The sequence below is a fragment of the Xyrauchen texanus genome, chromosome 15 (genome assembly GCF_025860055.1).
Source record: "Xyrauchen texanus isolate HMW12.3.18 chromosome 15, RBS_HiC_50CHRs, whole genome shotgun sequence".
NCBI classification, from domain to species: Eukaryota; Metazoa; Chordata; class Actinopteri; order Cypriniformes; family Catostomidae; genus Xyrauchen; species Xyrauchen texanus.
In genome coordinates this window covers 17,707,012-17,816,569 of record NC_068290.1, presented here as the reverse complement: position 1 = coordinate 17,816,569, position 109,558 = coordinate 17,707,012, and the positions used below count along the sequence as shown (strand labels likewise).

The 109,558-nt window shown below is 39.1% G+C and overlaps 2 protein-coding genes across 4 annotated transcripts; one reads left to right on the top strand and one right to left on the bottom strand.

The window, feature by feature from the left end:
- Window positions 1-1,773: 1,773 nt before the first annotated feature.
- On the top strand, window positions 1,774-78,721 carry LOC127655914 (platelet endothelial aggregation receptor 1-like). 3 transcript variants are annotated; one of them, XM_052143979.1, is made up of 24 exons: window positions 1,774-2,038; window positions 45,040-45,172; window positions 45,366-45,467; window positions 50,084-50,184; window positions 50,318-50,410; window positions 54,346-54,470; window positions 55,929-56,050; window positions 56,462-56,570; window positions 56,676-56,812; window positions 60,661-60,873; window positions 61,948-62,122; window positions 62,351-62,471; window positions 64,091-64,254; window positions 64,649-64,751; window positions 68,111-68,257; window positions 71,344-71,475; window positions 71,904-72,032; window positions 72,587-72,712; window positions 72,865-73,089; window positions 73,463-73,572; window positions 75,811-75,937; window positions 76,031-76,093; window positions 76,183-76,383; window positions 77,871-78,721. In XM_052143979.1, exons 2-24 carry the CDS (start codon window positions 45,063-45,065, stop codon window positions 78,011-78,013), a joined length of 3,078 nt encoding a protein of 1,025 aa, XP_051999939.1. In that variant the 5' UTR covers window positions 1,774-2,038; window positions 45,040-45,062; the 3' UTR covers window positions 78,014-78,721. The 3 variants fall into 3 exon arrangements, with proteins under 3 accessions (XP_051999939.1, XP_051999937.1, XP_051999938.1); XM_052143977.1 differs by having other exon boundaries at window positions 45,062-45,172; window positions 77,871-78,720; XM_052143978.1 differs by having other exon boundaries at window positions 45,062-45,172; window positions 72,880-73,089; window positions 77,871-78,719.
- Window positions 78,722-79,021: 300 nt separating this feature from the next.
- On the bottom strand, window positions 79,022-109,174 carry LOC127655921 (lamin-A-like). The gene is made up of 13 exons (XM_052143991.1): window positions 108,632-109,174; window positions 107,037-107,403; window positions 90,106-90,262; window positions 89,473-89,598; window positions 87,048-87,218; window positions 86,689-86,814; window positions 85,947-86,167; window positions 84,354-84,642; window positions 83,084-83,191; window positions 82,860-82,979; window positions 82,659-82,718; window positions 81,848-82,063; window positions 79,022-81,337 (listed from the first exon to the last, which is right to left on the bottom strand). Exons 2-13 carry the CDS (start codon window positions 107,381-107,383, stop codon window positions 81,302-81,304), a joined length of 1,977 nt encoding a protein of 658 aa, XP_051999951.1. The 5' UTR covers window positions 107,384-107,403; window positions 108,632-109,174; the 3' UTR covers window positions 79,022-81,301.
- Window positions 109,175-109,558: the final 384 nt, after the last annotated feature.

The window sequence follows — 109,558 nt, the reverse complement described above, 5'->3', positions numbered from 1 at the left end:
CAACAGCCATTGTATCTCTTCAGTAACCACCTTAAATAATGTCACTCAAATAACATTAATTTGTAACAATTGATTCTGTTATTTACTCTAACAAAACTATATACAACCCCAAACTGGTCCCATGTGTTCTTTGAAGAAGACCTCAGATTAATGTAAAATTGTCTTTAAATAGTAATAAAATCATAATAATTGTGATAAGCCATGTTGATGGAAATTTTTTACATTTTATTAAGGGAATAGGGGAGAAATTCTGAAACAATATATTACAGTATTAATAACATGATAACTTTTTTATTATAACTCATTTTACAAGTTACTGTATACAAACATGAATTAACATAACTGTGATATTGCTGATTTAATAGGCATTAACACAGTAAAATAACTTTTATTTGAAATCATACTTGAAATAAAATTAAATGTCCTGTGAAATATCCAGATACGGAGATACTCATAAAACAACACTTATTTGTTGTATTAAAGAGTAAGCTCTTGTATTAATAATATTCTTCAACAGGATGCATGATAGAAAATGGAGCTGACTCTGAAAACAAAAAGAAGGTAGATAGATTACTATGTCTAGTGTTTTAGTGAGAACCACCAGTAGCTGAATATCACAAACATAAAAGTGCAAGTGTTGGATTTTGAAGGGAAAAGGACAATCTGAGTCTGAGGCACAGGAGGCAACATACATCAGAGCTGATGACTCAGAAAGTGTGAAGAGAACTTTTTTTTAAGAGAAAAAAGAGATTTTTTTAAAAAACAAAAATTTATTACTGTACTCATATAATAAGGCATACAGTAATGATGTAATCTTTAATGAGTCAGTCTGTCCAATAACAGCTTACTACATCCTTTGGAATGTGAAAATATAATTGTGTTGAATTTTTATGATTTTTATTCTAAAAATGTTTTGATTACTGTTCTCATGTGATAAGGCACACTGTAATAATTTCATCGGTAGTAAGTCGGTCTGTCCAATTGCAGCTTTCTAGAACCTTTAGAATGTGAAAATGTATTACTGTACTCATATAATAAGGCATACTGTAATGATGTAATCTTTAATGAGTCAGTCTGTCCAATAACAGCTTACTACATCCTTTGGAATGTGAAAATATAATTGTGTTGAATTTTAATGATTTTTATTCTAAAATATTTATTGATTACTGTTCTCATGTGATAATTTCATCGGTAATAAGTCGGTCTGTCCAATTGCAGCTTTCTAGAACCTTTAGAATGTGAAAATGTATTACTGTACTTATATAATAAGGCATACTGTAATGATGTAATCTTTAATGAGTCAGTCTGTCCAATAACAGCTTACTACATCCTTTGGAATGTGAAAATGTAATTGTGTTGAATTTTTATGATTTTTATTCAAAAAAATTATTGATTACTGTTCTCATGTGATAAGGCACACTGTAATAATTTCATCGGTATTAAGTCGGTCTGTCCAACAGCAGTGTTCCCACGATAGAACATGCAAGTCGATTTCAATGAACGCTCAGACGCCCGTGACGTTTTATCGCAGTGTGTGGACTTTTTAGACGGTCCCTTAAACCCTGTAGGCGAATTTCCAACAAATATCGAAATTGCAACCAACTTTACCTTGCTGTGGCCTACACAAATTTCTCATCTGTTAAGTGTTATATAATGTTTATTAATAGCTTATTTACAAAGTTATGTTTCCAAACTTTTAACAGACTCTTCAAATATACAAAGGCATAAACAGTGGGAGGGAAAGAAAACAGTAGGCATGAGCGCGCGCACACTCCTCTCACACCCGCGACTCGATTGTCTTGCCGTTCTGTCACTGTCGCGCGCTCTTCAGCGCATACGATTGTTTATACAGCCAGTGATTACGTGCACAGCAGTTTAACGACCACTTTGGGAGTAAGACTCAGCATCAAAATTTATTTACAGATTAACTTTTAAAACACAGAGAAGGACGTCCGTCTGAAAGAGGATCTCTTTTGTCATCGGCACGCATCACCCCAGACCTTCAATCAATGAATTCCAATGCTACTTCTCCAGTAAGGTGAGATAGTTTTATATGTTGTGCAACTGATGATATAATAGAATTTCATTATACACCAAAATCAATGTTTTATTTCGCAAAGCGAATGATTGTTCTTGAATGCATACAATTTTCGTGGACAAGTTAGCGATTTCTTTTCATCTTTGTCCTGAAGCTTTTTTCTACTAAAGTTTCCATCGTCTGCACTGACCTACTTCTTGAAGTCTGGTTTTGGTGTGATTGCATATTAAGGCAAGACGAGACAGAATGACATTTACTGTGTGTTCTTTCTATTTATTTTCAAACAAATCATAGAATTCACACTTAAAAAAAGGATGAACCTGAACAATTCACACTCACTAACTATTGTTAGAGACTCTATAACTTTTAATAATGTGCAGTTAGGCTGTTCAAATAAATGTTCCCCCATTGTCCACTGATTTTTCTGTCACAACAAATCACACAGACAGATTTTTGTTTTGCAATTGAGCCAGGTGTAGAAAGAGTGATGCTGTTTTACCCATAATACATTTCAGTCCTCAGAAATTCCCTTCATTTTTCATAATTCATTTAATAAAAGAAAAATGCACATTGAGTTAACATTGAAATTAAGATTACAGCAAGTTATCCCCAAGTTGCCATTTAATGTAGAGAACTTATAACGCCTATTTGTGTATGTACATAGTATCCTGTATGAGTGAGTGAATGTGTGCTGTGGATTTAGAGAGTGAATTGAGCTTGATGGCTCTTTAAATCCAAACATCTTAGTTATGGCTGTGTTATGTTAAGGACAATGGTGGTATAACACACTGCCCTTAACACATTTTTGCCTTTCGGTGGCTTGAGTCATATAAAAATCTCTGCCAAAGTTTCTGTCCTGTGGTTGATCTAATTGATTTTGAACAGCAACTTGTGCTCTGAGTTATGTTCATCAATTAGACCAAATGCCAGCATTAAACATGGCAAAACTATAATTGGCCAAAAACACATTAGACCCCAGAGTTACTGACCTTGATCACACCAGACCCAATCTATAATGATCTTGACCTTGGCTCTAGACGATTCCAGACAATTTAAATGAATTCACTGCTGCGTGATGGTGTTCCACCATCACCATTTGATCCAAACCTCAATGCCCCAATCTGTTCTTTGGAACTGTTCTATCTTATTAATAGAAGTTCAGGAAGAATCACAATAGTTCCTGCCAATGATTCTACATCTAGAGAGCAGAGACCCTAATTGATTTCCACAGGAGAAATGGTTCACCTTAACAGTAGCATGCTGTCCTCATAAAAAACAGCTGTTGTGGATATGCTTTCTCTGTTGGGTCATGAGCACTGGTTTGGCACTGGCTCTTTACAATAAATTATTTGGATTACACCAGGGGGTCTCAGTTCAGGAGTTCACTGCCGCTTACGTTATTATGAGATCATATGTGTTAGCAAAGTAATTATAAATTAGCAACTAATTAACTGGAATAGTTTTCTGCAAATGTGTTCGATATGTATGCATGTAAAAAGAGATGAGATCAAAGTTTGATAACAATAGATTTTCAGTTTTGTCATAAAAAAACTCGATTCACAACTCGCTTTTGGCTCTCCTACATGGACATTACACCCGGAAAATTAAGCTCACAAAAACACATATGCCCCAACTACTCTTACCGCTTTGGCCACCGCGGGGCAGTATTTCAAATTTCGGTAAGCACAGACCAATTGTACCTAAAGAAAATTCAACCTGGTGTTTCTGATTTTACTTTGAGATCAATGTTGTTATGTTGGCTAGTTTGGATGATCAAACATACAGAGCAATGTTTTGATACCACAACTGTATAATTGGGGGGGGGAAATCAACCTTTCTACATATTAGTATTTTAACATAAAAAAAATTACACAATTCACCATTAATCATATACTTCAACCTTGTAGATGTCAAAAATTTACACTGCATAAATTTTTTAGAGTTCAGGGCAAAATAAAGACAGTGTAAAGAAAGATGAGATGGTGGTGTTGTGTTGTTATAACTGGTGTGGAAACAGGACAAGACAGACGAGAGGTGCGGATCCAAACGCGGTTTTATTAAGGTTCACACAGAAGATACAAAAGGTAAACACAAAGGAAAATCCACGATGGGAAAACGGGAAACTAAACAGCACGAAACAGATTAAACACGATGAAACAAAACTCAAACATAACTAAGAACTCGGGTAGGGAACACGGACCAGGCTGACAACATTAAAGAAATGAACATCCACGAACAGCAGGGTAACCTCGGACGGTACCGACAGGGAACAGGGTAACCACGAGGGAACACGAATAACACGAGTAGAAACAGGCACCGACATGAAACGTCATAAACATACAAACAACGATCGACAGGGACTGAACAAAGAACTGGGGTTTAAATACACAGACAAAGTGGAGACTGAACAAGACACAGGTGAAAACACTGATGAGTGTAGGCAGTGACAGAGGCCGGGAATTGTGGGAAATGTAGTTTGGACAAAGACAGTGAAACGCTGGGCTGAACAACAAGGAAAACACGACATGGAGCGTGAATGGTGACGGGTGAAACGGAAAACACGGAACAGACAAGGAAACGTGACATAAACGTGATAGTGTGACAGAGAACACAGGGCAGACGAACAGGAACGTAACAGAACCCCCCCTAAAAGGACCGGATTCCAGACGGTCCTAAAGCAAAAAAAGGAAAACCCACACAGAAGAACAAAAACAAAAGATCCAAGGAGTGAGGGGGTAGACCCGGGGGAACACAGACAGAGAAAAGGGAGTACAAGGGGCACAGAGACAGACCAAGAAGGCACAAGGGACACGGTGACAGACCACGGGGGCACAACAGGAAATGAGACAGGCCACGGGGGCACAGGGGGCAATTAGGCAGTCCATGGGGGCACAAGGGGCAATTAGGCAGTCTACTGGTGCACAAGGGGCAATCAGGCAGTCCATGGGGGCACAAAGGGACAGGTTAAGATGGCCCGGGGGCTGGCCATAAGGCAAGGGCCGGTTCAGGGGACCCGGGAGGTGGCCACAGGACAGGGACAGTTCGAGGAGGCCTGGGAGGTGGCCACAAGACAGGGACAGGTCTAGGGGGCCTGGGAGGTGGCCATCGGACGGGGGCAGGTCCAGGGGGCCTGGGAGGCGGCCTCAGGACAGGGACTGGTCTAGGAGGTCTGGGAGATTGCCGCAGAACAGGGGCCAGTTCAGGGGACCTGGGGTGTGGCTCCAGGACAGGGACAGGCTTAGGTGACCTAGGAGGTGGCCATAGGGCTAGGACTGGTTCAAGGGGCCTGGGGGGAAGAGTGGCCACTAGGGGAGCTGGCGGAACCAAGGAGGACTTCTGAGACGGAGCAGTCGAAGACTTGGGTGGTGGCGCCGAAGGAGGCGCAGGCAAGGCCGCAGGAGACCCTGGGGGCGGAGCTGCAAGGGGCTCTGGAGACGAAGCTGAGGGAGGCTCAGGAGGCTCAGGAGGCGGAGCTGAGGGAGGCTCTGGGGACTCAGGAGGCGGAGCTGAAGGAGGCTCAGGAGGCAGAGCCGAGGTAGGCGGCGCCGTAGGAGGCTTTAGGAGTGGAGACCTGGAAGGCTCTGGAGTCTCTGGGGGCAGAGCCATAGGAGGCTCGGGAGGCAGAGCCATAGGAGGCTTAAGAAGCTCTGGAGGCGGAGCCGAGGGAGGTGGCGCCGTAGGAGGTTTCAGAGGCGGGGCCCTAGAAGGCTCTGGAGGCGGAGCTGAGGGAGGCTCAGGAGGTGGAGCCGAGGAAGGTGGCGCCGTAGGAGGCTTTAGAGGCGGAGGCCTGGAAGACTCTGGAGGTGGAGCCGAGGAAGGCCTAGGAGGCGGAGCCGTAGGAGGCTCAAGGGGCGGAGCCCTGGAAGGCTTGAGGGGCGGAGTCCTGGCAGGCTCGAGAGACTTGAGAGGTGGAGCCCTGGAAGGCTCGGGAGGAGGAGCCCTGGAAGGCTCGAGAGACTTGAGAGGCGGAGCCCTAGGAGGCTCGAGAGACTTGAGAGGCGGAGCCCTGGAAGGCTCGGGAGACTTGAGAGGCGGAGCCCAGGAAGGCTCGGGAGACTTGAGAGGCGGAGCCCTGGAAGGCTTGAGAGGCGGAGCCCTGGAAGGCTCGAGAGGCTTGAGCCCTGGAAGACTCGAGAGACTTGAGAGGTGGAGCCCTGGAAGGCTCGGAGGGTGGAGCTCTGGAAAGCTCAGGATGCTCGGAGGGTGGAGCTCTGGAAAGCTCGGGAAACTCAGAAGGCGGAGCTCTGGAAAGCTCGGGAAACTCGGAAGGCGGAGCTCTGGAAAGCTCGGGAAACTCGGAAGGCGGAGCTCTGGAAAGCTCGGGAAACTCGGAAGGCGGAGCTCTGGAAAGCTCGGGAGGAGGAGCCCTGGAAGACTCGAGAGACTTGAGAGGCAGAGCCCTGGTAGGCTCGAGAGGCGGAGCCCTGGAAGGCTCGGGAGGCAGAGCCCTGGAAGGCTCGGGAGGCGCTGGCTCTAGGACGGGCATGACCACTGGCGCTGGCTCTTGGACGGTCGAGGCTACAGGCGCTGGCTCAGGGACGGTCGAGGCTACAGGCGCTGGCTCAGGGACGGTCGAGGCTACAGGCGCTGGCTCAGGGATGGTCGAGGCTACAGGCGCTGGCTCAGGGTCGGTCGAGGCTACAGGCGCTGGCTCAGGGACATCTGAGGCTACAGGCACTGGCACACTGACGTTTGAAGCTATTGGCACTGGCTCACTGACGTCTGAGGCTACAGGCTCTGGCTGGGTTACCGTGGTATGTGCCGGCTTGGGTTCGCTGGGCGCTGAGGGCAGAGCCAAGGGGGGTTTAGGACATGGGGCTGCGGCAGGCGGAGGCTGGAGTGCAGAGACCTCTCCCTTTCTCCTCTTCCTCCGGGCTGATGCGACTGGCGAAGCTGGGATGCTGTTCCTGGTCAGCGTGGCTTCAGGCTCGCTGGCCGTGGCTGGCAAGGGCTCAGGCTCGCTGACCGTGGTTGACGAGGGCTCAGGCTCGCTGACGGTAGAGGCCGTAGGCACTGGTTCGCTCACTGTGACATGCGTGGCCGCTGGCTCGTTCACTGTGACATGCGTGGCCGCTGGCTCGCTCACTGTGACAAGCGTGGCCGCTGGCTCGCTCACTGTGACATGCGTGGCCGCTGGCTCGCTCACTGTGACATGCGTGGCCGCTGGCTTGCTCACTGTGACATGCGTGGCCGCTGGCTCGCTCACTGTGACAGGCGTGGGCTCTGGCTCGCAGACCGGGGCAGGCATGGGCTCTGGCTCGCAGACCGGGGCAGGCGTGGGCCAGGAGGCGGAAGCCCGTCTTCTCTCCCTCCTCCGAGCTGACGAAGTGGGCTGCGCTGGCTCGTGGAAGGCGACTGGCATGAGGGTCGGTTCGCTGACAGGTGGGGCTGGTGTTACAGGGGCCGCCGGAGGTGGTTGAAGAGACTCCACTGTGGATGGCGAGGTAGGGTCCTTCTCAGCAACGCCCACGGTTAACGGCGAGCCGCAGACCCGCAAAGTCATCTCCACGAAGCTGCAAAGAGTCCACTCGTGCGTAGCCGGTGGCAACCGCTCCCTCAACGAGGCGTTCAGGTTGCCCCTGAAGTAGACCACCAGGGCAGAGTCCGGGAAGTCGGAGACGCTAGCCAGCTTGAGGAAGTCGCCTATGTGGTTCAACGCCGGTCGGTCCCCTTGCTTTAGACAAAGCAGCCGATAGTTGGCCTGTTGGACTGCTGGATCCATTCTTGGGTCGATCGTTCTGTTATAACTGGTGTGGAAACAGGACAAGACAGACGAGAGGTGCGGATCCAAACGCGGTTTTATTAAGGTTGACACAGAAGAAACAAAAGGTAAACACAAAGGAAAATCCACAATGGGAAAACGGGAAACTAAACAGCACGAAACAGATTAAACACGATGAAACAAAACTCAAACATAACTAAGAACTCAGGTAGGGAACACGGACCAGGCTGACAACATTAAAGAAATGAACATCCGCGAACAGCAGGGTAACCTCGGACGGTACCGACAGGGAACAGGGTAACCACAAGGGAACACGAATAACACGAGTAGAAACAGGCACCGACATGAAACGTCATAAACATACAAACAACGATCGACAGGGAATGAACAAAGAACTGGGGTTTAAATACACAGACAAAGTGGAGACTGAACAAGACACAGGTGAAAACACTGATGAGTGTAGGCAGTGACGGAGGCCGGGAATTGTGGGAAATGTAGTTTGGACAAAGACAGTGAAACGCGGGGCGAACAACAAGGAAAACACGACATGGAGCGTGAATGGTGACGGGTGAAACGGAAAACACGGAACAGACAAGGAAACGTGACATAAACGTGATAGTGTGACAGAGAACACAGGGCAGACGAACAGGAACGTAACATGTGTTAGCTTATGAGGATAGTTTGTAATGTTTCCACCACATGCTTACATAGCCTCTCTAATACATGCTTTTGCAGGCAAAGGCCTGTAGAGGTCTTTGGATCTATGGAGTTAAAAGTTAACTGCCTAAAGCTGTTCTTCTCTTTTTATACTCTGTCTAAAACAACTGGAACGTTTAGGTTTGTTCTTTTGGCGGACTGGGTTGTCGTTGTTTTTCGAATTAAGCAAATATAAGTGCTGTCATTTGATATTTTTTTTTAGCAATTAATCACATAATATTTAGTAGATAATCGCGATTAATTGCAGATTTTGAAAGTCCTGAAATTTGACTGTAAACATACTTCTTTTCTTGTCAAAAGGTGTTTATTTCCTTCTAAGCAAAAAAATACAATTAAAAAATATGTAACAATATAATGCTTTAATAGAATTTTCAAAACCAAGCCTTCCACTGTATAAAGATAGAAATACACAAAAATATCACCTATTGAACTAAGTCAAGTAAATTTTATTTGTATAGCGCCTTTCACAACACACATCATTTCAAAGCAGCTTTACAGAAAATCAAGCATTAACAGAAGATAAAACTGTAATGTCTATAATGTCGATGAGTCATCATTGTGTAATTAGATAAAATACGATTTTGAATTGTATTAATAATTGTATTTATAACCCCAGTGAGCAAGCCGAAGGCGACTGTGGCAAGGAACACAAAACTCCATAAGATGTTGGTTAATGGGAGAAAAATAACCTTGGGAGAAACCAGACTCACTGTGGGGGTCAGTTCCCCTCTGGCTAACATCATGAATATAATGCCAATATTACTTATGTATAGCGCAAGTCATGGTTTAAAATGATTAAACTAAGTAAGTGTTAAGGGACAGTGTTTAAACATAGATTTGTTATGAACTGTAACATTAATGACTAATGTCTTTGTAGTCCATCCTATATTAAATGCAGAAGTTCACATAGATGCAATTGTTCTTGTTAATTGACTGATGAAGGGTTTTGTTGGCAATTGAGAGTCTATGTATTCCATTTCAAGAGTGTAGTCCATCAATAGACCGAGGTGATGCAGGCAGAGATCAGTGAGGTTCATCGCAGTTCAATCTCGCCTGTAATTTAGGTGAGGTTCAGTGTGGTCCGTCCAAGGTCCAGACAATGGCATATGAAGTATCCTATGTCTTATGGTTGGAGTTGGCATCAGTTCATCCTCTGAAGTCCATAATAATATACTGAAGTGACGTATGGCTGGCAGCGGCTGCATGTAGTCATCATCACTCAGAGACACGTAGCAGTGGAGTCCAACATGAAGCAGGAATGGAGCTGAATCCAGCTGGTTCTGGTGACCTCAGGATAGGAGTCTCGAGTAACAGTAAATGTTTCCCAAAGTCTAAGTGGGAGTTTGACTAATTGAAAGAACTTGTCCCCACATACAGTAGGTTACATGTTCATTTCAATGGGCATTAAATATCTTAAACTTTGTTCTTCTACAATATTTATCAGCCGGCAGACTGTGGCTATCCACTTTGTTCATGATTCGTATCAGGGTGTCTGGGCATCATAACCACTCCACATGAAAAGCTCTTGCAGACAAAAACGTTTCATTCTATGTTTTGGTGATAGTTAAGACTTGGTGTGCTTCTGTGGTAATTAAAATACGCCTTGAAAAATACTGTCACAAGTTCCATCTAGGGTTGTTTTGTACAACAACTATCATTAAGAGATCCTTTCACCATCAATTTAACATTGACACGAATCACTGCTCTGTGTGTGTGTGTTGTGGTGTGTGCGTCAGTATAATGACTCTGGGCGGACGCTCGAAAAGGTTCCGTCCTTTCAACAAATGTTTTATGCTGGGCTATGCTGTTTAATCGTGATTAAGAAAAATTAACGACTTAAAATGTTTTAATTAATAGCATATGTTAATGTGCTCATTTTGACTAATATATATTACAGTCGTGCGGTATATTGGTAGGTTCTAACGAAATATCGCAATACCAGTAAATTAAAAACTGTACAATATCATGCTTTTGCTAATTTTGGTACCATACCACAGTGTGATACAGTGTGAAATTTTATGGGATTTGACATTTTTGTGATGAAATCAATGACAATTTGACAATTAATCAATTAAAAATCTTGATATGGCCAAGTGTAATCATTAAACAGCATAAGGATGTCATTGAATTAAATAATATGAAGTCTACATGCACTGCATGCTTCAGAATGAATGAGAGGTGCTACTTTACACACATACACATACACAAACAGGTCGAACATCATGCACATAATGTGGAGTGTTTGAGCGGCTTTGAAAACTCCTCCAGTGCTGCTCTGAGATCTCAGTATTTGTTTAAAGTCAGCTGAAAAGAGAGTTTTCTGTTTTAGCAAAAATAATTAAAAAACCTTTGTGAGTTGAATCTTGGCATCTCCTCGTGCTGGATCCCAGGACTTTGGATGAAGAGCTGCCACCATGGAATCCTCATCGCTGGGCGAAGTCAACCGAGCCCTTGCAGACATGCAACAGACACAACATCAGGCCTTCCTATGCTTCCAGGAGCTTCTCCGAGTTCAAATAGAGGATCGGCGGGCATTACGGAGCCTGGTGCCCCAGAAGTCCTCAGCCGCGACCATGGAGGCAGCGATAACACTGTCCCTGTTGGCCAAGTTGGGGCCACAGGACAATCTGGAGGCATACGTGGGACTCTTCGAACAGACCATGACGCCACCAGATGGCCGAAAGCTGAGTGCGCAATTCGGCAGCTTCTGCTGCTGTCCAGGGAAGTTGAACTCGTGGCTCAGCAACTCCCTGCGGACATCCGAGTGGAGTGTGATGCCCTGGAAAAGTGATCTTACTATTGGTTGGCCGCGTTCAAGAACAACAACGGTTGTAGTTTCGCTCCATCACGCTCTGAGAGGTTGGCGTCCCATTTGTTTATGCCCAGCTGCTCCGAGATTCCTGCCAGAAGTGGGTACAGGTCGGGGAAGTACAGGTCGGCGATGCTAAGGTGGTGACCGATCTGATGGTGTTGGAGCAATTCATCACTTGTCTGCCAAGGGGAACCGCAGAGTGGGTCCAATGCCATCACCCGGCAGAAGATCACATGGCGGCCTATCCAGTGGTCGGCGGGCCCTCGTCATTATATCTCTCTTCTCTCTCCCCCCCTCCCCTTCCTCCTGTCCTGCTCCCACTCCCTGGAAATGGGGAGTTCTCCAACCCAAACCACTTCCCCGGCTTCAGGGTTTGCCCATTCCTTCCGTTTTCCCTGTCCCTCTCCGCTCTCACTCCCAGGTTGATGGACCTGCTGCCGCAGGCATGAAGTTTGGGCCAGTTTGCTGGAGCTACAGGGATACTGGAAATTTCCAGTACCGATGCCCGGTGATGGAGGTGAGGACATTTGGTTAGTGTCCCCGACGTGCCACAGGCCGCCCCGACAAGCTGTATTTATTATGTATGTGAGAGACAGAAAAAAAGAGAGACATTTGTCTGTGTGTGTGTGTGTGTGTGGGTGGGTTTTGGTGGTTTACAAGGACATTTTTGTAGGTTACAAACTGGTTTATGAGGACATTTCTAGTGTCCCCATAATTGAAATCGCTTAAAAACATACTAAACTATGTTTTTTTAAATGTAAAAATGCTGAAAGTTTTTGTGAGGGTTATGTTTAGGGGTAGGATTAGGGGATATATTCTATAGTTCGTACAGTATAAAAACCATTATGTATATGGAGAGTCCTCATAAGGATAGCCGCACCAACGTGTGTGTGTGTGTCAAGGTCACAATATAGGTCCATTTACCAAAGGGAAATGGACCTAGATTTTCTCTCAAGATGTTTCCTTTTGTTTGTTTCTGGTAAATTGCCTTGTATTCTGTTGTAAAAGAGGAGCAGACAGTGGAGACCTGAGGACTCGGAAATTGTTATTTCTGTTACAGACATTGAATTATAAACAAAATGTTAATTAAATTACTGATCCACAAATCTTATGTGCAGAAATTGTTTTGAGCACATCGGATGCTTGCAGTTGTTTAGATGAATATTGATTCTGTGAAAAGTGTTAATTTACTTTCAGTTCAGATTTTTTTTCTTCTAATTCCTTCTTGTTGACAAATCACTGGCAGATCAGGAAATTGTCCCTCTGTTTCCTACGCTCTCAGTCTTCTTTTTTGCTCAGGACTTCCTGAGTCCTGCAACTGGCAAACTCTGTTTACCTGCTCTCTTTCTCTGTCTCTCCTTTTCTCTCCCTTCCTGTCATTTCTGCCTTGTTGTGAAGGTTATTGGGCCTCCTACATGAACCATCAAGTTCTTAGCCTACTTATGCATTTAAGCTGGTGCCCAATATTAGCCTTTAACAGATATATATCGGTATCAGCTAAGGTATCTATGTTTTCCGATATGCGCAGATATGAAAGCTTTTTCAGAACATATAATGCAGAAAACCAGGGACGCAACTACACATTTCCGAGCCGTTCATTGAAAAGTGGGAAAAAAATAAAAAATAAAATATATATATATATATATATATATATATATATATATATATATATATATATATATATATATATATATATAATTTATTTTTTATTTTTTATTTTTTTCCCACTTTTCAATGAACGGCTCGGAAATGAGGAATGATACTGTATGGAGGTTCTATACTTGTGACTGAGGAATGATACTGTATGGAGGTTCAGGGGTATCTCCAGAGAGAAACTTTTGAAAATGTAAAAATCTGAATGGACCATTTTTCTATTTTCATTAAAGTGAGAAAGACTAGGCTACAAACTAGTAATTGTTTTGTCATTCATCCTTGTCAGAGATGATGAAATCTGATTCATTTCACAAAATTAGAACAGAAATCGTTTGGTTACATATTTAACCTCCGTTCCCCGAGGGAGGGAACGACACGTTGTGTCGGAGAAGCAACACTAGGGGTCTCTCTTGAGCGCCGATATCCACCTCTGATCTATGAAAAAGGCCAATGAGAGTTGGCTGCCGGTATTTGCATGTCCCGCCCCCGGACATACGGGTATTTAAGCGGCGCAAATACGGGAGTTCATTCAGGATTTTTCTGAGGAGCCGGAAATGGTCCGGCCACAACAGTGGCTCGGTTCAGCGACATGGCGGAGGAAACACACAACATGTCGTTCTCTCCCTCGGGGAACGGAGGTTACATACGTAACCAAACGTTCCCCTTCTGTCGCTCTCTCCACGTTGTGTCGGAGAAGCGACACTAGGGGACCCATTCCAATCTTGCCATGTGCTGAACCGTGTATGTGAACCGCCGATACAGAGGCGGGCAGGGATTTCATCCAGTGCCACGCATCGTCTGTACCTGGCTGCACGTACCCTTCCCCAGTACCCCATAAGAACATCGGAATCCTTCTAGTTACCCTGGAAGGGGAACAAGGCGATGTTTGCCAACATGGGAACGGGCCAGCCTGGCTGGGCCTCTTTTCTCTCTATGTTTCTCGCATAGAGCAGTCACGGCCGGGGCCCTTACACGCATATAGGGAAGGGGGTCTTACCCAGACCCTGCGGAGACCACACCTGCCCTTTTTCTTGGGGAGGAAAAGTGGTAGACGCTTCACACGGCTGTCTTAGGGCTCGTGTGGAAAGTATGGTGCGGTGGTAGATACAGCCTCGAAAGGGCGGAGTTGCTACAGCACAGCGACCGGGGCAGCTGTAACTGCCTAAGGGAGACACGGGGGTCCGCTCGTAAGGGGACAGAACCGTGGAATTACACACAGGGGGAGTCCGAGCAGGACGCCTTACCTGTGGAGCACCTATACCAGTACAGGGTAGTCATCAGGGTACCCGCAGTGGCTTGGGTCGGCGAGTTCCTCCGCTGAACCGCGGACCCGGAGGGCTGGGGAGGAATCGACCAGGGTCCCGACTCGGAGTGGTGCGCCCTGGGAAGAAGGCGCACTACTTTACCTTGACGTCAGGAAAAGGGCGCTGGGCGCAAGCGATCCACCCGGCCGGTCGGTCTACGTGTTACCGAGTTCTACGGGCTCGGACCTGACTAAACACGAGACGCAACCGACTCGACGTGGAGGTTGTAAAACCTTGCGAAGGTGTTGGGTGTTGCCCAAACCACAGCTCTACAGATGCGCCTCTCAGGAACCTTAGGATCAATTCGTGCTTACCCAAAGACTTGCCATCTACAGGATCGTGGTGGGTGGCAATGGCGGCAACATACACCTTGAGGGTGGACGGGACAGCCTCCTGTCCAGCCTCTCCTGTAGGAACAGGAGCACTGACTTGATCGCGCATCTCTGCGGGTCTTCAGTTCGGGAAGAACACCAATCTGTGAACAAGCGCCACTTTAGGGCGTAAAGGTGCCTGGTAGAGGGGGCTCTGGCTTGGTTGATTGTATTCACAACGGTCGCCGGTAAGCCGGCTAGCTCTTCCACATCCCGTCCAGGGACCAGACATGGAGGTTCCAGAGGTCTGGGCGCGGGTGCCAGAGCGTGCCCCGTCCCTGAGAGAGGAGGTCCTTTCTCAGGGGAATTCGCCAGGGAGGAGCTGTCGCGAGAAGTCTGAGTTCCGAGAACCAAGTCCGAGTGGGCCAGTAGGGGCCACTAACGTGACTTGCTCCTCGTCCTCCCTGACCTTGCACAGCACCGGTGCAAGAAGGCTCACTGGGGAAATGCGTACTTGCGCAGCCCCGAGGGCCAGCTGTGTGCCAGCGCGTCTGTCCCGAAGGGAGCCTCTGTTAGGGCGTACCAGAGCGGCCAGTGGGAGGTTTCCTGGGAGGCAAACAGGTCTACCTGGGCCTTGCTAAACTGTTCCCAAACAGCTGGACCGACCGGGGGTGAAGCCTCCACTCCCCGCCGGGCAGGCGTTGTCGTGATAGCGCGTCCGCTACGACGTTGAGCTTGCCGGGGATGTGAGTGGCACGCAGGCGACTTGAGTCATGTTGCGGAGCGTACGGCCGCCTTGGCGATTTATGTACGCCACCACCGTGGTGCTGTCCGATCTCACGAGGACATGTTTGTCCCGAACTAATGGGAGGAACTTCCTGAGAGCAAGAAGGACGGTCAGCAACTCCAGGCAATTGATGTGCCAACGCAGCGGGCCCCTTTCCAACGGCCCGCTGCTGCGTGCCCGCTGCACACGGCACCCCACCCGGACCGGAGGCGTCGGTTGTGACCAGAACGCGTCGGACACCTGCTGCAGGGGCACTCCTGCCCGTAAAAAGCAGAGGTCTGTCCAGGGTCGGAGTGTTTTGAGGCAGGCGGGGTGATCCTTACCCGATGCGTGCCGTGGTGCCATGCTTGTCTCGGGACTCGAGTCTGGAGCCAGTGCTGGAGTGGTCTCATATGCATCAACCCCAGCGGCGCGACCGCCGTGGAGGACGCCATATTCCCCAGGAGCCTCTGGAAAAGTTTTAGAGGGACCACTGTGCCTGGCTTGAAGGAAGCAAGGCAGTCCAGCACCGACTGAGCACGCTCGCTCGTGAGACGTGCTGTCATTGAGACTGAGTCTAACTCCAACCCGAGAAAAGAGATGCTCTGAACCGGAGTGAGCTTGCTCTTCTCCCAGTTGACCTGAAGCCCCAAGCGGCTAAATATCGAAAATTGCTCAAAAGCTTATCGTCGATATCATGGAGTTTTTTTATCGCGATAAATATTGATATAATTTTATCGCCCAGCCCTAGGTGTCTTCACGGTAAATTACTAACTAGTTTATGAAATACATATTGGAAAGTTAATAAACTATGTCCCCATTATTTTCCCTTTTCAATATAACTAATTGTGGAGCGGAGGGGGACGGGGCCGGGTCGGAATATTGCGCGCCTGGAATCCCCCAATCGGCCTGATGAGGCGCGCGAGGGATAAAGGCGGCCGGTGACGATGGTTCGAGAGAGAGAGAATTACGGGCATGTCCGTCATGTGTGTGTTTGTTTATGCTTTTGGTTTAAGTTTTCATTAAAATTATAATTTATGTTGACAAGCCGGTTCTCGCCTCCTCCTTGCCCATCCTTTAACTGTGTTACATTGGTGCCGAAACCCGGGAAGGAGGAGGGATGCCCGTCGCAGAGTCCCTGACATTGCCGTCCACCCTGGGGAGCACCGCTGCCATCTGCCGGGTGACGGAGTAGCCCGACTGCCCGGATGCGGGGAACGGCCGTCGTCCGCGGGGCAAGTGGGGACTGGATACCCCGACCGTCTGGAGCGAGGGAGCCGCTGATGAGGTGCGCGAGGGATAAAGGCGGCCGGTGACGATGGTTCGAGAGAGAGAGAATTACGGACATGTCCGTCATGTGTGTGTTTGTTTATGCTTTTGGTTTAAGTTTTCATTAAAATTATAATTTATGTTGACAAGCCGGTTCTCGCCTCCTCCTTGCCCATCATTTAACTGTGTTACATTGGTGCCGAAACACGGGAAGGAGGAGGGATGCCCGTCGCAGAGTCCTCAACATTGCCGTCCACCCTGGGGAGCACCGCTGCCATCTGCCGGGTGACGGAGTAGCCCGACTGCCCGGATGCGGGGAACGGCCATCGTCCGCGGGGCAAGTGGGGACTGGATACCCCGACCGTCTGGAGCGAGGGAGCCGCTGCCGGGGGCGGAGGAGTGCCCTGCCGTCCCCAGAGACGCGGAGGGGTCGAGGGAGACCGCCGTCCGTGAGGGGAGGAGGGAAGAAACGCCCCGACTGCCCGGAGCGGTAGGGCCGCTGCCAGGTGGCGGAGAAGTGTCCCCATTTGCTGCCAGAAAAGTGGAGGGGCATTCTACCCACTGGGGGTCGAAGGTTTGACTCCGGTTCGCCCGGGTTTGCAGCGGCTGTCGTCCGCCTGAGTGTGGAGGAGTGTTCGAGGACCACGCAACGGTACATCCGAGAACCTGTGAGTGAGCTTTTTCTCTCTCTCCTCTCTCTCTCTCTGTCGCACCGTGTTGGCCTTTTCCCTCGCCTGTTTTTTGTTGTTGTTGTCTTCCCCTTCTGTCTCCTCCCATAGCGAGGAAGGCTGATATCTGACTGATACTAAACAGTACTGATGTTTATTTAGCTATTTATTGTGTTTTTTATTATTCTTTATTTAAATGGTCAGCATTTGACTGATACTAAACAGTACTGATGTTTATTTAGCTATTAATTGTTTTTTATTCTTTATTTTCTCAGTGTTCATTTCTAGAATTGTTGACCATGTATAATAATAATGTCAAATATTCTTTGATAAAAATATTTGTTTAAGAAAGCAGCATTCTGATTACCTTTGCATAGTCATATCGGTGCACAATCCACATAGAAAAGGTCTGTTTTTATTCCAGCTCAAAAATGAACCATATCGGTAATAGGTGAATTTCCCCCCTCTAAAATCGATATTGTATCAAATCGGTCTCAAAAAATCCTATATCGGTTGGGCTCTAATTTAAATCCAATCCAATTAGAGTTTGATTCGAGATGTAGCCATTCAGATTTAGCTATTTTACTTATTGATTATGGTTATACTTCTCATGTTTCTTATTCTAATTGACATTCAAACAGACAAGTTACAGGATAAGTTCACCCAAAAAAGATAATTATTTCGTCAGTATTGCTCACTCCCATTTTGTTCCAAATGCATATGACTTTCTTTCTTTTGTGGATGTTTGGCAGAATATTTACCTCAGTCACCATTCAATCTCATTGCATGGAAACATTATGCAGTAAAAGAGAATGGTGACCGATGCTAAAATTTCTGCTTATCATCCCCATATGTATTCCAAGGAAGAAAGTCATACAGGTTGGGTACAACATATGGTTGAGTAAATTATGACAGAAATTAAATTTTAGGGTGAAATATCCCTTGCTGAATTACTGGGTTTTGCATTTGTAAGGCAGAATTTGGTCAATATGGCAATATAGCAACATTTGAGAAACCTCTGGAGTGGGGTTAAAATATTTTCTTCATTGTGATAAGAGTGAGAGGAGGGGGGAAATCCAAAATCCTTTCCAGAAGTCACCTTCAGGGCAGACAGAGTGCAATGGATTTTTCCCTTTCATTAAAAACATTTTACTTTCAAAGCTCAGATTCAGAAATATCTGGATATTTTTTGACTGCAAAAAGGTGATTAAATAATGCCTTTAATAAGGAGCAGCTTTCCTCATTCTGCAGAAGAGCTCTGCAACAATGGCCAGTTGAGTAAATCAGAGAGCTTTAGGAGGAATGTGCTGGCAGATAGTGGACTTCCTTTAGGGAGATGAGTGATGGCAACACTGTAATAACTGACTTTAAGGTTTAGTTAACTAGCTTTTTGAGATAACACAACTACAATTTCATTTCAACTTAACTTGTTAAGTTTTGCTTCTATTAAGTTGTACTTAAGTTGGTTTAACAATCGTATTTGCTATTTTAACTCAATGAAGTTAAGTTTTTGTGATTTACGGACTTTATTTGTTAGATAATAGTTGTGTGGTGATGTTAATAGCTTATTTTTATGTAATGGTGTTTGTTAAGTGTCACCACTACTGACCTTTGTATTGAAAACTCTGTGGCTCCCAAACTTTTCATAAAGGTCTTTAATAAGAACTTAACCATCAAAACTCTAGGTGCTGCAATGCATCTTGAGTAGCCTTGAGTGTCACAATATTAAAGTCATTTGAACAAAACCTGTTAAATATAACTAAGATAACTAATTATAAATAGTTTTGTCAGTGAATTATTTAGTTGTTTCGAAAAAACGTATTAGGTTGAAAGAAATTTATATTTTTTGTTAATGTAATTTGACTGAGTCAAAGCAAAAAGACAACTAGCTTCAGTTAAGTTGAGTGAACAATTTATTTTTACTGTGATGTGGGTGATGCACTGATATTCTGTGGTACCAGACCCCAAACTGATTTCACTCAAAACTTGGTATCCGATGTCCTGACATTATCATTGTACATTTTGTAAAAGCTAAGAGAGAAATAGCAAATCTTTAAAGGCATAGATTACCCAAAAATGAAAATTCTGTCCATATTTACTTTCACTTATGTTTTTTCAAAACACATATGACTTTCTTTATTCCATTGAACACAAAAGAAGTTGTTAGGCAGAATGACAGTCTACGTCACCATTCACTTTTATTGACTGGAAAATAGATGCTAGTGACAGTGAATGTTGACTGAGATTGTCAGATATTTATGCCTGACATCTAATTTTGTGTTACATGGAATAAAAAAAGTAATATGGGTTTGAAATAACAGGAGGGTAAGTAAATGATGACAACATTTCCATTTTTGCGTGAACTATCCTTTTAAAACGAAAGTCATTTCTGCGCCACTACTGCCACTGCAAAAATATTACTTAATTTTAAACAGGTTTCCTGAACGCGCCCACAATCTGCCAAAGTCCCACCCCAAACTCACATCATTGTTTAAGCTAATGTTGCTTTGTCAGACTGTTTGGGACACACAAACAAACAGAGTAATGTTTAGAAAGTGCCAAAGAGAGTGCTTACACCTTAAACTGGGTTAGGGGTGAGTATTTTAACATAAAAATAAATAAATAATACACTTCACCTTTAAGCTGACAAACAGAAAAATATTTTAGAATTGCTTTGAAGATGTTTAAGTCAATTTTGTTTGCTGAGGACTTTGAGTTCATCATCAGACACCTGGATTCTGTCCTAATGCTCGTCTTTGCACTTAGTGAACTCAGCGTTGTATGTCACACTGTCTCAGTCGAAGGGATACAGCCCTGGGCCAAACCTCTGGAAATATAATAAATCCTTTTCTTTTTTTTTTATATTCACAAAAATATATTTTTAAAATATGGACACATCATCACATGTGCTTTCAGCACAGCATTATGTTTATTATCAGTACAATCTGCTGTAGTTTGTCCATCTGTCTGCACAGGCAGTGCAGCCACCTCATTTTGATCCAGATGTTTTCTGCTCTGTCTAATAAATAAACGGGCCTCTTAAGGTAAATTCCTACGTGGTACAGCTTTACTATACCCAGGACATGCAGCACTGTCCAGACCCTTCAAATAAAACAACACAGAGGGGGAAAAAAGGCACACATATGAAAATTTCCTTAACAGCCCTGAATGAGCTTGAGTTCATATTAGTGTCTGCAAATAAATTTGCCAGCCAACAGCGTGGTGATTCAGACCAGATGCTGGAGGGGTTAGGAGTTTGTTATCTCAGAATTCAGTACTGCGTTAGTTTATTAACCACAAAGAACAATGACATGGTGTTAATCAAAAGTAAGTGGACAGTAGTGATTTTGTTGTGATGACTCTCTCAATGAGACTAAATGGTGGTGAGGACACTAGAGCAGTTAACATGGCTAACTGTAATTAAACAAGTCTCTGATTAGGAAAACTGATGAGATGTACTGTGTGTGCACTATCTTGGTTTGATTTGCTTGAAAGACTAAATAATAACAAGTTAGTTCAGTCTTAGAGATGCTTGATATAGTTGCAAATATTAGTTCCCTATCTGTCACTCACTCGACATTGTGTCAATGAGTTGACACTAGGGTCGCTCCTGCGGAGCCCAGACATCTCTGATCTTGAGAAAAGGCCAATGGAAATTGGCGTGTGGAATTTGCATGCCGCTCCCCCGGACATACGGGTATAATTGAAGTGACGCTGCAAACACACATCAGATATCTTCTTCGGAGCTGAATTCCTCTGCCGCCTCCATTCATCACTACATGCTATTGGATCTACGGCGCTTTCCAGTGGTTCTCCCCCTCGCACACTACACTGTGCTGAGCACACTACACTGTGCTGAGCATACACCCCTGGGCAGATTCAGCAGCAGAAAAAGTTTAATAACTTAATTTATATATATATATTTATATATACCTCCCTATATGTACACGACGTGGAGCTGACGGCCATGCTTGCCCGGGCAGGCTCGACGATTGGTTCGTGGGGCCAGAGCGCCACTCATGGCCATGCTCCGCCCCTGTTCCTTTCTTCCCGGAGGTGCATGATGAGCTCACGTGCTCGTGGCAGGCACCTTTCGCTGCCCACACGCAATCAGTGAGCTCCTCCGCTCTCACTACCCTCGATGGTGGGGTGGCAAGGGAATACTCAACGATTCCCCAGGTGGATCAAGCAGTCGTGGTGCACTTATGCCCGCAAAGCGTCTCCACCTGGCGGAACCGTCCAAGGCTCCCGTCCAGGGCCTGTAGGCTGATGGCTAAGGCCTACAGCGCTGCTGGACACGCCGCCTCCGCCTTGCATGCCATGGCACTCCTGCAGGTGCACCAAGCCAAGGCACTCAGAGAACTACACGAGGGTAGTCCTGACCCGGTTCTAATGCAGGAGCTGCGCTCTGCGACCGTCTTCACACTCCGGGCAACGAAGGTCACGGCGCGGGCTCTCGGGCAGGTGATGTCCACCCTGGTTGTCCAGGAACGCCACCTCTGGCTCAACCTGGTCGAGTCGCGAGAAGCTGACAAGGTGCGTTTCCTTGACATCCCCATCTCCCAGGTTGGGCTGTTTGGCTACACCGTTGGAGACTTCTCCGGCAGTTCTCAATGGTGAGGAAGCAGACGTAGGCCATACAGCACATCCTGCCCAGGCAGAGCCACAGACCCTGCACTCCGTCTGCTCTTTGCCCAGGGTGTCTCCTTGCGGTGCCAACACCGACACCAACCCCGCCATAGCCCGCCCCTCGGGGCGGAGCTTCTTCACGGACAGCCGCCAAGCACCCCAAGAAGGCTTCAAAGCGCCCCTGAGACAGGCAGCCCCGGGACTCCGGAAACTGCACTACGGGAGCTGGTAAGCAGACCACCCCCCCCCATGCTGGAGGGTCTGGTGGAGAATCCTTATTTCTTTAAAAATTTTATTACACCGCATGCCCAACAGGCTGTGGTACCCAGATTAAAAAAAAAAAGAACAGTTTCCTCAGCCCCTGTGCTCTATTTCCAGTCTTCCCGGCCGTCGTTATCACGGCCACCGGTGCTCTTTGGCAGGTACGGGACTGCCCAGCCGTGGCAGAAGCCCGCCCCCGAGCCGACGGTCTCCACGGGCCACGAGGACGAAAATATTCCTCCCCCGTCCCAGGCTGTTCCGGGAGCAGTCACAAGGAGCCAGGTAAGTGTTTCAATGTAGTCCCCTTGGGCACTCTTGCACAGAGCTTGGGGGCATTGGCTCGCGCTCCCCAACCTGTCGCGTTGGTTGATCAAGACCGTCCGACTCGGCTATGCGATTCAGTTCGCCAGGCGCCCACCCAGGTTCAACGGCTTCCGCTCCACCGTGGTGAGAGGCGAGAACGCCGCTGCCTTGCGTGCAGAGATCGCCTCCCTTCTACGGAAGGGCGCGATAGAGCCTGTCCCTCCAGCCGAGGTGAAGAAGGGGTTTTACAGCCCCTAATTCATCGTACCCAAAAAAGGCCGTGGGTTGCGGCCAATCCTCAACCTGCGAGTTCTGATCCAGGCTCTGCACAGACTCCCGTTCAAGATGCTCACGCAGAAATGCATTCTAGCAAGCGTCCGGCATCTGGATTGATTTGCGGCGGTAGAACTGAAGGACGCATACTTCCATGTCTCGATCCTTCCTCGACACAGACCCTTTCTCTGGTTTGCCTTCGAGGGTCAGGCATATCAGTATATACCCCCCCGGTGAATTCCCCTGAGGAAGGACCTTCTTTCTCATGTCTGGCCCTTGGACGGGACGTTGAAGACTTAGGTGGCCTACCACCCGCGGTGGTAGACACAATCACTCAACGAGGCGCCTTTACGGCCTGAAGTGTCATCTGTTTGCTCAGTGGTATTCTTCCCGAGGTGAAGACCCCCAGAGATGTGCTGTTGGATCAGTGCTTTCCTTTCTGCAGGAAAAGTTGGAGGGACAGCTGTCCCCCTCCACCTTGAAAGTGTATGTAGCTGCCATATCGGCACATCACGATGCAGTGGACGGTAAGTATTTGGGGAAGCACGATTTGATCATAAGGTTCCTGAGAGGTGCGAGGAGGTTAAACCCCCCCAGGCCACGCCTCGTTCCCTCGTGTGACCTCTCTGTGGTCCTTCGGGGAGCTCCCTTCGAGCCCCTTGAGTCAGCAGAGCTTAAGGCGCTCTCTCAGAAGACTGCCCTCCAGACGGCGCTCACCTCCATCAAGAGGGTAGGGGACCTGCAGGCGTTCTCTGTCAGCAAACTGTGCCTAGAGTTCGGTCCGGCTTACTCTCACGTCATCCTGAGACCCCGACCGGACTACGTGCCCAAGGTTCCCACGACCCCTTTCAGTGATCAGGTGGTGAACCTGCAAGTGCTGTCCCAGGAGGAGGCAGACCCAGCCTTGGCGTTGCTGTGTCCGGTGTGCACTCTTCGCATCTAATTGGATCGCACGCAGAGTTTTAGAAGCTCTGAGCAGCTCTTTGTTTGCTTAGGTGGACAGCAGAATAGAAGCGCTGTCTCCAAACAGAGGATCGCCCACTGGGTCGTCGATGCTATCACTATGGCATACCACGGCCAGCACGTGCCGTCCCCTGCTAGCCTACAAGGCCATTCTACCAGGGGTGTTGTGGCTTCTTGGGTGTTGTCCCACGGCAGACATATGTAGAGCCGTGGGCTGGGCAACACCTAACACCTTTGCAAGGTTCTATAACATCAGGGTTGAGCCAGTTTCGTCCCATGTGTTATCAGGTGACACAAACAGGTAAGTTCGGGTCAGCTGGCCAGGTGTATCGCTTGTGCATAGCGCCTTTCCCCTCCCTTGAGGCGAAGACGTGTGCTCTTCCCCAGTTGCGTTTGAAAGAATTGTGAACCCTGGACATTCTTCGTCCCTAGCCTAGCGGCCGTCGAATCTTCAGAGAGGCTCGCTGCCGCCCCAGTACAGGTGTCACCAGGCCACCGTACTGAGGTAAGTGCTCCACATGTGCTGGTTGTCCACAAAAAGACAAAATATCTGGCTTAATTGTCTCTAAAATATAAGATTCTTGAAATTAACTGATGATATACAGTACGAAAGCACTTTTGCTTACTTAATTATAATGTTTTGGTGTCTGATTTCACTTAAAAGCATTTAAAATTCAAGATTAGAGCCAAATTTTCAATATGGCACATCCCTAATCAAATCTGATATTTCAGTTATTCTGATTCAGATATTATTTCAGAATTCCACAGTTATTACGTTGCTGGTACTGACATAAATTTGTCCCACACTGGGAGGTTGCTCAGCTGACGTTACAGCTGTGATTTTGGGTCTCCAGCCTGGAGGGATGTTCCTTTGGGTCCTATTGGGACCACGGCACTACATTTCTCTTTCTTTTTCTCCTTCTTTCTCTCTCACATGTGTTCTGACTGCACGCCCAGACTCCGAAGGGCCTCACACACACACACACACACATGCACGCATGCGCAAGCTCTATGTTCATGGAAATCTGTAATCAATTTAGTCAGGACTGAAGTGGTAATCACACTAGAGATCCTCCATTTTAAGAGAGTTGTGTGTGTATAAGTGTATGGGTATATATATATATATATATATATATATATATATATATATATATATATATATATATATATGAGCATGTGCAAGATGTTTATGCCATTATAAGCTCATGACGATAATGCACATATGTGAACACAGACAAGTACATTTGTTCAGCATTTCCCCTCTATGGATGACATAATGTGTGCTTTGTTTTACTTTGACAGAGGAAACGCAGCTCATATTTTTCCTGTAATCTCAGCTACTGCTACTGGCCAATCATTCATAAAAGTGTGATTGACATGCTGGCAGCCTCTCAAATACACAAAAACACAGATAGCTTCTTCCATTTTAAAGCTAACTTTTTGTCGTCATTTACTTACATTCATGTCTTTTCAATCTTTCCATGAAACACAAAAGGTGACGTTAAGCAGAATGTCCATGCAGCTGATTTCCATATAATGAAAAGTGAAAGTCATTATTCGTGGATAATCTTCCTTTCTGCCGAAACGGACTACGAAAATGATACTGCAACATAAATGTTGCCAAATGCCACTGGTTCTCACGGATTTATGACCAATATTTGATTTGAAAGCTGCTCTTGAGCTCCAAAAGATAGAAATGTTCTCTGAACAATGACTCAAATTTGTTTGTGTAGCTTCAGAGGACTTGGAACATAGTGCAAAACTCATATGGATTACTTTTATGATGATTTTTATTTTTTGAGCTTGGCATTTTAAATGACCACACTATTCACTTTCACTGTAAGGAAAAAATATATATATTAAAGGTTTTTATATTTTGGTGAACTATTCCTTAAAAATGAACTCTTCTCCCCATCATGTGAGCAATAATTTAACTGGGTCACAATCTCAAGAGTAATCAGCAACAACTTAAGATCCAAGATTTTTAGATTATCCCGTTTTCCTTTCATCCTTGTAATTGAACAATAGAAGCCTTTCCTCTGAAGAATGTTTGTTTATGTTGTATATATTAGAAAAACTAATGTAAAAAGAATGGTCATGGTGTCATGTTTGGCGGTGCCATTGAAATTAAGAGGGTCCTTCCCTGCAATGACACTCAAATCCAGTTTAAAAAAAATTGGTTTTAAGAGAACATCAATCTTAGATCATCTTCTGCAATCTCGTTTATAGGACTTTCTCATGCCCTGATTGTTTAAATTGAGAATTGCTCAGATAGTGCAACTCTAAAACTAACAGCTCCTTGGAGTTTATCCAAGAACTCTTCTGATTAACAAATATATAAAGAGTTGTTTTATTCTATAAACTAAATATTGACATTATTTGAAATGAGAGATTATTGGAAAAGGATAATTCTGAATCTTTAATGTTTTTTGAATGATCTCTAAATGATAAATGAGTCAGAGTTGCAACGAATTATATGTTTTTAATAGGGTTTAGAATTCGTTAAGTTGCAAAATAATCAGAAGCTCATGACATAAACACTGTACAATGTATGCTTAAAATTACAACATTTAGAAGAATACTCATAGTATTTATAATTTATGTAAAAAAACTTTAAAAAAAAAAACTAGTGTCTTGTGTATTTCATGCTCACCATATAAGTGCAGATATGGAAGCAGATCACATTCACATTACATTTACAGAAGCCCCAAAAAGTATTTGGACACTTTAAGCTCTGAGTCTCTGAATTTTCAAATGAATTGCATTTGATAACAAAATATAAAACCATGTGGCATTTATGTTAAAGAAATAAGCAAACTTTTCAAGCTGAAATGTTTTTATTTTAGGTTTTAAAAGATGACAACAACACACTGTATAAGACAAAAATGTATTTGGACTCGATCTGGTTGTCAAACTTAGTGGAACATGTTAAAAGTAAGGGAGAAAAGATCTAGCATAATTTGTTTGCAGATACCACTTGGTTTGATATTTTGATATCTAATACAATTTGCAATTCACATTTTTAAGCCTGACTTAATTTACTAAATAGATTTTGGAACATGAAGTACATTTGTGTACTTTTTACAGTACTGATAGAAATGTTACCAAAGCAAGAAAGAACATATATCACCAGGCCTGCAACTAAAGGTATTAGTCAAACATAATTTGACATAACAAAATAACCATTTTACCAGTACAATACAATGCATGTCAAGTAATAATGAGTTCAAAGCAAAGTAGGTCAGGGTCAATGATTCTAAAGCATTAACAGGTCAAATGACTCATTTAGAGCAGATATGCCTCAGGTAGTGGAGGTAGAGGAAAAGCGAGTTTGAGGAATTAGTAAGCTAAGACACTTTTCCGGTTAGATAAGGATGCGAAGAGTCATGCTGCTTTGTTAATTAACATTCCAGTGGAATTATTGTAAAATTCCTGTTTGGGAAAAAACATTAACACACAGAGTAAAAACTCTGAATGCCATGCTTATGAGTAAAAGAGATGGATGTTTGATTCATGCACCTTTTCATTGAAAGTGCTTTTTGTTTTTTATTATAATCATGCAATATAGATTCAGTGAACACTGTTTTCCAGAATAAGCAATCTATTGTATAATGGAGCCATGACTTTCAAAATATAGAATGAACAAATCTGAGAAAGAGTGAACAAGCAGACCAATGTTCTCTTTGAAAGCGTAGCTTGGCTGAATTGAATACATATCTGCCTAACAAAATTTGCCTTGTGATTTTTATTTTTATTTGTCAACAAACTGGTTCTTTAAAAAAGTTGTAGTTAAAAAATATGGTATAAGTATATATGGTATAAATATGGTATGTACAGGTATGACCATTCCGACATTAAACACGTTACAGTAAGTTGTATTTTTTGCTTTGGTTTTTGCCTCTCCATGTTCTGGGACATAAATTATGACCTATGTAATTATGGTGGTGCTTGGTCATGTCTTTTCAAGAGCTCAAACCTCAGCAGTGCCCATCTCTTTAATTTCTTCACCTCAGAGGGTTTAGTTTAACATGGCAGCACACACCATTGTGTGTTTAAACATGAGTATGTATGCTTAAATGTGAATGTAATTTGAATGTGCTCCATACATGTGGATAAAATATAACCGTGTGTGTAAAAACCCAGTATTGGTAAAGACATGTGTTTTGTTTGTTTGACCTCCACGTGTCTCAGGACCAGTGAAGCCACAGTCATGTAGTCTGTGGTTATTTGGTCTACAGTGCCTACACTATACAAAAATCCTGTTGTTTAAAAAAAAAAAAAAAAAAAACTGGCAGATGTGGTTGCCAGAATACTTATGTAAAAAATACTGTTCAAATGTAAACAACTTTACATAACAGACAGTAAATTTTACAGTTTAAAATGGTTGTAATTTACATGACCACGCTGGCACTGTAAAAACAATTATGTTAAATTTACAGTAAAAAAAATCATAAACTTGATATTAGACTTCTGAAACTGTAAAAATCTACTTTTTACTTTATAATGTATTGTTATTCACTGCAGTAATTACAGAAGAGCACTTGATGTCATAAAGTTCATCAATAGTGGCTCTTCCAGCAGCAATGACCAATAAACATGTAGAGACGGTGCTCAGTGTCACTCACACAAACACTAAACACCATCAGGGTAACACGTGAAATTTAAATAATGCAGTAAATATTAACTAAACTACATCAAATATAAAGCAGAACACCCCAATATATTTAACTGATATTAAAAATAAGAAGAAATATAACTATTCTCATAAAATATAATGAAAAATGATGGGTCATGCAGGGAATTGTGGGAATATTGTTTTTACTGTAATTTTATCAATATTTTACTGTATTTTACTTTTTACATCTAAACAATTACATTTTTACAATTATTTTTGTAAAAACTACTGTATTGTCTTTTAAAATATATATAAAAAATTTTACTGTATATTTTACAGTTCAATTCAATTCAATTTTATTTGTATAGCGCCTTTCACAACACACATCGTTTCAAAGCAGCTTTACAGAATATCAGCATTAACAGATGATAAAACTATAATGTCTATAAAGTCGATTAATCATCATTGTGTAATTTCGATAAAATACGATTTTTAATAGTGTTTAAAAATAATTAAATGATAATTGTATTAATAACCCCAGTGAGCAAGCTGTAGGCGACTGTGGCAAGGAACACAAAACTCCATAAGATGTTGATTAATGGAGAAAAATAACCTTGGGAGAAACCAGACTCACTGTGGGGGCCAGTTCCCTCTGGCTAACATTTTGAATGTAATGTAAATATTAATTATGTATAGGTAAAATCATGGTTTCAAATTATTAAACTAAGTGTTAAGGGTCAGTGATTAAACATCGATTGTGTTTGAACTGTAAGATTAATGACCAAAGTCTTTGAAGTCCATCTTGATTAATTGCAGAAGTTCACATAGATGCAATTGTCCTTGTTAATTGGCTGATGAAGGCTTTTGTTGGCAATAGTTAGTCTATGCATTCCATTTCAAGATCGTAGTCCATCTATAGACCGAGGTGATGCAGGTTGGAGTTGGCATCATTACATCCTCTGAAGTCCGTCATAATAGATTGAAGTGATGTTTGGCTGGCACCGGCTGCATTTAGTCATCATCATTCTGCGACATGTAGCAGTGGAGTCCAACATGAAGCAGGAATGGTGCTGGATCCAGCCGGTTCTGGAGACCTCAGGATAGGAATCCCGAGGTTGAGACAGGGAAACAAATAAAAAGATGTAAGCGTAGATGCCATTTAATTTATTGCACAGTAAGAGATCATGCTCAAATTTTCTGGTTTCTGGTTCCTGCAGACCCAACTAAAGCAGCCTAATTGTGGGTTGGAGGATAAATTAGGTGTATGCCTGGCTAAATAGATGAGTCTTTAGTCTAGACTTAAACTGAGAGAGTGTGTCTGCATCTCGAACAGTGTTTGGGAGACTATTCCATAGTTTGGGAGCCAAATATGAAAAGGATCATATTACATACAGTTAATAATTATTAATCAATACATTTTTATTTCTGTAGCATTATTACAGTCTTTTACCCTTAATATTACAGAAATTTTAAACAGTGTAGAAGGAACCAACTGTCAAATTGTGAGGTCCCCCATAAGGCCCGAGGAGTTCTTGTCTCCATGCCTTTAAATGGCAGAACATTTTTAACACCACTTAAAACACTCTGAGACTGAAATATAACAGCAGACAAGGCCAAAAAGGCTTCACCTATCCATTTTGGTCTCACTGACTGCGCTGCTTTAAAAGGCATTTTATCTCAAAACACCCTGATGAGAAATGGTTTCTGTTCATTGGGGACTGTTATTCTGGTTTCATGAATTACTCTTAAAAACATTCATGACTAGAACAGAACTATTGCCATGGGATCAGTCTTATCATATTATCTGGCTGTGCAGTATCTACAATTTCAATTTTATGTAATTAACATGTAAGAGCAGCAAAGAAACATAGAAATAGGAAGAATTGTATTAATGGGTATAATTGTTTAGTTTCTGAGCACAACTTAAAGAGCCCATATTATGCTAATTTACAGGTTAATAATTTTATTTTGGGGATCTCCAAGAATAGGTTTACATGCTTTAATGTTCAAAAAATATAATATTTTTCTCATACTGTACATTTATTTTCCCCGCTGAATATACTCTGGCTGTCTCTTTAAAGCCCCCCTTTCCAAAAAGCCCAGTCTGCTCTGATTGGTCAGCTGGCCTAGTCTGTTGTGATTCGTCAACAGCGTAGAGCGTGTGTCGGAAATGTAACGCCCCTTACCATAACCTAGTTTCAGCTCCCGATTCTTCCTGAGCAGCTGTAAACACTATTGTAACTATGGTAACAGTGGCATTGTTTTTGGCCATACCAGCTCTAGCCCAGGTCCAATAATTAATGAAATAATGAAGGTTTGGAAGAACAAGCTGATCGATCTGAACCACCTTTGCAAGCATGACTTGAGCAGGACGTTTCACAGGGTAAGTTTTTATTTTGTAGCTTTCTTACAAGTACACTGTTGATTATTGTGAACCTAACAAAGCTTCAAGTAAAAGACACGTAGTGAATCTAAGTTAGTCATCTTTTGCTGTAATGGGTGTAGATGAACTTTTTCACCTGAGATTTGAACTTACTGAGGCTTACACCCGGTTAGTGTGCTAGTTAGCCGTGGACTACCTTGAATAGCGGCTGTAATGTTTTATTTAAAAGCCGGCCCACACGAGCCTGGGTAGCTCAGTGGTAAAGATGATGGCTACCACCCCTGAAGTTCGCTAGTCTGAATAACAGGGCTGCTGATAACTCCAGCTGGGTCTCCTAAGCAACCAAATTGGCCCGGTTGCTTAGGAGGGTAGAGTCCCATGGGGTAACCTCCTCGTGATTGCTATAATGTGGTTCGCTCTCGGTGGGGCGCATAGTGAGTTGTGTGTGAATGCTGTGGTGGATGGAGTGAAGCCGGGTTGACAGTCTCAGACGCGGAGGCAGCTGAGATTCGTCCTCCACCAACCAGACTGAGGCGAGTCACTACACCACCACAAGGACTTAGAGCACATTGGGAATTGGGCATTCCAAAAGGGGCGAAAATCCCCCCAAAAAAAGATAAGTTGGCCCACAGCAGAATAGTAAACCCTTACCAAAACAATAACATTACATAGCAAGTTAGCTGAGCATTACTGTGGATTGCAGATGTAAATTGACCATTTGTAAAAATAAATCCATCTACACACATGATCACTATTCATGATAGTCAGAAAGACAAACAACCTGCATAATTCTACACCATTGTAGGTAAAAGTGGTCTAGATGATTAGCTAGCAGGTTAGAAGAGGCCTACAGCTGTGCACTGGGTGTACACCGTAGCTACAACACAAAACTCTGCATTTGAACACTTGGTAGCAGATAAATCCACAAATAATCAAGCATACTTACAGGTTGTGATCCTGAAGCTCCCGATTGACCCAACAAATTGGGAACTGCACCATCTTTCAGGGGTAACCGACTTGAAACCGACTGGACAACACAAACCCCACTCATCCTGGCCTCGGCTATAACTACGTTTGTCTGAGGGCGGGTCAAAGTAGCCCTTAGACGGGCATTATGCAAATGTTTTACATAGTGACGTAGATACTCTACAGAAAAAATGGCTGGACTACAAACAGCCTGTTTCTTATAGTTCTTGAGCTGTGTTTTTTGTGGGAGAGAATAACTCCCTTTTGCATGGACTTTGTGCTTTGTATATTTACAGACCATTTACATGCACAAAGAGCTATGTTACACATTAAAGGAAAGGTAAAATCCCCAAAATCATGATAGGGCCTTTAATATAGATTTTAATTCATATAGAATTCAGTTAAATTGTGGTCACAGGTGTGCTTATATACTGTATACTATTTTACAAAGGTTTCAGTTGTGGCTCATCCAATCAGAATATAGATTCAGAACTTTTTGTTGTGTAATAATAGTTTTGTGTGTGTGTGTGTGTGTGTGTGTGTGTGTGTGTGTGTGTGTGTGTGTGTGTGTGTGTGTGTGTGTATAAACAACAAACAATATAAAGCTCTTTTCCTTTCATGCCAGACTTATTCATAATTTACAGTACCACATTTTTCATTATATTTCCATCAAAAATAATGATGTGATATAGTCTTACCGTCATATAAAAATTACTCATACCATGATATAAGAGTTTGGTCATATCACCCACCCCTGTGTGAGGTCTTGCAAATTTGGAAGGTATGACATAACCCAGTTGGGTAGAAACCTCAGGACTAGAATCAATTGCAGATCATCAACACAAACACACAAGTTCATATTTACCTGAGAGATACTTAAAGAGGAATCAAATGTGTGGCTGCTGATGGTTTTCTAGATCGTTTCACACTTTGATATGTGTGGAGTGGTGACTGGTGAGCTTGCTCGCTGTGACACGTGCAAGTGTGGAAGAGTGCTGTCTGAACCCTGAGAGACGAGAGTGTTAAGAGAGAGCAATAAAGGAGGAAGGGCCTACATATCCTGTTTTTCTCATTTTGAAGGACTGTTCCAAGGTGCAGAGTAGCATGACATAAGCTATGCTCAATAAGTGTTCCATAGCCCTACCCAACAAGTTAAGACACCGTCAGTTTTCTAAGACACTACATTTGTAGAGATTAGCTGCATGGTTGAGAATTTTAATAAGAGATTAAGCAGTTTTGTTATTTTATCACCAAGATAATACTGATGATGTTTAAATAAATAAATATAGAAATATACATTGTTAGTGCTTGTTAGTTAACTAAAGTTAAAAAATAAAAATTTTGATTTAAAAAATGTATTACTATAAGTTGAAATAAAAATTAACCAAGATGAATAAGCAATGTAAAAGTATTGTTCATTGTAATTTCATGTTAACTGATGTTAACAAATGGAACCTTATTGTAAATTGTTAGCTTTAAGTTTTCAATTTCAAAAGAAATTTTTATGTGATTTCATGGAGTGGTGATGGTGTAGTGGGCTAAAGGACATAACTGTTAATCAGAAGGTCACTGGTTTGATCCCCACAGCCACCACCATAGTGTCCTTGAGCAAGGCACTTAACTCCAGGTTGCTCTGGGGGGACTGTCCCTGTAATATGTGCACTGTAAGTCGCTTTGGATAAAAGCGTCTGCCAAATGCATAAATGTAAAAAAATGTAAATGTACATTTTATAATGACTGTATCTGTAACAGTATAAAGGATGTGCAAGGAGGAGGCGGGAACCAGCTTAACATTCAAATATTTATATTAAATATCAGTAATATTTCATGTAAAATTAAACAAAAAGACACAAATGCACACATGGCAGCTGCGTGTGGCTCTCTCTCTCCCAAACTGCCGCATCCAGCTGAATTTATCCCTCTCCTTGGCAGACTAGCCCGATTGGGGGCTGTGCGTGCATACCCACCCTCCTCCTCTTCACAGTATAATTTCAGATTTTGAAATAATTTCCAAAATAATATATCCATCTGTGCTGTGAATGGCCACTCTCCACCAAGTTCTCTTTTGTCTTTTAGTTAAAAGTAAAAACAAATGCGATGCTGTTTGGAAATAGGAATAAATTGTGTAACATTTAGGCCATAATCTAAAAGCAGAAAAAAATCAATGGTATTTAGAGAAAGAGAGTATCTTGTGAAGGAATTAGAATCAGCAAAATGTCAGACTTCATCTTTCCAGTTATTCTTATAAATCAAAAGTGCAATTTATTTTTTTTCATCTGACTCATCATATTGCAGCCCTCCAGGATTTAAAAGCTCACATTCAAAACACAGTCTTTCTTGCAGTCCCTCATTATCCATTGTCACTTGGGATACATCAGAACAGCCTCTAGCTGCCAGATTATGTTTTTTTTCTTTAGTATAATTATGGCTTGTAAGTGGATATTCTGGTGGTTTAGATCTGCCCCCAATATGACGCCTTCTCACAATTCCGCCAAACTGCAATGTTCTTGTTTGGCTGTAATGGTTTTTTATGGGATAGGTAATGTAAGTAAACAAAAGTGCACCAAGCTGCATAAAAAACAGCCAAAAGGCTCAGAACGTGAATCATCTGGTGTGTGTGAATTGTGTTTCTTGGGGATATACACAAACAGTAATTTTGCTGTATGAACTTGTGATTCAAAACACTCAATGGGTTTGCCAAACCAAAGCTTTTACCATAGAAATACACATTGCCACAGCCTTTGAGAGTAAACTAGAGTATTAAACATGGAAAAATGGGTGGAGTACAATATTGCAATGACTCACTAACCCCTGGTTTATTGATGAGGGGTTCAACCCCCACCCCCCAACACACACACACATTAAACACAGACATAGACACTATATGGCACTACTCTAAACCAGACCACAGCCAGCTAAACACTCTGTGGTGTGGAGGTTGAGTATGTGTTTTGAAATTCATTCCCAGATGTTTTACATTATGGGGCTTTTATCCTAGTTTACCGTAAATGGTTTTTACTGGTTTAACTGGAGTTAGTGTGTCTGAGCCAGGGCTGGGGTTTTGGTCAAATGACAGTCAGCTCTGTATTATTCCTTTGCCTCATCTCTACTCCCACCTCTTTTTTTCAGTCAGTCTGTCTCTTTTTGGCAAGGTAAATAACGGTGTGGTAAATAACACACATCTGTATTGCCAGTAGCAGGTCAGCTGCAGACAAGTTTTATGATAAATTACAGTAAACTTTCAACTGATTAGCTGAGATGCTTTATGTTGTTTTTGCTGAGGATGAAGGACAGATGAATGTGGATAAACTGAGATTATTGAAATAATGATGTTTAGACCTGAGTGGTTATATTGGTCTGCTTCTGACTGTTGAGATAAATGTTAATTGTAGCTCAGACAAACAAACATGAAAAGTAAAGTGTGTAATTTCTGCACCATGGCACCAAACAAAATTGCAAAAATAAGGAAAGTTTTCAGATTGGTTTTAGAACAATCTCCCTGTCTTCTAATGGTCAGCAAATGTATAAACATATCTTTATTACAAGGATTAACCCCTTGAGATGAAGCATCTCGTTTTCGAGGGGGTCCTCCAATACATCAAAGCAAAAAAAGAACCAAAACAGCAGAGCAAATATCACGGTCAAAAACCGCACAACAAAACACAACAACACACACACACCAGCTCACAATGCTCAACCCCACCCTACCCAACACGATCCCTATAGATAACATGATAGAGAAACAACCACATGTCTAGCATTGCACAAGGTCAAGGACTAAGAGTAATACAAAAAGAAAAAAATAAATAAATTGAGGATAAAAATAACAATAATAATAAATAAATGAATAAAAATGAAGACATAAAAATTAGAATTAATAAACACATGACCAATGAAGCCCATGGTCAAACAAACAAAACTAGAAACAAAGACAAATATTCTGAAGATATTCCCGAGAGCCCTTCGAAACGCTGTAAGTGAAGTTAAAGAACGGATAAAAGAGGAAGATTGTTCCAATCATATGGAGCCTTAAAACAAAATGCATATTTCCCTACTTGTTTTTTAACTCTAGGAACAACAAAAAAAATCTGATCATTGTATCGCAGGCTGTATAGCTGAATTATAAAGCACCAAGTGTTGCTTGAGATAAACTGGATAATTCAAGTAAAAACTTTTAAAAATAAACTGTAACCAGTGAGACTGTCTCCTGGCCGAAGGGGCCAACCAGGACAACTGTCTGTATAACACACAGTGGTGTGTCCTGAAGGGACAACGGAGAACAAAACGGCAAAGACTGTTGTAGACCACATCAATGGAATGCAAACAAGAAGCAGGAGAGTTCTGATAATAATGTCGGCATAGTCCAAAATAGGCAGAAGCAGCTGTAAGACTATTCTTTTCCTGACCGGAAAATTAAAACATTTAACAGATTGATAAAGTATTTTAAGACGAGAGTAAAGTTTGTTTGTCAATGCTTGTACATGAGTTTTGAAAGATAAATCAGTTTCCAACCAAACACCAAGATATTTAAAGGTCTCAGTTGACTCTAAAGGAGAGGAATCAAGAAAACAAAGATTAAGGTTGTTTTCACCTATATCCAAGGTTTTTCTATGGAATAATAAAGAGTAGGACTTGTAAGAGACTTTGATTTATTAAGGAGAAGTTTATTTGCCAATAGCCACTGCTGTATAGAATTAAAGTCATACTGTAAAGCGAGGTTTATCCCGGAGATAGTGGGTTTACTACAGTAAATGACTGTATCATCGGCATAAAGATGAATATTACAGTCTGTACAACATAAGGGCATGTCATTAACAAAAATAGAAAATAATAATGGTCCCAAAGAAGAACCTTGAGGGATGCCTTTTACTATACCTGTATAATCTGACTGACAACCCCTGTAGGACACACCCTGATGACGATGATGAAAATAGCTATTAAACCAGAGTAAAGATGATCTCGCAAGACCAATAGCATGCAATTTATCTAATAGAATATAGTGATCAACTAAATCAAAGGCTTTGGAGAGATCTAAGAAAATGGCACCGGTACACAGATTGTCATCAAAACTAGAAAATATATCATTAGAGAGTTTTAAGAGAGCAGTGGTAGAGGAAAAGTGTTTTCTGAAACCTGATTGGCATTGAGTAAGTAAATTATTATCAGATAAATAACCAGATAATTGATTAAAAATTATTTTCTCAAAAACTTTAACCACACTATTAATTATTGATATTGGCCTATAATTGTTCAGAATTTGTGAGTCTCCACCTTTGTGCAAAGGAATAACTTTAGTACATTTCCAAGCAAGAGGCACTTCATATGTATCAAATGACATATTAAAAAGCACAGCCAATGGTGGTGCTAGTACATGCGAGGCAAGTTTAATAAACTTACCCTCAAGACCATCAGGGCCAGGACTACTGCTATTGGAAAGCTTATTAATAGCCTGTTGAACTTCCGTTGATCTAACCAGTCTAAATTTGAAAGAACTACCGCAGGGTTGGCTGTTAAGACACGGGTCTGCTGAAAAAGACAGGAGGTTGGACAAGCGGTATTTGAGAAAAAAGCAAACTAAAGGCATTAGAAATCACGGCTGGATCATTAGTTATTTCATTATTAATTATCATATTATTTGAAGTATTATTGGACTTACCAACTAGAGTGTTAACTCGCATCCAGAATTGCTTTGGGTTACTTAGTTCATTTGACAGGCTATCTCGATAATAATAGGCTTTAGCGTTTCTTGTTTGAGTTGTACATAAATTTCGTAATCGTTTGTATTTCTCCCAGTCTTCAGGCAGTTGTGTATGTTTATGTTTAACCCAGGCCCAAATAGATAGTCCCACTCCATGCTCTTGCCATTGGTCAAGCCAATGTTGTTATGTTGGTCAGGGATGCGTTTCTGAAAAGCATTGTTATCCAACTATGGTTGCAAGTTCAATCATGACCAACAACGATTTGGTGTTTCCTGAAATCGTAGTTCCAACGAACATTCGCAAACTGCAGCGCAAAGTTGTATGTCTGGAACAACAGCTATCCACCTGTGATTTGAAGCATAGTCCCTTCCTAGTTTGCTGTGTGGACATCATTTGACTTTGCTGTGGCTTCTATATCTTTTATTCATATACTGTATATCTTTCATTCTATCAAGACTTTGACCCCGTTTACATGCACTTAAAAAACTGTCTATTCCGGGGCTGCAGAAAGCAGTGTTCTGAAACGTCCCGTAGACGCAAATGCAGCCTTTTAAGGGATAAAACCCTGTTAAGAGAAAGTGCTTTAACAAGAATGGCTTCTGTTGGAGAACACAGCTTATTTGTCCATGTTAACGTACAAGTTAATTTATTATATTTTTTTGAAGATTGCGCATATGCGTATGAGCTCAAGTGCATCAGGGGTACCCTGAATTATGATGTAAATGGAAACCCCACTATTGCAGTGCAATCATCTGTCGCTTTCTTGTCTTCACAAAGTACGTGTAAATGAGCTATTATAATGTGATATGCTCAGAAGATATTAATCCACCCCCATCTAACTTCATTAATGACAGCTCTATATTGTTGAACCAGTGTGGGGCGAACAATGGATGTGTGACATAGTTACACTGCAAGGTTTTGGAAAACAGTTGTCACTAGCTGGCAAATTTTTCCAATGATGCATCATACTATGGTGGTTAAGCGGTGAGTTACATAGTTGTATCGGAAACGCACCCCAGGTCAGGCCATTCAAACAAACAGAGCAATATTTTGGTAGCAAAATAGAGCCACTTTTGAGGAAATTAACCCATGAAAGGCTTACATATAGTCATCTCTACATATTAAGCTGGGACAGGAGAAATTATTTTAACTTTGAAATTATTACACACTTCACTAAGTGATAAGTTAGTATTTGTGCAACCTCAAATGAACTGCAACAATAAATTGTGTTGTGCGTTTTAAAAGACCCTTTGAGTAGTAGATGTATGACCTCATTAAGAGATAAGCATGTTTGCTGGCCTTCTTCCAAATGCACCTGCTACTGTTGTGTTGCCAGTTGCCACCAGCTTTCTCTGCTGATCTGTTCTTGAAACAGTAGGGCTGAAAACACTGGCTCTCCAAATAGATATATTCTGTTATTTTTCCAAATGGCCATGAATCTGTGTGCACTCTTGCATCTTCCAAGCCATGATCTCAGCTTTGGATGCTCTCTGGAGGGACATGTTTATGTGTTATTATTACAAATCATACACAAATCCCAATCTCTGTTTAAGTGGACTTCTAGAACTGTAGATTTAGAATGACATGTTGAATGTTTAAGGGCTTATTTTTCTCAATCTCCATCCTGCCTTCACAATACTTCATTGCAGGTTTAGCAGTTTCAGTGTGTGTTCAGTTCTTAGCTTGAACGAGAATGTATGTTAGTTGGAACGTGCAGGATATCTTCTTTTTGCACATTTGTCAATGGTCTTTGGAATATCATGGGAACTGCGATGATTATTATGAGAGAGACTATTTATGCATTTAGGTCCATAGGGTACAAATCCGTTATGCAACCTCTTTCTCCCACTGTCTTTTTTGTTTCTACCTCTTTCTGGCTGTCTTTTTTTTTTTGATGGCTCATTTTTCTTTTCTTCTTATTTTCCTCTCCCCCACATCCCTCCATTCCAAAGAGTGACTAATATTTTCTCCTTAAATTAGCACGTGGCCCCAAACAGTTGTGGAGAGGGACAGGAATGGGAAATTTGATCAATGCCATGTGCCCTGTGTGTATGAGACCCCCATACACAGACATTAAAGCTCTGCTCTGTGACTCCTTAGGTGTTTTTTATCTAACATTAATTCACTCCTCAACAGAGTTAAGAGAAACTGTGCGCCGGTCTTTGCACTGGAATCAGCTAAATTATTGATATGTCTATGGCTTGTTGAACTTAAAAGTAAATAGTTCACCCAAAAATGAAAAGCCTGTCATCATTTACTCACCCTCAAGTTCTTCCAAACAGTATCAGCCCCACTCACCATTCACTTTAATTGTATCTCTTTTCCATAGAATGAAAGTAAATAGACCGAGGCTGTCAATCCCTAATATTTTTTTAGTTTTTTATCCCTTTGTGTTTCAAAGAAGAAATAAAATATTAAAATAGTAAGTGATGACAGGATTTTCATTTTTGGTATCCTTTTAAAGGTGCACTCAGTCATTTTTTAAATATGTCGTCTTTCACTGGATTTGTATACTGACACTTAGCGGCTTGGATGCAGCATTATTCAAATGCAACAGTTTTCAGTTATCGATGCCATTGTAGAAATTTGCAATTCACATTCAACCAGCATTAACTTAATCCATGAGTGAAAGTGTCTAATAACAGGGCAGTTACTGAGAATAAGCGAGTAGTAATTGACTAGTCATGTGATTCTAACAGAACAGCTTTTCTAAGATTACTGACTGGTTTCTTCATTTGAATGTGAGTGGTACATATATTTACATATGTTTCAAAATTACAATCCATTTATTTAGAAGTAAAACTTTTTAAATGAGGAAAAATACTAAGTGCACCTTTAAGAATACCCTTTTGCCTTGTTGATTAATTGCAATCTAGATTATCTATCTCAAGTATTGGAAACATTCACAGAGTGATGGATCATGAATTGGACCTGATTGCAGTCCAGCATGTTCTGTGAGATAATTCATCTGTATTGGTTGGGAATGGTCTAAATCAGACCTGCTGTGACTTCCCAACATTAATATGGCTGTAGATTTAATCTTCATGAATGAAGTTTTGGAGCCGTGGTCTTGCGGTTAGCACATATGATCCTAATGTATTGGAGTTGTGGTACTCATGCAGATAATGCAGATTTTAATCTGGCCTGCATTGTGTCCTGATATTTCTCTGTCCCTCTAATAAAGAGGCAAAAGGCCAAATATACAAAAAAAAAATCACAATGGCTTACTTTATAGAACATTTCTAGCAGCGTTGTGTGCATTTTCACTTTGTTTTGTGTCTTAATCCCAAACACGAGGACAGTGCTTACTAACCCAGCCAAAGAAATTACTAAATCTGTTTTCATTCACTTTCCATTCAAGTGAAGCCCTCATTTGAACCTTGAAGCGGTATTGAGGGGCCTTCCAAATGCCTGAACATCTATGGTTTGGGTGATCAGAGTGCACTCGCTCAGGCTATTTCCTCAGCTACAGAGTGTTTGACATTTGTGAGAGCCAATGAACTAGTGAGTGCATCCCCTAAAAATATAGTGCCGTAAAAGACTGATTTCTAATGTGGCACCAATCCTTGTTGTCAGGTGCAAACAACATGTTGATGAAAGAAATATTTCTCTCTCTTTTCCTTCTTTTTTGTGCCATTTAATGCATCCTACCCATAACATGTCCACATGAAACCAGTATAGTGCAGGGCACAACCATCTGTTCAGCTCATTAATCAGCTCATAGTTTTATTCTGCACATTCTGAAGACTACTGCAACAGAGTACTCAGTTCTTACTGCAGTTCTATTAAATTAACCCAATTCATGCAAGGTTTTTAGTCTTCCAGGCTGTTCTAATCTAAAATGTCTGGTGAACTGATCAAAGCCACTTGGATGAGTGGCAAAACATCTTCAACAAATGTATAAAACAAAGTCCATATTCTTTTAAATAAAATAGTAATCTGATATTTGTCTCAGTGCACTGTAAAAAGTGGTAAACTGTAATTGTTACCCTTGTGTATCCTAATGTATTCAGGTTGATTTGTTAAGTTAAATAATATTTTGCCTTGAATACAACCAGTTAAATTAGATGTTACCACACGAAGCACATGTTTATGTTAACATTGTTTTCAGTGTACAATTGAAAAAGTAACAAAACTAATTGGAATAGTGCAATTGTTACTTTAAGTTACTATTTCTACTTGATCTAATGCTTAAAATGACTAATGTTGGTATAACCTAATGTTTTCTGATTGATTCAATAATATTAAATAATATTTTTCACTTAAATAAAATAATTTAGAAGATACCACATGAAGCACAATTTAAGGTTACCTGAGAAAACTATGTGTAAATAATTTGATCTGTGTGGCAACATCTAAATTAACTGATTTATTTGATTTAAGTCAAAAATATTAGTTAACATCACTGAATCAACCCAAATAAATTATGGGTACACCAACAAAAATTATTTTAAGGATTTGATCTGTTAGAAATATATTTATAGAGTAACAATTTAGGCTCTATTTACAGTGTATGAAATTTGGAAACATTCATAAAACATCCTGAATTTTATGTTATATCTTCATTCTAGATGGGGAAAACACTTGCAAAGAAGAATATTTTTTTATATTACTTGTGTTAATGTGGGGTGTTTTTTTGAGGTAGCACAACCAGAATCCTTAAACAAGCCAAATACCCCACTAAATGAAAGGACGCAACTTACAAAAAATTCAGCTGCTGCAGCATAATACTGTTGTTTACTTTGACTTAAATGCAATTACCTCAGACTCACATTAAAATGAGATTTAAACCATTTGTTTGTCACAGACGCTGTGTCGCAGTATACTGCTCATTAAACATGCTCCCAGTTTCTCAGCTCGCAGGAATCCTGATGTGGTCTCAAGTACTTTTTCTAGTGAAACATTTAAAGAAAAATAAATATTTACTCCAGCCCAGTGAGGGAACCTGTAAAACCCTATAGCTTAATGAAAACCTGACATCTACTCATAGAATGTTCTGGTTTCTTTCTTTCTGTTAGCATTGATTTTGCAGTCTAGGTGTTGGGTATGATGATGAAGTGACCCTTCATGTGACTTATTTCAGACATTTTATTCTTACTTTGTAAAGGTTTTTTTTTCTTTATCCTTTCTTAGATTACATTTAACCCTTAAACAGGCAACATGCACCAGAAGATACATACTCTTTAGTTTCTTTTAGGAGGTATGAGAAAGAGTTTTTCACCCAATCTTGTTATCATTTATAATAGTTGGGTCTGTTTTGAGTATGGAGAATCGACAAACATGACTTGGTTCAAATTTTCTGTGATCATTAAATTAGCCAGCCACATGGTGACTTTGTGATATTTTTTTATGTATTAATCTTACTTTTCTTCAGTAGAAAAACCCCAAAACAATAAAACTGCTCATATTAATTGTGAACATTATACCTTAAGATGCGGAAGAAGAAATATTTGTTGTTCATGCTGTTATTTACCACATTTTGTGTTCGTATCCCCTGAATACAACCTTAAAGCTAAACTTTTCTTAGTTTTGTTGCATGCACACACACACACACACACACACACACACACACACGCTCTCTCAAACTGGTCTACTCCATAGACTTCCATGCATTTAATGGATTTTATACAGATTTAATGATAATTTATATCCCCTAACCCTGCCCCTAAACCTAACCCTGACAGAAACCTTTTTGCATTTTTACATTTTCAAAAAAACATTGTTTAGTATATTTAATAAGACATTTGCCTTGTGGGGATGGCTGGCTGGGCCCCACAAGGTAGGTTATCTCAGGTTTTACTATCCAAATGTCCCCACAATGTATAAACATAGTACACACACCTTAATAGGGCCTTAATTTGTACCTTAATAGGGTAACGTATCCTGTGAGTTACAACTCATAAAATCCAAAATATATAATATATAAAAAAATTATTTTGGATATGTTTTACTTAAATCCAAATTATATGAAAAAGTGACATGAAAGTATTTTTTGCAAGTCATTTTTCATAATAAACTATATCGCTTGGCAGAGGATTTTTAACATTCAGTTTATTATTTATTATAAATTTAACTGTTTATTTAACATTGGTGTATTTTCTCATAGTGCTTTTGCCACCATTTTATAAAAAGTAATAAGTCATTACTTACACATTACAACGATTTAACCAGTATTGTACTGGTAGTGCACATTCCTTTTGGCTTATTGCTTTATTACTTTTATGCATTTGGCAGATACTTCTATACAAAAGGACTTACAGTTCATTTAAGGTATACATTTGATCAGTTTGTGTGCTCCCTGGAAATGACCCCACACTGCAAAAAAATAGATTTTTTAATGGTAAAAGACTGTAAAAGTGCTACAGTAAAAAATCCTTAATTGGTAAACGTGTAGTAACCTTAAAATATACGGTACAAAATTTCAATATATTCAAAAAGACAATACATGTTTTTTTAAATACAGAATTTTGTAAAAATATATTTTTTTAGAATTAAGATTCCTAATTTTCCCATATAATTAATGGTAAAAAAATTATATAATGTTTAACAAGAAAGTACATGTACTTTTTATGGTAAATTATTGTTAAAATTATAGTAAAAAACAAAAATCTGGCATTCCCAGAATTCCCTGCGTGACCCATTATATTTTATGAGAATAGTTATATTTCTTCTTATTTTTAATATCGGTTACATACTTTGTGGTGTTCAGGGTTATATTTGATGTAGTTTAGTTAATGTTTACAGCATTATTTGAATTTCACGTGTTACCCTGATGGTGTTTAGTGTTTGTGTGAGTGACACTGAGCACCGTCTCTACATGTTTATTGGTCATTGCTCCTGGAAGAGCCACTATCAATGAACTTCATGTCATCATGTGTCCTTCTGTAATTACTGCAGTGATTATCAATACATTATAAAGTAAAAAGTAGATTTTTTTCAGAAGGTTAATATCAAGTTTATTATTTAATAATATAAATTATGGTAATGCACCGTAAAATATACAGGTATCAAAATTACATCCCGTAAAGCTTGAAACGTGGTTACTGTGTTTTTTTTACAGTGAATTTCTGGCAACCACAGCTGCCAGTTTTTTACCGTAAATTAAACAGGATTTCTTTTTACAGTGCATGACCTTGGCCTTGCTAGCGCCATGTTCTAACAGTTAGAATTGGCATTTATGATTTACGATTCTATATAATTTTAAGGGGTTTCCCCCCACTTTTAAGGTTAATAGACTACAAAAATTTTCACATATATATTTGGAGGATTATATTTCTCTTTATGCTTTGCTCTGTACAGCAGAACTTCTTATAAATGACAAAATACTTAATATTTTGTTTCAAATGCTTTTTGCTAACCTTGGTAGTCACAATAGTGTCATAACAGTGCTGTGGCACTCCAGGGTTTTCTGTTTTCCCACTGTGTGAAGAGACTCCTTATAGAGCCAGTATGTGAGGGCAAGTATCCTGAGATTGTTCCAAAGATCATGTGTGAGAGAAAGTGTGTGCTCATAAAGCTGGTGTGAGCCTCAGAAATCCTCACTATGGGAGACCCTGCCTACAGAGTGCCTAAAGCATCCTCATATAAATAAAACCAGATGGCTTATAATGGAAGGAGAATTTAGCATAAGCCTCACAGTGTCATTTTAACAGTTATGAGGGGCAGAGTTTGAAAGTTTTATTGGCAGTTGACTGTTTTTCTCACAACAGCATGATGAAGATGGTGAAGAGCTGTGTGGTCCTGTTTGTCTTCAGCTGTGTGTGTGAACTGTCATTGTCTTTGGACCCTCGAGATCCTAATGTCTGCAGCTTATGGGAAAGGTAAGAATCATCTGCTCCAATATAAAAACTCCCATATAGTGCCAAGTGCAGCTGATCTACTCCACTGCACGCTAACTACTATTATTGGTTTGATACATCAATGCCTTTAACCCACATTTTTTATTTGTTATTTTCAGTAGTAGTTCAGCAGGCAGTAGTTTTATAAACTGAGAGAATATTTTTTCCTTTCCAGTTTCACCACTTCGGTGAAGGAATCATATGCTCGCCCATACGACCAAGTGTATGAAGAAACCTGCTCTGAACCTAGGAGTGCTAACAAATGTACCCGCCACAGGTGACACACACACACACACACACACACACACACACACACACACACACACACACATATTGGTGCGGCTATCCTTATGTTGATTCTCCATAGACATAATGATTTTTATACTGTATGAACTATAGATCCTAACCCTACCACTAAACCTCACAAAAAAACTTTCTGCATTTATACATGAAAATTCTTTTTTTTAATGTTTTTTAAGCAATTGGAATTACGGGGACACTAGAAATGTCCTCATAAACCATGTTTATAGCATAATACCCTTGTAATTACCATTTTGTAACCTAAAACCTTTGTAAACCATCCAAACCCGCCCACACACTCACACACATACACACACACTTAAGCATTGTCCACAAAGTTACACTGTGTTGACGGAGACTAAACTCTGCTTGAGTTATAGAATTTTCATCAAAGTGATCTGCAGAGGTTTTTGGTCTTCAACATAGGCCATTGGTGAGATTGTTTGGTTTGGCAGTTGAGGCTTGTAACTGCTTTGAATCCAAGCAATTGTGATGCTGGCGTGCACACACAATCTCTTCATTATAATGCTGGAATGGAAACTTACTCTCCCTGCTGGTCTTGTGCCAATTCCCAAAGGGCACAAGACTGAACTAAGGCGAATGGGAAGGGCACATATTGTTTCAAACAGTCCTAATATTATACTTTTATGTATTAAAGGTGACAAAAGTTGATCCAAGTCAACTACTGAATAAGAAGTTTTACTGAGTGGCTCTATATTTAACCAAAACTGATTTTCAGTAATACAATAATGACAATTGCTATTGTTGTCTTTTAGCTTATGTCAATTTGTAAACTATTCTGGAAGGCTAATTCACCAAGGGTTCCCTCAGAAATGTTGCTACATAAGGACAACAATATTGTCTGATTTGTCAAGCAGCTTAGCAATGTAGCAACTTACATTTAAATGCTCCGATACCTGAAGTTCTTATTTGTTCTTCACCGAGAGCTCGAAATAATGTTGAAAAAAGCTGTTCTGAACCACAGCAAAGAACTCAAAACACCTATTTGGCCAAATTTGGTTCATAATGACTTCACACTAGTTTATTCTTTGATTTCGCTAGAGGTCAATTGTTTTTCAAATGTACAACAGCTTCAAAATTCATGTTTGAGGTATGTGTGATTTATGTGGTAGAATAAAACGTGAAAGAATCTTCAAGTAATGTTAACCACAGACCTCATTTTACTCACAAATCAAAAACTGCTATCCTAAACACCCATTGAAAATGTCCAGTTTTAAATTGACAAACAGAATTTGCATGTCCCTATAAAAGGCAGGGATTGTGCATCTGTTCAGTCAGGTTCTGCACCTTCATCAGGGAATGGGGGTTACACTAGTAACCTAGACGTTCCCCTTCTGTCACTCACTCAAAGTTGTGTCGATTGTAGTGACACAAGGGGTCCCTATTCAATAGCGCCACCTACACTGAACCGTGTTACGTGATCTATTGACGCTGGTGCAGCAAGCTATAGCATGCCAAGAAGCATTAGCATCAGACTGTACGTAACCCTCCCCGACGCCCCAATAAGACGTCATATTGTTTTGATTAGGTTCCCGGCATCCGACCAAGGATTCTCTTGGCGGGTGGGAACAAGCGACGTGGCAAGCATGGAAGTAGGCCGTGCCAGCTGCTGCCGTTTCTCTCTCTATGTTTCTCCTCATAGAGTGTTAGATGTGGCTGGGGCCATTTAACACTATAACATGCATCGGGGAAGGCATTCTTTTCCAACTCCTATTCTTTCAGGTGGAAAAGACCCCACGGAGACCACATTCTGCCCAGACTGGGGGAGGTTAAATGCAGTGAATACGTCACATAGGCTTTCAGGCCTCATGTGGAAGATCCTACCTTGAAAGGGAGGAGTTGCTACAGACACAGCTAGCGGGGGGCAGAGGGGGCTGCCCGAGGGAGGCGTGGGTCTGCCGGCAGGGGGACCGTACCGCGGAAAATTCACACAGGAGGATTAATCTGTGATGGCCAAACCCTGTGGAGCACCTATTCCAGTACAGAGTAGTTAGTACCCATAGTGGGTCTGGTCGGGAATTCCTCCACTGAATTTGCAGGCCAGAGCGATAGGGAGGAAAGTCATCCAGGGAGTGCGAGTTAGTGGACTCACCTGGGAGAAAAAGCGCACATGTTTGCCTCAGTGGAGGGGAAAGGCTCTAGCGCAAGCGGTACACCCAGTCAGTCGTCAGCTCAACCCGGAGATTGTAGAATCTCACATTATTATAGGTAGATTCAGTGTCGCCCAGCCTGCTGCTCTACAGATGTCTGCTAGAGAGGTGCCGTTGGCCAGTGCCCACGAGGATGCCACAATTCTTGTAGAATATGCTCGAACCCACAAAGGGGTCTGATAGGCCAATGCAATGGCGTGGGCAAGCCTCTGTTTAGAGACAGCGTTCACTTCCAAATAGGTACATAAAGCATGTACCGGACACATAAATGATAAGGCTGGGTCTGCCTCCTCCCGGGGCAGTGCTTGCAGGTTTACTACCTGGTCCCTGAAAGGGGTCCTAGAAACCTTGGGCACATAGCCCGGTTGAGGTCTAAGGATGACATGAGCATCTGCCGAACTCCAGTAAAGTGTCGTTGACAGAGAACGTAGAGGGAGAGGGCACTTAGCTCAACTGATTCTAGACGCTCAAAGGGGGTTCTCTGGAGGCCCGCAAGGACCATGGAGAGATCCCATGAAGGGAACAGGCATGGCCTGGGAGGGTTCAACCTCCGGGCACCTCTTAGAAACCTGATAATAAGGTTGCGCTTTCCTAAGGACCTATAGCAGCAACATATACCTTTATGTTGGAGGGGGACAGCCAACTTCCCCTGTAGGAAGGAGAGCACTGACCTGACTGCGCACCACTGCGGGTCTTTGGATCGGGAAGAACACCAATTTGCAAACAACTGCCACTTTAAGGTGTAAAACTGCCTGGTGGAGGGAGCTCTGGCTTGGTTGATGGTGTCTATGACAGCTGGTGGTAGACCACTCAGATCTTGTGGATCAGATCGATTTATGTATGCTACCGTCGCAGTGCTGTCTGAACGGACCAAGACATGCTTGCCTCGGATCAGCAGGAGAAACCTCAGCAGGGCAAGTAGTACAGCTAGCAACTCTAGGCAGTTGATGTGCCAACACAGCCACGGGCCCAACCAGGACAGTCTCATATGCATCAACACTAGGTTAGTGACTGAGGAGGATGTCCTAATGGGGCGTCTTCTGGACTCGTCAGAACCAGCCAGCCGGGGTTGTGAACGCTGTACAGACGTGGATGGGGAGGTGAAGTTTCTTTGTCCAGAGTGCCACTTCGCCTGTAAGGTTCTGTTTGCCTGGGCGCCATGAGAACGGTGTTTGCGAGCACCGACTAGGTGACCCAGGGAATGAGGAAATCGCTCTTTTATTGACAAAGTGGGTACCGCAGCCTGAAGGGGATGCGGCAAATGAAAAAAGGGTGGCCATCGCCTGCCCGAGTGCCCGCGCTGTGACCTTCGTGGCCTGGAGGGCGAGGCCGGTAGCTGAGCGCAGTTTCTGCAGCACATCAGGATCTGCAAAACCCGCATGCAAATCTTTTAGTGCCTTGGCCTGGTGAACTTGCTGGAGGGCTATGGCATGCAGGGCAGAGGCAGCCTGTCGGAGGCCCTGTAGGCTTTTGCTGTCAGCGACAACTTCATCCTACAGGCCTTGGAAGTGAGCGCAGGATTATCCCACCAAGTGGTTGTGCTTTACGTGCACCGGTGCACCGCAACTACTTTAGCTACCTGGGGGACCGCCGTATACCCGTGGACCGTCCTGACCTGAGGAACCAATCATCTAGCCGTGAGGATTGAGGGGAAGACTGAGGATTCGAGTACAGCCCCACGCTCACGGCTGCCAGGGCAAGCATATTGGACATCTGAGCATCAGCCTCAAACTGGGCAATCAAGCCAGAAAGTGGCAGCCCAGCTGAGTCCTCCGCGTCAGACACCGCGATGCTCTCCAATGCAGCGGCGATGTCATCATCCTGCTCCATGTCACCGACAGAGACATCAGACTGGCCGCGAGGCGAGCCGGTCTCACGTCGAGCCTGGATGGAATCAATCGAGCATGCTGGGGTGCGGGTGGTTCATGGGGATTTACCTGGCGAAACAACACCCACTGAACTCCCCAAATCGCCTCCATCACCAGCCGGGTCGTCCTCAATCCCGTGGGAAGAAGGAGCAACGGGGGGCATTAGGGGGGCAAAGAGAGGAGGGAGAAAGCCACTGGCAATGCGCCATAGATCCAACAGGAAAGCTCTCTTAGAGGTGAGTGGAACAGAGTGAGGTTTCAGCTCGCTGAACACACACAACCGCTCGGCTCCGAAGAAAGAATCTGACTGAACAGATGGACGATCCCTGCCTTTTATACCCGTATGTCCGGGGGCGGGACATGCTAATTATGTTCGCCAATTTGGCATTGCCCTTTTTCATATTCAGAGGTATCCGAGTCTCCTGAAAGAAGCCCCTTTTGTCACTACAATCAACACAACGTTGAGTGAGTGACAGAAGGGGAACTGAACAGCTCTGTTTGTTTTTGTTTACACTGGAGGGTGTTAAACTCTCAAAATATCTTTCTCATTGCAGGATCACTTATAAAACAGTGTATAGGCAGGTAGTGAAAATGGACTACCGTAGGAGGTATCAGTGCTGCCGTGGGTTTTACGAGAGCAGAAATAAATGTGTCTGTAAGTATTACTGAAGTTTGGACCTCTACCTCAATGACTTTGTATTGTTTGTTTCTGTATTTTTCATCTCTTTGTGTGTTTATTTTCCCTTATTTTTGTTTGTGTGTGTGTGTGTGTGTGTGTGTGTGTGTAGCACGATGCACTAAAGAGTGTGTCCATGGACGCTGTTTAGCACCTGATCATTGCCAGTGTGAGCGGGGTTGGCGTGGAGATGACTGCTCCAGCTGTGAGTAATGTGTCGCATAAACACATACTTTCTATCCTTCTCACTTCAACACACACACATACAAAAACAACTAAATGCACATACAATATCAGCTTCTCTATTACACATGGCCATGCATGCGCACACAGACTTGTGTTCATACAGAGAGGCTTTTCACTAGTGAGTGTTCTGGCTTCATTGTGTTTTGTCATCTGTTAGTGTTTTTCCACATATTTGTATTGGGCCCCATTTTTTCCCCCTCTCCTCTCTGCCTCTACTTTTTACTTAACTTCTCTTCTCCCATTTTGTTTGCATGTATGGTTTCAAGCACCAATTCTTTATGAGGGGGCTCCCTTAAAACATGTGACAGTTCTAGCTCACTTGGTGCCCTGGTATGCCATTGTCAAAAAAGAAAAGAAAGATAAAATATATATTTTAGTGCTGTCAGTCGATTAAAATATTTAATCACGATTTATGGCATGATTTTACATGGTTAATATACTCTACTTATTTTTCTGCAAAAAGTATTTAGTTCCTATGTAACAACAATGGTGTATTAACAATTTCCAAACAAAGAATTACACAGTATAAAGATAGAAATGCACTAAAGTATCACTAATTCAAGTAACATTAAATGTTTCCCAAAGTCTAAGTGTGAGGTTGACTAACTGAAATATCTAATCAACGTAGTTTGTGTTTTCATTGCAATGGGCATTACTGTAAATCTCTTAAACCCTCATCATCAGTGCTTGCAGATAATGTCTTGTTTTTATTTTTAACACTGGCACAGTTCGTGTAATGATAAAGCAAATTATGCAAATTAACTGAATTGACCAAATCTAGACACTTTTTTTTTTACTTTATTTTTTTTTACCAACAATAATGATGCAACTTAATTAAGATTCCAAAGATAACAATAATTTGATTTGTATGTTGTATTAAAAATCCACTGGCTCAAAAGCCATCAAAAATCAATGAATACATCATCACAATAAAGACTTGAGTTTGTAAGACTAAGGTTTCTAGTGTCTGCTGTCTTCTACTGATGTGAATGAGTGTTTGAGAGCCCAGTGGTTTCAGAGAAGTAAAATATCTTCTGACTGGTTTTAACACAAATTAAATGGAACCCATAGACTCTCTTTTTAGGCAGAGGAGCTTTCTCTTTAATTTGGTTATACTCTGTTTAGTTGGTCATTGAAACAACATTATTAGCTCGTATTGGCAGAATGAGGCTTGACGCTTCCTGAATGCCTGTGTTGGGAGGTTTGTCGGAAATTAGTGAGTTTGAAGTTTTTTAATAAACATTATCAAACTGTTGTACAACTTCTTGTCTGCTAGAATTTTAATTCAAAAGGAGATGTTCTAAGAGTGAGCATGTTCCCTGATTTTTTCCAATCATCAAAGAATGTCAGATAAACTGATTAAAGACACTTGGATGAATAGCAGTTTATTTTGATTGAAAAACTGTGATTGTGTAGTGGGATGTCTTGGCGTTTGACTAGTAGATACCAAACTGTTCTGCATTTTCAAATTTGAAAGATATGCTAAACTATATAAGCAGGGGCTTCTGGGAAAGTGCCCTTCAAGACCAGACCTTTAACCCAACGACAGCTTTTCTTTTGGGGGCTGAGAGGAATTTTCCCACATTTTGAAAACAAATTCCATATCCAATAGGAACATGCTGTTTGATAAAAATAGCTTTTTATCCCTGTTTTTATATTCTTATGATATAAATATTTTACTCACATGGACAAAAAAATGACAATGTCAACTAAGTGTGCCATTTTAAACAGAATCATTTTACTTTTTGTTTTTTATAATCTTTCACCACAGCTTGTCGTTTTACAAGAGGCTTTTATCCTGAGGGACTTTAGGGCAGAGGGTCTTGGGAAAAGGGAAGTTCAGAAATGAACCATCTTCTAACATCTTCCAGACTTTTAATTCAATCAAGTCATGATCAAGGACACAGCCATGTCTAAATTGAAGTTATGCTTCCTCTTCTCTCATTTTAAAGTGGTCTGTATTAGCTTTCAGAACTGGTTGTGGGTCAGTTCAGGGTTTCAATGGAAACAGCTGGTGAAGTCCAGTTTTTAAAGCCTGAGATGCAAACGTGGGGTGTTGGAATCATTTACGTCTACAGTTGTCAGAATCCTCTGTGATTGGCCAGACCCCAGGGCTCTAAATATCTGTGTTGAAGTGGAAAGGCAGATGATAACATTACCTTACTCTAGCTCTTCATAATGCACTTGGACACATAGAACATTTTATTAAATGTAAATTAATATATTTATTACAATCATTAATTAGGCCCTATATGTGTATACAGTATATTCCTGCTGAAAAGATGAGCATTGCTGGTCACCAGCAAATTATTTGTTTTGGATGCTGGTCCACAGCATGGGATTCTGGTGTTCTAGTGTCATTATATACACAAACACTGGGGTTTTAACATTTATTGTTTTCCGGTAACAATTTTGCTTGAGTTTTGAGATTGTTTGGCTGATTTGCTGGCCAGAAAGGGTTATATCAAAACAAACTAGTAAACTAGAAAATTTCTGATGCACTGGAATGTGGATTGCCAAGTGTTTTTAAGAAACATAGTGGTTTTGTCAGACCACACTTTGTTAAGAATGGGCTATAAACATACAGACTTGGGTCTTCAGTGTAAGAGGTCAAAGTGAGCTCAGATTCAAACTGATTAATGAGCTCCAGCAAAGCTTTCTTGGTAATGAGCTCTTCATCCTGATATGCTCAACATAAGTGTGTGTATAAATGTGTCTGTGTCTGTGATGGATTCCTTTCCTTAACCCGTAAAGGGTATGTGTCATCAGTTGAGGTTGTGTCATGACCGAAATATAATCTCTGTGTGAGTGCTGACCTGAGCTCCCTCTGAGGTCCAGCCAAACTCCATCTGTAAAATTTCCCATTGGAAACTCATTCCTTTTGTTGATCTCCATGCAAACCCTCCAGTCAATCACGCTATCAATTCGTTATGCCACGAATCCCAGTGTTGTTAAACGGTTAGTATGCTTACTTTACTTACTCTAATGTAGTTCCAAACCTGAATGATGTTATTTTTGCCATGAAACACAAAACTAGAAATTTAACACTGCTCTTTTCCAAACAAAAGTTTGTTGTGATCACGTCTGACAAGCTCCAAAAATAACCAAAAATCACAATAAACTTAGTCAATACAACTTGTGCTGTATACTATTCTTGTGAGGAATAGACAGAAATTTCAGTCATTATTCACTGATAATCTACCCATCCAGTGAGCTATTAACTCGTGAACAGGATTCTCTGGATTCTCAAGAAAATAATTGTGATTCTCAAATAGTGTAAAGGACTAAACTTCCACACAAAAATTAAAATGTACTTTTACTACTGTATATGTTGTTCCAAACCTATATGACTTTCTTGCCTCCATGGAATATGAATGGAGATTTTAGGCTGTATTTTAGTCCCAGTCACCATTCACTTTAAATGCATTTTTTTTCTTCTCAATACAATAAAAGTGAACGGATGCCTAATATTTCTTATTGTGTTCCACGGAAGAAAGAAATTCACTCCAGTTTGGATCGATGTGTCACAATGTTTTTGTGAACTGTCCCTTTAAGAAGATATACCCTGTGTTCCAAACAACATAAGCGTCTTTGGATGGGCACTTCAAACAATCATGATAGACATGCTGTATGGAAGTTTCAAACAGAACTTCTAATAAAATTATCTTATAAAGTGAGTTCTGAATAATTGTTATTTTTGAGCCCCTTTCAGCCCTTCAAAGCTCTCACAGTGGATAGTAAAGTCTTTGAAGGGAATAGGGCATAGGTATGATCACTTCTGAATGGAACACACAAATCATCACTTAGTGTGTGAGTGAATAAATATGAAAAAATGAACTACATGCATTTTTGATGATATCTCAGATTTGAAGGTTAATTTGTGTTTGTGTTTAGCATGTGATGCCCAGCATTGGGGTGCAGAATGCAAGCTGCTCTGTGAGTGCCAGAACGGGGGAGAGTGTGACGTTCTCAAAGGCTCCTGCCTCTGCCCAGCTGGATTCACTGGTTTACAATGCCAGGTACTTCCATGCATACACCCACATTTATGATCTTGGTAACACTTTACAATTACGTTTTGTCTAAAGTAAATGCATTAGGTATCATGAACTAACAATGAACAATATATTTTTACAGCATTAATTAATATTGGTAAATGTTAGCTTATAAAAATACAATTGTTAATTGTTAGTTCATGTTAGTTCATGATGATGATAGATCTAATGATAACATATACAACTGTTGATTTAAAAATGTTATTATTACAGTATATGTTGAAATTAACATTAACCAAGAACAAAGAAACTAATGTTAACAAATGGACCATATTGCAAAGTGTTACCATGATCTTTATGTTTTACATTGTTATTTATAACACTTTGGGCATCAAAAAAATAAATCAAATAAATGTGTGGCTATTCAAACAAACACATATTCACTTGTCTGACTTGTTAATAATGCATTTAAAAAGGCTTTCAAAAGGTTCACACATTTCTATATATTTGTAGATTATTTGAGAGAAGACATTTACAAAAAACAAAACAAGCATTGTCATTTATTATGCAATATATTAAATGATTATTAGGGTTGGGATCAATGCCTTTTTCACACATCAATAATCAAAAGATTTTCCTGATGATTATTGATATATATTGTGATTTTTTTTTCCCAGATAAAAATAGGGCTACTCGTTGCACAATTAGTTTTCAAACATATTTAGCATACTTTGGTAAAGTGTTACCGGAAGAGTAAATTAAAATCATTTCGCACACTGGATGCGTCTGATGGACGACATGGTGCATTCTATAATTTGAAACAATTATTTTCTACAAAGGTACGCACACACAGCCAACACACATCTTCAAAATTCTGCAGTGCCACGGAGCATAACTCACATAGTTTTCCATTGAATTTGACCCAATCATTATCAAAGGACAAAGATGATTTACTTTAGCCATCGCTGGATGATATATTGTGTATATGTACATTATCTTTCATATAGCTTAGAAAATGTATTTTCAGTTACAAGTATGTTGATTTGTGGTTTGACAGCTTGAATGAAATACCTATTCAAGGCTACATACAGAGAAATTGCATAATAAACATTGCCAGTTCTAATCGTTCAGTTTGCACAGTTTGATCACTTTAATATATTAACCTGCAATCTCATCAACGTCACTTTATTCATTCTTGAAGTACAAAAACCTTTGTAAATTTGGACTTTGCTATCCGCTGCGCCACATCAGCTCATCCTCTGTGTGTGATACTGGTGCATTTCTTACCCGTGACCTGGATTCATTAAATGTTATATCACCCTGATGTGGTCTTCCAACGCTATTACACCACACTATTAAACAGAAGGGCAATTGAGTGAATTGGAAAGCAAGCAAATTAGGCTTCAAATTTAAACATCTGACCATTTTTTATATATCGATGCCTCAAAAATGTACTGATAAAATAACGTGCTTTATTGTTGTTAGGATGCATGTCCCACAAATACATTCGGTCAGGACTGTCTACAACAGTGCCAGTGTGGAACTGGAGGATTCTGCAATAAATCCACTGGAGAGTGTATGTGCAGAGATGGATTTACTGGAACTTTGTGAGTATGGGAAAAGAGCAGAAGTAGAGAACTATATTAGTTATTGTATTTTAGTAGTATATTGCATGGTGTGGTTTGTTTCTGCTATTTTCTCTGTATATTTGCTAAATATTTTCAATCTAAGTAGCGATGGATTTCAAATGCTAAATTAACTTTTTTCCACATAGACCTATGTACAGTATTTTATACATTATCATGTTATCCTCATTTACTGTAAATACAATTCTGCTCACTTTATATATGTTCTGTGTCAGGTAATGTGTTTGTCTTCTGTGTTTTCTTTGTGTTTAAACACTGATTATTTTGTATCCTCCTAGTATTTGAAAATATGATGCTATACATGATATGTGTGCTATACATTTAGCACAAAGACATGTACAGTATATTATGTTATGTGTCTTTATTGCTCAGGTGTGAAGAGCCGTGTAGAAGGCCAAACCGGTGTGCTCCACGCTGCCCATGTCAGAATGGTGGTATCTGCAAGGGTAGAGGGGTGTGTGTGTGTCCACCTGGCTGGATGGTAAGGAGACTTTGTAAAAAATACAATTGTTGTTTGAATATTTTATGGTGATAGTATTCATATGATGATGAGTTAATAATTTTTTTCTCTCTTCCTTTCTGTTAGGGTGCAGTGTGTACTGAGCGATGCCCACCAGGTCGGTTTGATGTCAACTGTGCGAAGGAGTGTTTGTGCCATAACGGCGGTCACTGTGATCCAGAGACTGGCCAATGTCAGTGTGCCGCAGGATACACAGGAGAAAGGTCTGTATATGCTCTCTCATATTAAACTAGACAGTTTGTTAATACAGAATAGGTGATGAGGCAATCAAAACTAAATACATTAAGGCAAAGTGGCTAAAGCTCTTTGCTGAAAACTGGAAAGTTGCTGATTCGAGCCAATAATGATGAGCCACAACCCATCACAATTCTGTCCTTGACCAAGACACTTAACTAGGTCACTCAAGGGTGAATGCCTCTTGTAATCAATGTACTGCAAATTGCTTTGGATAAAAGCATCTGTTAAATGACCACTTAATGATTATAACAGTGTTTCTCAAGGTGAGGATCGCAGGACTGTTCTAATAGGGTCTCGGACATCAGGGATAAAATAATGCTTAATGCAAATAATAAAATGCTAACCATACTAACCATATAATCATTGCATAGTTAGGATAACAAAATAAATAGGGAAATCAAAGTTTAAAAGGGGGTAAAATACACTTCCTACTTGTTTGTGATGACAAATACCAATAAATCCAATCAAACTTTTCATATTTCTTCTGAATATTTAGTGTTTGTTCCATTTGTTAAGCTAGTAAATAACACTTCTGCTGTTGTTTAAGCATTAACATGATCATTCATTTTCCTATGTCATGTTGTTAATTTTGCATATTGTTGCAATGCAGTTCATGGCAATACAAAAAAAAATGTTGGACTTTGAAGGACATTTTTGTTTACCTTCAGATTATAATTTGGTATTGTGTTGGGTTGCCAGACTCGCCACATGATGTCCAGTGAAAATTCTAGGTCCTGAAGCAAAAACATTTGAGAACCACTGGATTATAGGATGGAGGTCATTCAAATTAACTAAAATATAAAGCAAGGAAGTCTTAGTTAGTCTCAGGTTTTATATTATGTGACAAGGGCCCTGACAGTTTCAAGCAATAGGTGGTCCACAGACTCTAGTCAAACAAGTTCCATGGTCATATGGATGGTATCCCTCTTAAGGCCCCAATATACTTCCAGAGAAGTATTTTATTCTTCGTTCAGGGGTAAAAAGAAGTTTAAAACAGTGGTATACTGTTTGCGAACATTCAGAAGTACATTTAAATATCATGATCCTCAGTAACTGATGAACTAATGTGACATTAAAATGTGTTACCAATGACTTTATGCCTCATTCTATGTGTAGAATTCACACTAGATCAGTAAAAGATGCTTTATAACCACTCGATAATCATTTTAAGGTGCATTCAGTAACTTTTGTCTTTTTGTCATCTTGGACTTACACTGACACATATAGCGGCTTGGATGCAGCATCATTTAAAATCAATAATTTTTAGTTTCAGATGCCATTGTAGAAATGTAATATTCACAGTCAGCCATGATTACTTTAAACAGGACGTTTACTGAGATTAAGTGAGTAGTATTTGGCTGATCATGTGATTCTAACATGGCAGCCCCCGTATGCCCTCTCCATGTAGATTATATAAGGTTACAGATATGACTGGAGTGTTAATTTTAATGTGAGTGGTCATGATTTCCCACATATATTGCAAAATTACAATTCATGCCTTTAGGAGTTACACTTTTTTAATGAGGAAAAAATTAGTGAGTACACCTATTGGCACCCTTGGTAAATATGAGCAAAGAATGCTTAGGAAAATATGTCTTTATTGTTTATCCTTTAGATTTTTGTTTCAAAATAATCTAACCTTTAATTGAAGTAAACTAATTGAAAGGGGGTATCTTTCACAATTATTGGCAACCCTAGAAATTCTTATAAGTAAAATATTTGCATATTCCCATTCATATTTAAAACAAAATTGTACACCTGGGTGACTAGGAACATGAAATTGCTCAGCCCCATGACTTCCTTTTCACATAAATATGAGGTAACACGCTTTGGATAAAAGTGTCTGCCAAATGCATAAATGTAACATGCAGGCCAAATTCCCTTAGTCATCCATCACAATGGGTAACACCAAAGAATAAAGTTATGATTTGAGATCGTCAATCCGCGCATCTTATCACATGTGCTTGTTAAGCGCATTACCGCGGAGACATAACACGCGTGGAGGCTTCACGCTATTCTCAGTGGCATCCATGTTCTACTCACCACGTGCCCCACCGAGAGCGAACCACATTCTAGCAACCACGAGGAGTTTACCCCATGTTTTTTAAACATAAATATTCCCTTCAGTTCATACTGGCTCGCTCTTATTTCAAATGTCTGAATACACAAAGGAAGTCAATTATTTTGTGCTTTGTTCAATATGTGTGCAGTTCTAAGATCAACTAGATCACAATATTTTAAACCATGTAATTGAATAAATAGTTTGTTGATTGGCTCATAATAATACGATCGATTTTCAATTCTTATAGCTCTCTTCAGTAGCCTGAAAATTGGAATAGTGTTAGTTTTGTATGTGTTTTCCCATACCTCCACACCATAAGTAATGTATGGAACTATGAGAGAGCAATACATTATATATAGTGACTTCTGATTCAAGATATCTTTAGTCTTATATAATATTGCAATGGTTTAAGACATTTTAGTTTTTGCATTATTTATATGTGGTTTCAAACATAATTTACAATCAATTATCATGCCCAGACATTTTTTTTCATACACTCTTTCTATTTCAACATCATTGATCATAGTTTTAACTTGATTACAGATTTGCCAATAACCAAATATAACCTTTGTTTTACTTAGATTCAATGATAACTTGTTAATATCAAACCATTTCTTTAAGACTTCCAATTCCCTTTCTTCTGTATTGAGAAGCTGTTCCCAACTTTTCCCGGAGCAATATAAATTAGCAAATAGAAACAATGTTCAGAATTTTGACACTTTACATATATCATTTATATATAGAGTAAACAGTCTGGGGCCTAGAACTGAACCTTGTGGAACCCCACAAGTAACTTTCGATACTTATTAATGGTGTTAATGGGAAACAGTACAGACAAAAGAATAATGATAGGCATACCTTACTATGGCAGATGTTTGAATGGCTTTCAACACATGAGTGAAACAAAAGAAAACAAAAGAGTGAATGGGCACTTAAAGAGTTTTTCAGTAGATTTAATTCCTTTTGTAGATAAATTAATAATAAAAAAAAACAATGCTGAACGATCGTACAGATGTAGATACATTTGCACCAGCTCGCTAATAACTGCACGCTGTTGTACACTTACTAATCTTACTAAAGTTGCCTTAACTGTTTTTTTCATGGAAAAACCTTACTTCTACTCCTACTCCCATAAAAATATTAATGAAATAAGCAAAGTGAGATATCTCACCTGTCTCTGTGACAGCACTAGAATCTGTAAACAGCAAACAAAAATGTGTCCGCAGGCCGCGGCCTCTGACGCTTTCTGCCTGGCAATATTTTGTATTTTTTTTTCGTTTCTGCTCAATTTGGGTCTCAATAAAGCTCATTTTGTATATGTGGGGTACTGGGTTTTGGAAAGAGGATGGCTGAACTGACTGAACAGTGATCGGCTATCGGCCTCAAAGTAGGTGGAGCTTCAGGTTACACCTTCCTATGACGTGAATCAATGGCAGTAAAAAAGGTGTTTAGTAGTCGGTAAGAAGTTTTGCTAAAAGTTCACACAGGTGAACTTTTAGCAAATTTAGCCAATTTTTATATGTGGGTCTTTAGAATTTTCTCTTTCTTTTCTTTTTATATATATATATATATATATATATATATATATATATATATATATATATATATATATATATATATAACAACAATGTTTATTTCTAGTCAAGCTTTTAGATCCAAAAATCTAATTTATTTTTAAAACCTATGAATGATATTTGAGCAGTGTGGTTACATGCTTACATCACTGAGTGTTTGTGTATCTCTCCTGTCTAGGTGTAATGAGGAGTGTCCAGTTGGTACATATGGTGAGAACTGTAAGGGCATGTGTGACTGTGCTAATGGGGCCCGTTGCTATAACATCCACGGTGGATGTCTTTGTGAGCCGGGCTTTAAGGGTCAACGCTGTGACCACAGAATGTGTCCTGATGGAGCCTATGGCATACACTGTGAACAACACTGCCTCTGCAACTCACAAAACACTCTCAGGTGTGTATCATTGTGTATTACTGCAGATCATTAAGTGGTGTAGTGAACTAGTTCACCACTACTGTGGTGTACTGTGTAAGGGTAACCATTAGCCAATTTTCCACCATTGGGCCAAACTGTTCTGAGCACGGTGAGGAACGGTTCCAGTAGCATTTCCACTTGAGCACGATTTGGCACAGCATGATTACAAACCGTTTTTAGCCCAGATTTCTCATCCAGTGGCTAACCATGCTTAATCGTGCCTATCTGCACTGGTGGAATGACTTTAGTATGCGGCGACTCATGATTTTCAGTTTGCCAACACCAAGGTAACTCATTGTTTGTAGGTAGCTGGCAAAGTCCGTTATGGTGAGGTTAATAAAATGTAATAAAAAAATTGTGTATGTTTGGTGTATCTTCGTCATTATATGATGATAGTTTAACTAGTCTAGCGAAGAATTTTTCAGCATGCCTTTTTCTTCAGTGAGGTAGATTATGCAAGTTAGATTATTTAAACTCATAGAATATATCATTGTATTACTCGTATAATATTTTGTCAATAAATGTCCTTTTTTAACTAGTTTGGGAACTTTTACCTTTCTGTGTGTTTATGTCTGTTGACATGCACAACCCCTCAGCAAATTATGGTAAACCTCTCACCTTTTCTCTATGCTTTCCTTTTTGCAACATGGGATTTCTCTTTCCTGTGCTTTCACAGAATAAAAACCAGGGGGAAAAGCAGTTCCAAAAACTGGAACTTCATCCCCCATAGCACACTCATTCCAATTTTTACCTCTCACACCTTCGCCAACTGACGTATTTGTTACGTACATTCAAGCAACACAGTGGAAAAAGAAACCGCGACCATGCCAACTTGCCCGGATCAGCACAAATGGCAAAAGCGGCTATTGACACAACTAGAAAACTACAATATGCACCAGAGTAGAATTTTATGAAGTATCTGTATATGGTCTGAATTTCTGTAGTTTAAATAATTTCATATGCCGTTTAATTACATTGATAACATGGACAAAAAAGATTAGACTCAGATATCATGTTTTCTCTTCTATTCTAATTTTTTCATGAATGTTACAGCTGTCACCCTCTGAAGGGGGAGTGTACCTGTCAACCAGGGTGGGCGGGGCTGTACTGTAATGAAACCTGTGCTCACGGATACTATGGTAATGGTTGCCTGGAGCCCTGCCTTTGTGTGAATGGAGGGTTATGTGACACAGTGACAGGCCACTGCCATTGTACCCCCGGATACACGGTGTGTATTTACACACATACATAAAAGACCTTTTGACATAGCTTAATAATATTAAAACTACTCTGATATTTCTGACTCCAACAGTTGGCAAAAGTTGTTATGATTTAGCTTAGCTGTTGCCTTGTAATGCCTAATTTTAACCATGCACAGGTTTGTCAGTGATATCTTGGATTTTTATTCTTCTTTGTGTGTCTCTGTGCATGCACCTGTCTTTATGCATGTGTTTAGGGAGTGCACTGTGAGAAGCTCTGTGAGGATGGTTTCTATGGGAAAGGCTGCTCGTCTCTTTGTACTTGTGTAAACTCTATAGCCTGCTCTCCAATTGATGGAACATGCTTCTGTAAGGAAGGTGAGTTTTGGGAGCACACTGAATAAGTGAGTATCAGTGAGATCAGTCAAGGAAACTATAAGTGTGTTGGTTTCAGTATCTATAGCTTACATGTTTATCAGACTTTTTGTCCTAACTAGCTGCGACCATGATAAGCATTGGTCTAAAATCCTATTCCTCATAACTTTACATTAAACATCTAATTGGCTGTGACAGTACTGAATTGCACAGCAGCTTTGTGTTCATTCTGGACAGACAAATTGAAACTGTAACAGTTTACAATGAGGTTCCATTGATTGACATTAGTTAAGGCTTTAGGTATCATGGACTACAATGAACAATATATTTTTTATAACATTTATTAATCTTTGTTAAAGCTAGTTAATAAAATTACAAATACAACATTTGATTTTGAAAATGTATTACTACATAGAAATTAACCAAGATTAATAAGTGCTATAAAAGTAATGTTCATTGTTAGTTCATGTTTACTAATGTTGTTAACTATTGTTAACAAATGGAACCTTATTGTGAAGTGTTACCATTGAAACTTATCTCTGCTCGTGACACTTATGGTGTCTCGTCTGTTAAGGACATGGAATAAACCAGGGCGGGTGGCAAGACAATTGGAGCGATGGTGATTTGATGGAGAATTTGTCAAATTTGTTTGGAAATGTCAACGGAATATTCCGGGTTCACTACAAGTTAAGCTCATTTGACACCATATGTGGCATAATGTTGATTATTACAAAAATTAATTTGACATCTCCATCCTATTCTTAAAAAAAAAAGAAAAACGAAAGAAGCACAAATCTGGGTTCCAGTGAGGCACTTACAATGGAAGTGAATGTGGTCAATCCATAAACATTAAAATACTCTCTATTTCAAAAGTATAGCCACAAGACGTAAATAATATACCTGTTAACATGATTTTAATTTAATCAAATTGCTTACAAACCTTTTCTGTTTAAAGTTATATATCCAATTGTACAACTTTTTGCCATGATGACGGTGGTAACGCCATAACCCTAAAACCCTAACAAGGCCTTAAAAAAGGGCAATATAAACAATTTTACAACTCAAATAATACATGAGTTTTAACTGAAGAATTAATGTAAGTGCTTTTATAAAATTATAAGCTTTAAATTTCTGCCTTAAAACACTTAAAAATTGGACATATTCACTTCCAGTGCCTCACTGTAACTTTGTAAAAAACAAAAAAATGTTGTTAAAGAAATGGAGGGATGAGTTGGAATAATTTTATGTGGGAAACAACATTATGACACAAAGTCTGTCGATTGAGCTTTACTTGAATTGATCCTGGAATATTCCTTAATGAGCTTCTGTACAAGCAGTACAGGGAGAAAAACTGTTACAAAAACACTTGCAAAAAAGAGCTATATAAAAACTATTAACAGTTTTACATAAAGTTTTTTTGTGCTTTTATTTATCTTCATCAGCACAATTTTAGGGGAAAAAATAACTTTTTGTCAGCAGATAATCTCATAAAATATATAGTATACGTTTTCAAATATTTGTTCCCTTCTGTAGCTTCACCTTGTAATTAAAGTTGACTGTCTGGTGGGTAAAATGAGAACAATGCCCTTGCTCCAACAGTGGATTTTTGTGCGTATATTTAGGATGGAAAGGGCTGGACTGTTCCATTGCATGTTCGGAGGGCACGTGGGGCCCCGGCTGCAACTTCACATGCCAGTGTGCAAATGAAGCATCCTGTCACCCAGCTGATGGTTCTTGCTGGTGCACCGCAGGGTGGAGAGGGGTTTCCTGTGATGTGCCCTGTCCTGTGAGTCAAAGATCTGCTTTAGTATATGCAAATGTATTTAGAATAATTCACCTTTAAGCTAGTTCAGTGGATGCACAGCGATCCAATTAAAAAGTCCCTCAAGTTTAAGTTCACATTTTTCTGTTCAAAATATCTTTCTCCTAAATCAGCTAAAATATTTTTACACTGGTAAATTGGTAAATGTGTAACACTCAAAATCTGAATGGAATAGAGAGTGTTATATAACTGTTATAATCCTGTTATAAGATACAGCAACAGATAATTTGTTTCGCTGAGAGAATACATGTATGGCAATTATAAAGTGAAAGTAGTCATTATGTTAGAGCTGTAAAGTCTCTTCCATAGTCTGGGTTATTTGATCTTCCTGAATCAATATTTCCATTCTGCTATACAGATCGGGACATTTGGCCCAGATTGTCAACACAAATGTGACTGTCTGCATGATGAAGGATGTCACAGTGTTACAGGACAGTGTATGTGTTTACCAGGCTGGACAGGTAAGACTTCATTGACATTTAAAAGAGAAGATATCTTTATTACTGGTTTTTTTTGTGTGTGTGTGTGTGCGCAAATTTTCAGACATTAAAGGGATAGTTTACACAAAAATGAAAATTCTCTCGTCATTTACTCAACCTCATGCCATCCCAGATTTGTATGACTTTTTGATCTGCTGAACACTCACAAAGATTGTTAGAAGAATATTTTATCCATACAATGCAAGTAAATGGTGACCAGACCTTTGAAGGGCCAAAAAGCAAATGCAAGCAGCATAAAAGTAATCCATAAGACTAAGCGCTAACTGACCCAACTTAGACAGACTGTCAGAATATTTCAATTTAGACATACAAATCTACACACCCGGTCCCGTATTAGGCTAATCAAGCCTTCGAGAGGGATAAAGGTCGACTGCAAAGGATTGTGTGGGAGAGAGAGATCGTTTATGGACATGTCCGTCATGTATGTGTTTGCGTCTTCTGTTTTAGTTTGAAATTAAGCTATTATTTATATTGAAAATCCGGTTCTCGCCTCCTCCTTTCTATTGATCCCTTTACAGGTGCATTTCCCAAAAGCATCATAATCCAAGTAGTTCGTAAAAACCTTCGTAATTTAATGAGAGCTTTGAACCAATCTTAACTCAATTAAGTGCAACTTAACAAATCTTTCAGACGTCTTTCACAGTTTATCACTGACAATGGGGCAAATAGCATTGATCACTGGAAAACCATTGTAAAATATTTAAGAGGATTAAAAAAAGTGTTGAAAAAAAATAACTATATAGTCTGTGGATGAGACATGATGGGTCTAAATTGACAAAAAAAAATAATTATACAGTATAACGTTATATTAGCCTTCTTTGATAAGCATAATAATTATATATAACTTAGATAGCAATAATTTTAATAATTGTAATAGAAAGACAATATGTTCTTACTAAAGATATGATATAAGAAGATATATACAAGTAATGTGACCATAAGTAAATAATTAATAAAGGAGATTAAAGTGAGCGTGTGCGATGAGAGCTTCTCTCTCTAACTCTCTCTCCTCCTCTTCTTCCTTCTTCCAATGGCTGGTTCAAATCAGCTCGCCTATAGTCTTTTTGCAAAGGCAGAAACAAATTGCTTGCTGCATAATGGCAGTAAGGCTATACAAGTACAGTGCCTCAGTAGGGGTTAAATCTTCCCAGTGCCTTGAAGTCTAACCAGATAATCTATTAATATTTAGACAGTTCAGTGCTGATGCCCATCATTTTAAAACTGTTCTGTGTGCATTTGCCAGTTTCCAGCCAAAGGAACGAAACTTTAGGCAATGTGAGGGACCCTTATGATGCACATCATGTACATTCACGTAATGTGCATTAATTGTTTCACTTTCAATAATCTCTATGATTGAGCATCAATACTTATTTCTGAAGCCATCATTATTCTGTAATAGTTAATACATTTTCTCTCCTCGACAAGTTTACAAACAACTTCTATGTTTGTTAATATTTCTACATTATTTTCAGGTTGAGAAGGCAATCTCCTGGACTTACTGGCCAAAGTGATCAGCACTAATTTGGACCAGACAGCTCCCGTAACGAAGCACTTAAGTTCAACTTTATAACGAGCGATCTATATGCTGGAAATGCTTTACTTCATCGTAAAATAATGAGCGACATTAGTTAAGATGATCGTAAAAGCTTACAGTAAGTTGCAATGTTATCGGAAAACCCAGCCCTAAACCGCCAGATCATTATTTGGAAACAAGGCCCAGAGTAAATCTCACTCTTCCATGCTGTTGCGCTGGCTGGGACTATCTTTCACCTTCACTTCGCAAAATTGTTTATTAGGCATGTGCTCTCTCCGCAATATGCAGCGAGGCAGATGCGCTGTCATTCAACCTCACGACACAGAGGTTTCCATGTACACTCGCCTAACAAAAAGATGACACATTCCTCAATTTGTTTGTGTTGGTTTTCTATAGACCATTTTTGTATCAGAAAGAGCAAGTAGTGACCAGAATGTGTAATGTGGACAAGTTCAAAATAATGAGTCTCTTTGAATAACGATATAATACAAAGTCTCTTCATGCAGCAGATGTGAAAATTCAGAACAAGACAAGAATCATTTCATCAAGTCAGGAAAATATTTAAGACTTTAAGAAAGCAGAAATATGTGAGTTTTGATTATAAAAGTAAAATGAGCTGGATGAGTGGAAAGTTGCTTACAAACAATTGCTCTTTACTGTTGTGTGTCATGCAGTTAATTTTTCATAGTTCAATCCTAAATAAATAGAAATGCATCAGAATGGCACTAATAAAATAGATTGTATCTATTGTAACTGTCACTCACAAATGTTTGAACCTTTAACTTTGTTATCAAAGTTTGTGCCAAAATATAATAGTTACTGCAATTATTGTAACTATGCTGTTGTCAAGACAGTGAGAGTGAGACAAAGAGACCCAAGAAAGAGCAGAGGAATAGTTAAAAGTATTTATTAACAATAAATATTCACTTCAAGACTGCAGTAGCGAGGGGGTAACGGACTCGGCAGCCACTTCTGGACAGGGTTCAGGAGGGAGCGGCTCAGGGGGCGGAGATATGGAGGGCTCAGGTGGCAGATCCATGGTAAGCTCATGAGTGGGATCTGCTCACGGCAGGGGAATGGCCACGACAGGGGAACAGCCTCCACAGCTGTGAGCACTGGCAGCTGCAACTGGGGAGCGGCCTCCATGGCCAAGATCACTGGCAGAAACTGGGCAACGGCCTCCGTGGCTGTGAAGACCGCCATGGACTGGGGTACAGCCTCTGAGGCTGAGAGCACAGGCAGTGACTAGGGAACAGCTTTTTGACAGGGGAGCAACCTCCGTGGCTGTGAAGACCGACATGGACAGGGGAACAGCCTCCGTGGCAATAAAGACCGACATGGACTGGCGAACAGGCTCTGAATCAGTGTTGTTCAATGTTCATATAATAATGTGTAGTTCGCATCAAATAAACTTTTGCAATACATTTTTTGTTATTAAATTGTTGGTTGTATATAATATATAATACAAATATATAAATATTATATATATTATAAACAATTATAATACCAATTTCCTATCAAAATAATATAAAAAGGACTGGCGGAGCATTTCCCCCACTGCAAGAGCAGAATTCTGTAGGAAACATTGGTGCACATTATACATAAAGTATTGCATACTGCAATTAAGTGTGAGTAGTACAGATGTTTGTCATTCTGAACATATCCAAAGCTTATTCACTATTGCAATCTTTTTAAATTTCCTGTCCTGCAGACATTCTAAATTATGTTAAATATTAAAGCAAAGCAATTCAGTAAGTTTCAGTCTGTTATCTCTCCTTGTCTGCAGGTCAGCGCTGTACACAGCAGTGTCCAGAAGGCACATGGGGTCATCAGTGTAACCAGACATGCTCATGTGACAACAGCGCCACCTGTCAGGCACACACCGGAACCTGCCTGTGCAAGCCTGGATTCTGGGGAGCTCAGTGTCAACACAGTGAGTAACTGCACAGCATGGTCTGAGAGCTCTTAGATTGAAGCTGCACTATTTAACTTTGTGCTATCCAGCGACATCTGTGGTTGAAACTTAAAATTGCAAGCAATTTGCAGAAGAACACATTATGTCAGTCGTGTTTCCGCACTGCTCTTCTGGCTTATGTGGACATCACCTGTGTGTGATCATGACTGGAGATATTCAGAGCCGTAAATCATGCATTTTCATGTTGATATTACGTTATATATTTAACATTTAAAACTTAAATATTTCTTGTTTTGATGAAGATAAACAAGACTTGTTGTCACATATTTTGAATGAATAAATGTTATACTTATATCGCTTTTCTTTTTTTTATCCCCTTTTCTCCCCAATTTGAAATGCCCAATTCCCACTACTTAGTAGGTCCTCGTGGTAGTGCGGTTACTCACCTCAATCCTCAAGTCTCAGTTGCCTCCACTTCTGAGACTGTCAATCCACGCATCTTATCACGTGGCTCGTTGTGCATGACACTGCGTAGACTCTGCATGTGGAAGTTCATGCTATTCTACGTGATCCACTCTCAACTTACCATGTGCCGCATTGAGAGTGAGAACTACTAATTGCGACCACAAGGTTACCCCATGTGACTCTACCCTCCCTAGCAACCAGCCAATTTGGTTGCTTAGGAGAGCTGTATGGAGTCACTCACCACACCCTGGATTAGAACTTGCGACTCCAGGGGTGGTTGTCAGCATCAATACTTGCTGAGCAACCCAGGCTGCACTTATAGCGCTTTTCTGACACTACACTTAAAGTGCCTTTACATAACGATATTACAATATAATTTTTCAAGTGTTTTATCTACTATTAATGTGTGTATTGTAATGCACTTATCAATTTAAAAGGTGATATTCGTGATGTGGCTGATACGAGTTCAATGGAAACTGCAGTTGATAAAGCAAGGGAACCGTAATACGACAATAGTATGTCTATGCAATGCTCACAATAACACTGTAAACTAAAAACATAAAATGAGGATTCAAGACATTTACACATTTGTCAGATGCTTTTATCCAAAGTGACTTAAAATGCACTTATTACAGGGACAATTCCCCCTGGAGCAACTTGGATTTAAGTATCTTGCTCAAGGCGCAATGGTGGTGGCTGTACAGGTGAACAGTAGCATGTTTTGTAGTAGAAGCAAGGATAGAGGTGTCACACATTACATCTGGTCTACTCTGTCTGGCAACCCAAAGAATTTGGCCAACCTTAGACCTCAGCATGTCAGTCTCACAGTCTGTCAGCGGAGCCTCGCGTTGCACAGCTCTGGCTGGATCCATAACAATGAACTGAAGACTCTTTATATATGTGCTTTGATGTACATGTATTTCACCATGTCCAGAAGAGATCTCTATTCCTACAAAACTGAAACTGTTGTGCTCTTCACATCCGACTTGAAAAGCAGATCTCAAATGTGGGATGACTAAAGAGGAAAATGTTTTGGAACCTCCCCACAAAAAATCATCAACACGAGAAGCAAGAATTCCAGTTAATTCACCATTGTCATCTATCCAGTAGAACACTGCAGGGTCAATCTGTGACACACGACCCCCCAGCTGCTGCATAGTACATTAAACCTTGTTGTACCAGTACAGAGAGGCATCTGCTAGCCCATACACGCATTTATTCAACACCCACAGTGTTCCTTTGCACTGCGCTTCTGGTGGAGGCCAAATGTAGACATTTCTAGCCAACTCTTTTCCTTGTAGAATGGCCGCCTTAATATCCATGGAATTCAGCTGCCATTTCCTCTGACATATGACTGCCATCACAATCCTTAGGGAATCCGAAGCACAAGTTGTTGAGTCTTTAGGAAGGTCACTGACAATTATTTCTTCAAAACCTCTTGTAAACAGCCTAGCCTATCAGGTGTTTCTTTAACTGAGCACACCCACCTTGTACTGATGCATTTTTGACCGTCATCTTTCACCTCCTTAAATACACCATTTATTTTCCGATTGTCCAGCTTAGCCTTTTTTGCTGTGACAAAAGTCTCATCTTCGATGGCCAACACATAATTTTCATGGTGATTACTACTTGGCAACTACTATCTGGGGAAACAACCCGAATGTCATCCACTTGTGTCAGGTCAGCTGACCCAGTAGTGCCTATAACCGTCTCTGGGTAAATGTAATTTATGTTTTCCTGTAGCTTTTCCTGCTCTGCCAAGAATTTGTGCTGTCCGTGATTCAGCTCTTTCTCTGTCAGTATATGTAATTTTGTTGTTTATCTGCATCTATTTCTTCCTGCACTGTACGATCGTTCTCAGTTTTTCAGAGCTTGGAATGATGCACACGTACGTAAGTTCCTCCATGCCTTACAAAGATCACTGCCCCATCCTGGCCAATGTGCACTGTCTGCATTTTTGTAGTACACTTTGTCCCCAGTTTCATATTTTTTGTCTGTGGGCCGCAGTTGTCTGCAAAGGGCTCTTTGAATTGTCTCAGAGCATTCAGCCTCTGTAAATGCTCTCCTTGCAGCATGCAAAGCTGAAATATGCTGTCCTACACACTTGCTTATACTAGTACCTTCCAGAGCTGGTGGCTTATCAGTAAGGACTGATGGTAGATTTGGATTTTGTCCAAAGACAAGCTGGTAGTGCCCAATCTATGGCAGTTTCCCAGTCACATCTGTTGTCATTTTTTACTTTCTTTAGTATTTCTGTGAGGGTCTGATTGTGTCTCTCTAAAAGACCATTGCTCCAAGGGCTATATGCTGCTGTGGTCTTTACCTCAATGTTGAACTTTTCTGCAATATCCCTAATTTTTTCATTATTACACTCTCCACCATTTGTTGAAAAAAACATTACGCGTTCATGGACATGACATAATACCGCAAGGATCAGCACAAAATACAAATAATTATTATAGGCTTACCTTAGTGAATCGGGGTAAGGTAAAAACATTGCTTTGAACACTGATTGTTTATGTGCTTAATCAATAATGGCAATTCGTTCATTTTTAACACAAAATCGTACATAGTGCAGCTTTAAGTGTCACATTAGAGCTGATATAAACAGTGGTCTTCTATGTTTCTCATCTCTATAGTGTGCAGGGCTGGTCTGTATGGAGAAAAATGCAGCCGCCAGTGTCCTCCATGTGTTCATGCCTCTTCCTGCCATCACATTAAAGGCGACTGTCTGTGTCTGCCTGGCTATACTGGACCACTCTGTGAACATGGTTAGTTATACACACACACACACACACACACACACACACACATATTTGTTTTTCTATCATGGTGGGGACTTTCCATTTACTTGTTTTTTATTTATTTATTTTTTGACTTTAACAATATTTTATATCAAATCAATAATTTCTATCCCCTAACCCTGCCATTGGTCCCCACATTGTAGGTAATTTCAGGTTTGACTGACAAAACCTACAGTAGATATGTATAAATGGGAATTGACCATTAATATCTATTGTTCTTAAATTAAAACTAATTATAATAACTGTAAAATAAATCCAATGGCTTTGTAAGATGTTGATTAGTCTCTTTATCAGATGTCCCCAAATTTAGCTTGATTCTAGGGATTCTAGTGCAATTTTAGGTTTATTTAAATTGTTTACAGTCCTGAAAAGTGCTGTTTTTGTCTGATCTCTAGCCTGCCCTGTCGGTCGGCATGGAAACCAGTGTGGCAGTATTTGTAAGTGTGGCAATAATGCAACATGTCACCACCAGGATGGCTCATGTATCTGTCCCCCTGGATGGACTGGACTAGACTGCTCTCTGTGTGAGTCCCTGTACTCGACCATCTCTATGAGAGTCATATTGATTTTATTGGCTTTATTTCCTGATCAATAGAAAAGATGCAAGATATAATTTTATTATATTATAGGCTTCTCAAAGTTGGTTCATTCCTCACAGCATCAACTTTTCTGTCTTGCAAGTTCAGAATTTTCCTTTTAACTGTTACAATTTTAAACAGTAGAGGGATTTGTTGCACTCAAAAATTGTGTTACTTCAGGTGTGTGGAGTAATTTGCAAAATACAAATTGTTTTATTTTAAACATGCATAGTGAAAAAGTGCAGCGAGTTAAAAAACAGATTAGCAAACGAACGGTTCATCCCATATCTTTCTTCATTGCTCATGTTAAAATATAAAAATTATGTTGAATATTATCTTCTTAAAAAAAGAAAGAAAAGAAAAGAAAGTCTATTTTCCAGATGTTGTCTTGGAATAAAAAAGTCACATGCTGATTGCATTTTAGTCTTGGACCAGGTGCATGCTGTCTCCAAAATTCTCCATGAGTATATTCAACATTTGGCAAATGTCTGTCTTTGTAGTGTGTCAAACAGGGACATTCGGCACTAACTGTGCCCAGACCTGCTCATGTGGCCCAAACCATTCCTGTGACCCTCACACTGGCGTCTGTGTGTGTGTACCTGGACCAGACGAGGACTGCAAACCAGGTATTGAAACTGATTGGTGATGTTGTAGCATTAATGTTATGTCTTAACAGCAATTCATCTTTGTGTGGAATGTAAATTAGCTTTTTTTTTTTTTTTTACAGTACATGTATGCAGATATTATTAATGTAGTTCAGTGTGTGTTATGTCTTAAGTTGTGTCTTTGTTAGAGCGAGAGCAGAGTATGATGGTGCCTGTGTCTCCAGTGGAGAGGGACTCGTGGGGTGTGATTGCAGGCATTGTTGTTCTGGTAATACTGGTGGTGCTCTTGTTGGCTGCTCTGCTGTTGTATCGGCGCAGACAGCAAGACAAGCAGAGCAACACGCCTGTTGTATCCTTCTCTTCAACCCGCACTGTCACTTCAGAGTACACCGTGCCAGGTATCAGCCTTTCGAGTCTCAAAGGGATTACCGTCATGTTATTCCAAACCTATATGACTTTCTATCTTCTGTGGAAAACAACAAAGAGATTTTAGGTAGTATTTTAGTCTCAGTCACAATTCGCTTTCAATGAGTCTTTTTACCATGCACGGAAAGTAAATGGTGACCGAGGCTGCCATTCTGACTAAAGCTCTTTTGTGTTCAGTGGAAGAAATTGCGAAGTCATATGGATTTAGAATGAGTAAATGATTGCAGAATTTAAATTTTTGGGTGAACTATCCTTTTAAATGTTTTATTCAGGATTATTTTTATTAAACAGATTAAAAACCATGAACATTTTTGTCTAATAAAAAAATATTTTTTCATCTTATAGATGTACCGCACAGCTACCATCACTATTACTCAAACCCGAGTTACCACACACTCTCTCAGAACAGACCTCCACTGCCACACCTGCCCAACAACCAGGAGCGGCCCATCAAGGTGAGAAATACGATCATAGCTTTTAAATAGCACTGATAAAAACATGTGCGTATGATTGAAATATTGTTAAAGGGATAGTTTATCCAAAAAGAAAAATTCTCTTATAATTTAGTCACCCTCATATAAGGCTGGGTATCGTTAAACATTTTTCGATATCGATACCGATACCAAAAAAAATAAAAATAAATCGACAACCGCTGGTTGGATGCTAGGTGATACTATGGGATCATTTTCATTAAGCAGGGTTAGGTTTAAGCTTATACAATAAAGTAAGACACCTTCATTTCAAACTTTATTTTAATTTATTTTATATTTATTGTAACTAAAATTTCAAATAAAACTGGAAAAAATTAAGGGCATTTAAAATGTCTTTACAACAGTTGTGCACATCTCTCTGGCAAAGAAGTTTCATCCGTGCATTCTCTACCCGTATTTCGTTATCCAGGAAAATATATCATGTGTGTGAATAAATTTGTTTAGTTCCCTCCTTCACAATATATATATATATATTGTATATACAATTACATCGGAAACCTCAAGGCACAACTGCACCTGTATCAGCGCGTCATACATGCACATATACGGCCTTTCTGTCATCTGTACTTAATAATATAATAAAGAGTGTTTCTTCAAACACGTGTTTTGTGTCTACGGGCATATAATTTGTTATATTAATTTGATAATAATAATAATAATTTAATAGATTAATGGGAAAATGAGCCAAATATCACCATGACATGGTCAAAGGCATCAGCTATTGCCGATCACTCTGACCATCATTGATCCCGAGATCATCGTCTGTTTGCTCAACCCGAATGTGCATTTCCCTCTGTAAATTAACTAAATGTTCAGACAGTCTCTTGCTGGTATTTCCGACACATTTAGAACCATTACCGCTTTTGCCTGTGTCGCTGCGGCTCGCTTCGTGTGTGCGCTTGTAAAAAAATTATATTTTAAAGGCTCATTGTTACAGTTTCTCTGTAATGTAGAACAGTGTTAGCAATGTTACTTATAACATTCTGTCTCAGCCCTGGAACTTAAACCATTTTCTGATACCAGCACTTTTAGATTTGGGCACATCTAGCATGCTTCATGCTTATCACTGACGTTGATGAGATTAACCCCTTAGGTATCGAAATTTGGTACCGAACGACAAGACATTTTGGCAATTCGGTCGGTGCCTAAATTGTATCGAACTCGATACCCAGCCCTACCCTCATACCATTTCAGATGTGTGACTTCCTTTCTTCTGCTGAACACAAATTAAGATTTTTAGAAGAATATCTCAGCTCTGAAGGTCCATACAATGCAAATGAATGGTGGCCAGAACTTTGAAGGTTCAGAAAGCACATAAAGGCAGCATACAAGTAATCCATACGATTCCAGTGGTTAAATCTATATCTTCAGAAGTGATTTGATAGGTGTGGGTGTGAAACAGATCAATATTTAAGTCATTTTTTACTATAATTTCTCCTCCCTGCCCAGTAGGTGGCGATATACACAATAATGCAAATCACTATTAACAAAAGAAGAATGTGGAAGTAAAAATGGAGATGCATAGTAAAAAATAACTTTAATAGTAATCTGTTTCTCACCCACACCTATCATATCGCTTCTGAATATATGCATTTGGACCTATAAAGTTCTTATCACCATTCACATGCATTATATTGACCTACATAGCTGAGATATTCTTTTAAAAATCTCTGTTTGTGTTCTACTGAAGAAATAAAATACATTTCTGGGATGGCATGAGGGTGAGTAAATGATGAGAGCCTTTTAATTGTTGGGTGAACTATCCCTTTAATATAATTGCTGTTATGCCTCTGAACATGTCAATTACCTCCTCTCACCAGTACTAGGTGCTGCAGTGTAGTTAACTATATCTGTAAGTAGAATAATTGATTACATGTTTGATTGATTATATTCATATGTACGATTTGATTTATTTTAATACATTCTTAAATGAAAATGTTATTACTTTCTATTTATTCTTTTTTATTTTATTTCTTGCTCTTTCAAGATTTTAAAATCGATTATTTTGGGTCTTAATTTCTGTTCTCTTGATTAAGTTAAGCACTTCAAATTACCATTGTGTATCATTGTGTATGAAACGTGCTATTTAAATAAACATGCCTTGATAAACAAAGATGTCCAGAAACCTGTTATCCAGAGTGACATACACTTCTTGTCAGATTAGCACAGATAGTTTAATTTTTGTCTCCCATTATTTGACAGAACACCAACAACCAGCTCTTCTGCAGTCTGAAGAACATGGAGAGAGAGAGGAGTGGTCTGTTTGGGGCAGACACCAATGCTACTCTTCCTCCAGGCTGGAAACATCAGGAGCCACCTAAAGTTCCAGGTAAATAGATCCTGTGAAAAAATGTAATTTAAGTAACAGTTGACTTCTAAATTATGGCTGTGTCAATTGGATGTGGTCTTTATTGGTTTGCAGGTGCTTTTGGGATTGATCGGAGTTACAGCTATAGCGCTACTCTTGGGGAGCACTACAACAAAGGTGAAAGTGGTTTACACACATGGTTTACAATATGTAGCCATTCTTCAGCTGTGTCATACATTCCCTAACAGCCATTGTTGTGGTTGCAGTGTTGAAGGATTCCAGTGTGGCAATTAGCAGCAGCTCTCTGAACAGCGAGAACCCATACGCCACCATCAAAGATCTTCCTGGCCTGCCACCGTGTCCTCCAGAGAGCAGCTACGTGGAGATGAAATCTGCGATGCCTCAGGAGAGATCCGACACTGAAATCAGTCCACCTGTGATGAACCCCACCACTCTGTCATGCAGAGGTAGCCTTAAGGGCCATTCACACATTTATTCTGAGTCCGTTTTTGGGAAACCACAAAGGTTCCTAACATAACATTAATGAAGCCGTAGGATAGGCGTAGATATCCCATACACATTACAAGCTGATGACAGTCCAAAGTTACGAAGGTTTTTGTACTTCTTTAAGAATTAACAACATGCCGTTGATACGTTTGCAGGTTAGTGTATGAAACTTGTGTAACTTTCCAAACTGAATGATTAGAAATGGTTACTTTAATATGCGATTTGTCTTTATGTAGCTTTGAAGTACTTTTATTCAAGCCGTCAAACCACAAAACAACATACTTGTAACTTAAAAAATACATTGTGTAGACTCTATGAAAGATACTTATACGCAATAAATCGTCCAGTAATGACTAGAGTAAATAATCTGTCCTTTGATAATGATTTTGTTTGAATGTATTAGAAAACTATGCAAGTTGAGCAAGGCAAGCCAATATTCATGCAATTTAATAATGGATGATATATTGTGTGTGCATACCTTAATAGAAAATAATTGTTTTGAATTTTAGAGTGCGCCAAGTCATCTGCCAGATGCGTCCGGTGCACTAACAACTTTAATTAACCCTGCCATTCACTACCAAATTGTGTAGAGAAATATGTTTGAAAAGACAAAGACTATTGTGAAACGAGCAACCGTATTTATATCTAAAAAATGCAAATAAAATGCAATAAATCCCAAGCCTTATGTAAACATGAATTTGACATCACTGTTTTCAGCATCTCTGCACATTTAAGACACCCTGAAGTAGTTCAAAAAGAACTTCAACTTTGAAATCACGTCTCGAGACACCTGTTTCAGCTCTATTCATTGCATTGCATCTAGCTTTCTTTAGTGCAAGAATGAGTTTGATCTGAACAGCTCCTTATTTGTCGTTTTTATCTTTTCTTATCAGAAAATTTGAAGGTTTTCATCTGATACTATTCTTATCTAGACTGAAGGATTTAAGAGGTTTATAAAAGGAAATGTTTTCCCAAAACAGGCAAAATTGTCATCATCATTCGTGTCGTTACAAACCCATAGGGCTTTCGCTCATTAATGGAACACAAAAGTTTTTTTTTTGTAAAATGCATTAAGCATTATGTTAAAGCTGTTTTTATTATCTTCATAAAATGACAAGCAAATGGTGACCATGGCTGTCTCTGTTCTCCATCCACTATATGTGTGGAGCAACTTGAGCAGCTTGGATATTCTTCTAGATAATTCTCCATTTGTTGTCCACAGAAGAATGAAAGTCATACAGGTTTGGAATGTCACTTTCCCTTTAAATAATGCAAGATGATGGATGAAATTTAATTTTTGCCATGTTTAAAAGTGTATGTGCTCTCTAGTATTGACATAAGCACTGATTATGTATCATGACACATGTTTGGGTATAACATCATAGGTTGTGTTTACCGTTTTATATCTGGTTCAGTGTTTAAACTATTTACGTTCACTTTATTTTAGAACACAGTTCCCTTGGCAATGTTCTGGAGCAGGAGCCTCAGAATCACTATGATCTGCCAATCAACAGCCACATCCCTGGACATTATGACCTACCCCCTGTGCGGAGACCACCCTCTCCATCGCCACGGAGACTGATCCACTGATCTCTATAAACTTTACATTTAAAGACATCGTTTTTTTTTCTAAAACAGGGCAGGTACTAGGATGTGGTCTTTGACCTATGACCTTTAACCCCTCCCCGACACGGGTCTGAATTCACTGCCAATAGAGTCAGTTTGATGCCTGTTTTATGAACTGGATTATCAAATGTTGCTCATAACAGATGGATGAGTGTATGAATGGATGGAAAAAATGAGCTTAAACCAGTGACTGTCACCACAACTGCACAACACTGCCATCTATTGGACAACACTAACAAACGTTAAATGTTCTTGGGACAAAAATGTCTCCTTTGAGAGCATTTAACTGTTACATAGCTTAACATTTAAAATGTTATTCATGTTTTTAAATAATCTGGTAATCAGGGTTGTAAATGACAACATAATTAGTAACAGCTACAGAACAAGCTTCAGATGAGTTTGTAAAATAGAGCATTGAAAGTTTTCTTTGAATGTGAGTTGAATGCAACCATAAAAACTGTAAATAATGTAAATAAAAATCAAAGTTTTCATGCACCACTTGTACAAGAATATCATAATTTTTGGCTGTTGAACTAACTAAAAACACTGGCTAATGCAGCAGACAAACCCTACTAACCCTGAGGCCCAACCCCCAACTACATTTAAACCTTCATCAAACAAACACAGCCTAGTCTGGCTTTTCATTGAAACTCCATCCATGCTTATGATAAAACAAAGTCCCATTAACCATCAGAACAGCTAATTATTTAACCTCATTCAAATGATGCCTTTGCATACAAAACACATTTCCACAACAAACGCAGCATGTACTGTACACAGTCTCGGGACATATCTTGACATGTTATTGCTATGGGCTTTTCAACATTTAAAGCATAGCTTTGCAAGCATTTCCGTACATTCTACTTGTGCTGTCCCGTCCTTAATGAGATTTGTGCTAAAACAGAAGAGCGCTGCTGAGCTCTCTTTAAATAAAAATTTTTTTAAAAGTTTAAAAGGCGCAAAACATGACAGTTCTTTATATTAAGCTAGAAAGCATTTGAAAAGGCTTTATTTGTTTTAACTGAATAAGTTCAAGGCACAGTTTATAACAAGGCGCTCAGGTTTTACATCAATTATGAAATTCCTCACAAAACAGTAAATGATAATGTCAAACAAGCATTACAAAATCTGAGGAAGCAAAGAAACAAAAATTAAAGCCCTGCAGTCTGTTAGATTTTTTTTTCTTTTTTTTTTTTTTACAAAACCTTCATGAAATTAGCCATCTAACAAAATATCTTTATATATATATATATATATAATAAAAAAGATTTCTCATTTTCTGACATGATCTTATTGTTTAAACCTTTTTGTTTCACAATGAAAATGTAATCTAACAGAAAATTATCTTTTCAGAAACATTGGTATACAACAGTCAAATTGAATGATTCCACCTATCACTACAAAGTGAAATCGGGTATTGGTTTAAAAAAAGAAAAAGAAAAAAAAATATGGCTTATTACAATAACGACAATGGGTATTTAAGTAGAGATACAGACAACCACAATTCTTAAGTATAAGTAGAAAAAAATAGATATAATATTCAAAATTCTCGTGAAGCAACCTAAAGCTTTGCAAAGCAATACAATACAATTTTTTAATTTGCCAGCAACATCCAGTCCTCTTTCTTGTGAGCTGTATTTAGGATCAGTTTTTATGCTGTAAATTGTATTTCAATAATGAAAGGAGACTTTAAAAACTATGCATGATATTCCTGTCCCAGCTCTCTGAAACCAAATCTGCCTTCCTTTCCGTTGTAAGCAATTTGATTCTCAATTTAGAACCTCTCCTTCTGCCCTAAAAGGACAGGACCTTTCAAAAGCAGACAATATGTTTTACCTGTAATGATGGTAATAGAAGATTATTCAGATAACTAAAGCCTAAAAGCTGTCCAGAAGAGGAACTTGAACAAAAACTGAAAGAGAGGAGAGACTAGAGCAAATCAACACTCAGTCCATAGAGAAATCACAAATACAGAGGCTTTAGTGTAAATGTAAATTAGGTTTCAACTAAACTCAAACATTTCAAGTGCAAATGTAAAAAAGAAAAGAAGGAGGAAAAAAAAAAAAGGCAGTTAAACCAGGCAATGACGGTGCTCATTTAGTTAGCATTTTCAAATATTCTGCCTCTAGGGCCAAACACAAAACTTAATCTCAAACCTGCATAATTTGCAATTATTCTTTAGTACTCAGTACATTAAACACAACATGATACTCTGGTAACATAATACATCAGAAATATGTTTTCTCTATATGTAAACTTCACAAGATTAACAACTAAAACAATCAATCAGGTTTTGTTTAAATGTTGTCAACTTGGCAATTACAAACAATTGCTAAGATTTTCTTTGGATTAGAAGTTTTATAGTAGCTGCAAGTCTGACAAAAACCTCTCTTAACTTTTACTGCATAAGACATGATTATACTAAAGTCTTGTCAGGGCCTGCAAGACACATAGTACCACTTCATGTGTGCAACTCTACAAAATAGTTTTCCTTCCAGAGCATCTGTAGTCTCACTGTAACAGAACTGCATAGAATTACATGATTCTGACATTCAGCTCTACTGTAAATGTATAAGTCCTTTCTATTGGTGTACATAATTGATAACAGTGCTTGTTCTTTTGATGATATAATGTATGCTTCCCTTTAGTAGGTACACATAATCTAGAACACATGACTGCAAGAGGTAGCAGGAAAATACCATAAAACTTAATTAGGTGTAAACCTGTACTCACTGCATGATTTAACAGAAGTTTGGGACAGCAGATACTGTATAAAGTGGAACCTAATTTCTGCATTACATTAACTGAAGTATGTTTTCTTATTCTTGTAAGCTATATAATCAGCCTGTGGTATGGCTGTACAGTACAATAAATGACCGTAGTGTAATGAAGAGGGTTTCTTGACTGTGCGTGTTGCATTCTGACAGCATTGCCATGGAGAGCTTATGGTATGAGTGTGAGATGCTCTGTTCACCTCTCTCCCTGAGTACAGTACGGTTATTCTGCAGCTGCTGTCAGGCCAACATGCATATCTATTAAATTAGCATGGTACATACAATTCTCAAACTAAAGCATACAAGCTGCCATGAAGCCTTTAGCCATACAAAAGCCAAAAATCTACCCCACAGATTATGAAATATAAAATAAGAAATACAAAATATATAATGCAATAAGAAGAAAAATAACTAGTAAAGGGACAAATTCTTCCTGGTTCATGTGATAGGATAGACGTCAGGGCTGTAAACAGCTGGTTTACATAATAGAGCAGTTCTCTGATTTGGGTCCAATCTGGGGAAAAAAAGAGAAAAGAGAGAACTATAAATTAAGAGAGTAAATAAAGTAAATAAAGACTGCTGCAGACCTTTTTTTATTATTATAATTTTCTCAAAAAAATTATCTAAAATTAAGGGGGAAAAAATTAGAAGGAAAAAAAAAACACTCATTAATTATTATAATTATTTATTAATTAATTAATGATTCTAGACCAGCTTTATAATAAAAATTATTGTGAAATCTCTCAGAAAACATTTAATGACCACTTTAAATAAAAAATAAGTAAAATTAAAGTATTTAATGGACTTTAATTAAACATTAGAATAATAATTAAGATGTTATGATGTTGTATAATATAATATGATTACAATTTTAATAATTTTAACAAAAAAAAATTGAAAATTCAAAGTGTTGTAGTGTATATAAATGTACACACACACACACACACACACACACACACACACACACAAACACACAAACGATATCAGTCATCTAACAAAAACTAGAAAAAAACAATAAACAAACCAGTCTGCGCTTGTCGTTGCCCATTATGAAGTGTGAGGGAGACACAAACGCTTCAGGCAGCCCTCCTCCACTGCAGAATGAGCGAGACGCACTTGACACTCCTGAGCTGGCCGACACGCAGGTGCTGTTTTTGTCTGATGGCTGGCCACAGGAGCCACAGACCACCGTGCGACTGCGGAGGTTGTACTCACCATCTCCGCATGTGCTATGGGCGGCCTGCAGGGGGAGACAATGAGCAGTGAACAAGAGAGACAACAAAGACCGAGAACGTATTATAGAAAAAGTCTGCGCTGGCAAGTCTCAGTTCATTTTACTGCGATGAATCATTGCGGAAAGGCCACACCCAAACAAATCCCAAACAAAGCCTTTAACAAAAGTATAGATCTGGGGAAGAAATACGATTATGACCACAGTGATTAAGTACTACACTAGAACAAGTTCTTTGAGGAAGATGCTGAGTTGAAATGAGGTGTTCACTTGAGATCTGGGTGTACAGGAATTAATCCGAATCTTAAAGACCACATGAAATCAAAATGTTTGTTTTGGGGACCTGGGTAGCTCAGCGAGTATTTTCTTTTTTGTATGCGATCAACTGTTTTTTTATTGGTTTTATATAAAGAAGGTAAATTACAGACTGCCCAGATTCTTCACATGAAACATAAAAAGTGATAGTATATACTGTCAACACAGTACATGCGTGTCAAGTGATTTTATAGTGCCTTTTATGGACCCATGTTTTAATTGAAATCTTGCAAAATTAAAATATATTTTTAAAACAAATTGTATAAATAAAATACAAATAACTATTCACCATATCATCATCTTCATCATCCTGGTATAGAGTACGTGTGACCTTCCTCATGGCCATTTCCTGGAGAAACGAAGAAACAGAGAAAGCGGGAGGCAAATTAGTCACCTCCGCCTCAAATCACATTAAACTGTATTCGATAAGATGTTGATGAATCCATATGGACATCAACAATGCTGGATGATTTGTTTAACATTATCTCACCTCCCCACTGGCACTGACGAGGGTGGTTTGGAAAATATCTCCACTACCCCATGAGTTCTGAGTCTTCCATACCAGATCAGATGGAGGGTTGTGGGTTCCACCAGCTCCTGCAGCCCAAATCTGACAGCAGAAAGAGTGAGAGTCTGGAGTGAGCCACATGTCGCACTGAAGTGAGTCAGAAATGTAAACACTGGTGATTATTGCATATGTAAATCATCACGTACTGTGATAGTCTGCCCTGCCTTCAGGGTAAATTTCGGAGGGAATTTGTAGATGATGGGAGTGCCGGAACCAATCTGCCTCTTCACCTGCCAGTGTCCCAAAGTTTGATCCTGGTTAGAGAAAGAAAACTCATTTAATAAGCAAAATGGGTTTATAATGTTACATTATTCTTTGAAAGTTTCTTCAACTATGAGTTATTTAATTGAAGACATTTAGAACATAAACTGTCTTAAAACATACTTTTCACACTCTCACTAGTTTATTTGTCAACTAACAATGCCTAACCATGAATATGCATGAATAACAGGAGCATTCTGTCATTTTCTAATTTTTTGTACACCAACAAATGTTTGCACCACATCTCAAGTTATGTATAGGGTTTGGTAGCATTCTGTGGTGAAAATTAAATTTTAAAGCAATGAGGAATCAAATTTCCTTGGTGTTTTGACATATAAGAGGTCATTGTACTATTAAAAAAACAAACTGTTTCGGAACTTAAAAACTTGCTTCTCACTGCAAAAAGAGCATTTGTTGAAACCAAGCTGCCAAAACAACTAATTATTTTCTTCCTCCACATTGTGATGTCACACTGTGGTACACATTTGCATCTGATTGCCTCCACAACACATCAACACCTACGTTACATTATCACTTCTGTAGCACGGCCAGTAGCAGTGAGCAGTGAGATGGCAAGTAAAAAATAGTGCAGGTCAGTCAAGAACAGAGAGCCCATCAGAACAGTGGGCATTTACTGTCAAGTCTTAAAGCAGCATCAAAACCAAGCGTATCTGACAAAGGGTCCAAATAAGGGTGGCAAATGATCATGTTTCACAAAAATATTAATGTTTTTTTTGGTGCAAGGAACTTTACTAATATTATAAGTTAACCTCAATGAACATATAAAAAAAATAAAGCAAGGCATGTCATGACCCCTTTAAAAATCATAAGAGTGCCTTGACCTACTATGGCTTATTTCAAAACCTATGTTTGCTAAATACACACAATGTAATTGGACAAGGATAAAACCATAAAATCTATACATAAAAGGCATTTGAAAAGTAGCAAAAATAAATAATGAAGACCTGATTATAAGTTTCCATTACAGTTGTAATGCAACCTTCATATAACTAAAAAGAAAACAAAAAGGTTGAAATCTGCTATTTTTGATAAAAAAAATTAAACCTCTGAGACATAAAAATTCCCATAGAAGAAATACCCTTTTACTGGTTCTCACCAAAGTCTTTCTATCAGCAGTTATCCTTCTTTTCTCACCTTGTCAGACTTGTTATTGAGCCGGACATATTTGCCCTCCATGTCCACTTCATCCACGGTCACACGGCCACTGGCAGAGGCCTGCTGGGAAACGCGTGTGCGTGTGACGGTTCCACCAACCACACTGGAGGCATCACTGTCATTATCGTTCATACGGCGCTTTTTGGCTCCGGAAGAGGTGCGACTGGAGCTGCTCTGGACCACACGTGTGTGAGCATGAGTACCAGAACCAGAGGTACGGGTCACTGTCACACTACGCACAGGAGGTGGACTAGGAGAGAGGCGCAGCCTATACAGAGAGATAGGGTGGATTTAAAGATCATATTCTCCATGTAATTATGGTAGTGAGCTGCTTGTCTACTTTTGTGTGTGTGTGTGTGTGTGTGTGTGTGTCGTTTAGTTTTGTTACGTTTATTTCAGGGTTCTCACACTTTTTGACCCCCCCCACCCCACCCCACCCGATTCAACTCATCAGCTTGTTAGTGGAGACACCAAGCCCAATACCTGAACTGGGTGTGTCAGAAAATCATTGAATGAACTGACTAAAAAAAAAAAAAAATTCACTAACAAATCAGATCACTATGGTTTTAAGGCCCACGATATACTTCTATACAAGTTATTCTTCGTTCAGGAGTAAAAATTATTTTGAAACAGCTGAGCAAAGGTAAAGTCTTTGCAAACATTCAGACATCTTCCACATCGGAGCCGTTTAGAAGTACATTTAAACATGAGGATGCTCAGTAAAACCTTTACTAATGTGACATTAAAATGTGTTATCAATGACTTAGTGCCTAATTTTACGAGTATAATTCACATGAGGGTCAGTAAAAGAAGCTGTTTTAACCACTCAATGATGATTTAAAGTAATATATGCAGTACCTAATGTGCTATTTGTCTTGTTTACATTATGAATTCATGATGCTAATGTGCTAACAAGCTAAACGTGGACATAATTGACACCAATTACACTGTTATTGTCATTTATGATAACACCGATACTATTGCAAAGATGGGCGTATAAGAGAGTGTTAATGGGCAGAATACAGAGAAAAGAATGACGATAAGAGAGACATATTTTAATTTGGACAGATATGAGAATGGCTTTCACTGCAGATGGCACATGAGTGAATGGGCACTTATGAGTACTTGAAAAGATTTGATTCCTTTTGTAGACTAATTAAACAAACAATTACAAAAATTGCATGACATGGTGCACCAGCTCGCTAATAACTCTGTACGCCGGTGTATTCTTGTTGACTTATCTTGACTGACTGAATAACGTAAACAGAATTAGCTTTCGGTCTCAAAGTAGGTGGAGCTTCAGGTCACACCTTCTCATGATGTGGACAATGACAGTAAGAAGGTATTTAGTAGCTGGTAAGAAGTTCACCCCAGCTAGCTGTTACAAACACTGAAACGAACTCAAAAACACATTATTTTTGGCAAGATTTTGGTGTAACTGAGTTCACACCAAGTTTCCAAGCCTAGAAAATTCTATTTTAAAATTCTCTAATTTCTCATAACAATGGTAACTCTGTTCTTGGTTTATTCCATGTAGCGCTCGTGCAATGTTAGTTAAATCCCATCTCTTACCTCTCCTCCTCGCCTTCCAGAAGTTTCCGGTAGGCACTAATCTCCATGTCTAGTGCCAGCTTGATGTCCAGCAGCTCCTGGTACTCATCCAGCTGCTGCTGCATGCGCTGTCTCATTTCAGCCATATCTTTCTCCTTCTCATCAAGACGACGACGCATGATGTCCCTCTCTCTGGACAGAGCCTCCTCCAGCTCACGGATCTTGGCCTCTCGAGAAGCCAACTAACAGACAACAACACAACCATTACATTTTATTAAAGTAAATGAATGTTACGAGAGATCCTTGTGCAAGCCTGTGATTAATTTTCTTAAAATAATATTTTAAGAATTTTTTTTTAGACTTTGTAAGAGCAGACATAAATAAGATTTGTATTTTAAGATAAAACAATACTTCCAAGGAAGCAAAATAAAGTTTTGGGAAATGATAGTTGGTTAAAAAAGTTGGATACAGAGTGAGAAAGGGAGAGAGCTTGAAAGTAATATGCAATTTAAATGGATAAATAGATGCAAGAACAAAAGGACCAATTTCAAATCAGTATGAAAATAGTTTTTATTTTTAAGTAAGAAGACCAATCATAGCCCATGTAAGAATACATTTTACCATGTACAAGCAGATTTTACTGAAAATTTCACTATTAATGGAAATCACCAATTGATTCCTATGAGATTTTATGTACAGTTTGTCTGAGTAAGCAACTGTAACCAGGGGGTTACATATTTGAAATGTATGTATGTGTGTGTACCTGTTTTTGTAGTTGAGTGAGCTGAGAGGTCACACCCTCTATCCTCAAACGTGTCTGCTGTAGTTCCTCATGGGCGGCTCCAACCAAGTGACTGTTCCTGTCAGCCGACTGACGAGCATTCTCCAGCTACACACACAACAACAGCATTACTATTAAATGACAGATATGCTGTATAACTTTGAACCTAAAACCTTTCAACAAATACTGCTGGCACTTGATCAGTCAGCAAATATGTATAAAGTGTGGGCCGGTTCCTTTATTTGACCAGGTGCCTCCAGGGGGATTAAGGTGAAATAGAAGATCACAGTCATTTCGACATCTACCACATTTGACGGCTCTCTCTTTTATTGTTGTGTTACCTTGGAGTTGTATGTCTTCTCAATCTCCTCTTTGTAGATGCAAAGCTGCTCTTCGTGTTGGGCACGGAGTTCAGCCAAAGCCTCGGACAGTTTACTCTCCAAATCCAGATGACGGGGGTTGTCTATCTCCACCATACGTGACTCGTGCCTGCGTTTAGACTCACGGAGCTCCTGTGGAAAGGCATCAGATTATCAGAGTCAGTCCCACAGGCCTATGAAATACTGCATGTTATCAATGAACTGTAAAGATCCTGTGTAAGGAGCATGAAACAGTGTGCATTTTCTGCAAATATAGTACACTTCAATGTCCCATGGATTTAAAGCATTAGTAGCACAAATAGCATGCTTTGCAAACTATTAAAATAAAATTTGCATGGAAAGCAACTTTTTTTAAACACAATTTTAGATTGTGTCTCTATCCCCTTAAAGGAATAGTTCACCTAAAAACGAAAATTCTCTCATCATTTGCTCATCCTTATTCCATTCCAGATGTGTATGACTTTCTTTCTTCTGCAGAACACAGAAGCAGATACTTAGAAAAATATCTCTGCTCTGTAGGTCCATACAATGCAAGTGAATGGTGATCAGGCCTTTGAAGCTCCAAAAAGGAGATAAAGTCAGCATAAAAGTAATCCATATGACTCCAGTGGTTTAAACAATGTCTTCTGAAGCGATCCAGTTGGTTTTGAATGAAAACAGACCAACAGACCAATTTTTGGAGTTCTGGTCAACATTCACTCGCATTGTATCGACCTACAAAGGGATTCTTCTAAATAAGAAATTAGATATTCTTATAAAAATCTTAATTTGTGTTCAGCAGAAGAAAGAAACGTATTAACATGTGGGCGAGTAAATGATGAGAGAATTTTAAAATCATAAACCATATCATCATTTTGAAATAATTTGCTCAACTAATATTCTATTGATTGCAGTAAATATTATGGTAGCTCTTTACAGGTTGTATTTGTTAACATTAGTTAACATGAACAATGAACAACAATTTTTCAGCACTTACTAATCTTGGCCAATGTTAATTTTAGAAAAATAATAAACGTTTAATATTGAAAGCTCCATATGTTAACATTAGTTAATGAAATATGAACTAACGTGATCTAATAATGAATAATTGTATTTTTATAAATTAACATGATGCAGCCGGTGCCAGCCAAACATCACTTCTGTCTATTACGATGAACTTCAGAGGATGAACTGATGCCAACTCCAACCATAAGACATGGGATACTTCATATGCCATTGCCTGAACCTTAGGATTTAGGATGGACCACACCGAACCTCACCGAAAGTACCGGCCAGGTTGAACTGCGATGTACCTCACTGATCTCTGCCTGCATCACCTCGGCCTATTGATGGACTACACACTTGAAATGGAATACATAGACCATCAATTGCCAACAAAACCCTTCATCAGTCAATTAACAAGAACAACTGCATCTATGTGAACATCTGCAGTTAATCCAGGATGGACTTCAAAGACATTATTCATTAATCTTACAGTTCATACAAAATCTTTGTTTAAACACTGACCCTTAACACTTACTTAGTTTCATAATTTTAAACCATGACTTGTGCTATACATAAGTAATATTGGCATTATATTCATGATGTTAGCCAGAGAGGAACTGACCCCCACAGTGAGTCTGGTTTCTCCCAAGGTTATTTTTCTCCATTAACCAACATTTTATGGAGTTTTGTGTTCCTTGAAACAGTTGCCTTCAGCTTGCTCACTGGGGTTATAAATACAATTATTATATAATTACTTATTTTTAAACAATCCACAATCTTATTTGATCAAACTACACAATGATGACTATCATTTATCTTCTGTTAATAACTGATCTTCTGTAAAGCTGCTTTGAAACGATGTGTGTTGTGAAAGGCGCTCTACAAATAAAAATTACTTGACATTAACCAAAATTAATACATGCTATAAAATATATTGTTCATTGTAAGTTCATGATACCTACTGCATTTACTAATATTAACAAATATAAACTTATTGTAAAGTGCTACCAATATTATTTTTAATAATTAATTGAATTTAATTGGCAAAAACATATTTAAAATGTGTACTGCATTATTTCCCCCATTACAAAAATGTAATATTCTTTAAAATGGTGCAGCCCAAGAAGTAACCTTATTTGAACCCTTTCTAGAGCATGACAAGAAGCCAAATAAATAATCTCATTCCTTTCACATTTTTACAAATATTGTTGTATAGTATGCATTCATCAAGCTCAACCAACCAACCATCAAGATCAAAGACAATTTCAAAGAACCTCTTTTCACTGACCAATTCTTGGAAATAATATATATTTTTTTTTACATTTCACATCCTATTTTGTTGCCTATTCATGGAAAGCGTAATTTGAAGGAGTGCTCAATGCACTGTAGGTAGATATGAGACCTCAGAATAGATGTTCTTCTGGAATTCCAGCTCCTCCTTCAGGGTCTGGATGCGATTCTCAGCGTCCACACGTCTTAGCATTTCATCCTGTAGTTGCTTCTTAGCATCTTTAAGACTGCCTTCAAGCTGCAACACAAATATTCATTTTAATCTTTAACTTTTTCAGAAACACACAAATGAAATAAAAATGCATTGATCTTGGTCATATTACTTATATTCACACTTCATTCATAACATGACTCTTCTAAAGTGGACTTCACCTTTTAGTTTGTGCTACATTTCTTTAAAAATAAATGCAACCTGGTTTGATATTTTGTTGTTAAATGCAAATACATTCCTACATTTTAAATGTGGCTTAAGTGTCTAAATACCTTTGGGGACACTGCTTTGACAACTGGATAAAATTGAAGCTGAATCTTAATTTCTTTAGGTGAGTAAGCAGTCATTTAGTAATGCCTTTATCCTAAGTGACACTCATTAGATGTACAGTCTATCTAGAGCAACCTGGAGTGAAGTGCCTCCCCCAACTGCTCAATAATGATAGCTCACGGATTACACCTTGTGGGGTTCTCCAACCTTTTGATTACATGTCCAGATCTTTAACAATTTAAGAAGCTTTTTTAGAGTCATCACCTTGGCCAGTTGGGCTTTCAAGTCTCTGACTTCAATGTCCAGCGATCTCTTCTCCCCCAGTGCTGTGGAGAGTGAAGCATCCTTGGAGTTCAGCAGAGCTTCCAGATCCTTCAGCCTGGCCAGAGCTGATTCCAGATCCGACTCTTTCTTCCCATTCCTATAGTCATAAACATAGAGACAGCATTAGAGCATTTTTTTTTTTTTACATAAACACATAGACAAATACAATTATAGGTAGATTATTATAGCCCTTCATGCAAGTATGTATGTGTAGAGAGCCTCATATTTCAGAAAATGTGAGTCACATTGGAAACAACTATGGTAATTTTGCACCAAGGCCAGAGTTAAAGTATCACAGTAGAGGATTAGATCTAGGATCAAGATTTGAACGATCGTAAAATAAGAAACCGATTCAGAGACACAAACTCAATATGCTGGCAAGTAGCAAAGCTGTAATAATCAGTCCAATGCAAATTAACCTCACTCTGCCCAGAATTTTGCATGGACTCATTTTGTACCAAAACCCAGGACCCTTTAAAATTTGTAAACATTAACTTTAAGAGCCCTCTCTTAAACTAGAGCAGGATTTGGGCCTCCAACAGTGAATTTAAAACACATGTGCATGACTGCAAGGAACTAAACAAAACCTTAATAAAACACAGAACGGGAGAATGGTTTGGTAAACAAATCAATAAAATAAAAGATGATTAATAGTTTTATTACAGCAGTGACTGAATTGAGGCAAAGTCAGATTTAGAGTAGGTTTGCAATTTCAAAACTCAGAAGGATAACAAGGCCAACATTTACAGGCTAAAATGACAGACAAACCTAAGAATTGCATTCATTGTCTTTAGTTTCTTATCCTCTGCAAACATATCATTATGCTTCAATGTAACACAGAGATATGCAGTACAATTCCCTAAAAGACATCTGTTCTTTTTATAACACTTTATAATTTAGTGGTCTTTTCTGTGCATGCCCGGATTATATTTCAAAAGGCTTGTAAAATAGCTGCTCTCAATTATTGGTGTGATTGATGACCAACCAGGGCTTGAAAAAATTACTACTTTGCCAAACTTTAGTCCCGAAAACACACTTCCCACACACACACACACACAACTCAAATGCAGCATGTGTGAATGGCCTTTAAAGGGATAGTACCCTGAAACATGACAATTCTGTTATCATTTACAGAATAATGGATAATAATTCCAATTACTCATGTTGTTGTTTACCTATATGACTTTCTCTCTTCCCTTGAAAACAAAAGGAGATGTTAGGCTGAATGACAGCCTATGTAACCATTTGCTTTTAATGTATAGAGAAATATGTTATGAAATTGAATGGCGACTGAGACTGTATCTCTTTTGTGTTCAATGGAAGAAAAGTAAGTTTCAGACAAAATGAGGGTGAGTAAATGATGACAGAATTTTTCAGGTTTATTGGGTTACTAATTTACAGACAATTTAGTCTTTATTTATACTTTAACTTCTTGTTTTTTTGCAAAGAAAGTAGCTGGAAAACATGTAGATCTGCTTCTAGAACTGTGCTGGCTTCAGCGGTGGTGGAGCAGAGGTGTGCGAGCGGAACACTCCCATGGGGCCTCTATCCTGAGAGAAGCAAATCAACTAACTTCCCATTCAAAACAACAGAGGCTCAGATTCTTAAGTCACATTCTTCTCTTTCCAGCTACATATCAGCAATAAAACATCATGAGGCTGGAAACCTGAAAACATATATTAAATGTATGCAAGGGAAATTTCCCGACTGAGATAAAGTCCTCTAATGGACAAAACTACATTACTAATAACTCAATAACTATTCAACAATAGACATCTGCATTATATAGAAATCTGGCATCTGCATGCACTTTTCCTAAGTTTTTATAGGATATCTTTTCCACATAAATGCTGTACCCTGATGAGGAACAATTATTTGTTTTTTCTTTCTGTAAAGCAAACAGCTGAACTATCCATTTATGAACTATTTCTGAAGCAGTTTTTTTTTTCCAATTCCAGACGTAATGACACAAACAACCTCTTAAATATATATCCTGAATTTTACCTTCAGAGTAGGTCCAAGAGTATGTAAAAGCAACTTCCTTGTAAAATAACACTTCAATGAATGATTAAGGAACAGATCAAGGAATTTGATGCAAAAATATGGAAAAATCTTTTCTGAAGGTAAAATTCAGGATAGACATTTAAGAGGTTATTACATCTGGAATTGAAAAAACAAAAAAAAAATCTATCTGGATACTTCAGCTGTTTGCTTTACAGAAAGAAAATAAGTAATTGTTCCTCATCAGGGTACAGCATTTATGTGGAAAAATACTTGTACCTGCTAAAAGTTGTTTTAATGGACACAGACAGAACGGAGAATGTGCAACTGGAGCAGTTACAGTGAACGCGTGTATACAGTGCGTGGCTGGGCATATTTTTGTGAAGCCAATGGCATAAACGCACAACCAGAAACACAATCTCACAGTTCACTGGAACACTACACTCTTCTGTTAAAGGTATTTGGTCATCAGGTCGTTCCTGTCAACATTCTGTATACCTGTTTTATTCTGTATTTATTCTGATTACAAAATATCAGGCAGATTTTTTGAACACCATCTACTGAAGAGTACATTTGGGGGAAACATTAGAATTTCAATTGATCTGTTTGTTTTAATGGGTGTTTCTAGCTGAATACATTTCAGTGGCCCAATTCCTTGTTTGGTTGTATGCTGTTTCTATCATCTATTATTCATCATTTAATTTTTGTCTGCCACTGTATTAGGTCTGTTTTTTGTTTGGTTCGTTCCCAGCATCTCCAGGATCTCTCAACAGGAAGTCACACCAACCAGAGGCTTTTTAAAGTAGACAATAGGAGAACACATGCTTATATTACATCTATCTCAAGTCAAATTATCCTTGTTGTTGACTGGACAGCCCAGACGTGATCAAAATTGGGATAATATGCTCATTGCACTGCAGCTTTGAATGATGGGAGCAAAGTGCTTTACATTAGTGGTTCTCAACAATTTCAATGTGGGTCAAGTATGTTTTGATAGGGTCATGAACAGGATGGAAAAATACATAAGAATTATCTTTGATATTTAGACATATAAGAGGTAGCTGTATGTGTATATATATATATATATATATATATATATATATATATATGTAATCTGTGTGTTCATGATGTCACAAACACTGCTAATTTGCATGTACACATCCCACAACAAACATCATTGCACCCTTGGCCCCGCCTATTAACGCTCAGTTCATATTGTATATTGTATTACTGAACACAAAAAGGGACCCATCTGGGCTATTTTGAATTATTTTTGTATATAAACACATACTACACAAATGTCTTTGATTGTTGCCTTGTCTTGATGTATTTTGTACCACTTTTAAAAGATGCAATGTCAAGTTACAACTCCAAAAAACTGTTCTGCCTCTTTCTGTTTTGAGAACAAACTCATCCATGATGTGGTCTTGCACCCATCTGTGCTATATTTAATTGTTGATGTATGTAAACATACACTAGATGGATGTCATTGACCGTTTATATGTGTTTCTGGCGATGTGCACCTTATAATGTGCGCCAGTCATAATACGATTTAAGCTTGGCAAAGGAACTGTTATTAATGGAATGGGAAGTTATAAATACTATTGGACCAGACTGCAAACCACAAGTAACCAGTTTCATTCATAAATATTCCAAATGCCATAACTATTTGATAGTATATTATTGTATAGAGTGTTAACAGTTCTGCTTGAGTGAAAAGTTCAATATATTTGGATGCAATGTGTTGGATGTGTAATGTGTAAATCCTGAAATTTAGTTTTAAAATGTTGAGGGGCTTGTGTTCATTCTTTTCCTTTTGAGTTTAAAATATGTCTGTATTTGAGTGGCTGCACAATGTTAGCCGATCATAACAGTGGTAATTTATGTGGAAGTAGTTTTAGGCCAAAACCATGTTTTAGACAGAGGGCCAGAGACAAGGCGTTGTTATATATATATATATATATATATATATAAAAACAACTTTACTAACATTATCAGTGGACCTCAGGGAAGACAATAAAATTATATATATATAAAAATTGCATTTCATGACCCCTTTAAAAGGGAGAAAACACTTCCCATTTTAAAGGCAGTTGACACTTTTGGATGCAAATTAAGAACATGAAGAGGTTGCATTACATGCCCTTATCCTTTTAAACCATGAACAAAACTAGCGCAGGATAAAAGGAAGTAGGACCTAGACAACTGGGTTATTAATTTAGTATCATGCTGGATGCCATTGTTAAGTATTTAAGTAATAAAGTATTATTAAAATGCAATACATTTATTTATTTATTCAATAAAAGCATCAGTTCCAGTAAGTATTCATTAAAATTGTGTACTTTTTGTGCATGGCTATGTGTGTGTGTGAGAGAGAGAGAAAAAAGGTGGTGGGGGGGAGAAAGAGAGGAATGTATCAGGTCAGCCTCAAGCTCCTCTATGAATCACAGCTATATTTGTATTCTTCTGTGACGAAATGAAACCCTTTGCTGAAGGGTTACCATGGCAAAATGGCTTAGTCTCATAAATTAAGGTGGAAATATGGATTGTGTTGCCATGTTTGAGGAAAAAGTCAACTAAAAATGGAAAAAATGACCAAGAATGAGGTTTCCCCAACAACCAGTTTGTGAACTGTGTAGCCAAAACCCACTGCAGCCAAATCCCACAGTTTGAAATCGTAAAAGTTAAAAGACACAGATTTTCCCACAGAATTTAAATGTAAAAAAACTGCTGATTAGCCATTCATGTTTGATTAGCCATTTATGTAATTGCTATACTCCTTTTAAAACAATTGAATTATATCATTATTATGCATGCTCTTTTATGGCATTATCTTATTTGAAAAACTTCTAATATCTAAAAACTTACTTGTAACACTGCAGGACTATTTAAAATTAACTAGATAAAAGTTTAAATGTAAAGATGGTGGGCAATCACAGCACCTAAAATACACACTTTCCCTTTTACATGCACCCAAATGTGAAAATTCTCTCATAATTTACCCTCATGCCATCCCAGATGTGTATGACTTTCATTCTTCTACTGAACCCAAATGTAGATTTTAAAAGAATATCTCAGCTCTGTAGGTCAATACAATGTAAGAAAAATGCAGTAAAAACATAAATAGTACACAGTTAATCATAGAATTTATTGTTTTGTATGACACTGCAGCAATCTGCTCTAAAGGAGCTTGTAGAACATATCCCTTTTCTTCTTTCAGCTCAAGCAAAAAACAATATGCATATGATATATTTGAATAAAAATTTAGCATACCTTAAGTAACTTCGATCAAAGTTTTATGACTGTTTTATGTTTTTATAACTGGACAAAGTTTCAGCAAATGTGTGTTTATAGCCTCAAGACTGAAATATGTTGGGGGATTTATTTAACACTGTAGTAGCTCCTATAATAATAGTTATATAAGCTTTACATTAAAACATTCAAACCTGGCCACTTTAAGATGGAACAATATTTTTACGAACTACATTTTTATATAAAGAATGCTTGGGTGTTGTGGGCAGTTGTCAATGTGTTGTTATCCAGTTGCTAATGTGTTCTAAGTAGTTGTTACATGCAAAGCAAAATAGTGTTCCCTGTATGCCTAATTGCTCCAGTTTACTAAATTAAATTACAGCGTAAAAACAGACTGGTGCAATCAAATCCATTTCATCAAACTCCAATCCCCGCCCCCTGCTCCATTCAGCTCCACAATACACAGATTCACTGCTTTTGACGTAAACGTGACTGACACTTCTACTTTTCACCGAGTCTGTATGGGTGGAGCACACGTGTGAGTCAATCTTAAAAAAGAAACGTCTCAAAGGGGTTTCCCATTTTTCTACTTGACAGCAAATAAACATTTCCCTTTTAATTGTTGAGCTGCTTCTGACTCACTCTCACCGACTATAGGGTCTCCATGATGTCTCCATGGAGACCGAGTGGAACATGCAGAAGAAAACACTCATGGTCAAGAGGAAAAAGACGGTAGCAGGGTCGTATAATATGCTCTCAACATAAACACAGACTGAAAATAGCTAGAAAATGTCCACGGCAGAGCCAGAAGTAGCCCGCTGTAATATATCAATGGGTTCAAAATATGCAAATAATGTCAAAATCTTGTTTAGAATATTTACACATAGCAGCTGTGCAGTTGGAAAAGACTTGACTAAGCATGACTTAAAATTAGATATTAATCATGACGGTACATATATTTTTGTTGTTTTAATCATGGGACAAGTAAAAACTTATTCTGATGTAATCAGTATCACAGATGCTGTCAATAGATTTTAAGTTGTATTTAGCCTGGAATATTTTTATAACACTACCTGTCATTTAACAAATAAGGTAACGCTTCGGATAGACAACATTCTGTTTCAGATGGTTGTGCAGTTTTAAAACTGGTGCTTATCTAATATGCTTTTGGTACTCTAAAGTTATGCTCAGTTTATAAACAATTAAAAAAGACAAATTAGCAATATAAATCAGCATGTCCACATATTCACCTTTTCTGTGTGCAAGTCACACCACTAACCCACTTTCTGTTCCAAGTGAAGGTAGTGCTATGGAAATCTCATTGGTGGATCAGAAGGGTGTGGCTTTATACATGTACCGGGCATGTACCCGATCCATGACTGAAGCATTGAAAAACACAGAGGATATTATTCTCAATCTCTGATTCATTGGCACAGGACAGATGCAAAAGGCATTCTCTCTCAGAGTGAAATAAGTGTTTTATAATTGATATGCTTCTTCAGTCTAGCCAAATTAAATAGTAAGACATGCATGCCAAATCCAACAGCTGATATAACGAAGAACATTAATGCACAAACAAGCATTTTAATGTCAACTATAATGGAAATAGCCTTGAGTATGGATTCTTTAGGTGATTCTTTATAAGTTTAGGAGCCTAAAGACAACAAAGAATATGTGGCACATTCCGGCTGTTGCCTTTTGTACTGCAATTATCAAAGCAATTTTAGCCACCTTGTTTTTTTGAGCCACATTTAGTGCAGCAAAATTTTTATTATGTAAATAAACTCATATAGCAAGGTACTAGTAGATCGTATTTATTTCCTTAGGCCACGTGTAAATAGGATGTGCATAACCAATTAGAAATTGAAGCAATTTGCCCGATAAAGACACATTAAATGACTAAGTGTAAACAGGAACACCTAAGTCTAATCTACCTTGCAATATGTATTAATAAAGACGGTTTTGTTTCAGGGTTTATTAACAGTGAGGATAGAAAGAGGCCCTGCCAGCGTGGCAGCTCTGCATTTAGGAGCCGCGGATGGTGACTCACTCTCTCCCTTACGTCCGTAAACCATACACTCCACCAGAACAGCCCAAATTACCGTAATTTTCCCTCTCTTTCTCCTCCCTTTCTTTCTCCAAGCCCAGTCTAATATAATCACATAATGCATCAAAGGATCTCCGGCCTTATGATCTAAACAGTTTTCCACTGACATTTCCATTGAAAAAACTAAACCAGATTCCTTTAACCTTCATATCCAGCCCTCCAAATATAATGTTTGCCTGTACACAGCTGCCTTTGGTTAAGAATGGGATGGAGATGATGGTTTGTGTGTGTGTTTAGTATTACTCTGCCAGTTTTCCCCCTTTATGAGTGGTTTGGATAAGGAAATGGGCAAACATCAGCTCCGGCTATGAGCCACACGGAACTGCCACGTGACAATTCCTTCTCTCTCTTCATAATCACATTGATTCATTGAACATTTTAGAAAATTGAAAACTGCAAATCAACAAACAACCAGTCATTGACTACCAACACATTTTGTGACACTACCAAATTTTCAGCACCTTTATATTTAGAATATTTATGTTATAAGCCTACTGCTGGCTGTATTACAGAAACATCCAAACTATCTAATCCTGTTTAGATCCTAACTTGCACTTCTCATATCTAACCTTTAAGACTTCAACTTCAAGACTTAACGTGATAGTTCATCAAATATAAAAATTCTGTCAACATCTCACCCTCATGTAGTTGCTATTCTGCATGATTTTCTTCCGTGGAACACAAAATTAAATGTTAGACAAAATCTAAGGGACTGACAATCTCAATCACCATTCACTGTCATTGCATGGAAAAAAGATGCAATGAAAGTTAAAGGTGACAGGCTGTCAGTCCCTAACATTCCGCCAAACATCATCTTTATGATAGGAATATTCTGTAATATGGCCCCCTGTTTATTATCATCCTTGATATGCATTCATAATGTTAAAAGTACGATACCACCTTTGATCTAATTAATAATAAAAAAATATATATATATATTTTTTTTTTTTTTTTTTTTAAAATGGACAGTAAATGGTTTGGCCTTCATGTATAATTGAGTTCGTGTCATAATGGAACTACACTTGGTTGCTTTACACAAAATTCAAAGAGAAGGGAAGATCTTTGCAATACAACTCTGCACACAGGTTAAATCTGAATACTCAACAAATGACTTGCAAATAAAAACAACGTTTGAACTTTAGAATCATTGGATGGCAGTTACATAAGTTACCGAATGAGTCAGTAAGTCTAGGACCCTTTCAAATTCAACCACAACCAAATGAAAACTACTACTCTGCATGTGCATTTGGGAGAAAGTGTAGAACGTGTGTGTGTGGCTGTGTGTATCATACCTTTGACATTTTAAGAGTAAAAATACTTAATATGGAGTAGAAAAAGTTATCATAAGTGGGTGTATCTAACCATATATGTATGCATGTCTAGGCTAGTGTGCAGTTCATTTTCCCATCAATTTAAAATTATTTTTTACAAAGCAAATAGTTTTGACTCTAAATTCTGATTGTAAGTGCTGTACAATGACCATTAACAAATTATATTTAAACAAAATGCCACATTGCTTGGCTAACCACAATCAGCCTACATTTTGAATAATGAACAACCTGTATATAACTTGGCAGAAAAACTGTTTATTCCAGTAAATACTGTAATAATAAATGCAACTATTTATTGAAAATTGGTGTCTTTTATCATATTGCTGTTGCCGCTGTTTCATAACAGTAATAAGTTAATCAAGTACGTTACAGTAATTTTACCATGGGCAAGCAGGAACCTGCTTCACGTTGTGCCCAAGAATGTCCTTTACCCACACTGAAATTACTGTAACGTGCATGTTGGAATGACCCGTGATACCATATACAAAAGTCTATTATTGTATTTTTTTATTACTGTTATGACATGAAACAGATTCTTAACCATCAAGGGAGAGGATTGTTTTCCAGACTGTGCTTTTCGAATTCAGCTGTGTACCCACATTAGCAATATTGTTTTGAAAGATGTGCATGTTTGTTTTTTGTACAAGTATAACATTTGGAAATACTAAATGTTTTCAAGTTTCTTTTAAAACAAAAAATGCAACAAGTGATTTACAATAGATGTAAGAAAGACCAGCAAATACATTCTTTAAAACAATGTTAAATGGATAGTTCACTAAAAAATGAAATAAACAAATATTTGCAACAGTTTATTTTACGCTTAATAGTGCTGCCTTAAACTTCCATTGGGTAGACAAAGAAAGAACATCAATAAGAATGCCTGCAAGCAGTTAAACTATTCAATAAGCACAAGACAGAGACCTCCAGACCTTTGGAACTAAAACCCAGAACTCTACACACCATACCACGCTGTTGACACATCTCAACCATGGCAAAGAGACATCCCAGGTTTAGAGTCAGCACAAAGGTAGGCTGTCTCCAAACTGTTCAAGTATCCTTAGGATGTGATGTCGATTATGCATACCAATTTTCTTTTAAATCCGACAATGCATTTAAAAGATATACAAGTTTGTTTTTTTTTATAATTAAATATGGCAGAGAGGCAGTATGGCCGATATGGGACACTCTGGTATTTTTGAAGTCCACATGAACCAAGCAATCCGTAGACATTTACTCACCCTCACTGTGGAAAGTCATATTGGTTTGGAACAACATGAGGGTGAATAAATTATTAAAAAATGTTGGTTAACGTTCCCTTTAAGTAATAGAAGGGATCTTAAAACGTCAATACAGAATTTCCCTATTTAACATGAGATGCTTATGCCAGTTGATATTCGTGAGTTTAGAATAGAAAACAGAACTGTCCTAAGGCAGTGATCAAACCAAGAGAAGAAAGGGATGGAGAGGGAGCGTAAGAGACAGAATGAGGCTGCTCCCTGTTAAACACTCCTTCTGTAATCAATGAATTCTTCAGTGAGAAAAGGAGAGAAGGATTTCTATTCAGATGCAGTTGGTGTGGTGAACATAATGCTATTTAATCTGCCTTAAGTCTTTTAAACAAACAGGTTTATGTTAAAGCTGATAAAAGAGATTTGAGAGTGTGAGACAGTTAAAAGGGTGGAAGGGACAAAAGCCTAATAAAAGAAAGTCTTGTTTTATTCCTTTTAAGACAGGACATTCCAGAACTAAACATGAACTACTATAAAAAAAGAGTGGTTCTCTATGTAAGAAACAGATTTTCTCAATGTCATCTGGCACTTAAAAAAAACACACAAATTAGGTGTAACTTTCATCGGTAGACATTTCAACACTCACAATGCCACAACAACACAGGCATTATCTATACTGAATTTGGCATGTGTGACATTCAGGAAACATGTTAGCAGCATATGATAAAGTGCCCATTTCAATGTGTTTACTCTGATAATGTAAAGCCAAAGACAACAGGAAGATACAACTTGCACTTTAGACTTCCATGCAAAAGTGAAAAATCTGCCAATGAAACAAGAAAAAGTACAGTTATATTCAAGATGCATTATCATTATCTGGTAACAAGTCTTATGGTAATAGCTCATCAACAAAATGTAAATTCTCTTTTCATTTATTTACTCTCTTGCAATCCCAGATGTGTATGACTTTCTTTTTTTTTTTTTTGCAGAACACAAATGAAGATTTTATGAAGAATATCTCAGCTCTTTAGGTCCTTGCAATGCAAGTGAATGGGTACCAACATTTTGAAGCTCCCAAAAAATATAAGTCGTAAGATCTGGAGTCGTAAGATTAATCCATACGACTCCAGTGGTTAAATCCATGTCTTCTGAAGCGACATGAAGTGTGGATGAGAAGATGATCAATAATTATGTCTTTGGTTTTTGGCGATTCACATTCTTCATGTATATCGCCACCTACTGGGCAGGAAGGAGAATTTATAGTAAAAATTGATTTAAATATTGATTTGTTTCTCACCCACATCTATCATATCACTGTTTTAAGGATGTTTATATATTTTTACTGGAAAACAAGACACTGATTAAGAATATTGCGAGTTGCTGTTGGCAGGGTGGAGTGTCTTTGTTTGGACGTCTTTAGCACGTCTAACAGTATAACCTTAAACTGCTTAGTGTAAGTGAGAACAGGTATGCCAGTACATGGCAAACATACAATGGAGTGGGAGGCAGGAAATGACTCACCAGTCCAGGATAATATTTTTCTAAGCCTGAAAATTGGCAAATGTCTTCTGTTTGTTCTGTTTGCCATAAAGCAATGTACGTTTATGAAAATGTAGTCCACAAAATCAATAAACGTTCCCCCACTAAAATGATTATTTAATTCTTTAGTGCTTTACAATGAAGTCCAAAAATTCTCAACAAAGGGTTTGATATACTAAAGATTGTAGAATGTACAGAATGATGAGTATGACAGACTGTGTTTGATAAGTTTGTTTCAAATGTTCATAAATGGAAGGGCATCCCTCACAACACTGACTACACAATGGCAGAAGAGATAAGGACAGTAAAGTCATGCAGAGGCTTAGCTTGTGTAGTGCATATAGGAAAGACAATTGGTTAATTTTACAGTAATAGATAGCCTTTTATATCAATCAATGCTCTAATCTTTTCAAAGGTGTATTTGAACTAATTTATCTTAAAAAAAAGTTTACAAATACAGTTCATACTGATTACTACACAACCACAGCCTATTTGATAAATGATTGCATGTGTGGGGATTCAGAATACACCTGGAAACATGTGTAGTGTCAAACGATGTGAAACTACTTTAAATACAGGAATGAGATTATCAATTTTCCTTAATGGAATATTACATTCAAATGTATTTTTAATTTTATTCTTCTTCCATGTAACCAAAAATGAGACATTTAGAAAGATGGCAGGCAGCTCTTTACTTTTAAATATCCTCTTTTTGTATTCTAAAGAAGAAGAAAAAAATATCTTCAAATCTCTTTAAAGGTCTTTAGTTAAACAGACTAGAATGTACCGTTTTGTTATAGGCTGATTTATAACCCAGATTAGGTAATCTCCATGCCCTCTGACATTACCATCTGCACTGCATAAATGTACAAACAGGTGATATGCAGCATTTTAAATTAAATGTAAGTGATGATTATATTCTGGTCTTTTTTAGCAGGAACTGAAAGACTAGTTTCATCTGCACAGTCTCCAGCTGTACTCATTCCACACATAAAGCCACGGACCACATACTACTACACTGCACCTGTCTGAGAGTTCAGACTATGAGAGAGAGACACAGACACACGCGCGCACACACACGCACGCACGCACACGCACACGTGTGTACAGTCTTCTGTCCGGTTATAATCTCTACAGCCAAATGTTGTTCATTGGAGCCCTCAACAGTATCCACAAACACATGTACTGTACACTGACAATGTACACACACAGATGCACAAACAGCTTGTCTGCTGTCGGCCAAAGCTGTGATCAGTCTCTGTTAGATGACCCAGACTGATTCACAATTCAACAACTCAACAGACTAAACATTTAAATTCCCAAACAATAACCGTAGTCAAAGTTTGTAAGTAATCACTTTACAACAAGTTACTTTATGTAACTCTGGGAGGAATTTTAAAACTTTGACATTCGTCTTAGTTCATATGCAACAGATACAGTACATTGTATGGAATCCTGAACTAAACCAAAGAGCACATTTGTAAATAATAAGCGTAAATCCATTTAATATGTAGTTGTAAGGAGGTTTTTCTTGGTGACTTAATACCAAAGTACACTTTGGTCAGACGTGAATGCTAGTCGTCTTTGAACAGGATGAGTGATGCAAATTTCATCATCAGCAGAGTGCTCCAGCACTAAACGCGAGGGGCCCTGTTTTTCTAACCATGCAGATTCTGAAGACGTAGTACGCGTTTGCCCAAGGAATTATTTGCAATAATTATTGGTACCTGCATTTGTATAGCTCAAGTTTTAAGGAATAAAGACATCTTCATGAGTCAAAAGTCATGAGAAAGAGTCCACTATCTCACAGCAGTACAAGTGCGCCAGCGCTAACTTCATGAGAATGCACGCACTGTAGTCAAATGAAGTATAGTTTGAAAGGTTGAGCTTTCGACGGTATGCCGACGCGAAGCATTCATGTAAAAACTGAAGTCTACTATGGACTTTGCCTAATGCTTGCTAAGCTAGGCCTATTCTCAACTGCCTATCCTGGCATTTGCAAATAACATGTAATGCACAAAATAAGTTTCAACAATAGTTATTTCCAGCACCATACAGTGTGTTCCGAAAAGTATTTTGCTCTTATCAAGAAACAGTTTTCCATTCTATAGGACTCTTTGAGGTTTCTGAGCTCTTAAAAGTACCAGTGTACTAAAGTAAAAGTGTTCCAAAGAACTACACTAGCGAATAAAACATTAATTGTGGAACTTAAAGTTTATCCTATAGCATCATGCTGTAAAAACAGTTTGGTTCTAATAAGCCTTCAGTCACGTCAGTTAGCAAGCATTTGCACTGAATGATAATGTAAAGTAATTGCATTAAACCTATGGCAATACAATAAGACTATTGTACCATTGTGGACATAAGCCTTTCTTCATGAAGTGAGGTGTTAATGTCAGCGTAAACAGTGCTTCCCCCAGAGTTACTTAAAGCTCATGAGTCACCACTCAGTCTAGTCAGAACCCTATCACACACCCTGGCAGGACTGCATGGTTGCTGTGGAAACCAAACACTTCCAAACAACTCTTCTTCAATGAGTGTACATCAATCTGCAAGCTCACAGAGAGATGAACATTTACAGGAAGACATCTGAGGGCTATTGATACACTGGGACACAAAAACAGATAATCCACTTTTGGCCCCTTCCCCTAATTATTGGAGCTTGATAATTAGTAGTGCTTGACTTCTGCTCATACCCCTAGAACTGATGGATCTTTTCTCTTCATCAATATAAGTACTGCAGTAATGCGATATAATGTGAGGCATATTCCACTGATTACCAACTTCAGAGTTCATGTCTGCCTTTAAAGGTTCATAAATTACCATTAAAAATAATTTCACCTATGAAAAACATTTATAGGATAAAGTCAAATAAATGTTCACATCTGTTTTAATTTTATTAATGGTATCATTATATTACTGGTATATATATTGTGCTGGAATTTATGTTGTCTTTGTATGTTTTATATGAAATCTACCTTAGCTTTCACCATTTATGGGTCTGTTATTCTAGCTTTATTTCCATATGGCTGATACGTGTTGATCCCAGGACCTTGATGTGTGTTTGTAATTGGACCACACCTCTCACCTACAGTAAACACGAGCACTGACTATATATACAACCATAAAGACAGCAGGATAGAAAACATTCTAATTACAATTACCATGGCTAAGTAACAATTAAATCACAATTCTTCCAAATAAACATGTACATAAATATCACCAGTGGCTTTGAAAAAATCTCGAGTTTCTCTGATATCTGAAAAGCAAACTGTCATCAGACAGTAGCCTACAAGTTGCATGGTAATTAAAATAAATTTTATACTTAAAGTTTCTTCTTCTTTTATCTGAATATCTCTCTTACATAATTTTATCTGATTTTAATTTTTACAAAATATTTAATTTAGTATAGCTGGAGTATTCTTATAGGTTACATGTGACTACATGTGGAATAATTACTTTTTTATATTATGTTATTTGTTGAAAACTACAATTCTTATATGAGTGAGTGATATATTGATTACTACAATTCCCATAGTTAACTATTTCTGGCAATGTCACACATTATGTAGATTTGTGACATTCCACTTGTGGGAGGTTTCCACAGAAAACATTATGATTTGCAGATTGCGGTTCCATTGCAGACAAAAATCAGTGTTTCCTAATTTATTGGTTAAGCCTGCATGTCATTTAGATGTTATCTATCTTCTTAAATCATGGATAAACTTTAGACAGAAAGCATAAAAAAAAGGAATGTAAATGCAATAAACCAGACGCACTAAACCTATTGTAAAGGGCGTGGTGACAAACCCAACTTACATTTCCCAACCAAACACAACACACACACACCCACACTCACACCTCTCATACCTGAGATGAAGCATGCTAACTGAAGAATGTGCCAAGGAAAGTGTGTGTGGTTTTTTTTTGTGGATGAATTTAGAGACATCAAAGCACAACTTTTCTAATAAATCCACTAATTAACAATGAATTAAAAACATGTACAATTGTTGGTCTATGTACGCATGCAGACAGATATCTTTGGCATCTCACAGTTTTTCAGCATCTAATAATCACGTTTAAGACAATAAAAATAAATTAACTTTTAAAAACTTGTCTCTGTTGTGCAGTTTTTTAGTGCAAGAAACCATACCATATAAGAAATGGATTTTATTGGGTGGACCCTAAACCGGCATAATTACACAAGCTTACTTCAGACTAACAAGGCAACTAATCATTCTGAAAATCCAAGAAAAAGTTGATTTTGAAAATATGTAGTTTTGCATATCCCTAATCAATTCCTCTTATTTCAATATGACATTATAATCTGTTGGACTAATAGATTATTAATGCCATTAACATGCTGCAGGAAATGCTGGATATGAATCAAACAGACCAAAATACTGAGCTGTCAGCCTTGGTGACAGGAGGAATAAGCAGATGCAAAGGGGAGTAAAGTGCCATCATAGTTCAGCTAAATTTAGCAAAGGACTAGAATGTGATCCCAGGGGTCAGCACCGCTCTGCTCCTAAGGGTTAATCTTATCTCCTGGATGTGTGAAAAATACATTTCAGAGAGGAAGAGAGACCAAGTCCAAACATCTGTCATTGTCTGCAGTTCTTCTGAGTCACGGTTCAATGCATCAGCAAAATGCACCTGAGATCAGCACTGCTCAGAAACTCAAACTGGTGGAATTAGTATAGGTTTTTTGGTGGAATGAGTCATATTTATTGCTGATATTGTGAGAGACTGCTACAGCCCAAACTCCAAATTCTGATTAACTCACTGGAGTAGCACTGATTTGGTGGCGTTGTGACCCTGCGCATCTTATCACGTGGTTTGTTGAGCGCATTACCGTGGAAACATAACACGTGTGGAGGCTTCAAGCCATCCACCGCACAACTCACCACACTCCCCACCAAGAGTGAACTACATTATAGCGGCAACAAGGAGGTTACCCCCTGTGACTGTACCCTCCCTAGTAACCGGGCCAATTTGGTTGCTTAGGAGACCTGGCTGGAGTCACTCAGCATGCCCTGGGATTCAAACTCGCAAACTCCAGGGGTGATAGTCAGCGTATTCACTCTCTGAACTACCCAGGTCCCTGGGTCTCCACACTATTTGACCAATGAATTTAGATTTTCATGACATTCCCTTGACATTTCCAGTTGGTGATTTCGTGATTACTGGAAAGGTATATTTAAAAATCATTTTATAATTATAATTAGAAATACATATATTCACAATAGAATTTTCCATAAACTTTAATTTATTAATTTTCATGACTTCTCCGGGCCAAGAATTTTCATGTTTATATGGTAACCCTGAATTTTGGTTTGATCTAAAATGCTACAGTATTTTTTTCAGATGATGTTTGCTGTGTGAATGTTGGTCCATGATCTGCACACATACCTTGCCTTTAGCTCCTTGTAGTCCTCTCGTACCTTGCTGAGCTCCAGCTGCAGTCTAGCTCGTTCTTTGGCCACGGAGTCCAGAGTCTTCCTGGCATCTGCCAGCTCAGCCTCATACGCCGCTTTCATGCCGCCCAGCTCTCGGCTGATTTCAGTCTCCGACTCAGTGATGCGTAGACGCAGACCTGCATTCTCCACCTCTAGAGAGCGCACCTTATCGATGTAAATTGCCAAACGGTCATTCAGGTTGCACAGATCCTCTTTCTCCTGCAGTCGGGTGATGCGGTTGGGGGACTGGATGCTGCTTGCCCCTCCACGGCTGGTTCGTTTCTGTCCTGGAGTCTCCATAGATGACTTGTACTACTGACCTAGAATTGTACATGAAGTAATAGAATAGATTAGAAAGGGGCAGAATAGGACAGAGAGAAGAGTGTAAGACAGGACAGAGTAGAAAAGAATAGAACAGAACATGACAGAATAGTATAGGACAATAAAAAAAGTTGAATAGGATAAAATAATAGAATAGAACAAAGAAAACAGAGTTGGACATGACAGGACAGAATAGAATAGGACAGAGAAAAGAGAATAGATCAAATAGAATAGGGAAAAGAGAGTAGAATAGAATAGGACAGAAAAAAGAGAGTTGAATAGGACAGAACAGAATAGAATAGAATAGAACAAAGAAAAGAGAGATGAACATGACAGGACAGAATAGGACATGAAAGAATAGAATAGAACAGGACAAGACAGGAAAGGACACAACAGAGAAGGTGAAAATAGAATAGAACAGAACAGGACAGAGAGTGTTGAATAGGATAGGACAGGACAGAAATGAACAGAATAGAACAAAGAAGAGTTGAACAGGAAAGGACAGAACAGAATATAATAGAATAGGAAAAGGAGAATATAATATAATAAAATAGAATAGAATAGAATAGAATAGACGTGTTTTAGAGGTGATATGTTCAGGCATCTTTTACAGTCACAATCAGACAGTTTAAAACTGGTTTATAAACTCATTTATGATAAATAAATATATGCAAATTTTCAACTACAACCCTCCCAGATGATCCCTCCCTCTGTTCATCAGTCTATCCACCATCCCTCTCTCACAAGTCTTACTGTTTCTGCCACACCCAACCTCTGATCTTATCCAAGTATGTTCAGTACACACATTCACTTCACAGCTCCAAGACAAACTCAAACCCCTCCTGAATAGACTAATCTGTGTCTAATCTAGCTTTTGTTTCTGAATTCACTGCAATATATCCTGGATAAACTATCCAGGCACACTCTATGATACACTCCACACATGACTGACATAGACATGCATGATATAATAGCATCCAAAGAAGTTCTCATAGATTCATAAGTATTTGTTTTGGACTGTGATGGTAATTCCCCACATAATGTCCTGAGCTCCATGTGACACTCCCCCTCAGCACAACTACAGAGCATTTATGTTTCTCTCCCTTTACAATACTAAAACAAGCTGTGAAAAACACAACCTAAAAAAAGATTTGGGCACAGAGCATTCATAATCTGTACCATCAACAACTACAAGTCAAGACACACTAATATGCCCAGTTAACTGACCTGATTGAGTGAGTTTGAGTTAGAGAAGGTTCCTGGAGCTGCTGTGTCCCGTGGAAACTCTGCAGTGTGAATGTCTGGTCTGAATCGTGCTCACAGAATCTGGCACAAACTCCCGCTGTCGTTCAACCCTCCTTTCACAGGACGAGGAAAAGAGAGGAGGAGGAGAAGTGCAAGGGAGGGTGGAGCTAGTCAGATCTCACTCAGTAAGTCCACACAAGGGAATAGAGCACTTATTGCAGCTCCATTTACTAATGATTCTTCTCTACATATTGTTTCTTATATATATATATATATATATAAAAAAAAAATCTCTAACATACATATTTCCCTCACATTTATCTATCTATCTATCTATCCATCTATCTATCTATCATGGGGGGAAAAAAAAATCAATATATAAAAAAATCCAATCAATATGTCCACATAATCCAAGCAAGACCAAATAGTTCTCTGAAGTTCCAAATGCCTCATCCAGAGAAAAAACATCCATTATCCTTCTTTCACAGAAATCCAGGATACATCCATCCCCGTTGCATGAGCAAGGCAACCTCTTTAGAGGACACACAGCATATCTTGGATTAAAACCCAGTCTGGTTTATTTATATTATATTCGAAGGGGTGGCATACTAAAAATGAATTGTCCAATCAGGTGTCTTAAAAAAAAAATGTTGCTGAGAAAATCCTTTTTGGGAAAGAAGGTTACCCTCCAATTCATTTAAACGGTACTAACTAGACATCTCTACTTCCTAGTGCATACTAGCTTTATTCCTTGTTTTTGCAGAATTGACCCTACACAGTTCTCACCTAAATGCAGGGTCCTCAGACATTTTTCCTACTAAATTTCCATTACATTTCCCTGGCTTTTTCTGCTGTTCAAGATAATTATTATTATATAAAGAATAATTTTATAGAGACATTTCTGGATAA

Bases quoted from the DNA above. Each gene is read 5' to 3' on its own strand.
- LOC127655914 (XM_052143977.1), top strand. From the start codon at position 2,010: ATGAATTCCAATGCTACTTCTCCAGTAAG. The intron at 56,051-56,461 runs GTGAGTATGGGA...TTTATTGCTCAG, and splicing joins GATGGATTTACTGGAACTTT to GTGTGAAGAGCCGTGTAGAA. The intron at 75,938-76,030 runs GTAAATAGATCC...ATTGGTTTGCAG, and splicing joins GGAGCCACCTAAAGTTCCAG to GTGCTTTTGGGATTGATCGG.
- LOC127655921 (XM_052143991.1), bottom strand. From the start codon at position 107,383: ATGGAGACTCCAGGACAGAAACGAACCAGCCGTGGAGGGGCAAGCAGC. The intron at 89,599-90,105 runs GTGATGACTCTA...TTTGTGTTGCAG, and splicing joins TGAAAGCCCAACTGGCCAAG to CTTGAAGGCAGTCTTAAAGA. The intron at 81,338-81,847 runs GTTTGTTTATTG...TTTTTTCCCCAG, and splicing joins GCAACGACAAGCGCAGACTG to ATTGGACCCAAATCAGAGAA.